This window comes from Barbus barbus (assembly GCF_936440315.1).
Source record: "Barbus barbus genome assembly, chromosome: 21".
Taxonomy (NCBI): Eukaryota; Metazoa; Chordata; class Actinopteri; order Cypriniformes; family Cyprinidae; genus Barbus; species Barbus barbus.
In genome coordinates this window covers 28,254,292-28,383,262 of record NC_136749.1, presented here as the reverse complement: position 1 = coordinate 28,383,262, position 128,971 = coordinate 28,254,292, and the positions used below count along the sequence as shown (strand labels likewise).

The 128,971-nt window shown below is 34.7% G+C and overlaps 7 protein-coding genes across 10 annotated transcripts in view; 3 read left to right on the top strand and 4 right to left on the bottom strand.

The window, feature by feature from the left end:
* Nucleotides 1-56,388: 56,388 nt before the first annotated feature.
* On the bottom strand, nucleotides 56,389-57,570 carry hamp (hepcidin antimicrobial peptide). Its single transcript, XM_079444625.1, has 3 exons — nucleotides 57,421-57,570; nucleotides 57,041-57,136; nucleotides 56,389-56,620 (listed from the first exon to the last, which is right to left on the bottom strand). Exons 1-3 carry the CDS (start codon nucleotides 57,505-57,507, stop codon nucleotides 56,522-56,524), a joined length of 282 nt encoding a protein of 93 aa, XP_079300751.1. The 5' UTR covers nucleotides 57,508-57,570; the 3' UTR covers nucleotides 56,389-56,521.
* Nucleotides 57,571-68,931: 11,361 nt separating this feature from the next.
* On the bottom strand, nucleotides 68,932-81,011 carry LOC306887110 (upstream stimulatory factor 2-like). 3 transcript variants are annotated; one of them, XM_079444623.1, is made up of 12 exons: nucleotides 80,811-80,895; nucleotides 80,346-80,564; nucleotides 80,077-80,138; nucleotides 79,637-79,723; nucleotides 77,545-77,652; nucleotides 77,186-77,271; nucleotides 75,811-75,898; nucleotides 72,505-72,563; nucleotides 72,186-72,280; nucleotides 71,930-72,058; nucleotides 71,356-71,418; nucleotides 68,932-70,162 (listed from the first exon to the last, which is right to left on the bottom strand). In XM_079444623.1, the coding sequence occupies exons 5-11, from the start codon at nucleotides 77,580-77,582 to the stop codon at nucleotides 71,389-71,391; spliced, it is 525 nt and encodes a 174-aa protein (XP_079300749.1). In that variant the 5' UTR covers nucleotides 77,583-77,652; nucleotides 79,637-79,723; nucleotides 80,077-80,138; nucleotides 80,346-80,564; nucleotides 80,811-80,895; the 3' UTR covers nucleotides 68,932-70,162; nucleotides 71,356-71,388. The 3 variants fall into 3 exon arrangements, with proteins under 3 accessions (XP_079300749.1, XP_079300748.1, XP_079300750.1); XM_079444622.1 differs by lacking the exon at nucleotides 71,356-71,418 and having other exon boundaries at nucleotides 80,811-81,011; XM_079444624.1 differs by lacking the exons at nucleotides 71,356-71,418; nucleotides 80,811-80,895 and having other exon boundaries at nucleotides 68,950-70,162; nucleotides 77,186-77,294; nucleotides 80,346-80,471.
* On the top strand, nucleotides 80,833-88,108 carry etfb (electron transfer flavoprotein subunit beta). Its single transcript, XM_079444621.1, has 7 exons — nucleotides 80,833-81,275; nucleotides 82,651-82,809; nucleotides 83,182-83,340; nucleotides 83,432-83,494; nucleotides 83,699-83,857; nucleotides 85,034-85,246; nucleotides 87,605-88,108. Exons 1-6 carry the CDS (start codon nucleotides 81,222-81,224, stop codon nucleotides 85,202-85,204), a joined length of 765 nt encoding a protein of 254 aa, XP_079300747.1. The 5' UTR covers nucleotides 80,833-81,221; the 3' UTR covers nucleotides 85,205-85,246; nucleotides 87,605-88,108.
* A 1,246-nt stretch (nucleotides 88,109-89,354) lies between these two features.
* vsig10l (V-set and immunoglobulin domain containing 10 like) lies at nucleotides 89,355-99,846 on the top strand. 2 transcript variants are annotated; one of them, XM_079444619.1, is made up of 13 exons: nucleotides 89,355-89,390; nucleotides 89,500-89,659; nucleotides 91,883-92,203; nucleotides 93,206-93,478; nucleotides 94,398-94,664; nucleotides 94,854-95,099; nucleotides 95,944-96,219; nucleotides 96,794-96,886; nucleotides 96,996-97,211; nucleotides 97,914-98,018; nucleotides 99,184-99,224; nucleotides 99,298-99,381; nucleotides 99,459-99,844. In XM_079444619.1, exons 2-13 carry the CDS (start codon nucleotides 89,611-89,613, stop codon nucleotides 99,519-99,521), a joined length of 2,034 nt encoding a protein of 677 aa, XP_079300745.1. In that variant the 5' UTR covers nucleotides 89,355-89,390; nucleotides 89,500-89,610; the 3' UTR covers nucleotides 99,522-99,844. The 2 variants fall into 2 exon arrangements, 1 of the variants encoding a protein (XP_079300745.1); XR_013785663.1 differs by lacking the exon at nucleotides 89,355-89,390 and having other exon boundaries at nucleotides 89,395-89,659; nucleotides 99,278-99,381; nucleotides 99,459-99,846.
* Nucleotides 99,847-104,059: 4,213 nt separating this feature from the next.
* Nucleotides 104,060-105,812, top strand: LOC306887845 (lens fiber membrane intrinsic protein-like; the record flags this gene model as incomplete). The annotated part of the gene is made up of 3 exons (XM_079445845.1): nucleotides 104,060-104,234; nucleotides 105,302-105,451; nucleotides 105,535-105,812. The coding sequence occupies 3 exons, from the start codon at nucleotides 104,060-104,062 to the stop codon at nucleotides 105,810-105,812; spliced, it is 603 nt and encodes a 200-aa protein (XP_079301971.1).
* A 1,202-nt stretch (nucleotides 105,813-107,014) lies between these two features.
* On the bottom strand, nucleotides 107,015-107,932 carry LOC306887844 (free fatty acid receptor 3-like; the record flags this gene model as incomplete). The annotated part of the gene is made up of 1 exon (XM_079445844.1): nucleotides 107,015-107,932. One exon carries the CDS (start codon nucleotides 107,930-107,932, stop codon nucleotides 107,015-107,017), a length of 918 nt encoding a protein of 305 aa, XP_079301970.1.
* A 14,058-nt stretch (nucleotides 107,933-121,990) lies between these two features.
* The window catches only part of nr1d2a (nuclear receptor subfamily 1, group D, member 2a), an 8,557-nt gene continuing 1,576 nt past the window's right edge, over nucleotides 121,991-128,971 (bottom strand). The window contains exons 2-8 of the mRNA XM_079445577.1: nucleotides 127,571-127,783; nucleotides 127,386-127,474; nucleotides 126,236-126,380; nucleotides 125,553-126,100; nucleotides 124,579-124,764; nucleotides 124,283-124,493; nucleotides 121,991-123,101 (exon numbers count right to left, since the gene is read on the bottom strand). Of these exons, the coding sequence (XP_079301703.1) occupies nucleotides 122,905-123,101; nucleotides 124,283-124,493; nucleotides 124,579-124,764; nucleotides 125,553-126,100; nucleotides 126,236-126,380; nucleotides 127,386-127,474; nucleotides 127,571-127,783 (1,589 nt within the window). The 3' untranslated portion in view covers nucleotides 121,991-122,904. The remainder of the gene's footprint in view (nucleotides 123,102-124,282; nucleotides 124,494-124,578; nucleotides 124,765-125,552; nucleotides 126,101-126,235; nucleotides 126,381-127,385; nucleotides 127,475-127,570; nucleotides 127,784-128,971) is intronic.

Genomic DNA, 128,971 nt, shown 5'->3' with positions numbered 1-128,971 from the left:
TCCTGTTAGTATTTTGCATACTTCCATTAATTAACAAAAGCCAGTTGCTTCATGACATCATCCTCCAGGAAGTGACATCATTTTGGAGGGAAAACACCACCAGCAACACCACTAATTGTGACCCTGGAGCACAAAACCAGTCTTAAGTCGCTGGGGTATATTTGTAGCAATAGCCAAAAATACATGGTATAGGTCAAAATTACAGATTTTTATTTTATGCCAAAAATCATTAGGATATTAAGTAAAGATCATGTTCCAGGAAAATATTTTTTTAATTTCCTACCGTAAATATATCAAAACTTAATTTTTGGTTAGTAATATGCATTGCTAAGAATTTCATTTGGATAACTTTAAAGGCGATTTTCTCAATATTTAGATTTTTTTGCACCCTCAGATTCCAGATTTTCAAATAGTTGTATCTCAGACAAATATTGTCCTATTATAACAAACCATACATCAATGGAAAGATTATTTATTCAGATTTCAGATGATTCGGTTGCATCTGTTCATTTGTTGCTCCAGTCAGTCCATCAAAGAACAATGACAAAATATTTATTTATTAGTGTTGTCAAACGATTAATCGCGATTAATCGCATCCAAAATAAAAGTTTTTGTTTACATAATATATGTGTGTGTACTGTGTATTTATTATGTATATATAAATACAAACACATGCATATATTTAAGAAAAATATGCCATGTTTATATATTAAATATATTTATATAATATAAATTATATTACATGTAAATATTTGTAAAATATATAGCTACAGTATGTGTGTGCTTTTATATACATATGATAAATATACACAGTACACAAATATATTTCATGTAAACAAAAACTTTTATTTTGGGTGCGATTAATCGCGATTAATCGTTTGACAACACTGGTATTTATACATATTCAAAAAGCATAACAGACCCACATTTAACTGACAAAAACGGTTACTTCATGACATCAACCTCCAGGAAGTGACATCATTTTGGAGGGAAAACACCACCAGCAACACTAAAGATTTAAATAATTCTTTCATGTTTTATTGTGTTAGTTTGTTTGTTAGTCCAGTCAGTCTGTCACTATGCAATCACTATTATTTATGCATATTCATTTTGAAAAATTATAGAGTATATAATCACCCACCTGGTTGCAGGTGCTGAACTCGATATTGTTATGTTTTATAATATTATATGGAAACAATGGTGACTTTGGTTGTGGTTTTGACACCGACTCACGCCGGTGATAGTAATTTGGCGGGAATACTCACACCGTTCTCTCACAAGGTCAACGCCTCTGGAGAATTGTGCTCTAACAGGGTGTTGACTGTCATCTGTAGATTGATGGCTGCCCTGACTGAAGTGAAGGGACGTTGCAACAGCATTTGAATATCAATATATGAACTCTGTATGATACTGAGCCTTTAAAAAGGATAGTCACTCAAAAAATGTTTTCAGAAAGTCATTATTTGCTGTCATTTCAAGACGATCAACCGCTAATAGATGTATTGCGGGCGACTTGGCCAGCTCATTCAAGAGGTATGTCTGTGTGTGGGCTCTAATTTGACCTCTAATGCAAATGTTTATGAGTGTAAAGTGCTTTGAGGTTTACTACGCATAAAAATGTTTTGTAAGTACACTCATTTGGCATCTGTCTGTGAAATCAATTGTGAAACCGTTTAGAGATCTTATGAACCTTGCCTTGACTTTAAATCATTTTTGTCCTGAAATGTTGCATTTATCACATTAATGGCTCAGAGTTAAATTTGATATGCATGTTAGTGTTAAATGACAGCCAAGCTAACAGAGAACATTCTGGGAAGGTTCTCTCAACGTTATGAACAAACGTTCTTCCAGTAACATCATTAGAATGTTCTTTCAAAGTTATCCAGTCTTTAATAAACATTAGTTTCATATTTTTTAGAACATTCAGAGAACATTCAAAAGTAACGTTCCCCTAATGCAAAATCATAAAAAGTAATTCCTTAACATTAACACATGCATCATCATCAAAAAAAAAAAGATTTTTTAAACATTTAAAAAAAACTTGGCATTTAGATCTTTCAGAGAACATTTTGAAATAACATTTCCATAATTTTACAGAAATGTTAGCAAAACATTCTCTGAATTTTTGCTAGTTTTGAGATTGAAAGTTGTAGGCTTACTGAGTTTCACATTGTGTTCATGCAGCGAATCAAGTTTTCATTCATTTTTAATTGATTTGAAACATCTTGTCTTCTGTTATACTGTGTATTTGAATGAGTTTGCGTTTTCTGTTTGTTTTTGACGCTCAGATTTCACCACAGCAGATGTGGTATAATTTCCATTTCAAGATTGCTATCTGAACGCCGTTGTCCCTCATCCATTCAGAGTTCTTTGAGACCTTTTCAAATGCAATCACGTTTTTCGATAAGTCTCAAGATTTTTCGGCGGCCCTACTCTTATATTCTCTGCTACCTGCTTTGGTTTATCATTGTCATTTCTCTGTTCAAATTCGCTCACGCCCACACGGCTCCTCCAAGAGCAGCATCATCACAACAGCAGCACACACTTGTAATATTGCTCCGGCTCAGACTGCTCATATATCTGGAGAAAGCTGCCCATTATCAATGGCAGCTGCTCGGCTGGTACATTCAGATCTGGAATAATGCAACCTGGATGCTGCTCGGTTTCTGATTTTTTATTTTTATTTTTTTGCTGTAACATTAAAGACTTAATAAAGCCCCCCAAAAACAGGATCATTTTTTTTGTTTTTGCCATTTAGATGTTGCTTGCGAAAAAAGTCACTCCCTTCACTGAATAATGAAGTTTGTGCCTGCAATGCTTTGCATCTACTGAAGTAGTTTTTGGCCTATTTCGAAAACAATGCAATTTCCCAGTAATTTCATACAGTGGCAAAAAATGTAGTATATAAGCAATATTCACAAAACAATTCCAGTTACAAATGGTAAGTTATACCTGAAATTCCAACAATGTGCAACTTTGAAAAAAAAAAAAAAAAAATCTTTTGAAAAAAACTTTTTCGCCTCGGTGTAACAGATTTTAATAAATACATTGAAGCCCACACAGGCCAAGCATGATTTTTTATTTATTTATTTTTACTGAATATATATATATATATGTATGTATTTTTCAAAATAACCTCACAGAACAATCTTGAGGGTTTTTTCTCTCTTTGAAGTTTTTAAGATATAACTCTAATGCATGGGATATACATCATACTAACAAATAACTAATATCTTGGCACATTTTTGTAAGTATTTGCAAGTAAAACAATATAAGGCATTTGCAATACACAGAAAAAAATGGCATAAGATTTTCAATTTACACTCAGGAATGGCTAAATTTCACAAATAATGACAAAGAAGTAACATGAAACATGAAAGACTGAAATAGTATTTTCTTCTAAAACATACTCCAATAATCTTTGTTTTATTTAGAACTTCATTGTTTACAGTGTATAGCGTATGTCTTTTACTGCCCGTCTTTCTGGATTTCTTGATTCATCACAGGCCAAGTGATTGTTGTGCTTCTTTCATGTCTCTCATATCACTCCATGTCTCTTTCTTCAAACATAATGAAATCATTTCAAACTCAAATCAATATGTAACGTCCATATGTTTATGCATTTGGTAAGCAGCTGTGTAATATGTAGGATAATTTACAGGCGGCCAGTCATTATCATAAAATAAACCTTCAGGGTCCTGATCTGTCAGGCTCTATTTTGCAATAATGACATCAAATAAAACAAATCTTTCAACATGTTTTAAATTTAAACCATCGCTTCAGGACAAAATATGTGTCCATAATCCATAATAACTCTTCCTCCAGTGAAAAAGTCCATCTCCTGTTGTCTTTCACATCAAAATCCACACACATATTTGTTTAGAGTTGTTTTCTCTTGTAAACGGTGCTTGATCTGTGCAGATTGTTCTCTTGATTCAGACCAGATGACTTTTTCACAGGAGAAAACAGTATTATGGATAGATGACTTGTATTTTAGTAACGGTTTGAAGTTAGAAATTGATTTTTTCTTGCAAACATGCAGCTTTTCACTACTCAGGATGTTAATTGATGGACTGGAGTGGTGTGGATTACTTGTGGATTATTGTGATGTTTTTATCAGCTGCTTGGACTCTCATTCTGACGGCACCCATTCACTGCAGAGCATCCATTGCTGAGCAAGTGATGCAATGCTACATTTCTCCAAATCTGATGAAGAAACAAACTCACCTACATCTTGGATGGCCTGAGGATGAGGAGATTTTCCATCACATTTTCATTTGTGGGTGAACTGTTCCTGCTCATGCCTAAGAGTAGCACTGGAGGGAACATTGCTCGCTGTGTCTGGTTAGATGGCATAGCTGTAGTGGTCGTATAGTTGCCCTGAGTGACTGGATGCTTGAGTGAGAGCCCTGGCTTTGAGACAGAGGTCAGCTTCATCAGCACTGGACCACATTCGGCTCCAGCCACATTAAATTCAGTATTTTAACACTTTAATGATAGTTGACCTGCAGTGCCTTTCTCAAATCTTGTTAAAGCACTATTAAACATTTTAAATGATTACTTGTTCACCCTGGAAGTGTTATAATGCAGGTATGCTGGGGATTTTCCTTGACAATGGCCAGTTCATGTTGAAAACAGTGTTTTCTCTTAAAGCCAAGAGTGAATTAGCTGTTAGATACAAGGTTCAGTGACAAATAATAATGTATTGGATTTATTTATTTCAAGGTTTCTTGAGTCTATTACATTTGAAAACCTGAGCATACCTTGTCATGTCACAGAAATATTAAATGCTGTAGATGGCATTAAAGAAACTTATTGACATACCTTACTTGAGGGTCTAAATGTGTCCTCTCTGTGATGTCACTTCCTGTTTTAGGGTGAATATAAAATGGTTTAAATGGCTTCATTACTTTTAAGGATTAAAAATTCTTATTATTTTTGACAATGTTTATTATATTAACAACAACAATAATAATAATAAATGGAGATTTTCAGCTATTAATAATAAACAATATTGTATTTCATTTTATTGTTTTATCTATTATATGAAAATAATCAAATAATAAGTATTAAGCTATTTTTTTCAAAGAATTACAGCTTTTAATAATAAACAATAATGTAACAATTTATATGATTTTATTGTTTTATATATTATATTATTGTAATATAATATAATATCAAAATAATTGAATAATAAATTACTATTAAAGCAATTTTTTTCTAATTTCAACTCATAATAATTAAAATAAATATATAATATAATATATAACAATATTGTGTTTTATTATATTGTTTTAAATATTATGTTATACAAATAATTTGCCAATAATAAATGGTTATTAAAGAATTTCAACTCATTAATAAACAATATAGCTATCAATGTTGTATTTTAATATATTTTATATTGTATATTTTATTATTATAAATCCTTCATATTAAAGCTACATTATTTTTTTAAAAGAATTTCAGCATTTTATTGAGACCTTTTTTTTTCTTTAGCAATCTCTGGAAAGTCCCACCACCTAGACATTTTTTACTTTAAGCCCTGCAAAAAAAAAATAAAATGTTTAAATGAATTTTAATGAAGATACAGAAGAAGTGTATTCAAGTCATGGTCAGTATGAATTGCATTTGTGTTTTTGAACAACTTACTAGGTGCAGACACAAAAATGTGTGTCACGTCACTGGCCCACCTACCTCTGCTAAATAATCAATTATTTTTCGCCAATGTGAATGTGATAGGACCATTAAGTCTGACAGCACTGCAGGATCACCGTGCAACAAACCACGACACATCCTGCACTCCGGAGACATTCCTCAGCACAAGCATCCTCGCGAATGCTGGAAAGGTTGCGCTCCGGGCCAAGTTTGCTCAGAAGTGTGTGAGTCTGCCAATAAGAGTTTGTGGCAGTGCCACTGAGAGAGGAGGACTTTCCAGGCTATTTAGTATGGAAATGTATGGAGATGGCACAACTGCTCTCTCCTCTCGCTGCGTTCACACAGGCCTTAAGCTTTCCTCATTAATTGGCATGACACAAGCAGCACACATTCACTTGTAATCACCGTCCCTTAGAGAGGCCCAGAGAGAGAGAGAGAGAGACCAGGACATGGAAAGAAAGAAAGACAGTCCATTCATGGAATGATTTAATAAATACATTTTAAAAATTCAATGTCAGAGAAAAGGAAGCTCGAGCCACTGCAAGCCACTGCTTTTTATGTGCATTTTGAAAATTGAATCACAACTTAATGCAGCAGTTTTTATGCAATATCTCAAGTTCAGCTAAAACTATCCACTATGTGGATGGAAGTCCGGACCTGAAAAAAAAATGGTGTAATGGTGTTACTTATAATTAAAGCAATTTTTGTAGAATTTAAGCTTTTTAATGAGCCTGATATAAAATGGTGCAGGATTTACTTTGAATTAATGAAAATAATTTATTATTAAAGCTACTTTTTCTAAGAATTTCAGGCTTTTGAGACAAAATCTGTGTGGGATTTATCCTGAAACAATAATAATAAATATTTTTTTCTAAAAATTCCAGCTTTTTAATCAGACTAAAAAATGGTGTAGAATTTACTTGAAACAATACAAAACAGTTTATTGTTAAAGCTACATCATTCTAAAAAATTCAGCTTTTAAAGACCAGAGTTGTATTTTACTATAAAACTTCTTCCAGTCATTGGTTTTATTTAAAAAAAAAAAAAAAAAAAAAAAAAAAATAGTTTTTACAGCTTCATACTAAATCATGCCACTCCGCTTGAAATGCTCTTCTAAATAAACTTCAGCCAATATTTGTCACTGGCATATAAATGTTGCTCATGCACTAATGCATTTGACGTCACAAAATACAGAATGAAATGTCTTTGTGTTTCAACAAATGAAGATTTATACTTCCTTTTGTAGATCAAGTAGCTTCAAAGATCAAGGACAATTTGATATGAATGACATCTTTAATGTGAATCACAAGCATTTTGTAATTTTCGTTGAACCTCAGTGGCCAACAGTGCAAAATCCTTCATTGAAGGTCTGAAAATGTTGTGGCAGGGGTCCTTTATATAAAAGCCTGCATGAATAGGTTATCTGCAACAACTCTCCATTCTGTGTCAAGAGAGAAAGCCAGAGAGAGAGAGTCTGGCATTGCCCAATGAGGGATGGCAGATACCCCTGAGAATGAAGGGCCCGGCAGGGGGCTGCAGATGGAAGAGGCAGGAAAAAAAGTGGACGTTAAAGGAAACCTTGAGTCCCTCTTTGCATCACCCATTACAGCCTTATAATAGTCAATAGAAAAACACGAAACTGAGCATCCAAACAGAGCTGACTAGTTGGTAGCTTATGGGAAATTATAGAAATTCTGACCACAGAGCTGTTTTGAAATGTGGAGCTTTCAATTTTCTTTAAATGAAGTGTATGACAAAACAACCCACGGCCGCAGAGGAACAGAGGGGGTGTTTACTACACAGAGGAGTAATTTATTCACCATTAATCTGCTTTCTTTTCAAGGTTTGCACCATTTGTAGTGTTAGCGCTGCCGCAATTAAATATGCCATACTTTGTGATCACAATTGCCTTTGTTGACTTTTCTAACGCAACGTTTCATGCCTGTAAATCACCTTAAAATTGAAACACTGAAAGCGAATCCACAAAAAAAAAACAGGCTGCTGGTTTGAAGTCAACATGAAATCAAAACTGAAACTATTTACTTTCTGAATACACATTCCTGGTGGTGTTGAGCATGAGTCATTGGTTAAAAAAAAGAAATAAAAATGTAATATTTTTTTTAAATACAAATGATCATATTTTGTATATAATAAATTACATTTTTATAATAATATCCATTTTTTATTTTAAAACAATATTTTTTTTAATAATAAAATTTAATTTTAAGGTATTCAAATATAACAAAATGGTTTTGAACAATATGTACTGTAATCACGGTTATTATAGTTAAGTAAAACAAACTAAAGCAACTTTTGTCATGTAATTATAACTTGATACTAAGTATATAAAATGAATAAAAACTATATAGTTTGCAAATGACAAAAATAAAAAAATTTACAAAACTAAAATACAATGAAAAAATAAAATATTAAAATAAAACTGATTCAAAATATTAATAATGTATGTATAATTATAACGCGTGTCTGTATATCCTTTTTATTCTCAGAAAATGATTTGCAGTTATTGTCCTGTTAAATCTAATATTGTGTAATAATATCTAATAATTCTAATAATTTTTCTGGTATGTTTTATGGGTGTAATTCTGAGCTCTCTATTGACATCAGTGGTTGAAACCGTTTCTAGCAACATCAAGATCACTGATAAGAAGAAAGTCCTACATCTGAAAAATATGTCTTCTGAGCAAGTAAGTATTTCTCACCAAATTAAACTCAACAGCTCTGAGTATAAATGATTATTTTAGGCTTGGCAAGAATATGGTTTTGAGCAGATTTTAGACAAAATATTAAACCAAAAAATTCCATAGTTTACCTTTGACTAAACTAACTATTAACCAATTAATAGGGTTTTACTGTAGCATTTTTAACATTAATTTTGGCAGGGAATTGTGGGAAAATAGAGTGAGGGAACATTTAAGGGTCTCTAGCTTCAAATAGCAAAAATAAACAGCATTTATTATTTTCTTTATCCCGCTGCTGTTTATCAATGCGTCTTTTAAATTTCTTAACCTGCAAAGGAGAGTGCACTTCATTTTGTTTCTCCCCCAAGGGTAGCGTAAATTATTGTTATTAAATATGTGATGAAACAGCCGTTGGAGATTCACCTTTTAAGACGGAAAGTTCAAAACGTACAGCCCACAGTAAGAAGCCTTGAAGACGGATCAAAGCCTGAGCTGTAATAGGTGTTGAAATTTAATCATGTCTTCAACTGTCTCTCTCTATGACTCTCGTTTTGTTGTTTTTACCTCTCTTTTTTTATCTACTGTCTCTTCAAACGCTTAAGTGGACACCAGAGATGTGGCTCTCTGTCTTGCGTGCATCGTCAGGTAAGTTGCATTGTCAGAAGGTGCTCTGTTTCAACATATGGCACGCTTATACTTGCATAATTTGAGAAAATACTGGAAGCCGTTCAAAATGAGATGAGCCTGATGAAATGTGCTGACATGCCTCCCTGTTATCTACTACAGCGCAACATCAGGCCCCTCCCAGCACTGCGCTTAAACCCCTGCGCTGGCTAATCAATGAAGCCATATTGATTCTCACTCGGCCATTAGATAGCCACGTAGCAGCCATTCAAATGAGTCTGGACACCGGAATTTCCACTTGTATCGAGGCTAACGTGGAACGTTCTCAAAACATTCTGACAACATTCGCTCAAAATACTGAACATTCTTCCAGTACTGTCAATAGAATGCTCATTTAAAGATGTCTGGTATTTAATAATGTTCTCAAAATGTTAGCACAAAAACATTATTTATGCATTGCTCATTAAATGTTTTTGTTTTCTGAAACATTTTATTTGCTTTTGCGCTATATTTCAAGTATTCTGAATCTCTACAATAGTTTTGTGTGATAAACAGACAGGTTAAAGTTGGTATGTTAATCATCTTCACTGCTGTGAGGTTTTATTTATGATCTTGTTTGGACTGTAGTTGGTGGTTTGACATCACTGAAACTGAACTGCATTGGTGCATCTAAGCATAGTTTGATTTCTTCTGAAGCTCATTATTCTTCCTTTTTCTTCATTTAATCTTCTTTCTGTCTAGAAAAACAACTGACGAGATATAATTTGTGATTTTCTGTCCTACAGGTTGCCCTCACTTGCGTTGTTTGTTTGATTGTCTTTGTCTCTTCTCCTTATTCCTTTGTCCTCTCTTGTTTCTCTGGTGTCAGTCTCTCTATATATATCAATGAAGTGGGCTGATTGGACTGTGGTGAGTGATGTTGAAAGTGAGACTGGCCGGGGGTGAGCCAGACTCAGCCAGGAAGTTAATGAGTCGAGCGACCTTCATTTGTGCCTGAAGAGAGACAGAACTGGAAGAAATGTGGAATTTGCCGGCAAGAGAAAGTTCTCCCGCTGAGATTCAAACTACTGCCTACATGAACAGTCATTCTCTACTTATTATTGCTGTTTGCCAAGACATGCATCACTGTAACTACTGCTCATATTAAGGTTAGTGATTTAATCAACCCCGACATCCACTCACAACACCCTAGCAACTGCATAACAACAACCACATAGCAACGCCCTGGCAGACACCCACAACACCCTAGCAACAACATACCAATAAATGTCATAACCTGCCTATTTAATTTTTTTCTGCATTATTTCTGCATTTGTAAATGTCATGCAGATCTCAGTGAGATGAAAAACAGCTTTTGAGGCTGTAAATTGCTGCTTTATTGCTGAACAATATTTTGTTTTTTGTTTTTTAAAAATGCTGTTGGTTTAATGGCTTGCAGCCATTTATGTTTGCCTTGTTAAAAACATTGCAACATAGCAACTCCCAGACAAACGCATAGTAATGCCCTGGATACCACTCATAACACCCTAGCAACTGCTTAACAACATTCTGGCAACCATTCACAACTAAATGGATGTTCAGCAATGCCCTGGCAAACACCCAAAACAACATAGCAACTGCACAGAAATACACTAGCAACCACCCATAAATGCATGAATGCAAAGCAACGCTCTGACAAAAATCTACATCATTCTTGCAACTTCATAGCAACACACTAGAAACTACCCACAACTACACCCCTGGTGAACACCCATAAGAGCCTAACAACTGTATATCAATGCTCTGGCAACCACTCACAACACCCTAACAACCGCATAGCAACAAATTTGCAACTACACTGATGTATAGCAACATCCTGGCAACCACCTACAACACCCTACAAACTGCATATTGACACTGTTGCAACCACCCACAACACCCTAGCAACACCCTGCTAACTGTCCTGGCAATCACCCACAAAACACTAGATACTGCATACCAAGACCTAAGCAAGGCATTGCAACACACTACCAACCACCCACAACTACAACCCTGGCCTAGCAACTGTATAGCAACACTCTGGCAACCACCCACAACACCCTAACAAATGCTTAGCACCAAACTAGCAACCACCACAACTACATGGATGTATTGCAACTGCCCTGGCAATCACCAACAAAACACTAGATACTGCATAGCAACAATCCAGCAACTGCCAAAAACACCCCAGCAGCCACCCACAACTACACCCCTGGAGAGCACCCATAAAAGCCTAGCAACTGCAACACTCTGGCAACAATCCACAACACCCTAACAATTGCTTACCAACAAACTAGCAACCACCACAACTATAGGAATGTATAGCAACGCACTGACAACCACCCACAATACACTACAAACTGTATAGCAATACCCTGGCATCTGCCCTTACAATCACACATGGAACACTAGATATTGCACAACAACAATCCAGCAACCACCCACAACACCTTGCCAACTGCATAGCACTACACTAGCAACTATCCACAACTACACCCCTGGCGAGCACCCATAAAAGCCAAGCAACTGCATAACAACAAACTAGCAACCACCACAACTACACCGATGTATATCAACTCCCTGAGAACCACCCACAACACCCTACAAACTGCATAGCGACATCCTGCAGCCACCCACAACATCCTAGAAACACACTAGCAACCACCCACAACTGCATAAACGCATAGCAACACCCTGGCAACCACCCGCAACACCCTAGCAGCCATCCACAACACTCTACAAACTGCATAGCAACACCCTGGCAACTACCGACAGCACCCCAGTTCCACAGTAATTTTTTTTTTTGCACATGCAGCAGCATTCACACATTCTTCAGAAAATGTGAGAATCTTATTTGCTCTGCATTATTTCTGCATTTGTAAATGTCATGCAGATCTCAGTGAGGAGAAAAAACAGCTTTTGAACAGGACAGACTCTGAAGCTGTTGCTTTATTGCTGAACAGCAAATTGTTTAAAAAAGTGCTGTTTGTTTAATGGCTTTGCAGCCACTCGTGTTTATCTCTTGCTCTCTCTCTTTCTCTCTCGCTGTCTTACTCTCAGCCACACCGTGTTATTGATTTCGTCTGTCTTTACCGTACAACTCAAAGTCTTCACAATTTTCTTGCTTCCTACACAACATGCTCGTTCTCTCTCATGCAGCCCTCCAGATATTGCTTTCCTTTGTTACAGTCCCGAATCAATCGTGCTTATTTTGGCCTGAATTGATTGTGCCATTTCGTATTGTAAACGCCGCTGTCTTCACCACGCCTACATTCATCTCTATCCCTTTCATCTGTCACTTCCTTTTCCCTCTTTTAACTCATTTAGAGCATGCTGACACACAAGCGCAAAAACAAAGAGCCCCAAATTTTCGTATGCCATTTTAGTGTTTCAGTGCCCCTGAAACTGGAATTGACACAAACTTTTGAGGTTACTGCTGCATATGATCGTGTACTGAGACACCGTTTTACAGTGAGCTTGTTGTTTATCAGTAACTAAAAGAAATGTCAGAGAAAAACATATTTATGTGTTCCCAGGCAAAAAAAAAAAATGTTGTGGGAACTTTGTTTTGAAATGTTCCTAAAACACTGAATTGTCCAGTTTTCTTGTCGTGATTATAATGTTTCTTACAACATTCTACCAACTTTATGTTCACCCAAAATATAACATTATTTTAACATTTAGCCTACTTTTAAAATTCTAAGAACGTTATAATGTCAAGTTTTCCCATCACGATTAGAACACCATTTAAAGGTTACATAAATGTTCTTACAACATTCTATTGACTTTGTTTACCCAAATATATCGTTATTTGAACTTTTATTTCTAATATTCTAAAACATAAAAATGTTTTGTTTGCATGATCATAACATTATTTTAAGGTTACAAAAACACTTCTTGCAACATACTACCAACTTTATTTTTACCCAAAATGTAATGTTATTTGAACATTTATTTTTAATGTTTATATTAAATGTCCTTTATATTAATGTCCTTATATATTCAGTTCTTTTGTCGTGATTAGAACATAAATGTTACAAAAACGGTCCTTACAACATTCTATTAACTTTATTTTCACCCAAAATATAACAATATTTGAACATTCATTATTAATGTTCTAAAACATAAAAATACCCAGTTTTCTTGTTGTGATTACAACATTATTTAAAGGTTACAAAAACATTTTAGAACCTTCATCAAGTACAAATAATATCATAAGAATGTTTTGAGAATGTTGTTCTAAGAACATTTTCTCTCAGCGTTATGATAATGTATATCAAATAAAGAATGTTCCATAAACATTACATTAAGAACATTTTGTCCTAACATTTATATAACTTTTAAAAAACGTTCCCTGTTAGCTGGGTTTGCACTCATTTACTGACTATTTGGACTTGCCTGTGCAACCCCTAGTTCAAATGAAGATAGAAAAAGTCACAGCGAGGCACATTTTATCAAATAGAACGGAACTGCACAGAGTGATATGCATTTAAAAAGCCATCACAGGACACCACTGATACCATCTCAATGTGTTCCTGTCCAACCACACACCACATTTCTGCCTGAAGAAGCACTTGCGGCGGCTGGCTTGGATTCATCTGTAAATGCGCTCCATTATTCTCAAACTTTACGACTCTATGACTGTCCTAGAGCTGTTTAGTAAGTGGCCTCTGGATTCTCACAGGTTGAGGTAGGGAAGTATCTCTCAGCTTAAGGAGGTTCTGGCGGGTTTGTCATGTGATTGATGGCTTCCTGAGACAGATCTGATAAACCGACCTGGGCACTATATGAGCAAAGATGGAATTTCAACCAGTCACAGCTCAGAATGCTGCAGTGTAATAGAGCGCAACAGTGACGGCCCACTTTTTTTCAGTGGCCTTGGTTCTGCATGTATTTTTCCCATTGATTTTCTCTGTAGGGATTTCACAAAAAAAACTTCAATAGAGTTCTTAGCCTTTAACCAACCTAACAAACAAGCTCTGAGATGAATCACAACATTACAAACTTTGATTTCACACAACCACAAAGCACTGCGAACGACACAGTCAAATCAGACACAGCCAAAATAAAATTAAGTCATTAAATCATCGCTTTAGATCATTATTGTAAAAATAAAACTTTTTTGCAGAATATATATTTAAATATATATAAATATACATATAAAATGTTAAATATTTTATATTTACAATGATGTACTGTAAATGTTTTTATTTTTGCTGATTTGATTGTCAAATCGCAGTGCTTAGTAGGATTAATTGATATACTTAAACAAATAATTTTATAATAATATATAAAATTAATATATAAAGAAAAATGTTTTATATTTACAATATTGATTTAGAGTAAATAATTTTATTTTGTGTTTATTGTTTTTATACATGTGTCTATAGAGAGAGAGTGAGAGAGAAACAATACATATATATATATATATAAATAAATACTGGATATACTTATAAATGTTTTGCAAAATGTTGATAATCCTTTAATAATGATATTTAAAAACAATAAGAGGGATCATCAAATTTACAGTGTTATTCTTGGCTGTACAAAAGCTAACATTAATTAATTAATTAAATTTAATTAAATTAAAAAAAAAAGTGTAGGCGATGTATATAAAAAGGGGATTTCTTTTAAAAATCTTTTTTTATTAATTTTTTATTACTGCTATTCAGAAGCTACAAAACATAGTTACACGTTTCCAATAAGACAAAATATGAATGTGATGTTATGTTTATAGTACAATATCCTTGGCTTCAGTGTCAAGTCTATTAAGAAATGGTTTCGGAAGTCTGGCATGAAGGACTGAACTCCTCTGATTGGCTTCGGTATGACTGGGTGAATGAATTCAGCTCCTCGTGTCATTTGATGTCAATTTTACATCCACGCCTCGCACTCCATCTCCGTGTCCATCTCTGCTCATGAACACAAGTGTGTGTGTGAAGTAAACTGACACTGACAGGTTCCTGAGCACTGCACTGAGACTCATGTTAACAGCACCTGTCATTGTTGCATCTGCAGAAAGGACTTTCACACGACTGAAGCACGTACTCGCGGTCTGCCGTACTGCAAGAGACTGTCAGCTCCTGTCCAGATATGCACTGAACACGAACTTATGAGATCTCTGAACAAAGAGCGTTCACTTAGAGCTTTTGCAGCAGTCTGTCATAGGAAACCCAACATCATAAACACCACAATGGCAGTAAGTCATATTTTCTAGCCATTAATGCTTGGATAACCACCAGAGCTGTGGTCAACTCTAGTCAATGCTTGTGTTTATACCTCTGCACTGCTTCTCTAAAGATACATGCCTCTCTTCAATTACAAAATCAAAATGTTTCAAACGTATTCCTGTCAGTTTGCCAATCGCTTTACAAATGCAACGTAGCTCTAACACCCTAACAACTGCATAGCAATGCACCAGCAAGCATGCACAACACCCTAGCAATTACATAGTAACATCCTAACAACCACCCACAACACTCTAGAAACTGCATAGCAATGCCTTGGCAACCACCCACAACACTCTAGAAGCTACACAGTAACACCCTGGCAACCACATACAGCAGCTTCCACCAATAACACTCTAGCAACTGCATACAATAGCAACACACCAGCCACAATGCCCTAGCAACATCCTGGTAGCCACCCACAACACTTTAGACACTGCATAGCAAAGTGGCAACCAACCAAAACACCATAGCAATTATATAGCAACACCCTGACAACCACCCACAGCACCCTAGCAACTGCACAGCAGCACACCATTAACCAGTGCCCTTGTAACCACCCACAACACCCTAGAAACTGAATAGCAATGTCTTGGCAACCACCGACAACACCCTAGAAACTATAAAGCAACACCCTGCAACCACATAGCAACACAGCAACCAACCAATACACCTAGAAACTGCATAGCAACACCCTGGCAACCATATAGTAACATAGTAGCAACCGACCATAATGTCCTAGCAACTACATAGCAACACACCATCAACCAATGCCCTAACAACCACCCACAACACCCTGGCAACCGCATAGTAACACAGTAGCAATAACCACTCACAACATTGCAATCAGTTTGTCAATCGATTTGCCAAAGGCTTAAGGCTGGGAAAGTGAGCGCATTCGTTTCCTTTTTGTCGAAAGATTTTTTTGAATTTATTAGATTTTCAGTTGTGTGTGTAAAATTGAGGTCTGTACTAATAAGTGACAGAACAATGACAGCAAAGATAATGTGAAACAAACACAAGAATGAGCCCTGAAATCGAACACTTAATCAGGCAAATTAATTTTTGAGAATGGGACAAAAATCAATGGTCAGATGATGAAGTAAACATGAAATCTCTGTCTGTCAGACATTCACTAGGAAGGTTTGCTTTCCTCCATTATTAATGCTGCATTCAGAGACTTAGAAAATATTTTTCTCTGTTTTTTCCCCTCTTGCCAAGGCCACCCAAACAGCACAGCGTATCTCTGGAAAAACACTATGTGCTGAAAGTGATGGACGAGTGCATTCAGCAGGGATAGTCAAAGAATCTCTGCTTTTCTGGGGCTCAACAGTCTTTCTTGCCAAAACCCGTTCATTATTCAGGAGAAAAGCTGATGTGTCGTTTCAGAGTGAGCTTTTCTGTTTAATCTACATATTATTTCTGGCTTAATAGAAACTTTCTGGCTTCTCCCCTATGAGTTTTAATCTAAACAAAACGGTCCCTGTCAAAGAGGTTTATCGTAACTGTGCTTCATTCCAAAGACTGGGCAATAAAAAAATGCATTTAATCTTGATATTTTTTAGCCTTTCATTGATATTCAATACAAATCTCCATGTTTATGTACAGTATTTGCACTGCGACATCTTAAAAAGCTGTTTGTTCGGCCAAATGAACCATCATTTTGAGTGAACAGTCACTGCAGCCAATGTTTAAAAGCTAAAGCCCAATAATCAAGTTTAAAAAGAATCCAGGTCTGATTTTCTCTAAATAAACACAGAGAAGAATATTTAATCATTATGATCATTATAACAGATACATGTCACTACAGAAACCAAACTGATTCATTGAAATGGACAGTTTGAACTGATTCACAGAAACAAATCAAACCAACCAAAATGCTGTTTAAAGGAATAGTTCACCCAGGAAAAATGAAAATTTACTCCGCCTCGGGCCATCAAATATGTAGATGAGTTTATTTCTTTATCAGAACAGATTTGGAGAAATGCAGCATTGCATCACTTGCTCACCAATGGATGCTCTGCAGTGAATGGGTGCCGTCAGAATGAGAGCTGATAAACATCATAACATCATAACATCATCTCATTCTGACGGCACCCATTCACTGCAGAGGATCCACTGGTGAGCAAGTGATGGAATGCTGCATTTCAAACCTGTTCTGATGAGGGGAAATACTGGAGAAAGGAAGTCTCTTGTTCACACTTTTCCACAAAAATTAAGACAAGTGAGCATTTGCAGAGAAGTTGTTCGTGTTTTTCGAAGGTAAATGGTGCCTTCAAGTACGAAAACCCATCAAGTATGAAAGCCCAATGCATGCCTACTCTTGCAGTTACGTTTACACACTGCAGATGCAAGAGGTTCAACGGGTTCAATTTATCTATTAATTTGTCCTCTTTCCCTTTCACCCCTCCATTTGCTCGTCTCATCCCTGTTAATCTCCTAACAGACATGTTCGGCTGGCCATTAATTAAACACGTCCCAGCTGCTTCACAGTCCCATCAAGGGCTGCTGGTCAATGCTCTCCTAATCGAACTCTTTAGTGCTGATGCAGGTCTGGCCTACAGCATCTGGAGTGCCAATCAATGCTGTGCCATCTTCTCTCACTGTCTTTTGAAGTTTCAATCAGTCACCCTCGGTCAGTTTATCTCTCTTTACTTCTCTCTCCTCTTGGTAATAGTTCATTTGTTAATCTGCAGCAGACGGCAGATACACTGAAAAAAAGTCAGATTTACTTAATTTTTATTTTGCAAGTTTTTGCACACATAAATTTTAAGTAAAATGCAAGTATTTAATTAAGTAAAATCTGCTTAACTAAGTTAGGTAAAATTAGCAAAGGAAATAAGTAAATTTGTGAAGAAGCTATATCTTGAATGAAGTTTATTTTTCTTAGCCTATTAGCCCCATTTGTTTTCTTGTTTTATTTATAAATCTAACAATATATTGCTTTAAAAAATTGCAGTAGATCAAGAAAAGTTTCAGGCATGTTTTCAATGCAGAAACAAAATAAAATTGAGAAGTAAAATTGTGCAAAAACACATTGAATTATTTGTATTATTATTTGTATTTTTCCTACTTTATCGGCAACTTTGCTTTAAATATTAATCTAACAAAGATGAGTGAGGTCATTAAAAGTTTAAGGTGTGTTTTTAATGCAAAAAAAAAAAAAAACCTTTGCTCTGTTGGCTTTTTTTTTTTGCTTGCTTTCAGATATATTTGAAATGCAAAAACTGAAATTGAGATGCAAAAATGTACAGAAATTTATCTTGAATATATTTTTTTTATCAGCAAAATGTTTTTTCTTGCTTTAAGTATACTGAGTGAGGTTTATGCTTAAAACAGAAAAAAACTATTTTACAACTGAGCAAGAAAGGTTTCAGGCATGCAGAAAATGACAATAGCATTGTCTAAATTGGCTTTTTAAGCACATTTAGTGCCTGGTTGAATAAGTGACCTTACCATTTAATATCTCATGCAGTTTTGCTTCTGAACTGAACTTGTTTTAAGGATGTTTAAACCATTTTACTGGAAAACACAGCAAAAACACAAAGCTGGACAATGACTATGTAATTTTGAGATGTTCAGAAATCACTGGCTGTGCTTTGAAAGGTCAGCAGCAAATGTGGTAATAAGTTGAAATTGCTTGAACTTGAACAACACTTGGTTCAGCACATCGGTCAACGCCGACGCAAATCATGTGAGAGCGAGTTCATTAGGGACTGCTACAATTGAGCATGTTAATTCGTAGTTTAGAGGGCTGTTTTCACAGCATGACACTCATTATCACATATCTGTAAACATGCATTCCCTGAGCGCATCTGACCTTACTGATTATCGCTCAATGCATATGTCACCTGTGTCTGGAGCAGATATGAGGCATGAGAAGCAGCGACCCGAGCGTGGACTCAAATCACATGCAGCGTGCACACAATGCTGGATGAATTCAGCCTGTCGATCGCTTCAGCAGCATGCAAACATGTTCACACGACAGGTGTTGTTGTTCAGCCAACCGTACCATCTCCACCACAAGTGAAGGTGAAACCTAATTGGGTTGGTAACTATCCAGATTTCCATTGAAACGTGCAGCATATGACTATTAATTGAGCAAAACAAACAGCTTGGCGCCAAACAACATCTAAAACACATGTCGGTGGGATTTTCTTTCACAAAATGTTTATGTATTATTTGTTTCCAATCATTTTCAAATGGTCACAGCAGAGTCACAGGCAGATTGTTTTGGTTAGTTATTCTTTAATGAAAAAAATAGAACTATCAGTTATTAACTGATTGATAAAGTCATATGCATTTTATCATATTCAAATTTTGCACAATGCAATTGGTTACAACACATGATGCAGTCAGTGCAAAAATAAAAATAAAGATTCTTAATGGTATCATTCATATCAAAAATTCATAATTGTATCTTATTTTCCAGATAAACATATATTTTAAAATATCAGTAAATACACTTATAAATACAGTAAGAGTTGTTTTCCCAAGAATATTTTCACTATAGAATTTGTGTGTGCATCTAGAATTAATATATTTTAAATAAATATATTTATACATATTCATTTGGTTTTAAGGATGTTTAAATATTTTAACAAGCAAACAAGTAACAAAATACTAATTAAAAATGTACTAAGAAGCCATTTTTTGCTGCATGCCAATGAGTTTGGCATCATGCATGTCAATCCTGGCACAATGCGTCATTTTTTAATCTGCATGTGAATGACATTTGAAAGCCGCATTGAGTGGAAGATGAAATTTGGATCTGTTTCTCACACAAACCTATCATGCGGCTTTTAAGACTTGAAATATAGCATGATACAAAATACTTTCCCCATCTGTTTTTGTCATTGTTTAGAGCTCTGCTCCCACTCAGTTTCATTGTATGTGAAAAATCACTTAATAGATCCTAATAATTTCTCCTTTTGTGTGCCAGATAGTCAGAAGGTGAGTAAATAAAATAAAACTATTCCTCTCAGCAATGAGTTTATCCTGGACAACTGATGTTTTTTTTTTCTGCAGTTAGATTGGATCTTTAGGTGATTTATAGTAGGTTTGCAATGGAAAACCTCTGCAGATAAACACCATAAACAACTCTGGGGCGAGCTGATCAATGTAAATTGGTCTCCAAACGGTGCCGGTGACCTCTGTGTGTCCTTGAGGAGAGAGAGGAGGGCTTAGGCCTGCTGTTGGTGGGGTTTTCACACAAATCCCCACCATCACAGAACTTGGCTTCTCTTCTGCTCGCGGTGCATGGAAACAGTGAAAGTGTCGTGCCCTGGGCCCGTCATTGGCTGCGATTGCACACAGACCTGGGTTTTCTTGAATGATTGCGGCGCAGTTTGAGGCAGGCAGAGATTGCATGAGCCTGTTTCAGTGGCCAGAGCTGAAACAACCGCTGGGTGAATGACAAGGTCAAGACCCTGCCGTTACGCTTGGAGAAGTGCTGTGAGAACACTTGTGTGCATTGAAAAAAGGGACAGCGAATAGTCCAGGCAAATAAAATTCGATTATTTACTTACTGTCATGTTGGCTTCTTTATGGAACACAAAAGGAGTTTTCCATTTTGTATGCATTATGCAGACCTTTATTCAAAGTGACTTCCCTGAAATTAAAATTTGCTGAAAAAGTGCCCAAGCCATCCAAGATGTAGAGGAGTTTGTTTCTTCACCAGATTTAGAGAAGTGTAGCATTACATCACTTGCTCACCAGTGGATCCTCTGCAGTGAATGGGTGCCGTCAGAAAGAGAGTCCAAACAGCTGATAAGTGTGAAAACAGCATGAGTGCCGGGATCCGAACACGATGCTCCAATATAAAACAAGGCACACAGACATGAGAGCAAGGACACAAGGACAAGACAATAAAGGAGTGTCGGGCTCTGTCACAAAACCAAGAATAAACAAGACATTCTCATTCTGACGGCACCCATTCACTGCAGAGGATACACTGGTGAGCAAGTGATGGAATGCTACATTTCTCCCAATCTGTTACGAAAAAAAATCTACATTTTGGAAGGTCAGTAAATGTCTTTGAGTGTACTTTGCCTTTTTCCTTTAAGAATTACACAAAGAATTTTGCCCAGAAAAGCTAATTTGTGTAAAAAAAACAAGATTCAAGATTAAAGGAAGATTTTCTGTAAATAATGTCTTCAGAATATAATGCATGTAATATGCAGTATTATTTTACTATCATGGAGATTTCAACTTATATTGAAAATTTTTCATTTTAGTTAAAGTTAATAACTTTATTGCATTTTGCATTTTTTTTTAATGTCTATATATTTTTATTGATGTTATTACAGTTTTAGTTTATCATTTTAGTTCAAGTTCAAATAAAAAAATGAGATATATTGCCAGTTTATTTCAATTATTTATTTCATTTCAATAACGACAACGTTTTTAAATGGTTTTAGTAAACTATCAATAAATCTGGTCTAGACCTTGACTGATGAACTGTCATTAGAAAGAAAAAGGGCTGTGTGAAGATTCTTCAGCGCAAAAAAAAAAAAAAAAAATTGGGAAAAAACTATTTGCATAGGAACAAAATCTGCTTATAAAAAATATTTTCTTTGTGGGTGAACTGCAGCTTTAAAGGGAAATTGAAAAGCTATCATGTAATGCTTCCTATGCCCCGTCGGACCCATGAAAACAGCATGTGAAGTGATCTTTCACACAACTCAAGGAGGCCATCATCAAATGCATCAGCGTTACCTGACGAGCAAAACGAATTAGAAAGCTGTCTGCAGGATTCACAAGCCAAAGGAAGCATCAACAATAAGACTGTATCAACCAGGCCAGTCTATTTGTTTGGCTTTTGAAGAATGAAGGCTACAAACATCACCCGATGAAACCGAATGAATGCAGAGTTTCCGGATGTGCTAATGAAAACTGTAAATGTGCGTCCACTGAAATGCCTTTGCAGCTCCACATCCTGCCAGAGCGACAAATGATGCAGATGATCCCATGCATAAATCATGATTCATCAATAATGTGCACTTAAATGTGTTCTTTTGATCATTTAATGTGATATGTGGAAATGTTTAGTCTAAATGATTGTTTATATTATTAACGACTGAATAAATCTTATGTCAAAGTGACAAAAATTTATTCAAATTTTTGGGAAAGAAATTAATACTTTTATTCTGCAAGGACACACTAAATTGTGCAAAAGTGTTCATTAAAGACATGTATTTCTATTTCAAATAAATGCTGTTCTTTTGAACTTTCTATTTATCAAAGGATCCCGAAAAACAAGCTGTATCACATTTATGTCTTATATGTACAAAAGTGATTTTATACACACAGAAAGCATATTAAATGCACAATAAAAGTGACAATAAAATGTTAAAATATGGGTGAAATAATGTTCAATCATCATTCAGCATAACAGATATATTTATGTAAAAATGAAACAACATAATTATTCTATAAAATCATTTAAAATAATATAACAATGATATATAATCTGCAATTATTAAAATATATCAACAAATAAGGGATCGAAATAAATTTTATTGGATTTAAAAATATTTTTGAAAGATTTCTGTAAGAAATGCATGATTGTCATTATTTTGTGCTCAGAAAAAAGTACCATTTAACCAGACACATACTAATGTACAAAAAAATTAAAGCTGTATTTAACTTTTTTTTAAATGTTTGAAAACCCCCTTTCGTCTTTGACTGTATTATAAATACTCATATTATCATAAATTATTTTAAATATAAAACATACGTAGATAGCTAAATTACAAATAAAAAGGGCAATTTAACGAAGAAGCAAAGTAATGTTTATGTTCTCAAATATCCAATGCTATGATTTATCATTTTTATAATCAATTATAATTTCTTTATAATTATTTTATTATACATTGTTATAATGTATTATATTATATTATATAATTGCATTACAAATCATTGTTATATTATTGTAAATGTAATTATTTTAGCAATAAATATCCAGTGCTATAATTTAACATTTTTATTATTAATTACCATTTTTATTGTAATTATTTTATTATTCATTGTTATTATAAATCATTGTTATATTATTATAAATTATTTCATTTTTTTTACAATATCCATTGCTATACTTTAGCATTTTTATAATTTTTTTGTATTATTATTATAAATTGTGTTATTATATATCATTGTTATATTATTTTAAATGATTTTATTATTTTAGCAATAAATATCCAATTCTATAATTTATCTTTTTTTTTTATAAATTATTGATTTTATTATTATTATTTCATTATAAACTGTTATTATAAATCATTGTCGTATTATTATAAATTATTTTATTATTTTAGCAATAAATATCCAATGCTATAATTTAGCTTTTTATTAGATTTTTTTTTTATTGTAATTATTTAATTATAAATTGTGTTATTATAAATCAAATGATTTTATTATTTTAGCAATAAATAACCAATGGTATAATGTAACATTTTTATTAGAAATTATTATTTTTTATTCTGACATTGCTGTCATACCAACTGTAACCTGAAGTAGGGAAAAGACAAATGGAAATATCTTCCAGCAAACAGACTCAGTCTGCAACAACAGATTCAGTGTGAAAGCTGCCTGAGCCCATTTCTCTCTCTCTCTCTCTCTTTGCTCATTTCATATTTTCAGAAAGTGAGCCATAACAACATCCCTCCAGGCTACTTAACTGAAGACTGCTACCTTGAAAACTTGAACCGCCAAAACCTGACATGGAGAAAATGACCTGAGCATCTAAGCAGCGGCCTGCAGGCATGGTCTGCACCTGTAGCCGGCATACAGGACAAACCTCACGATGCCCAATCTGTCCTGTTACACCCAATTAAGGGCCTGCATTGTGTAAAGCACATTGTAAGCCTCTTCTGAGGAGAACGGTGGCCGCCAGCTGGAGACGGGCTCAGGCTAACATGCCAGCCTGCGTCTCAGTAGCTTAACTTAGCTTCAACTCAGACCTGTTTAGCCCAAAGACGTCATGTTACTCTCTGGCTGTCATTGCTTCTGGTACATTCTTTTGCGTCGACAGCTACAGAATGATATGAGGATACTAGTGATGAGGAAACTACTAAGCTACAAGCTACTCATAATTTAAAGTGGTTAAATTACAGTTGAGATACTTCTGCAAAAAAACAACAAAAAAAAGTAGTTCACAAAATTACAAGCAAAAAGCATATGTGAGCTATTTAAAACTTTCTTAAATATTCAATTCGATGATTTCTTTCCCTATTCATTTGTTATGTCTCCCAAAACCTGTAATAAGCATGCTTTTAGTCCCGGTGTCCTCATATGAGGACATGTATGAAATCAACATCCTGTTTCGTAACAGAAGGTCATTTTTTGATTTGAAACCCCATAACATTTTCCTGAGATGTTGATTTATGACACACAATTTAAAAATTAGACAGATTTAAATGATAATTACAAAATATTATCATATTTCCATAAGAGTGTCACTAAATTAATGTCATGGTGAAACATCCAATCATTTGGTATCTCTGAAAAGCCCTGAATGTGCTCTGTACAGGACATCCAGACTTAAAACTGTGGCGTGTATAGTCTCAGAGAAATATAATGTCCTCATATGAGACCGCAGGGTCTTCAGGGGATATGATAGCTTTGTGTGAGGAACAGACAAAACATTGAATTCTGTCTTCAATTAATGCTCTAAAATAGACCAGTGTTATAATGTACTTACTATTATAGTAATTATTATTATTATTTTCAGTTTTCATCTTAATTTTATTTAATTATGTGTTTTTTTGTTATTTTTTATATTTTGTTAAGGTTCATTGAGCTTTTTTCGCTTTTAGTTTGAGCAATTTTAGTCAGATTTATTTTATTTTAGTGATTTTAATAATTTAGCTTAATTTATTTTCCAGTTTTAGTAATTTTAGTACTAAATACATGTATTTGTTATTTAATATTTATGTTTCGGTTTGTTTTAGTTTAGTAACTTTAATCGTTCTAATTCACTTTATTTTTCTTTTTAGAAGAAAAAGTTTTAGTATTAAATTCAGTATAAAATTTTATATTTTAGTATTAAATTCAGCTTAGTATAGTATTGAGTATACTTGAATATAATTGTTTTATATATATTTCTATTTTGCTTTATTATAATTAATTTTAGTAAATTGAATCGTTCCTTATAGATTTCACTAATTGTATTTTTTAAAAATTGTTTCTTTGTAATATTTCTATTTAGCTTAATTTTATTAATACAAATTCGTAGTATATATTTCATATATATTTTAATATGATATATCTTATTTATATATTAAGTTTAAGGTTATCATCCAATATTTATGTATTTGATTGCATTTCAATCAACGAAAACAATTTCAATAGTTTTAGTGAACAGTAATGACACTTATGAGTTTACAAAAATGTAATTTAAGACTTTTTAAAAAATGTATAGTTTGGCTTCAGTGGACTTTCTGGCTCTTTTACACCCTTTTTTATATCTTGAGAGATGGTGAGGATGAGTAAAAGACGTCAGATTCATTTTCAGTTCATTTTTGCTTGAACTATTCCTTTAAAGGCTGAGAATGTCTTGTAATCGCTACCACAGCAACTATTTGTTGTGGCTTTGATATAATCTTCACCTTTAGGTATTTAGAGACTCATGTCTTCCCTTCATCTGGGCAAAGGTTGCGTTCCTGCGACAGCGGCGTGCTCGCTGAGCTTCAATAGGCCTGTAGAGATCTCAGCATAATGAGCTCTAATCTGATTCAGTGCTTTTTTGTGTTTCTCTTCATGCATTTAATGCATTAAAATTGCTTCAGGGCTGGCCATTATTCAAATTGCTGGATTTATAGTCATCATATTAGGTGCTATTAGAGAAACATAAACCATGTTTAATGTGCTTTCCCATAGGAAAGACATGTCAGAAATCTCTTTACAGACGGCTTATTTACATTTATTCATTTAGCTGACGCTTTTATCCAAAGCGACTTACAATTGCTATATATGTCAGAGGTCGCACGCCTCTGGAGCAACTAGGGGGTTAAGTGTCTTGCTCAGGGACACATTGGTGTCTCACAGTGGATTCGAACCCGGGTCTCTCACACCAAAGGCATGTGTCTTATCCACTGCGCCATCACCACCCGATGATGGTATATGATATAGTCTCCTGCTTCTCAAATGTTTCTCCAATAGAACGACTCCAGTGATCTTTTGCGTGTCTCCTCTGGAGTTTCAGAGACCTCAACAATGCTTCAATATTAGTATTGCTTCAGTACGTTATATAGTTATACAGTGGCATGCAAAAGTTTGGGAACCCCTTGCAGAATCTGTGAAAATGTGGATAATTTTACCAAAATAAGAGAGATCATACAAAATGCATGTTATTTTTTATTTAGTACTGTCCTGAGTAAGATATTTTCCATAAAAGATGTTTACATATAGTCCACAAGACAAAAAAATAGCTGAAATTATTAAAATAACCACATTCAAAAGTTTGGGAACCCTTGGTTCTTAATACTGTGTGTGGTTACCTGGATGATCTACGACTGTTTTTTTGTTTTGTGATGGTTGTTCATGAGTCCCTTGTTTGTTCTGAACAGTTCAACTGAGAGCTGTTCTTCAGAAAAATCCTCCAGGTCCTGCAGAATCTTCAGTTTTCCAGCATCTTTTGCATATTTGAACCCTTTCCAGCAGTGACTGTATGATTTTGATATCCACCTTTTCAGACTGAGGATGATTGAGGGACTCAAACACAACAATTAAAAAAGGTTCAAACATTCACTGATGCTCCTGAAGGAAACACGATGCATTAAGAGCCGGGGGGTGAAAACTTTTGAACAGGATGAAGATGTCCAAATTTTTCTTATTTTGTTGAAATATCATATTTTTCCATTTAGTACTGCCCTTCTGACGCGACAGAAGATACTTGCATGTTTCCTGGAAGACAAATGAAGTACAATTTACCTTGATCTTCAAATTCAAAAAGTTTTCAACCCCCCGGCTCTTAATGCATCGTGTTTCCTTCAGGAACATCAGTTTCTATTTAACTTTATTTTTGTTAACTTTAATATTTCATTTACAGTATACCCAGTAACAATGAATGAGTGGAAAACTGAATCGGTCAGCAGACGTGGGAAGAGCCGTATGGTGATGCTGCTGTGACCAACAGTCTGTCCAATCCCAGGATTTGCCTGTAAGACGTTCGGCTCTCATGCAATCCTCTTAAAGATGTTGTTGGAAGGATGTTGGTAATTCGTTTATCTAATCTTTGGTTGATCTTAATGGACTCGAGCTTATTAAGGTTGTGGATGAGTCCATGATGAGACTATTAACTTGACAGTCTCTGATTGCACTTAGAGGTTTGAGAGACACTCAGAATAATGTGTGACACGACACAAAACACAAGCCTCAGAGCAGAGCCGATCCTCCCTATACACAGAATACGCAAGCTACGTAGGGCCCTTGAATCACCAGGAGGCCCCCTTGCTCTCAAAGATGTTTTAAGTTTAGTTTCATTTTTGATTTTGGCCAGCGGTTATGAAAACATGAATGATCATTTCTTTTAATGTGGTGCGCTGTCAGGCTCTCTACGTAAAAATCAGCCAAATCATGTCACGTGAATGTCGTACAGTCCCTTGCTCTTACTTAAAAAAAAAAAACGAGTTGAAAGCTTAAGGAGTAGAGCAAGCCCATCGGGCTTTTTATTTTATAAAAGCATGTTTTGTTGATATTTTAAGTGCACACAAATAAAAGTAGACCCTATACAGTTCCAAACAATGTAGCCTATTACTCTTACCTTTATAAGCAAAAATGAGGCGTATTTTGAAATGTTTCCAATGCTAGTGATCGCTCTGGCACCATGTCCTGTAAAGCATGCTTCAGCTTCCACTCTCCGCACAAACGACTGGATATGCGTCAGTGCACATTTATCTATGTTAAGCGTTTAAACTAACATTGTGGAGCTGTTTTATAACTAAAAAATTTATTTTAGACAAGTTGTGATGATTTGAGAAGGCTAAATTTATCAAACATAGGCTATGATCAGCTCACTGTCTGCCGATTTCTGTACAAAACTGAAGTATTTTAATAGTTGAAACAATAGTGGGCTATAAGCTGTTTTGGGAGAAGGGGGGAAAAAAGAATGTTTATTGGCATTCTACTGTATTCAAAATATGCAGGCTTAATTTCTGAAAGGACAGTTTTGGATTCAGTACAAGTTTAGCTTGTCAACAGCATATTGATTACCACAAAAAATACATTCTGATCTACCCTTCAGCTGCTTTAAAAGCAAAAATCACAGCTACTTCATAAGTCAAGGCGATGAACATTAAAACAACATGCACTTTTCATAATAAAATCATTTCCCGATGGATGCAATCAAGAGAGTCCTGCATCTTTTCTCACTGAAAATCCTGTTTATTTGGATATTCGTACTATTGCAAAATTAAAATGGGTTGCAAATGGTGTTTTGTTGACCTTAGGTTGTTTTGAACATTCCTTTTGGATGAATTTTGGATTTCTGGTTCATTTTCCTTTCTGACAGTCATTTGAAGGGAAATTAGATGGCATCAGGTATTCTCCCATATGCATGTAAAGCCTGCCAAGTGTGCTGACGGGCCCCTATGATCCATCAAACCAACTTACTGCCTGGCGGGGAGCGTGATGTGCTTGTTCTGCATTTGACACTGATCTTAGCTGGTAAATGTTAAAAAGTACTGTGTTTCGTTCACATCTCGCCGCACCTCCTTCATTCTTTACCCATCATCCTTCTGCCGACAGATGACACGTAAAGCAGGGGGTCCTGCATTTCTGCCTCACCCCCTTCAGCTCGGCATATGTCCATTTCCACACCTCTCTCCACTCGCTTTATAAATCCCCCAAATCCTCAGACTAAAACCCTCTCGCTTTCAGGCTCCGTTCCAAAACCTACTGAGTGGCCTTGTCTGCCGCCTATATAGACAACTGCCTTCTAAAACAGAATCCTAGCTGAAATAGGACCTCATTTGGAAATACTCATTCAATGATTTTATGCATTTATGTATGCTACTTGTTTACTCTTAAATTATTAAAATTTTGAAATAGCTTTTTTTTCCAGTTCATTTTAATTCAAAATTTTTAATTTAGGTTTTGTTATGTGTTTTTGTCATTTACAATAGATTCATTTTTAAAATATTTTTATTTAGCTTTATTTTTATTTTAGTTTTTATTTTTATTTTAATATATATTTTATATATTAACTTTCAGTTTGGTTATTTCAGTTGGTTGCTAAGGCAACCTTTCTAAATTTAATATTAATCAGATTTAATTTCTATATTTTCAGTTAAATTTTAAATCTAGTAATTTTATTCTGTGATTTTGTCGTTTTTATTAGTTTCATTTTTTATATTTGTATTTTAGTATTATTAATTCTAATATTTCATAAATATATGTAACTTTAAGTTTTAAGTTGTTTTGTAGAGGATTACAGGTGAATCTAATATTTGTCTATTTTATTTTATTTAAGCTTGATTTTTATCTTATATTATACAGTATTAGTTCAGGTTTTAGTAACTCTGTTTTGTGATTTTTTGCATTTTCTTTAGTTTCATTTGAACATTTTTATTTATCTTTATTTTCATTTGAACAATTTTACTATTTCGTATATATTTTATATATATTAAATTAAACTTTATCTCAGATTTTTAGGCAAAATTTATAATTTTAAGTTTAATATTTATATTCATATTTTTATTTCAGCTTCATTTAAATTATGGAAAAGTGTACGAGAAGTTTGAATCTAAATTTATTTCAGTAGTTTAGTGTGAGCATTTTATGTCTTTTATACTCACCAAGGCTGCATTTCTTTCATCAAAAATATAGTAAAAACAGTAATATTATGAAATATGAAATACAATTCAAAATAACTGTTTATATATTTTAAAACATAATTTATTACTCAATCAAAGCTCAAATTCAACGCTGATCAAAAGCTGAATTTTCAGCATCATTACTCCAGTCTTCAGTGTCACATGATCTTCAGAAATCATTCTAATATACTGATTTGCTGATCAAATTTCTTATAATTATCAATGTTGAAAACGGTTGTGTTGCTTCATATTTTTGTGGGAAAAGGGATACTTTTTTAGAATTCTTTGATGAATAGGAAGCTCAAAAGAACCAAATAGACTATTTTCAAATAGAATGTTTTGTAACATTCTGAATGTCTTTACTGTCACTTTTGATCAATGCAATGCATCCTTATTGAATAAAAGTCTTTTTTTTTATATTTTTGCTCTGGGTTTTGGAACAGAGCATCAATCTTTTCCTCAATTCAGCCTCCATCGCCTCCTCTCTCCTCCTTCATTTAGAAGACATGGGCCAGTGACTTATAGTGATTCCATAGAGTCGAGCAGCAAGGACAGGCGTCCACGGATCACTGACCGCCCCTATAGCATCAAACACTGCCAATGAACACATACAGGCCACTGCATCCGTCTGACCAACACTCACAATCTGTGCTGTTTCAGGCTTTCAACACTATGTACGCTTAAAAGTGCCATTGTTTGCTACAAGAAAATGAGTTTGTCATACCATCATGTCATTCCAACCTCACCTTATTCAGTTGTTTTCATGAAATGCAGCAGATGTTAGGCAGAACATCCAAGTGGGCAATTTTCTGTCCCATGAAAATGGATGGCTATTTGCACCATAAGAGACAAAAAATACCATAAAAGTAGTCCATAGGAGCCATACAATTGCTTTAGATGAGGAACAGACTGAATCTCTTGTACTATTAAATGATTTTTCTCAGAACATTGTCTCAGATGTTTCTTTTAAAACCCCTTTGAAGAAATAAAAACAAACGCAATTGGGAGTGCAGCTGAGATATAGCTAGAAAAATCTGAGATATAAAAGCATTACTTGATCAAATGTTAAAATGCATGCAATTGCAAAACACTGCATATTGCTTTGAATAAATGCATCTGCCAAATGCATAAATATCAACAGTTGAGTTTGTATTGAGATCAATGCAGACTTTGGTAATTTGACAAAGCACAGTTTCAGACATTGTTGAGATTGCTTCTGAAGCTAAGGAGACAACATGGTGTAGAATTTGCAGTTTTACAATTCTGCATGAAACTAATTTAAGCTATTAGCATCATTCCAGCAAGTAGAATTAAACATGAAAATTTGAAGTGAAGTAGAAAGACTAATATTTCATTTTTAATGTAAACCTACTCCAGAAATCTCTTTTTACCACTTTTTGTAAATAAAGATTTTGAAAAATATTTTTACATTGTACACTGTAAAAATGCACACAATTTATAACAAACTTATAAATGCATCTCTACAAATAATTTTTACAGTGTGCAATGTAAAAATGTACAAACAAATTTATAATTACAACTAGGAAAATCTTTTTTACAGTGTAAAAATTGACAATTTGTAACAAATTTACATTTACATAATTTACAAATCATATTTTACAGCGTGCACGGTAAACTTATGAAATTTGTCATTTGCAATTTGGACAAAATGTGTTACATTTACAACTTTGAAAAACTTTTTTACAGAGCACACCATAAAAATTGACTACATTTGTAACATGTTTACATTTACAGCTTTGAAAAATCTTTTTTACAGTGTACACTGTAAAACAAATATTATTTTAGTAATATTTTACTAGTATTTATTATTCATTTTAAAATATTTTACTATTATTTATTTTATTATTTATTTATTTATCTTTTGAAGTTGTGAATAAACATCATTGAAGCCTTTTTTTTTTGTGTGTAACCGTTTGTGAAATTTACCTGCAATTTCTGAGTGATTTTTTTCTGTGTTCCTGAAGCTCAGGAGTAAAATCTATTTAATCACATTGCTGTCTCGAAGAAACAATTAGGATTAATGAGATCTCATTTGAAATTCTTTCTTATAGGAAACTGCCTTGTCAACCAGGAGGACCATGCTAGTTAACAAGCCTTTGGTGTGAGACCCGGGTTCGAATCCACTGTGAGACACCAATGTGTCCCTGAGCAAGACACTTAACCCCTAGTTGCTCCAGAGGCGTGCGACCTCTGACATACATAGCAATTGTAAGTCGCTTTGGATAAAAGCGTCAGCTAAATGAATAAATGTAAATGTAAATGTAAATGTAAATGTTTTACAGCATGGTGATACTAGCAAAGACCATACTGTTGCAGCATGGGTATTCATGAACTTTCCAGCAGAGAGAAATAAGCCCTGGATCTGTGTTTTAAATGCGGTTGCCCTTTATAAATCCACTGCAGTTCATACTGCAGGATGATCAGTATCTGCCGCCTCTCACAGTTGAGATGTACGCGGTCACGCTCTGATGCTCCAGTGCTCAGGTATGTTCTCGGGGGTTAATGGTCCTTGTCTCAATTCCTCCCAGCATCCCTCCCTCCTGCGGCACTGCTCCGATCACATGACCTCTGACACACTGGCCCGAATCCTGCCTCTCACAAATGCGATCATCCTACTTGACGGATCTGTCTCTCGCCTCCAGACTGTGATGAAAAGGTTTCTTTAAAATACAATTCATCCACAAATGGGTAAAACTTATAAAATTAAACAATTGATCACATGCAAAACAGCACATGTGATATACATAATTTTGTGTTCTTGCCCTTTACTGTATGTTGGAAAAACAAAACGTGCATTGCGCACTAGAATTGTTGAACATATGAGCGCTATCAGGAGACAGGATCATACTTCTCCAGTTTGTAGTCATTTTGAGTCTGCAAAACATTCTTTTTCTGATTTCAAATTCCTGGGCATTGAGAGGGTTAGTTCTAGGAGAGGTGGTAACCGTGACAGAAAATTCTTACAAAGAGAGGCTTTTGGGATTTTTGAGTTGAAATTATTAACCCCAACAGGATTAAATGAAGAGATGGATCTTGCATGTTTTTTGTGAAGGGAAATTGTTGGCATGACGATTATCCTTCACTGATTAAGATCAGCTGTCAACAATTTGCAATTGTGTCTATATAAGTGTGGTGTTGCTTTTTTGCCTCATGAGCACTGAAGAAAGCATGGGCTGAAACGTCTGCTCTCTGGTCTGTTTTTAATACACTTTGCACTTTTGTCACTTTTGCATATGAAAAATAAATAATTTGATTTTGGGTAGACTCTCTTTTGGTCTGTTTTTTGCAGTGTGCGGATAAATTAAGCTACCTGTTGGACTAAAAACTGTCTTGTTTTTGTTCTACGCACCTGAGAACCTTTGTTTTGTTTGTTCTGATCGCACACAATTTCTGCTTTATATAATAAATTCACCATATATATACACGTGTGTGTGTGTGTGTGTGTGTGCTGTATGTATGTATGTATATATATATATATATATATATATAGGTGTAGAATAAGGTCATGTAAAATAAGGCATTAATATGTGCTAAATTATCACTAATACATGGCTAATATTCTAGTAATATGCATGCTAATAAGCAACTAATAGGTGTAACCGTAATATATAAAGTGTTACCATAAGTATATATATATATATATATATAGCCTATATATATTATAATGTACTGTATGCATGTTTATATAATGAATAAATATAACATTATGATTTCTGCTTTCTTAATACAGTACATGATATATAAAATTGCATACATAACAACATCTGTTTTTACAATGAATTTTATATATCATGTATAAATCAACACAAAGCAGGAAACTTGTTATATTAGATGGATGTTGTATTAGATATTAGAAATATACATACATATTGTATGAACAGACTGTAACATCATATATCAGTTTCTGTGAGGACATGTGCATTCCTACCAGGACTCATCTATTCTACAACAATGACAAACCATGGTTCACTGCCAAACTCAGACAGCTCCGTCAGGCCAAAGAAGATGCTCACAGAAAGGGGGATAAAGTCTTGTACAAACAGGCCAAATACACACTGGAAAAGGAGATCAGAGTGGCAAAGAGGAATTATTCTGACAAGCTCAGGAACAAATTCTCTTCCAGCGATCCTGCTTCAGTGTGGCTTGGATTAAAGGACATCACCAGCTACAAAACACCACCCCCCAGCACTCTGGAGAATCAACACCTGGCAGACGACTTAAACGAGTTCTTTTGTCGTTTTGAACGATCACCCCACACCCGCCCAGAACACCCCTCCACACAACCATTCACACCTCCAGCAACCCCTCTCTCCCCCACACCTACAATTCAAATCAGCGAAGACGATGTGTGCCAGGTCTTCAGGAAAAACAAAAGAAGGAAAGCACCTGGTCCAGATGGTGTGTCACCAGCCTGCCTAAAAATCTGTGCCGAGCAGCTGGCCCCCATCTTCACACAGATCTTCAATAGATCACTGGAGCTGTGTGAAGTCCCCTCATGCTTCAAACGCTCCACCATCATCCCCGTCCCAAAGAAACACAAAATTACTGGACTTAATGACTACAGACCTGTGGCACTAACGTCTGTAGCCATGAAATCATTCGAAAGACTGGTTCTGGCTCATCTGAAGGACATCACTGGACCCTTACTGGACCCCCTGCAGTTTGCCTACAGAGCAAACAGGTCTGTGGATGATGCAGTCAACATGGGACTGCACTTCATCCTGCAGCATCTGGACAGACCAGGGACTTATGTGAGGATCCTGTTTGTGGACTTCAGCTCTGCTTTTAACACCATTATCCCGGAAACCCTTCAAAATAAACTAACTCAGCTCTCCGTCCCCACCTCCGTCTGCCAGTGGATCAACAGCTTCCTGACAGACAGACAGCAGTTAGTAAAGCTTGGCAAATTCTCATCCAGCACTCGAACCATCAGCACTGGAGCTCCTCAGGGCTGCGTACTCTCCCCACTGCTCTTCTCCCTCTACACCAACGACTGCACATCTAAAGACCCCTCTGTCAAGCTCCTGAAGTTTGCAGACGACACCACACTGATCGGCCTCATCCAGGACGGTGACGAGTCTGCTTACAGACAGGAGGTTAAGGAGCTGGCTGTCTGGTGCAGTCTCAACAACCTGGAGCTTAACACGCTCAAAACTGTGGAGATGATCGTGGACTTCAGGAGAAACCCCCCTGCTCTCCCCCCACTTACCATCATGAACAGCACCGTGACTGCAGTGGAGTCATTCAGATTCTTGGGCACCACCATCTCTCAGGACCTAAAGTGGGATATTCACATTGACTCCATTGTCAGGAAGGCCCAGCAGAGGCTGTACTTTCTTCGCCAGCTGAGGAAGTTCAACCTGCCACAGGACTTACTGAAACAGTTCTACTCTGCCATCATTGAATCCATCCTCTGCACCTCAATAACTGTCTGGTTCAGCTCAGCTACCAAATCTGACCTCAGAAGACTACGGAGGGTAGTCCGGACTGCTGAGCGAATCATTGGTACAACCCTCCCCACTCTCCAAGAACTGTACTTATCCAGAGTGAGCAAAAGGGCTGGTAAAATCACTCTGGACCCCTCACATCCAGCACACAACCTCTTTGAACTGTTACCATCTGGTCGACGCTACAGAGCTCTGAGCACCAGAACGACCAGACACAGGAACAGTTTCTTCCCTCAGTCAATACATCTCATGAACACTCAATAAATAAACGTAGAACACACAACTAATACATTATCCATTCACCACACTCACTTATTTTATTTTCTCATTTCTAATTTGCACATACTTCACCTGTACATACATAGTCGCCTATATTATATATTATATATTGTGTATTTTTTATTTTTTTTGCTGCTTTGTACATTGGCTATTGGCTATTTCCTGTTATTTTGTTTCATTACCTGTGTCCTGTCCTGTTACTGTCTTTCTGTTGCACTGTGGAGCTTCTGTCACTACAACAAATTCCTTGTATGTGTAAACATACTTGGCCAATAAAGCTCATTCTGATTCTGATTCTGATTCTGATTTTATTTGGGGGGGGGCTTCACTAGGTTTTGAAATAGAGCCTCTGTTTTCTGCTTATTCCTTTTTTTTGTTCATTTTCATCTATATATATATAAAAAAAATCAAATCAGTAATATTCTGATCTCATTAACGTCCCACTATGTATATATGTTTTTAAAATCACAAATATTTGCACTTTTTATCCTCTCTCGTCCGTATTCCACATCCTCCATTATTTATCCCATTACCATCAACCCTTCTTTATTTCTTTCCTTCTCTCAGCATTTCTCCCTCACTCTCGTTCAAATCCCAAATGTGCTTTATTGGTGCAGCGTTCGTTGTATTGCCAACACATTTCTCACGGTTCAGACGTGGCACTGCATTCAATTTTATATAGAATCTGTCATGCAGAAACATTACAGGACATAAATATTTATTCTTCTGCCCCACATCATGGCTGCCTCAAACTCCATCTGTTCCACACACTTTCTTATTCCTCCCAGATCCTCGCCCTCGCTTTATTTTTACGTTTGCTTTTATTTTTCTGAACTCATATTTTACATCTTCTCTGGCTATCTATCTCTCCCACCCATCTGGGCTGAGTTGCCACAGGAGAAAAGAACAGAAAAAGCACTTCTGAGCGATTGATCCATGAAAATCAAAGAGCAAAATCACCTCCAATGAAAAAATAATTCACTTTACAGCATGCTGGACAACAACAGGGAAAGAGCAGAGCTTTTTAGCTGCTATAGACGGCATACTTAGAATAAAAAAACGCATGCAGCAAACAAACAAAAAAACCTGCCTGGGTTTATTTGTTTTCACAGGATGTCACACTTTCTTTGATGGCTTCTTTTATGCCGGATGATAATTCTCTACTTGTAGGATGGTGTTTCATTATTTGTTCTCTGGGAAACATTTATTGCATTTTCATCTGCAGTCATCGCAATACCAGCAGACATGACATGCAGCATGAAGTGCAAACGAAACTTTGGAAACTCTTTCAGTAGTGATGGTTTAGCTCATGAATATTAAATTGGCTAGATAACCTTGATGGACCGTCCATTCATGTAAACTAATTAATATTCATAAGTCAAGCTTTTTTTAAATGGTATAAGATTTTAGCTTTATACTTGCTCAGCAGCCAACATTATTTATATTATTTTAACCTATAAATATATGATTAGACTTTCTTGGAATTCTACTTGTGATAATTGAGGGTTACCTGAGATAATCGAATCCAGCTGATTGTCTTTACATTTACATTTATCTGACGCTTTTATCCAAAGCGACTTACAATTGCTATATATGTCAGAGGTCGCACGCCTCTGGAGCAACTAGGGGTTACTTGTCTTGCTCAGGGACACATTGGTGTCTCACAGTGGATTCGAACCCGTGTCTCTCACACCAAAGGCATGTGTCTTATCCACTGCGCCATCACCACCCACCACCCAGGTCTTTGATTGCTGACCTTCTTAAAAAGGGTGAATGTTGTTTGTTAAGTGTGCACTGAAGATAGTAATGTGCTGAAACGTCTGCTTGCTTGCTCGTGTCCACCTCTTTTTAATTCACATGCACTTTGCACTTTTTGCACGATCCAATTTATAAAATAAAAAAATATGTTTTTGTAGACTTTTTCAGTCTTGAGTGGATCAGTGTGCGGTTAGCAGGTTTTTATTATATATATTGACATTAGCAAATTAAAAAGTTGTTTTGTCTTTTTGATTTACCTTTTAATATATTTACATTTGCAAGGAACAGCTGGTGTTTTACAGCTGGAGTCGTTCTTATAAATGTATTATTGTGTTGAATGAGCTTACAAGCCAATTTGGCAGTGACATTCAGCATCAAACAAGCTTTATGTTTAAATAAATGTTTTTTGGCAAAACCCTTTTGTTTGTACTTGACTTTATCCGTATTTACATTTCCAAGAAATATTGATCTGTAGAGCAAGTCTGTGTTCATTTCCGAGAAGTCAAATGTCAACAATTTATGTAAACAACTGTTCTTTTCACTCAAGCATGTGTCATATTTTACGAACTTTATATTTACACTTCCTTGTAAGGATGGGCAATATGGCAAAAAAGGCTTATGATCCACGATCTTATTATAATTCTTCATTTTTAATCATTTTCATTTATATGTTGTCTGCACTATGTTTGTACTTTCTGTACTGGAAGCTCATAACACCAAGACAAATTCCTTGTGTGTGCAAACACACTTGGCAATAAAGCTCTTTCTGATTCTGATTCTGATTCTGATTTTGTGTTGGTATTCTTAAGAGTATTTTGCAAGTTACCGAGCAGTAAAAACTAGTAGGCCCTACAACTAATATGAGTATAAATGTCTCATGCTTACTGAGGACACGTAAACTGTCAGAACAAAGAAACAAATGAGAAGCAATGGAACAAATAAATACAAGAGAACAAAGATACAAATGCAAACAGTGCTTTTTAGGTAAATAAAATATAGGATTTAGTAACTTGATATATAACGCAATACTTTTTAGAGCGCATAATTAGTATAGTAATCTAATTACACTGTTGAAGATGTAATTATAGCTAGTAATTAATTGCTTTTTTTAGAGTAACTTACTGGTAGTATAGATGTATGCATATTTACCATTGCACGTTTTCTGTTCTGTTCTACTAAACACTGCCAATTTTCCTCTCACTTCAATTCATTTTTCCAGGGCAAAAATTTTGTAGGTCACTGAAAACATGCACAGATCATATGTTTTATTCCTTCTCTGTGCAGGTGCAAAAAGTTCACCCATTTGAAATATGATCAGGCCTCCAAACTATAGCAAATTACAGTCTGCGGTGCTGTTTGATAGGAACATTTCCCTCATCGCATCGCTTCCCAAAGGAGTTCAGAACAGCCTCCAGACTCTGTGCAAAATCCAAATCAGCGTACGCCAACCCTCCCTCTGCCTGATGTTTTCCACTCACAACGTGACATAATGCTGATTATGTAAATAGTGGCACGGACCACCAGGCACTTGCGTAATTTCTGGAAGTAAATAATCTTTTCCCCCCTTTAAGACAGAACTTTAAATGTTTCGATGTGACAGGCCTGCAATTTATGAGGGTGAAAAGCTGGACGGAAAATGTATGTTTGTGTACGTATATGTATGCGCACGGAAAAGCTCATTTACATTGGCGTAGCAGCAAAGTGCAGCAGTATGTAGGTTGCTCATTTGTGAACGCTGCTGTTTAGCTAATGTTTGTAGTGTGCATATGATTACATCTTCATGCAAATGTTACTGTCTCCTCAGTGGCATTGGCTTGTGAGTGTATCTGTCATGTAAAGGCACCGACACCTTCATTCGCATCTCACCTGCTCTGGTTACGTGATTAGCGCCTGCAGCCAGTGGCGTCTGCAAGCCTTTGGTAATTAAAGCGTTTGATCTGCCTCCCTCCTGCAGAGACGCGCATCACAACGCATCACAACGCTGCAGGCGTGATCAATGACTGAGAGGAGAGAACGGATCGCAAACTGACATGAGCGAGATTGAAGATAGTGAAAGAGAGCAGGAAGAGGGATGAGGTCAAAGGTCAAGGATTGGCTGGTTAGCATGACCCTATTATACCCTGCTAGCAGATGCTGTAATTACAAAGTCTGGCATTCACTCACTCATTCAAAAGTAGATGTACGTATATTAAATTAATTTCATAATAAATCTATCTATAAGATAAAATACTGGGTCTATAATGGCAGTGTTTGTTGCAGCGCTGAATCTAGAAAATCTAAGCAAGACCACAAATAATGGTTTTCTTTGAGTTGTGGGCTTTCTGTCTGAATTGACTGATGAGAGAGAAAAAGAACGGGCACCTCAAAATAATCTAATAAACAGACACTTAATTCTATTGTATTATCTTGGTTGAATGCAACAACAAATTATTATATTATTTAAGAATCACTCAGAGAAAAAAATAGTCTCATAAAGGCCTATCAATCTATCTATATGAAAGATAAAATAAGCAATGTTTAATGGAAAATATAAATATTATATATATATATATTTCTGATGTCAAAATTCAAACTTTTAAATTTAATTTAATTGGATTAATTTAGATTATATTTTTTATTATTAAATATATATATATAATGTCAACTTATTTCAACATTTCAAATTTTTGTTTACTTTAACTTTAAGTACTAACATAATTAAAACCAAAACAAATAAAACATAGACATATAAAAAAAAATAAAAAAATAATAATAATAATAATAATTATAACTTCAAAAACACACAACAAAATTACTTACATTTAGCTAAAATTATAGTGAAAATATAAAAATAAAATCTAATTCAAAACATTAACAAAAACTATAATAGTATATTAATGATTTCAATATCAATATTTTATAATGTCCTTATCTTCCGCTAATGTCCTTCCTTTGGTAGCTCAGCAGATATTTGAAAGACAATATGATTCATTTGTAATTAAACTAACTGGAATATTGTGCATTTAATCAAATTAATATTTATTTTCATTTGACAGTCCTTTTAAGACTTTTTTTCTGAATAAATAAAAAAAACATTCATTAAATCACCCACTTCCACTCATTCTCAGTCAATCAGATCAGACTGGTTGTGCTGTTTGCAGCTGCATTTAAGCAGCAAGGATTATACAACTGCAATAAGTGTTATCTGTTTATTATCTGTATATTATTTTGAGGTTCCTGTTCTTTCTCCCTCATCATCTTCAATTCAGACAGCAAGCTCACAGCTCCGATAAAACCATTTATTTTGCTCTGCTGCTGTAGATTTGCTAGATCCAGCGCTATAGCAAACACTGTCATTACAATCCCAGTGTTTTAGTACAGAGTTCTGTTCATGATGATAAAAGACTGCACATCACTGACTTCCTGTACTTTTCTTAAAAATATTTCATTGGTTCTGCTGGTGACTTTCTGCAGGCTGTTTATGCAGCATCAAGGACAATCAGGTCAAAGCCTGGCAAAATTAGCCATCCAAGATTAAATGAAGTGTCTTGCTCAGGATTCTGGTTCTTTCTCATTCCTCCTGCGCTCAGGCCTCTCGGCTGGCTGACCTTGGGTGGCAGCGGATCAGAGACAGACAGCTAGGTGTAGAGGATCCATCCGTCTTTCAAGCAGCTGCCAGCTTCTCTAAACAGGCCGGGGAAACGATCCCTCACCAGGGAGCCTTCCCAGAGCGCCCGGCCCACGTGGCGTAATCGCTCAAATTAGCTGAGATCCCTGGACCATAGCTGGACCTTATACTGAGGGTAAATACACCTCCTGCATCGAGGGATGGGGATCTGAATGGCTCTGATTCTGAATTCACTGAATGGTTTTGCTTTAGTCGATTTGAGGAAGTATGTTTGGATGATAGACTGCTTTCACAACCCTCAGAAGTCAAATTATAAGATTTATGTTAGAACTTTTCTTTTAAATCTGAAACTGGTTATGTACCGTTAGAAATAAGTACTTTTAGTCAGTTATCATTTAGAGGAACCCATGATGGGAATAGACTCAAAAACAGAAATAAAAGCTATTAAAGTCATTGTGTTTCCTCTAAAGCATCTGGTTGCCAAATTAAATTGGAGAACATTTATAGAGATGTTAGTGTTAAAAATTAAGTACTTATGTGTTGATTTTTTTTCTTTTTAATCACATTTTGTTCAATACTGTCCCTGATAAAGAAAAGTAAATAAATAAATTGGGTACAACTCTTTCATTGTGGTCCTTACAATTATCATTTCTGAAACATAATGAAATATACATTTTCATTAAATCAAAAGTTTGAAGTCTCCTCAATTGTTTAATAAATGAATACTTTTGTTCAGCAAGGTTGCATTAAATTGATCAAAAGTGACAGTGAAGGCATTTGTAATGTTACAAAAAATTCTATTTCAAATAAAAACCTTTTATTCATCAAAACATGGTTTCCACAAAAAATATGCAGCAGCACAACTGTTTTTAACATTGATAATAATCAGAAATGCAAATCAGAGTATTAATATGGGTTCTGAAGGATCATGTGACACTGAAGACTGGAGTAATGATGCTGAAAAATCAGCTTTGATCACAAGAATAAATCACATTTTGAAATACACCCAAATAGAAAACAGTTATTTTAAATTGAAATAATATTTTACAATAGTACTGTTTTTACTGTATTTCTTTTATCAACTAAATGCAGCCTTGGTGAGCGTACATTTGTAGAGAATGTCTATGCAAGTTCAATATGGAAGTTTATGAGGAAGTTTGAATTTAAATTGTAAGAAAACATTTTTAAATGACAGAAATCATAAAGATGCTTGTTAACAGAAAACAAGCCGTGTTCTAATCGTCATGACAACAGTTCTGAAGCCGGTTTTGAATTCCATTTCAGTGTTCCGTCCACGTTAGTGAAAAAATGCAGATATTCCAAAACCGTTACCAGAACTGTCCATCATGCGAATCACTCCAGCATTTCTTTAAATGAATCCAGTCCTCGATTCCCATCCTCGAGCTGCTCGTTCGCCTCCAGCATTTACACATCATCCGAAGCGCTCACATTACGAGACCTCAGTGGTTTTATTTACTTCATTCCCTCAATCCTTTTTATTCATTCGCCTGATATTCCAGTTAAGCACTCGGCACGCTGTTATCAATTTCTGGATAAGATCTATTTCTTTCTCCAGCCTCCTTCCTGTTTGAAGCCCTCATCTGTGGCCTATTGAATGTCTCGTTCTGTGTGTTCCCCTAATTTCCTCATCGTTTTTATTCGCCGGTACTTGTCTCTTCCTCCATCTTCGTTATACACCTCTCTCAGGGAAAACAAATAAACGATAAGACGTTGCACTCTGAGGCTGTTTGGTCCAATGTGGTAATCAGTTTGCAAATCATTGCAGTGTGAGAGGAAAGTGCTAGCGAGCTGTTTGGATCACTCTGCTTTAATCTAAGAGATGTCTGGGCCGCGGAGCGTGCCGTTAAGAGTCGATTTGGGGTGCTCTAAAAGCCATAGAGAGAGAGAGAGAGAGACATATTTCTTTGAAAATGAAGCACCTCATAAAACCTTCCTGAGCCTGAATGATGACAGAATACAAAACACTCCGGGCGAAGCTTGCCTTTATGGCGACTGCAGTGTTGTGGCCTGCATTGTGTGGAAGAAGAGCCCCGTGTACGTGTGTGACTCACATTACAGAGGATCACGGAGCGAAGAGCGGCACATACACGCCGAACAGGCTCTTCAACACAAGAGGAGGCAGGGAAACGGCTTTCTGGACAATTGATGGCTTTAGGTAATACACTGTATTCTGTCTGAGAACCAGCAGATGTTTTAAGAAGCATAAAATGTGCTAATAATTATAGATTTTTTATTTGATTAGAATCCATATGGCTCTCTTTGTCAAATGAATATCAGCAGAGAAATAAAAAGCTAGAAGACAAAATGAGTATAACATGGTAGCTGTACAGCCTATATATTGCATATAATGTTTGGACTATTTTTATTATACGTTTTGTTCTTCACAGGAGAACCAAACACATTTAAGTAATGTCCTTGCTAATCACTCTCATGGCAAAAAATATTGAATATTCTAAATATTTTATTGATAAGAATCTGTATGGTTACATATGTAAGTTAATGTCAATAAAGAAATAAATAACTGACAAAATTATATGTATGAACTGTCAACATCCAGTTAAATTGAGAAAAAAAAAACTCCAAATAAATTTTTGGAATGAAAAATTAAAATTATGTATGTTCAAACTGATTGCCACATTTTTTTAATCTGATGTGAACAAATAATATTTTAGAGATTTTACTGAGAATTAGTACTTACATTCTGGTAAAAAAAATCCATTGTTTAACTTTACAATTCTTAATATAATATTATATAATATGTAAAATATTGGGAATGTTTTTTATATATATATATTTGGACTATTTTATGATACTTTATGTCCATTTTTTATCTTATGAGAAAAAAATATATTTTAGAGAGTTTACTGAATATGACTGAAATTTTGGTCATAAAAATCTATTGTATTACTTTAATAGTTATAATATAATATAATATAATATATAATATTTGTAAAAAAAAAAAAGACTATTTTATGATACTGTATGTCCTCTTTTGTCCATCATATGACTTCACAAGTCTTAATATAATATAATATAACAATAAAATGTATTTATATGTAATATAATAAATAATATAATAATAAAAAGTAAATGCATGTAAAATATTGGGACTATTTTTAACAGGACTTTATGAATTTTGTTATGAAACTTTTTGTCCTGATGTGAGCATATTTTTGTGTTTGTAGTGAATATGACTTTGTTGATTTAAAAAAAAATCAACTGAAAGAAGTCATAATCTTAAAAGATAATTTGAAATAAAAAATTAAATTCTTCATGATTAAACCGATTGCCACAAAGTTTTAATCTGATGTGAACAAAAAATATACTTACATCGACTTATATTTTAGTCATACAAATCTACTGTATTACTTTAGAAGACTAATATATATATAATATAATATTTTTAGTGAATGACAGATTACAAATCTATTGTAAGGCTAATATAATGTAAATTGTCAACAGCAAATGGTTTTGGAATGGCATGCGGGTGAGTAAATATGACAGATTTGTAATTTTTGCTGAAGTATTCGTTTAAGCAATGTCACACATTTTGCAAATCACTCTCAAGGCCAAAAATGTTGACTACTCTAGCGGTCTTGAAGATTGCATGGTCTGGCTGCATGTGTGTCTGATCCAGACTGCAGTCCATCTCCATTTGGCGCTATACGCTGGACTGAGCACAGACGGCTGGGAAACTCTTTGGAGGGAGCGGAGAGACCCCGCATCTGTGACAGCATCCACGTGTGTGAATGCAGATGGTGGAAGACGTGGAGATGGCAGCTGCAGTCGATGAGCAGCGCTGGGATGATGAAGTGGGCAGGGCAGGTGGAGGGGGCTGCTTGCTCACCTATAAAAACCGCAATGCTCTCGGGAGCTGAGTCAGCACGCAGTATGGCGCTCAGCAGAGCCGCATGCGTAATTCCACCAAAGACCCATTTGTTTAGGTGTCTCTGCACCCCTGCATGGAAATAACTCAAAGAAGCTCCGGTGGGGCGTGGATGCACAAAAAAAGACATTGGAACGGAAGGCTAGCGCTCATCCGAGGCCCACTCAGCAAACTAACATCGCGAGGCATCCAAGCCTCAATTGAGAATGCCTAAACATTCAGTTCAGTTCCTGAATTTGATTTGAGGTAGCCAACAGCATGCAGAATTGGATTTCAAATGTATGCATCTAATAGTGAAATGGACTGCAATTTATTCCAACTGCCTGAAGTGCTTTTTAAACATTTATTTAGATATATAAAAATGCATTTCTTTTATGAAACAGACTTACTTTTAGATTATCATGAAAAAAATTTTTATTATTATTTTGTATAAACATTGCATTATATATGTGCAGCCTCTCACTTTAAATAAATAAAAAAAATAATAATTTAAATAAATAAATAAAATGTCATTAAATGGACTTACTCTCAAATTATGACATAAACTTATAATTTTATTATCATTGTTTTATATTAATATTTTACAATAATTTTATATTATATAAATATTTTTTAAAAATTATTATATTTGCAATCTAATGTGTGCCAGCCTCTTACTTTTAAATGAAATATTTGTTTGTTTGTTTGGTTATTTAAGTAATTAATTATTTAACAATTCATTCAAACTGCCTGAAGTGCTGTTTTTAAACACACACAAATATATATATATATATGTATATATACAGTACTGTGTAAAAGTCTTAGGCCACTAGTATCGCCAGGTTTTAAGTCAGTTATTTCTAAGTTTTGCTGTAGTGTGTAATTATAAATTGTGTATTTTAATAAATAATCTTTTAATCGAATATGTACAAAGCCTCTAAAAATATCTACTAGTTATTCTAGTTATACTACTAGTTATTCCAGTGTGTGTTTATATATATTTAAACCACAAAAAATATATTATTTAGCATTTAATTAACTTCTTATATTTTATATCTAATTTCATTATTGTTAATAATTTATCTCAAAATCGCTTTTATGGACCATTGTGAAAGAACAATGCTCCAATTTACTGCACAATCTTAAAAATTTAAAAAGTAAAGCAAATATTATTTATGCTTTGTGTTGGACAAATGAAATTGGAATTTCATTGCAATGCAATTTAATAACATCCTCTTCCTGCCATTTCCATTCAAATTCCAATTCGACATCCTGTAGGACGTGACCGATTCGATTCATTTCCAGACTCACGAATCAAAAGGTAATCAATTCTTAAATTGTGAATTTCGCCCAACCCTGCAGCAAACACACATCTTGCATTAATGCAAATCCTGGAATGGCCATCGGCGCGCTGACTCATCATGTTTGTCACAGTGAAGGAGCGATCAGAAGGCCCGGATCACCTTGCACGAGCTCCTCGGAGGCGCAGGAGATGATTGCTTAATGTGCTGTGCTGCTGCCATTAAGCTGCTGCTTTGAAGATGTGTGCAGATGCTCTCTAAACCTCCGAGTAATCAGATGAGGATTGCGTAAGTCGGTACGGGGAGCAGTTTACAAATGATCACGCAGGATGGAGTGAATACAAAAGCACAGACAGAGACTGTAATTAGGACGGATCCCCTGGCGGTATAGAGGTGCATGTGTGTTACTCCTTTGTTTGATTTCACACTGTATGAGTCAAAATCACATGCACTGTGTTTGCATGCACAGATTTTGGTTGATCTTCTGAATGTACAAAGAGTACAAACAAAGAGGTCAAGGTTAGTTGGCCCCTGCTGGTAGATGCTGAAACTGCACTATTCTGCTGTCAAAGTCTGCCTGTTTGTCAATGTATGGACACTGGGTATGTGGGTATTTTGCTATTTTGATCTGGCAAGCAACATAAAATAATTGCAAATATTTTATTATATTATAGTAGATGTTTTAACCAGTGGCCTTTTTGATGAAATGGACTTACTCTCAGATTATTATAGAAAAAAAATATTTTATTTCAATTGTATAAAAATATATAAAAGTGTAAATAAATAAATGTGACCCTGGACCACAAAACCAGTCATAATGGTCAATTTTTTTAAATTGAGAATACATAATCTGAAATCTGAATAAGCTTTGCATTGATGTATGGTTTGTTAGGATCGGACAATATTTGGCTGATACACAACTATTTGAAAATCTGGAATGTGACAGTGCAAAAAATCTAAATATTAAAAAAATTGCCTTTAATTGTCCTTAGCAATGCATATTACTAATCAAAAATTTGGTTTTGATATATTTACAAAATATCAAAACCTATATCAAAATATCATAACCTATATGTAAAATATCATATATTTTACAAAATATCTTCATGGAACATGATCTTAAAAATTGATAATTTTCAACAATGTATTGTTGGCTATTGCTACAAACATACCTGTGCTATTTCTGACTGGTTTTGTGGTCCAGGGTCACTAATAGATAATTAAATAAAATTAATAATAATAATAATCATCATCATTATTATTATTATTATTTGTCAAAATTATTGATTTTTATTTTATGCCAAAAATCATTAGGACATTAAATAAAGATCATGTTCCATGAAGAAATTTTAAAAATGTCCTACTGTAAATATATAAAAACTTAATTTTTGATTAGTAATATGCATTGCTAAGAACATCATTTGGATTTTCTCAATATTTAGATTTTTTTGCACCCTCAGATTCCAGATTTACAAATTGGATTGGATTGGATTGGATTGGATTCAATTTATTGTCATTGCACATGTAGGTACAAGGCAACGAAATGCAATGAAGAAGAAGAAATACAGCATAACATGAGGAAAGAGAGGAGAAAAAAATTGTCCTCACACTACGTTCCTGAACGAGAGTGCAGTGTGAGAACAGACAAAAACCTCAGCATGGAGCACAGTCAACACAGGAACATAACTTGCATAGTAATCCTAGTTCAGACGAAACAGCCATCCGGCCAGCAGCCATTCAGCGCAAACACACGGACCCGTTATCACCTGACAGGATGAAGCGACGGCGTGGGATGGGGGTAGGGAGGTGTATGAGTGTGTGTATGTGTAAGTTCGTGTGAGTTCGTATGCCTTGAAATCCGTTTCGCCAGCACTCCAAACCAGTCGACTCAGTTCGCAGGTTGTGATGCGACATAGCAATTGCCATGGAAACGACCTTGGACAGAGCACAAGCGCCAGACAATAACAAGGTGTTTTGAGAGGGGGAGGGAATGGAAGAAAGAGCGTCTCCCTGCAGTATTCACAGGAGAGTTGATACCAGAGCGGCCTTGCCAAGCCGTTCTGTTGTGGGAAGCCGGAAAGAGATAAGGTTGTTTTGTCTTTGGGCGAACAGCTGTCTTCCAGTTTCACAGCTATTCTCATTGTCCATTCTGATCTCCTTGTCCATCAATTTTCCTTTCCAAAGCCGAGAGCCTAGCCGTGATCGAACCCATATTGCGGTTAATCGCCTCTGTTTCAGAGGCGACCGCTCTGCCTACAGCCTCCATCATGACGGGCAGCCTTGAGAGGTTTTGGATAGCCAGTCCCGTCTCCTTAATTTTCTGATAATTTAGGGCAACGCCTAATCCAAATAGTAGAAACCCAGTTATCGTTGTTCCGAATAAGAAGATGTCTTCAATGTCCTCCACGGAGAGAGCCGCCAGACACACGACCCGCCATCTCTCCCATGCGTCCATCGTGTAGCCAGCAGCAAACGTCCCAGCGGGACATTCCGGTTCTCCAGATCCCGCTTTCCTAGTCGAGAAGATGGTGTCAATTGCGTTGAGAGACCAGTTGATCAGATCCATAATTTCGGTTTTGTAAATAGTGCAGCGAGAGTCTCTTAAGAAGGACAGGACAATACTAGAGAGCAAGCAGGGAAGTTCAGGAGGGAGGGAGGGAAGAAAAATGCGACCGCCTTCGAACAGAGCCAAACGAGAAAAGTGTTTCAAATAGTTGTATCTCAAATATTGTCCAAATATCATTATACCAAATATTGTCCTATCCTAACAAACCATACATCAACGGAAAGCTTATTTATGTATAAATCTAAGCTTTGCAAAATTGACCATGATGACTGGTTTTGTGGTCCAGGGTCACATTTGTCTTTCTAATATATCTAATATGTGCCAGGCTCTCACTCGAAATAACTAAATAATTTTAAGAAAAGGATTCACTCTCAAATTATGATATAAAAAATTATAATTTTCTATAAAAATGTCAATAATTTCATTATCTTTCTAATTACAAAATAATTGTTTTTCAATTATTTTCTATTGCCGGCGCCGATTGCATTGTGGTTAGTGCGTCGACATATATATAGTGCATATTTATTACATATTTTTTGTATTATATATATTACAAAATTTCATTATATTTGTAATCTAATATGTGCCAACCTCTCAGTCATTTAAATAAATAAATCAATTAAAAAAAATTAAGAAATGGACATACTTTTAGATTAGGATATAAAAATTATTATTTTATATAACAAATGTAAATAATTTAATTATTTTTGTAATTTAATATGTGCAGCAGGCCTCTTACTGCAAGTAAATAAAAAAATATTTAAATGAAATTGTTGAAATAGACTAACTCTCAGATTATAATATAAAAATTATTATTTTACAATTATTATATTATGTACAAAAATAATATATATATATATATATTTTTTTTTTATTTTATTTTTTTTTTTTTTTTTATATGGAAGCCCGTTTCCGCCACTCAATAAAAAATTAAAAAAGGTTATTGTGACTTTTTCTCACAACTCTGACTTTTTTTCCTCATAATTGCGTGACAAACTCGCAATTGTGAGTTTAAAAGTCATAATTCTGTGAAAAAAGTCAGAATTGCAAGATAAAAATAGCAATAACCTTTTTTAATTTTTTTATTCAGTGGCGGAAACAGGCTTCCATAAATATGTGCCAGCCTCACACTTTAAATAAATAAATAAATAAATACATACATTTCTTTTATGTTTAAAATGCTTGCTGTGATGCTAATGCCAGAAGTATTGGGGATAGCAAGTTACAAAAATAAAAATACAAATTGTTCACATAAACAAAAAAAATCTCACAAAGAACTGCAAAGTTGAACGTCCAAGATTTGAGCACTTTTTAATGAACTCACTATTAAGGGGAAAGTCTAGTCAGGGCACAAACCCAAAAGTTAACCTTTCAACACTCTTAGAAATGAGAAAAAGTAATTAAAAGTTTAAAGCTATTACATAATTTAAAATTATAGACTGTTTCCATAGTTTTCCCAGGGACAGGAAAGTTGCAGTAATTGAAGAAACAGTTTATATATTCAAGAGAACTCGCCCTATACTTGCAAATTCAATTCATCCTGTCCCACCAGAGCATGTCTACAAACATCTCGTCTTGTTTTTCTTATCTTCTGCACATTCTGAACAACTACTATAATGCATCTTGGTCGAGACAAATGAATAGACAATTTGTTTTTTGCTCTCTTGTACTGGAATGAAAGAGGCCGTGCACCGATAGACAGCTGGACGAGAGAGAGAGAGAGGGAGGAGGAATATATGAGCCGTGTTGTGTTTTGAATTTTGCTTTCCTTTGAGTTATTTGTGCAGGAGCAGTGCTGCACGCATTTACCTACTGAAGTGATGAAGTCAGCAAGAACAAAGCAGTGCTGTGACTCACTAATATTAGACCACGCTGCCCCTCTGTGTTACTTCACAATCACCTGCACTGCATCCCAGTGCGAGCATATGGAACGTCTTAAAGGAATAATTCACCCGAATAAGAAAATCATCTACTCATCCTCATGTCGTTCTGAATCTGGAGGATTTTCTTTCTTCAGTGCAACACAAAAAGCAGCAGAATGTCCCAGTTGCTCTTTTCCATATAAGGAAACCTGTCAGAGATCAGTTAAAAAGCACATGAAATGTCTTGAACAAAATATACTATGTAATATATATACATATATATGTAACTGTGTGCTTCTAATTTTATAGCAACAGTTTGGACAGGACCCTTTTCTATTCTAACATGACAGTACCTCTGTGTATAAGACACCAATTGGTGAACCAATGTGAACTGAATGAATGAATAGCCATAATATGGACTTTGGTAAATGCTATGATACTGTGATGCTCATTGCTGATTTCACCATTAACTCTTCTCTTGAACAGTTTATGTTGTTGTATCATTGTAATCCTTGGCCATCAAAACATAGGGGTGTCACCTTTTCTGTGTTATCATGTTTGGTTCAGGAGATATGACACAAAATACATCATTTGGTTATGGCGGAAAGTAAAATGGTCGCCATGGCAACAACGAGGTGTTTTTGCGATGGCTCCATTTCTGAAAATGTTTAGGGCCGCAAACTATACAAGTGTACCAAATTTCATGCTTTTATGAAAAAGTGAACATTTTTTTCACATATCACCTGGACTATAATAGTTTGTGACCAATAGTGAAGTGAAGTGACATACTGCCAAGTATGGTGACCCATACTCGGAATTCGTGCTCTGCATTTAACCCATCCTAAGTGCACACACACACAGCAGTGAACACACACACTCTGTGAACACACACCTGGAGCAGTGGGCAGCCATGCTGCGGCGCCCGGGGAGCAGTTGGGGGTTCGGTGCCTTGCTCAAGGGCACCTCAGTCGTGGTATTGAGGGTGGAGAGAGCGCTGGACATTCACTCCCCCCACCTACAATCCCTGCCAGCCCGAGACTCAAACCCACAACCTTTGGATTACGAGTCCGACTCTCTAACCATTAGGCCACGACTTCCCAGTATACCTGAAAATGACAGAACTAACATTTACATTTGTGCATTGACCTTCAGTGTAAATTCCAGCTGAATAACGCACGATAAAGTAGACACGTGAATATTAAATGACCAAATAACTGCTGATAATAGTCTTTTTGATTCCTTTAAAAATGTAAATGATTAAGTGAATGCAGAAATATCGGAATAAATGAACACATTGCATAAAATGTCCTAGATTCTTTCTATTGACGCGTAATTAAATCGCTATGACGTTCACTGTAGATCATGCCTTCTCGCATTCCACGATTGGTCGATTCTGTACGACGCCTGCATGCTATTGGTCAAACTACTTTTTAGTCATTACCTTCAGAAATTATGAAAACTAAACCAAAACCCAGGTGTTTTCTGCAACTATGCAGGTCTCCTTGGTTCTGATATGTTTACATTACATCAAACTCGTTCAAGTATTTCGACTTTCTGAGATAAAACAGCAGGAAATACCGCATGTGGTTCACCTCGAGGAGGGCCTTGGTGTAATATCATAGTCATATAAAAACGCTTTTTAGTACTGCTCTCAATTTATGGCTGGAAACACATGCACTTGCTAAATTATGCATGAGAGACCAGCCTTTATATATTAATCTCTGCACTGTTATGTGATTCTGTGTTTGGCCAATGTTACAATTTCTGAGCATATGCAGATGCAGTGCAGTATTAGGAGCAGATGGTGAAATGGAGAGACTTGATACAGTATATCATGTACGAAGAGCAATACAGAGAGAGTAGACAGAACCCAAATCACACAGCCGATATCACGCGTTTGTTCTGGAAGGAGCCAGAATCCATGAGCTGCTGCTGTGAAGTTCCAGTTGTTGGAGCCAAGATAAGACTTTACATACCAATGAAACTACTGGAGTGTCACAGGTCTTAAAGGGATAGCTCACCTAAAAATGACAATTCTGTCATCATTTACTCCCATGTCATTCAGAATCCGTTTCCTGTCAATTTTTCTGCGGAACGCAATGACTGTTCAGCTCTCTTGCATACAATAATGAGAGGTCATGCTGACCATGCAAGTCCAAAAAGGATGATATGAATTAAGATTAAGTCATTTGAAAAATATTTTATAATATATAGGTAAACTTTTTTTAGTATTATAAAAAAAAAAATTATATATATATAAAATGTATTTTTTAATGCTAAAAAAGTTTACCTGTATATTATAAAATATTTTTATTTTATAATATATAGGTAAGTAAAAAATAAATAAAATTATATATATATATATATATATTTTTTTTTTATAAAAAAATATTTTATAATATACTGGTAAACGTTTTTTAGTATTAAAAAAAATAAAATAAATATATATATATATATATATATATATATATAAATTACCTTTTTTGTGTATTATATTTTGAGTCTTCCGAAAAAATATTACCATTCAAAAGTTGTGGTTAAAATTCCCTCTGCTCACCAAGGCTTCATTTATTTGATAAAACACAGGGAAAATGGGGAAAAAATTAATAAATTGTGAAATATTATTGCAATTTAAAATAACAGTAAACATGTAAACATATTGTAAAATGTAGGCCTAATTTACCTGAATTTTCACATAAAACACTGTAACATTATAAATGTCTTTTGATGCATCAATTTAATGCACCCTCACTGAATGAAAGTCATTTCTTTAAAAAAAGTATATGATAGTGCATGATTCGTATTACCAAATTTCAGACCAAAACTTAATGATGTGTTATATTCCTTTACATATATATATATATATATATATATATATAACTTATTACAAAATAAATAAATCTCTCCAAACTGTAGTAGTCACCAAAAGAAATGTTCATCAGTCGGACACAGAGAAGGAATGAGAGCGACTGCCAACATTCCTTTGTATTAATTAAAACTAACGACTCCAGGTGCTGCCTGCAATCAACATAACGAAGAGCCAGGCGGCATGTTTGCATTGGTGGTTTGCCTTGATTAAAGTCTTCATCCATTCTGCTTAGGAATCTCAAGTATATTGAATAACGCCGCTGACACAAGTTCAGTATTAATTATATACAATATATGATGAAAAAGCTGTTGAGGTTTCAGAGGCCACTTTAGAAACACAAGTTTTAAGTGTCTGTATTCACAGTGTCTGTTCAGTCAGACACCTACAGTGCCTTGTGAATGTATTCATACCCCTTCATTTTTTTTCACATTTTGTTATGTTGCTGTCTTATGTTAAACTGCTTTAAATTACTTTTCCCCCCACATCAATCTACACTCCATACACCATATTGACAAAGCAAAAATAGAATTGTCACAACCTCGTAAATTTATTAAAAAATAAACTCAAATTAACTCAACTAAAGTAACTCAACCAAATAAAATAGTCAAATTAACTCAACTCAAATAAAAAACTCAAAGTATATTGCATAAGTACTCAACTAAATATTAAGCTGAAGTACATTTACAGCCTCAAGTCTTTTTTGTTTGATGCGACAAGCTTTGCTCATCAACATTTGGCAATTATCTGCCATTTGTCTCCTCACCTCTTCACCTCTCAAGCTCTTTCAGGTTGATTGGGGGCAGACGCACATTTTCCAGTTTCTCCAGAAATATTTGATTGGGTTCAAGCTCAGGCTGTGGCTGAGCCCTTCTCCATCGATTGCTCAGTTTGGCCAGGAGGCCAGCTCTAAGAAGAATCCAGGTTGTTTCAAACTTCTTCCATTGGGTAACAGAGACTACATGACCCTTCAATGAAGCAGAATGTTTTTTCTGAACTCTTCCCCAGATGTGTGGCTTGACGCAAACCTGTTTCTGAGCTTTTGACCCCAGGGCTTGGTTTTTGCTCTGATATGCATTATCAGTTGTTGGACCTTTTATTAAGATGTGTGTGCCTTTCCAAATCATATTGAATTTGCCACAGGTTACCTTCACTCAAAGTCTAGTAACACCTACAAGCAATATGAATGCTCCTGAGCTAAATTTCAACTTACAATTTCAGTACTTATGCAGTGGAATCATTTAAGGTTTTTATTTTTAATACATTTGCAAATATATATATTTTTTGCTTTACCATTATATTGTATGGAGTGTAGATTGATGTGGAAAAAAATAATTTAAAGCAGTTTAACATAAGGCAGCAACATAAAACGTGAAAAAAACGAAGGTGTATGAATACATTCGCAAGGCACTGTATGTAGAGAGTATTTTAAGATCCTTGTGATGCGAAGGCTGGCTAAAAATTTGGGCAGCATCACATGTATTTCACAAAAAACTGCAACTAGCTCAAACAAAGAGAGAGAAAGAATAAATGTCATTGAATGTCAAAGATATTGATGAAAAATTGTTTAGTATAATTAAAAGTTGACAGTATCAATAGTTGCGTGTGTGTTTCAAAATAAAATATTTAAATATTAATATTAACATTTAAAAAGTTAAAAAAATATTTACATTAGATCTATTAATTATCGATATTAATATTTTTATTTTTATTTGCAACTGCCTACATGCAGTATGTAAAATATAAATGTAAAAAATGGTTTGTGTGTGCATCAATATAAAATACTGTTTAATTAAAAGGTCATATTAATAAAATTATTTCTTATAATTTGTGCGCGGGTGTGTGTGTGCAAGAATATGTCAAATAAAATAAGTTATTTAAAAGGTAATATTTCATATACCCACATAAACACACACTCTCGGTTATAAAATCTGAAATGTAAAAAAATACTTAATTGCTAAATCTTGAATCTTGAAATATAAAAAACTTAAATTATATTGTGTATAATTACGGTGTAACAATATGCTGATAATATTCATGTAATAATGTGTTTAAGGTTTAAGGGAAGTGGTGTGTGGCCAAGTATGGTGACCTATACTCAGAATTTGTGCTCTGCATTTAACCCATCCAAGTGTACACACAGTAGTGAACACACACCCGGAGCAGTGGGCAGCCAATGCTGCGGTGCCCGGGGAGCAGATTGGGGTTCGGTGCCTTGCTCAAGGGTCTCACCTCAGTCGTGGTATTGAGGGTGGACAGTGTTGGTCATTCACTCCCCCACCTACAATCCCTGCCGGACCTGAGACTCAAACCCACGACCTTCGGGTTACAACTCTCCAACCATTAGGCCTCGACTGCCCATATAATATTTTAATAACTTATATAATTTGAGTGTCACTAATTGGGTTCCATTTCATTTAAGATGCTGGTCGTATGTTTTAAACAGAGCTGGAGTCTCTGCTGTAGACTCCGAATGTCTGAGGTGCACAAATACAGCATTTCTGCCTCATATGTGTGTGTGTGTGTGTGTGTGTGTGTGTGTGTGTGTGTGTGTTTAGTGCCCTCTAGAGATTCACCACAGACTGACCTCAGACAACAACAGTTCAAATGTAAAATCATTTTATTACAAATATCCAAAAGCTTTACATTTACTGAACAATCATTGTACACAGGCATGAAAATATACACATGTATAAAACAAAATCATAAAAGCATGAACAAAAGTTAGTTAAAAAGTATAGTTAAATTTCAGTAGCTGCAACTTTTACAAAGTAGAATGCATGACAAAGCCTGCATTTATACCCGTTTCAAACAACATGATGCCACAGGGAAAATCACTTCAGAAGGGTTTGAAGACAAATGTCCAAATAAGTTAATGTTTCAAAGTATTCAGAATTTGCAACAGTATCCGCAGCCTTTGTTGTGGCAGCAGTTGCAGCAGTATCTGCACAGGGACAGATGGCTCTGACGTTTCACCCTGAAGAACGCCTAAATGAGGAGAAAAGAAATTGCATGTTATTTAGGACCTCCTACACATATGCAATTCTAATTTAAACAAGATTAACATTAATTATATTACACAATATTTACAATTAATATTAGATTTTATAGCTTGGAACTACCCAAATGTAGAACATATAAAATGTTTGATTAAAAAAAAAAAAAAAATGTAGAAAATTATTAAATTTAAAAACTATGATAAATATTAAATAAATAATTTAAGAATACACATTATATAAAATAAGTGTTTAAATATAAATTTAAAAAATAATTCAAAGTTATTATTAATGAAGTCTATTAATTGTTTACTTTGTGTGATTAAATTAGATTTTGAAAGTAATTATAAAAATAAAAGAAAAGGGTTTCATTAAATCGAATAAAAAAAAAAAAAAAGAGCTGGTTACATACCAGGGGATTTGGATTTGTTTGTTCCTGTGAAGTTTCTGTCAGATGCTTGTTCTCCTGTGGTGTTTCACTCTCCACATGATGCTCATCTTCAGTCTCCTGATGAAATATAGAAGGCAAGACTTTAATATGGGTAGTAGGTTTTTCATTACGATACCAAATCATTAGTGATAATGCTAAACAGATCACGTGTCAAATATTGAATTTGCATGACATTGTTTAAAATGTTCACCAGTAAGTCATGCTAAGCATGTCTTAATGTAAAGATGTTGAATTTGACAGTTTCATGGTAAGACTTGGTGTAAAGCATGTATAAGTAATGCATTGAAAGTAAATATTATTCTGCATGCACCCATCCATGTTGTTTCAGCGCAGATGCTCACCTGTGTGAAGGGAACAGCTGCGGTCTGGAGGAAGCAGACGCATGCGATGACGACTGCAGCAGCGAGAGCTACACGTGTCAACTTCATTTTCACTTCTGTAATGCTGAAGGCTGATATCTGCTGAAGTGATTCCTCTGTTCTTCTGTAAGCTTTACTCTTTCTTCTGCTCATGACAGGCACTGCTCTGATATTTATACTGGGCTCAGGGAGCCCTTTGACCTGCGTGACTCTTCCCGTCAGCTCTTACACAACACTGGAAACTCTCAGCAGCAGCACAGTGCTGGAAATTACAGCATACCTCCAGTATAGAGATGAAGGAAAGAACGAATGCACTAATCAATTAATCAACAAGTAGCTTTGAGAACCAATAAGCATTAATAAATTGATTTCCATGTTGGTTTACATGAACTCCACAGTAAAAGAAAGAGCCTCCAGATAAAATGTCCTTTTTAAATGATATTGAGTCAAAAGTTCTGTTTTAAATGACAATTTTCCTTCATACTCCTAAATCAATATAATCCTTTGGTTGTCCATTAAAGTATAATATACACCAGGGCCTGTATTCATGAAACATCTTAGAGTTGCTCCTAGTAACAAAATTCTAAGAAAATTCTTAGAAATGTGGGTGTTTCCTCTTAAAATTAAAAGAAAAGATCCTAGTAAAGAAAAAAGTAATTCAGAAAGCATCTTAACCCTTAAAAGAGGTCTTAAGGTCCAAAATTGTTAGGAGTACGAACGAGGACTTTTAAGAGGTTTAAGAGTTTCTTTAGCTGCGGAGAAAATGGACGAAACACGAAGAGGGAGAAGAAGTGTGTTGCACACAATGCATGACAGTGAGTTAATAATAAATGCCATAGCACCAGAAATCACTACATTAACATTTAAAAACTGGGAAAATGCAACAGCGATGATTTGGGTCTGTTACAGCACTTATTAGGCTATGTCTCTGTTCATTTCCTATAAGACACGGCAAGTATGACAGCATGGTAAATAAAAAAAAGAATACAGAGAGAGAGAGAGAGAGAGAGATTATAAAACACCGTCTACAGATATATTTGAACTGAAATTAAATAGTTTGATATTCTAATAATGGGCAGAAGGGAAAAATAATAAGTGCTAAATGAATACCAAGTTAATTTTCCAGACAGGATATAAAATAGGTATTATACAAGTCCATTATCATGTTAGAAAATCTAAAACTTGACCATGTATTTTTCATGGGATCATGGGAAATCCCATGGTAAAGTGTGATACACATGTAACGCGTGTAGTGTGATGCATGAGAAACACTAATAACCTCACTGTAATTGTACAGCATCATATATGTTGATGAATAGATAAACTAATAACAGAGTGCCTCGTCCTCACACGATTCATGAGGCGTGTAAGCGTCAGATAACCTTCTGCCAGCGTCTGTCAATAATATCAATAAATATAAACCACAACGGCCTCATGGACATCAATAATGATTTCAATTATCCTGAAGAATTTAGAGTGCAGATGAAATTGCCATAAAACACAGACCAAACCATCTGCGTCCCTCGATTTATTATTGTCCTAATGACAAAACTTCCATTAAAAGGAGGACAAGTCTAGGTCATATTTTGGGGAATAATGATTTAAAATTCTGCTTGAATTATGTAGTAATGCACTTTATGGGTGACACATTTCTCTCTTGATATTTCTGTTACTGGTATAAATCACAGTAAATGCTCTTTATATAATCTATGATCATAGGCATCATGAAATGCACTGCAATGAAAATTCCCTATTTTTATTTATTTTTAATCAGAACTGCAGTGCCGCAGTAATAATGGCGTTTGCATACTGTGCACAGTGTGCTAATATCCTGTATGCAGGGAATACATGGATGATATTTGTCAAAGTGTGCATAAAAAGGCCACAAAGGAGATGCCAGGATGTCTGTGGGAAACCTAAGAGAGAGGGGGGAAAAAATAAATAAATAAATAAATTCCTTCCATGCAATGTTCATGTTAGAAAATATATCCCACATTTTGAATTTGTGCTGTTTCCAGACAAATTTTTGTAAAGATGATATTTATGAAAAATGTTTAACTGGCAGAGGAAAGAAAAACAAAATGCTAAACACAAAGTAAATATTTTCTAGACGGCCATATATTTTTAATTTGTTTTTGCTTTAGTACAATGACATAGAAGCCAGTTATTTAATTTTAAATCACAAAATCCATTTTTAATCTATATATGACACACACACATACATATATACACATGTATGTATGTATGTATGCATGCATGCATGCATGCATTATATATATATATATATATATATATTTTTTTTTTTTTTTTTTTTTTGAGTTTTTATTTTTAGATTTTCTACTTTTTAGTTTTAGTAACTTAGTTGTGCGTTTCAGTCATTTTTTTTATTATTTCTATACTTTTTTGGCACAAATATTGATATGCATTATGAAAATACTCAAAAAAACGAATTGTATTGAAATGATATTTCAATTATAATATAAAGTGTGTGTTTATTAGTATTATGAATTAGTTTTCATTTTCATGTGTTCTGATTTTTTTCAGATGTACTGTTTTTGTAATTTAGTTGTGTGCTTCAGTTATTTTTGACTACACAAATGTTTATTTATGTCAGGTTTAGTTTTTATTTTTCAGGACAATAAATTTAATTTTTGTAAATTCTGTTTTTGGTAATTTAGTTGTTTGAATATAAATGTAATTAAAATAAAAATGACTGAAACAGGTTTAGTTTTATTTTAAGTTAAGAAAAAGTTAGTTTTAATTATCTGAAATAAAATACTATGTTTTGAGTTAATAAGTTTGATTAATTTATATGAAACAAAGTGTCTTCCAAACCCTGATTCATTATTACTTTGCATCATCTCTCAAAAGCAGTGTAGCACAAGCTGTGGTGTTGGTGTTTGCAGTATTTCCCGGGTAAGCCGTCTTTCTCAAGAGCGACGCCAGCGCTATCAGCTGGGATCTTCTGCTCAAACAGACGCAGACGCTGCTGTCGACCTGACAGGCGCCACAGCCAGTCTCTCTCTCTATGTCCCGGGCCAATGACCCCTCTCCTCCTCTCTTACCTGCACGGACCCAGTCTCTGTCAAGAACTCATCCACTCGCACTTTCCCGAACACCAAACACAGAGATCACCACCAAAACATGACGATCGATATCCAGCCTTCACAAAAAGCCAAAAACCCTGTTCTAATGAAAGCAGGCGAAAACAACCCATCAATAGTGAGCTACTACAGAAACAAAAGCTGCTAGAAAGGTGGTTTGATGGTCTTAGATGGCTTTAGCTGGTCTACCAGTTGGCGTTGTTTTTTTTTTCTTAAACCGCTGCACTGTGATCAAATCCCATCAAAACACACCTAATTTATGCAGTTTTCTTTAGAAATACATGCAGCTGCCTTCATAGGCAACATCACAACTGAAAAGTGAACCTTTTTGGATTCATGTCATTTTGATATGCATTACAGTCTTGTTAAAAAGCAATAAACGTTTAGTTTACACCATAAACATGTTTTTTTCTTTCATTTTCTAAAGGTTTTGCAACTGTGTTGTTTTTTGTGCATAAAGATGCATTTGTTACTTTGCATATACAATAAAACTGAAGCATGCATTTTAAGTGAATGACGTGTTAGTTACAAGAAAAGTCAGCTATTTGAAATACAAAAGATTTGTATATACCACCCTTTGGATTTTTTTTAATAAGACTTATGCAATGCATTCTGGGATTGTCTTCGTCACTGAGAGATGTTTATATGCCGTTTACCTTTTAATATAGTCTTTGTGTCAGAAGTGCATCTTGTCTGACCTACTTAGGGGGGGGAATCATCCAAAGTTGGAAAAATATGAATTCTGAGTTTGATGGATCTAGCTTTAAAGCTGAAAAAATAAAATCATTTAGGGACAGCTTGATAAATATAAATTTTAAGTAACCAGGGGGCTGTTTCATAAAAAAAGGCAAGAAAAGCAGGGCTTAAATTCCAAAACCTGACTTGAAATCAATCGGGACTAAAGCGGTTTCATAAACGACAATTTCACGCAATCTAATTGGATCCAGGTTCAGGGAGTCAGGATAATGTGATGTGCACGCTTATTCTGAAGCAGGCCTTAATGTCGATCATGGATCAAATCGATCCGCCATAGCAAATTTTCTGATAGTATTTTCTGAATAGGCTTTTATTTTTGGACTGATAGTCAACTGATTGTATGTGAGAGAGACAGTGGTAATATTAATGAGTTCCTATTGGTCAGTGTTAGAGGAGCTCAGCTTAGCCTGACAGTTAGCCTGCTCCGGACCTGGTTAGTTTGCCAGCATAAGTTGCCACAGTGACTGAGCTTGAGCTATGGTAAATTTGCTTTTGGAAACCAAATCAAGTTAAAATAAGTCAGAATTACTGAAATAAGCCTGGCTTATTTGGTAAACTAGTTTTATGAAACAGCCAGTTCTTCAGTAGAAAAAGCTTGAAATGGGGCCTAAACAGGCAAAGTGCTCGTTGTTGTGCTTTGTCTTCTTCATTTTACAGCCAGTTTCACTACACAACAGTTGTTGCCGTTGGCCTTTTATTCGTTTGCTTGCTTTTTCAATTTATTTCTCAATATAGGACCAAAAAAAAAAAAAAAAAGACGGCGGGCACATGTCATGCAGAACGGCTCCTCGCCATATGTTTCTAGTGGACAAACGTTTTTCGATTTTAATGGTACATGAGGTCTCTACTGTAGCGAGGTGAATGAAGCTACTTGACCTTCAACACCTGATTGGCTCAGTCAAGGTGTTTCTGGCCCTGTGGAGAATAACAGATGGTGGAAGTAATGCAGAACAGTGTGTACCATTAAAAAAAAAAAAAAAAAAAAAAAAAAAAAAAAAAAAAAAAAAAAAAAAAAAAGAGAGTCCAGTATCTTTGAATAGCCGCTGAACCTTATGGTCAGGCTTCAGAATAAAGCACCAAGCAAAAGGACGCCATAATATTTAATGGATCATCCATTGACACGTCACCAAGCCTAGATCTAAAAGCATGATTGACCAGTCACGCCTGCAAAAACAAATACACACATTAAACAAAAATCACAGCTAATAATACTGAAAGAATCCATTAATAGACCTCTGTCCTACTTACGTGAATGATTTGCTTCAGAGATTTCCCGCTAAACAGGAAGCTAATGGGAAATGAAATGTGTCAGATAATCAGATTATAGGTGAAAATGTAGTTACTTCACATCTGTTGTGAAATGAAGGGATCTTGACTGAACAGTAGCAAGAAAGGAAAAAGAATTTCTAAAGTTATTGTGGAACAAATCGTGGGGAAACAAAAACAGTAATAAGACATAAAAAATATACAATGTATAAATAAATAAAAAAAAAATAAAAAATTGTTTTTGTTTTTTTAAATCAAATATACAAAAATAAGTGATAAAAAAAAAAAAAAGCCATTTCACCCTTTCCTCATCCCTCCTGTTTATTCATATTTCTTCCTATTTTATATTTGACCCCATGTCCTGTTCTATTAGCCTTCATCCCGCCGCCTGACCTGATATTTGAGAGTTTCCACTTCTTCCATCAAGCGCCATCAGATTTCATTTTCATCCAGCCTACTAAATAAAAGTTATTGATTTCATAGACGAATGCACTCGTCCAAATTTGTTGGCTTTCGACCTTTTCGCATTTATTCTTGCAAAAGACAATGAGACTACTGTTGCAATGATGAACATTCACAGAAAAGTGAAGAGGAAGTCAACACGGCGCCTTCTGTTCCAACTCACTCGGCTGCTCAGTAAAGCGAGACCCCACCAGCTCTTCTGGAGAAAATAGAAGAGCGCTTCTACACCAAGACTAGATGAGAGGCAGCGGGGAATAGAGGCATGAACCTGCATCAATAAGTAAGAGCGACAAGCTCCTCTCCTGTAATCACCGCACACAGAAACCCGCAGCCGAACAATGGCTTCTGCTGAAGCGGCGATCCAGCGCTGTAAAACACAAAAGAGCTGGGCAGCAGTGAGCAGACAGGTTCACTGCGCTCTGACATCAGTTCAGCTGCGACGATCAAGTCCTTCAGCAAGAACACAGCCAATACAGTGAGGACTCCGGCGGCCCCAAACATCTGTTACATGCCAAACTGATCACTTTTGTGTGCTTTGAGTCACCCATGATCTCGAGTACTGTGGCTCAAATCCTACATTTCACGGTGCCTGACAGGAAAAAAAGAAAAACCCCTTACACACTGCAGAAAGAGATGCATTGTTTTTTTCCCCAAAAGTAATTTCCAAAACATTGCAACCATTGATTTGGATTATTTTTTAAATGCAAAAAGAGAGTTATATTTAAGATTATAATATAAAAAATATAATGCATTTAATTTATTACATAACTGATAATGCTTGGTGTGGAAAGTACACTTGTATTGAAGATCCAAGGCATGGCATGAATAGTTCTTATGATAACAGCTGTATAGTTTGAGCAAAGAAAGCAGCTTTATGCTTTTCATAAAAAAAAAAAATAATGATTATGTGTATGTATGTATATAAATAATTGGGGTCAGTATAATTAAAAAAGATAATAAACTCAGCATTAAATTGATTAACAGTGACAGTAAAGCATTTTTAATGTTAAAAAAAGAACAATTATATTAATACATTTATAAATGAATTTATTGATTAATACATTTAATAAATCTAAAAAATAAAATAAAAAAAATCCACATTAAAGTTTGGCGTCAGTATGATTTTCAATAATAATAATACTCAGCATTAAATTGATCGATAGTGGCAGTACGGACATTTCTAATATTACAAGAGATTTAAAAATACTTAATTAGCACTGATTTCACGGGAATAAAAAAAAAAAAAAAAAAAAAAAAAAAAAAAAAAACACACATTTTAAAATATATTAAAATAGAAAAGTATGTTTTTTTTTTCCAGAGCAAATGTCACAGTGACATCCAATAAAACATTATTTTTCATTCTAATAATATTTCACAATATTACTGTTTTTACTGTCTTTTTGATCAAATAAATGCAGCCTTGGTGAGAAGAGACTTCTTTCAAAAGCATTCAAAATCTTATCAGCCCCAAACTTTTAAGCTTTAAAGCAGTCAGTTATGAAAAGGAAGCATACTAATTTAGAACAGGATTTCAAAACTCATGTACCAAGTAAAGTACAACAACAGTATTTAGGCTTTATCAAGCCAACACAATTAAAGCAGCATCCAGGAAGCCTGATTCTATTGTTTATGTATTTGAAGGACGGCAGAGACTGTGATGTCCTAACGGGACACGGGTCCATAGATCAGTAACGTCAAACAGAGCAGCGGACACACAGACGCCTGCCTATGTGTGTCTGACCGGCGGCTCACAGACGTGCCAAAAGACAAGACAGACACCAAACGGCTGGGAAGTCAAGGTGAAGGAGAGATGACCTCAAAAAGCCAGATTTGAGGATGCCACTTTTATTTTACAGTATTTTTCCTATTGTTAAGATTCTAAGCCTCCAAGATGAATCATAACATTGCATAGAAAAAAAAAAAAAAAAAAGAATTTTAAAAGATGTAATATATTTCTTTAAAATATTTTTGCCTTAAGATTTTAATTTTTTTATTTTTTTTATTTTTTTTTTTATTCTAAAGTCGTAAACTTCCAAGATAAAAATCACAACATTGCAAGAGTGGATTTGAATGAAAAAATATATATTTTTAAACAATTTGATATAATTTTTTTTTTTTTTTTTTTTTTTTTTTTTTGTTTCTCTCCTCTCTACTTTTTAATGCGTGACCCTGGACCATAAAACCAGTCATAATCTTTCCATTGATATATGGTGTGTTAGAAATTAAGTTGTCCAAATTAAGTTCTTAGCAATGCATTACAAAAAAAAAAAAAAAAAAAAGTTATAATATATTTACGGTAGGAAATTTACAAAATATCTCCATGGAACATGATGTTCATTTAATATCCTAATGATTTTTGGCATAAAAGGAGAAGCGATCATTTTGACCCATATTGTTGGTTATTAAATATACCTGCGGTACTTGTGACTGGTTTTGTGGTCCAGGGTCACATATTTACAAAAAAATCTAAACCTCCAAGATGAATCGCAACATTGCAACACTGGATTTAAATGAAAAAATTAAATAGCTCTCATAATTTTCTACATTTGGTCTTATAACTTCATAATTTAAAAACAATATTCTGAAAAAATAAAGTTAAAGATAAAATAACCCTACTGCCGAAAAGTGATTGACGATTCAATTCAATTGAGCTTTATTGGCTGATTCAATTAATTTAATATTTGTTGCAAAATTTGTGTGTAAAGAGACTTGCATAATTTGCAATACATACGGCATGGAGAAAACAAACCGTTTTACTCTGAGCATCCATGGCATGCATAACGAATTAATATGCTAATAATAGTTCTGGAGCATCTGGCATTTGATCAATGAAAGCAGCGTTCGGTTTCTCACACTGATAAAATTGAGATTACCTGCTGTCTCTGGCGTCACGTGCCGTTCTCCGATAGTTGAGGGTCACTTCCTAAGCAAGGTGTGAACAATTATGAATGACGAGGAGAATTATAATGAATGAAGAATCCCTGGAGACGCCGAGATGGTTGAGAATAAATGATGTCTGAAACAAGAAAAGATATTAGCCAAGCGTTCGCTCTTTTCACGAACAATCTGATCAAATCGTCCCAGCTGTGACTCAAACCTCATTTAAAGACACAATAGAGACAGTTATGAATTGAGAGAGATTGAGTGAGCTGCGCTTTCCTCTTCTAAACTATTATCTCTCAGGTCATTTGTATTAGACAGGCCTACGTTTAAAATATTGGAGACAATACATCAATCACAGGAAGGGATACAGGAATGACTTGCCAATCCAGTAGAGTCACCTGAAAAAACCTGAAAGAGTATGAGGATGGGCGATATATTAAATCTTTTCACAATCATTTGCCGGTTATATAAAATTAAGCAACATTGTGAAGAATTGCATTTTAGTTTTCCAGTGTGTGTGTGTGTGATACACCATTGTAGAAAACAATTTAGGCTAATTTAATTTCTAAGTTTAATAAATCAGTTCAAAACTCAAATTCAATGATTTGCTTTTGTTGCAAACAAATCAATTAATTGAACTGATTAATTCAAATTAGTATAGAAATAAATAACTTATAATGTTTGGTTTAAACAAACAAATAAATATTATTAAATCATATCAGACAAAACGCATATTCAAATTTTTTTATTTTTTCCCCTGTATAGCCCAGCCATAAAAAAGTATTATAGAAATTAAATTATGATTTTGTTAATTTGAATAGCCCACAATGGCTATTTTTTCATGCCCGAATAACGAAATGTAATTAAATTAATAACTAATCAAAATAACACAAGTTAACAAAATATCACTTTAAAATGACAAGATTAAATAAATTAGATAAATAATTTACAATGTTTGTTGTTAGACAAAACACAAATAGCAAGACGTATGCTAAATATCTTACTTAGTCCAGCCCAAACAGTAAAAACCTCGTAAAAATAAACTTAAAATAGAGACTAACAGAAATTATGATTGTTCATTTCAATAGTCCACAATGCTACTCTTCAAGCCTTTGTGTATGTTTGTTAGATTACACATGTAAATGTACTTTTATTATTATTTTTTTATTATAACCAAATTCGGTAGTTAAGTCCAAAATCATTCAAAAATGTCCTCAAAGCTTGGTCGGTTATACAGACACTAAGCTTTGGAGACAATTTATTCATGTTTCTACTGCAAACTGTTAGGATGCTGAAACTTCATATTCTTCATAACTTCATATTATAATCCATATGAAAAGCCAAGGAGGTTTAAAATAGCTGCTTCATATCTATTTCAGTGAAACCATTACTTTGAAGCAAAGTTTATGAAGAGACTGTAAAAGCCATGCAGAGGAAAGTTTCTCTGCCTCTTTACTGTCATATTAAAACTCCAGCAATTATTTCTCACCGTTTATTTTCCGGTCAACTGTAAAGCCACTAGGGTAATCACTGCCGTTAAGGGCAGCATTTATTAATTCTCATAAAGCAGCAATCTGCTAACGGTCCTGTAGAGAAGGTGTGATATTTATCTTGCAGAAATGAAGAGATTCACATAAAACAACAGACACTGTAATCTATTATAAGCTGCATAGTCATCAGTACAGTGGACAAAACCTTTATAAAACACAGAAATAAAACCTTTACTCACCTTAATGTTGCTCCAAACCCGTATGTTGTTTTTTTCTTCAATGGATCACAAAAGGAGAAATGAAGAAGCTTCATGCAGCTCTTTTCCATTCAGCCATAGTCTGTAAAGCTCCAAAAATGACAAAAACACTCAAAAAAAATCCCGAATGAACCGTGAAACCACACTCAAGAGTGTGGAATTGTTCAAATAAGAGTGTTACATTAACACTCAAGCAGAGTTAAAGTTAATGAGATTCATTGAGTGATGATTGACCATTATTGAAGACACCTGATGTTAACGAGCAGAATCAGCAAACAAGAAAATCACTATTTTTATGTCACCGTTATAGTGGTCTGCGTTTGCATTAGTTGGGCTCTTGACCCTTAAAATTTTAAAGTTAGATTTTGCTTGGCTGTTATAACAGGCAGATAAGCAAAGGGAAAAAGAAAAAGAAAAAAAGTATTGTTTTTCCTGAATCTCTTGAGCTAGATTTACATTGTTGATTATAGCAGCCATATGATTCTTCAGCATAAGAGTTCCAGCATTCTCAATACAATCCGAGGGATTTCTTAAAAGTAAATAGTCTTTTATTTAAACACGCAAACATCAAGAACCAACCTTTGAATCTCAACAACTGTGACAATCAAAAAAGCATGTTGCAGTGCATTCTGGGTGCCACCAATCAAAATTCATCCATGGCTCCCATGATGCATTGCGGCATGAATGGCTGAATTGCCTTAGTAATTTCCTTCATTCTTACTTTTTTTAAATGTGACTTTTAGTAGCTTGTTTTCTAGTGATTAGAGTTGATCTGTTTTTCTGAATATGCTGTTTGTCACTGTTGTTGTGATTCATATGCTTGATGTGTGCCTTTTAGTTTAAACTATCACAACAACTTTCAAGAAATCCTTTTAATTAGTGGAAACTGAAGAATCCCAGGACTGTTATAAACAAGATAAATCTAGCTCTTTTAGGTTTAGGCTCTAAATGAGTTTGGTGATTCAGGTCAAGTGAGCATTATGTAAAACCGTAACGAACATCACATGATCACTTTTTTCTTTTTGCGTGTCTGTCTGTTATAACTCAGTTATAACAGCCAAACAAAATCTGATGATGCTGCTCGTTAACATCAGGTGTCTTCAATCACTCCAATTAGTCACTTAACTTTAACTCTGCTTCAGTGTTAATTTAACACTCTTATTTGAACATTTTCACTCTCTTAAGTGTGGTCTCACATGTAGAGAGTTCATGTCACACTGGATTTTTTTTGCTGTGCATTATAAAAATAGTCTTCTAAAATCATTTAACAGATTTGAATGAGAAATACAATTTAGCCTTTATTCACTGAAAATATTTGCTGTCGCTTTTTAATTCAAATATGGAAAGTTTAAATGCATCAAATCAAATAATCATCAAACTTCATTGGTTTTCACGTCTTTTTGCACCATATTTGATTTGAAAGCAGTGGTTAATCATTGAATAATGACTTAAATTATGGCGAAAAATAACAGCCTGGAACAAAACTATTCTGTTAATGCTATTTATATAAATATGGCACAACACGTTCAAGCACTTTCAGCCAACTAAACTAAGAATAAAACTTTTGAGGATTGCAAATAGGCCTACTTAGCAACCAAGACAGGCCACTATATGTTGAGGTCGTGGTGATTAGGTAACAGAATAATCCTCTAACACACAATAACAAACATTTCTTCAGTCCTGAGATGTCCAGCGTTTAGTTACAAGGCTTGGTGAATATTTTCTCATTTGCTTCTTAGATTAGGCGATGCTTTCCGAACTGTCTTCCGAAGGCGATCCGAGATAAGAAGCTAATAATCCCAGACGGAGCTCATTTTCTTGCATCAGAGCTATCTTTCAGCAGGAGCCGTACGCAGGTGCTTTTGTTCCGATTTTAACACTAAATTCCACAGGAACCGCTAATGACATTTCATCACGGCTTCATTCATCCCGTAACGACCTTCCGAAACACCACAAAGCGGCAGATTTTCTCCGGGAGAATTTTAAATTAAACGAGGCATTGAACAAACAACTAATACTTCAAGTAAAGCATGAAGACAAAATTGAAAGCAACAAAGCTGGAAAATTAGGAAAAGCAAAAGGAAAATGTCTGGGGTGTATTATAGAGCGGGGGAAACTAAAAACACATAATGAAAGCTGTCTGACTATATTCCACTGTTTAGCTCGGAGTTAGTTAGGGAGAATAAATAATCATGGGCTCCTGGTGTTTGGTGCTAATGGACACTTCTTGACCTTTGACCTCATCGGTAGCAAGCCGGACTATATCAGACATCAGCGCTGAAGTGGATCCAGTCTCTGAGACAGACTCTCGAGCACAAGCTAGCGTATGTCATTCGGCCCACTTCAGTCCTGTGTCATTCTGAGGGCCTTTTGTCGTCTGGATTGGCCAGATTCTCTTTCCCAGAATGTCTGAGGCTCATTGTGCCGAGGCGTCTGCGATCGTGTCAATGCCGTGATGCTCCAGCTGCGCTCGCAGAAGGCCGTTCTCGCTCTTGAGCTCCTCCAGCTGAAAGCAACAACACAGAAAATTATTATTAAATATGTTTTAGATATGTACATTTATGCATTTGCCAGACACTTTTATGCAAAGAAACATTGCATTCAAGATATACATATTTATAATACAATAAAATAAATAATATAATACAATTGTATATATTAAATTAAATTAAAATATTATCAATAAAACAAAATAAATTAATTAAAATAGTGGCATTGCTATAGTGCATATTTTACTGCTTGAGCTACAGGAAGGCTGTATCAAAAAAATAAAAGTAAAATCACTAAAACAAATTACATAAAAATAATAAAATACTATTAAATAATAACATAAATCAAAATCGAATGTACCAAATTAATATAAAATAAAACAGTATAAATTAAAATGCAATAAAAATAAAACAAAACAAATTAAATTAAATAGTATAAAATATAAATAGTATTAATATTTAATAAAAATTAAATAGTATAAAATAAAATACAAATATTACAAATAAAATATAATGAGTTACTGGAGATATAAAATCAAAATAATAAAATAGTATAAAATAATAATATAAAAATAAAACATGAGTATAAAATAAAATAGTGCAAATTAAAATTAAACAAAACTGTATAAAATAAAAATAGTATAAATAGAATAAAATAAAAATAAAATAGTATAAAATAAAATCATACAAATATTTTTATAAAATAAAATAGAGTTGGATCACTGGAGATATTACTTTTTTTCTTTTTTTTTTACCACTCTTTGTCACCCTCTTCTGGTGCTGTGCATCAGGCTAATAGTTTGTGGCTTTCTAGTGAAGCAGAGATTGAGTCTGAGAATTAAATTGTGTGTGAAATAATACTGAATGAATGTGTGTGATTATTGAATAAGTGGGTATATTTGGGGTATATATTTGGATTTTGTGGGTAAAAAAACAAAAATACAAAAAAGGAAGAAAAACTCTCTTTGGTATTTTTTAAAAGGGGTCTGATAATGTCCCTATGATCTCAAACTAAAATGTGCATTGAATAAAAATAGAATAAGTTAACTTCAACCTAGGACCAAGTTAAAAAGCTAAAGTCAGCTAAACATTTTTTCTGTCCAATTAGATTAAAATGCATTAAATAAAATGCAATGCAAATCAATAATGCTTATTTTAATGGCTCTTTGATGTCAAAACATGTATATATGCATGTTAATGAAGGCCAGACATATATGTCACCAGGATTTCCTGCGTCGTCTCTCTATCCATCATGGGTTCTTGGTCTGAAAAACTTCATAAAATGTTGAAATATTATCTATAAAATCTCTATATAGAGAGTAAAATGTTCATTATTAGATTTCAGGGAGGACAGACAGGATTTCCCTGTTTGTTTAAAAAAATGTAATATGTAGGCGTAATCAAACACTCACAACAATAGTAATGATGTCTAACGTGCTCATTAACACATGCTCATCCACATTTGCATATTAACAGATATTCAGCCCACTTTGATGAACAGCACTATGAACTTCACATGTGAAGAAATCAGCCAATCACAGAAGGTTATTTGCATATAGTCTTAAAGGCACAATAGCAAAAACAGCCTGTTGATTTCTAAAAAGTAAATATGGCAGTTTTTGATGCAACAAAAACTTAAGTTGGCTTAAAAACGAGTAATATGGTTCCTAGGAAAGAGATCTTGAAGAAAAATGTTGATTCAATGTAAAAAAATGAATATGTCAATGCAAAGAATAGGGAGTCAGTGACGAAGTGCCACTAAGCTGCTGTTAAAAGCATCATACCTGCTGTCTGAGCAGCTCATTGTCCATCTGCAATCTCTCCACTGCTCTCAAACTCTCCTGCAGCCGCTGGTTATGTTGCTTCAGCTCACCAATGTAATCACACGCCTTTGACAGGATCCCACCTTTACTCTGGAGGAACGAGAAACGCTATGCATTTAAGAGAGAGAGATCCAGTTTCAAAGCATCTGTTGTAAATAACAGGTCAATCATGAGGTCAAATCGTGATTTAGGGGAAAAAAAACATCATGCAGCTCACCGCTCCAGTCTTTGTGCCGTCTATGCTGCAGTCTGGGATGATTTTCGAGAGTGCCACGATCCAGTTGTTGATTTTGTCTCGCCGTCGTCTTTCAACTGCACATCAACAACAAGAACAATCAGAGGCAAAATCTAGGACATATTGTCCAAAATTGCAATACATGTTCATTCCATCAACCCTCTACTGGCCTCTACAGGTGGATTTACATCAGCACCTGCTGAGATTCATCTTCAGTAACAATATCTGAAATATCTGAGTTATCCAGGCCATGTTACTTTGCTTTCATTTACAGAGTAAAGACTAGATTATGATAACTGACCTTCATTATGTTGTGCTCTTCTCCTCTCGTCTCTAGGAGTGCGCAGACTGTCCATTTTCCTAAAGAATGGGAAAAAATTTAATAACATGCATATTTCTCTGTGAAGGTGTTCTGAAAGCCTTAACATCTGCAACCTTATCGTTTCAATATTTAAAACTTAAAAAAAAAAAATAATAATCACAAAAAGAACAAACACTAAACAAAAATGGAATAAAAAAAATGCATATGCATTATTTGATATATTTCTTAGCTTCAATATCTCAATGTAAGTATTTTACAAGGCTTGCAATCTTATCTTTATAAAACATAATATATTCAAATAAATAAATAAATAAACCCCTAAAGAAAGAAAGAAAGAACGAATGATTGAAAACTAAAAGATAAAATAAAATTATAAATAAATAACAAAAATGTAACATATATAAATACATAAAAAACACAAAGAATAAACATTGCATAAAATAAAATAGAGACTGCGATTTAGTAAAGTTAACTTTATTAAAATTTACAAATCTATCTCTACAGTATCTCAAAAGTTATGATTTAAAATGTACTGCTTTGGGAAACAAAATTCATTTTTTGTTTGGGATTGATTAAAAAGTATAACCCCTCTTTTAACGTTTAAATGCTATAGAGACGGCCTTGTCAGCCTTACTTAAACTATTTGCACAAAACTTAAATTACAGGTCAATACTGTGTAAAATATACTGTAAAAAGTTTTGTGCTGCCTTCAAATTTTAAGTTTACTCAACTCAAATATCCAAGTTTTAAAGGCAGCATGAACACTTACTTTTGAGTTGAAACAACTTTTTTTTTTTCTACAGTGCAAGTGTTCATTAAAAATTTCAACAATGTTGTGTGGATCTCATTTGCTTTTATCATGTATTTAGGCCTATTTACATTAAATCTGCCATCAGTCACCCTACACTCCTGATATCGGTATTGTCCATTAAAAAAAGCCAATATTGGTCAACCACTAGCAGGGATGACAAACGTAGTCCCAGCTTTGTAAAGTTGAAGCTAGTATTAGTGCGGACTGGCAGAGATCTGCGTAAGGTCTCTCTGCCCTTGGCTTCTGATCTCAGGGGAGTCGTGACATCGGCTGTGTTCATTAGGTTATAAATTGCAGCGCTGCAAACAGCTGCCGTCTGCGACGAGCCCCGACTTTACCCTAATGACACAACTGTTCTCCGCGTGAATCTTCCCTCAGGTACGCTTTAATTAAGTCACGACTCCGCAGCGTCGCGTCTGTCACACCGCAGAAGGGAGAACACACAACACGGGGTAAAGCATCTCACAAAACGCCAGGAAGGAAGTGAGATGTTTACCTGTGCTAATGCAAAACAACAAAAAGTGTTTTTGAACTGAAGATGTTTTTTATTTACACTACAGGAAGTCTATTCCTCAGTCTCTTTATATTAATAGCACTATATACAGAGGAAGTGACTTCAGTATGTAAATGCACAGAAGACTGTTAAACTAAAGAACCATTAGGAGAAGTGTGTCAATTCTGCGGCACCACTGGTAGCAAATGGAATTGCAACTTGTTTTGTTTGAAAGGCCTGAATGGACTGAGGACATGATAATATTGTCTCAATGGCATGTACTTAGGATTGGATTATCTGCTAAATAATGGAAAACGTGTTTTTTTTCTTTCTGTACACTTGCCAGTTTTGTGTTTATTTTGGGAAAGGGAAGTGGTGTGTGGCCAAGTATGGTGACCCATACTCAGAATTTGTGCTCTGCATTTAACCCAAGTGTACACACAGTAGTGAACACACACCCGGAGCAGCCAATGCTGCGGCGCCTGGGGAGCAGTTGGGGGTTCAGTGCCTTGCTCCAGGGTCTCACCTCAGTCATGGTATTGAGGGTGGAGAGAGTGCTGGTTATTCACTCCCCCACCTACAATCCCTGCTGGGCCTGAGACTCGAACTCGAGAATATGCAATTGTCTGTATGCATGTAAGACCTAAATAACGTGCTAAAATTTTGAGTGAACAACAGAGCAAAACATAATTTTTGACACAATATTTGACAACACTTCAAAATATTATTTCTGAGATAATTATTAGATGCCTGCTGAATTAAAATTTGCAGTGCAGTTCATGTGACAACAGCATAGCATACTACTGTTTTAAAGGTTATCATTGTATATTGCAGTGTCGGTAATGTTAAGAAACTAAAACTATTATAAATTAGTAACTAAAAATTTAAATTAAAATAAAAAACAATGAAATAGAAAAATATTTTAAAAATTACTAAAATAAAAATCTGTAACTGAAATCAATAAAATATAAATATTAGATGAAATACTTTAAACTTAAACAAATATTAGAAATGTTTTAAGCTTTTTTAAGTAGACGTTTTCATCTAATATTTATATTTAATTTTTTTCAGTGGTAACTAACTGAAATAAAGCTGAATTACTAAATGTATAAAATTAAAATTGAAATAAAAAAACAATTAAAGCTATGTAGAAGTATAAAAAACTCAGTAACTGTATAGTATAACATTATAAAAACTAAAAGTAAACTAAAAATAAAATAAAAACTGAAAATATATATAAAAAGAGAATTTAAAAAAAATTATAAATACTATAATACCATATAAATACTAATAAAAAAAACACTTGTGCTATGCATCTGAGTGATTAATATTCCATTCTGAACACAACCCACACGCTCTAACTATAGTAGCTTTTATCCCAGGATCTAATGACCTGAAGGATTTGCAATTCTAATGGAAGAAAGTACAATTAGGACAATTGTGCAATTCATTACTCTACATTCATGTCACATGAGCTGCAAAAGCTGTCTGTGTCCTAAAAGAAGGAAATAATCAAGAACGACTGAAACAAACACAACATTCTTCAACTAGATATTTGAACTGAGCTTATTTCAGAGGATAAGGATGTTGCAACCGCACAAACGTGTGAGCATCACCCATTTTCACCACACTTCTGCTTCTGCGATGTAAAAACTGCACCCTCAAAAGGAAGCACAACAAACCACGCTCCCATGAATTATGACTGAATTTGAGCACATGATCCTGTCAGAAAACAGAATCATGACAAACAGCCCTGTTTTCACGTAGATTCACCGTAGGATCCCAAGGTTAAATGGAGAGCAAGGCACACAAAAAACATGCAGCGGTGCAACAAAGAGCCTGCAGACAATCACTCCCTGAGTAAATCCCATCCAAAATTAAACCTATAAAAGGTGTAAATGTTCTGAATTTTAAATGAATGTAGTTGCTTTAAGGGACAACACCTGCGGCATGCTATAAATGCAGTTTTTTTTGTACTCACACAGTGTACATATGTGCGTGTGGAGCTAAATTCTGCTGAGAGGCAGAATGCAGCACATCTGAAGGAGTCATCATCATGTAGAATTGACCTAAATGAGAGAGACGACAGATGTTGTATTGCTCCACATACTAAATTCAAATCACATTTACTGCCACCGGGAGAACTCATATTTATCCTGATAAGAGAGTTACTGAGAGTTCAAACATGGCTGGTATGACTAAAATATTATTTATATAAATACATCAATTTTACATTGTGTGTGTGTGTGTACATATATATAAAAATGATGCATTAAGAGCCTTATTTTGTCTTCTGGAAACATGTAAGTATCTTCTGTAGCTTCTGAAGGGCAGTACTAAATGAAAAAATATGATATTTAGGCAAAATAAGAAAAATGTACACATCTTCATTCTGTTCAAAAGTTTTCACCTCCTACTTTTAATGCATAATTTTTCCTTCTGAAGCATCAGTGAGCGTTTGAACCTTCTGTAATAGTTGCATATGAGTCCCTCAGTCGTCCTCAGTGTGTAAAGATGGATCTCAGATTCATTCAGTCATTGTTGGAAAGGGTTCAAATACACAAAAATGCTGGAAAACCAAAGAATTTATGGGAGCTGAAGGATTTTTCTGAAGAAGTTTAACTGTTCAGAACAAACAAGGGACTCATGAACAACTATCACTAAACAAAAAACACAGCTGTGGATCGATCAGGTAACAACTCAGTATTAAGAATCAAGGGGATGTAAACTTTTGAACGGGATCATTTTTATAAATTCAACTATTATTTTCTCTTGTGGACTATATGTAAACATCTTTTATGAGAAATATCTTATTGAGTAGTAAATAAGGAGTATGTAAACTTTTGACTTCAACTGTATAATAGGCCTATATATATATATATATATATATATATATATATATATATATATATATATATATATATATATATATATATATATATATATATATATATATATATATATATATATATATATATATATATATATGTGTGTGTTTACATTATTACATATATAAAATATAACTACTTTGGGATAATCAGTAAAAAAAAAAAAAAATTTATTTCCAAAAAAAAGATACAATAATGAGATTAAGCAGATTAATTTGCAATTAAATTATAAAATCAGATTATTCACAATAAGCAAACATCATCAAATGGATACTGAAAAGCATGAGCTGCATTTGAAGTCATTGTGAAATGCAGATAAACACATTACTTGATAGAAGAACCATTACTCTGTTTTTGTGTTTTTTAAGAACTTAATTTAACCAAGGGCAAAGCATTGTAAAGGACAACCTCTCAATCTACTGAAGCATGTTGCATGTGATTCTATAAACCTCTCTAAAACGATCGTACCTGCTGTTTGTGTGAGTGTAGGGTCAGCTGCTGTCTGCATGGACATGGCCGTGACTGTCTTCTCTCCAGCAGGACTGTCTTCATTACTGAAAGAGTTTTGAATTACTGTCTGGGAGAAAACAGGCGTGAAATATTTTACAACCCACAAACATTTGCTTAACATCTGGCTATTTAGTTCTAGTTGAGTTTGTGTAATTTTCATCTTCTGCTCTGATATCATGTTCTGATGCGCGTTAAAATAGATTTGTGGAACATCACGACATAATGAATAAGTATAAGTGAATGGGATGTGAAGTAAAAGTGGTGCTGATGCAGGGACCGAGCTGGTTGCCATAGTGACGTATCTGTTGATTCCATACCTGCTGGGATTTAGTGAGGCTGGATGCAGAGACCACATTAACCGGCCTTCTGACTTCACCTCTACTCTCCAGTCGCTGATCTGAGACCAGAATCACCCGATACGTCACCTGAGGACAAAGACACAGACTTTCATTACTAGGATTGGTTAAAATATTGGTTTTTCAGATTAATTGTGCTTTTCATGTGAATAATCCAATATTGATTCGTAATATGCCTTTTTCAAATGATTGTTGAACAATATGTATAACCCCATTTCCAGAAACTTTTCAGGTCTTGAAAAAACACTAGCGGTCAGAAGTTAGGAATAATTAAGAATTTCAATATTTTTGAAAGAAGACTCTTCTGCTCACCAAGGCTGAATTTTTTATATTTGATTAAAAAAAAAATAGTAATATTGTGAAATATTATTACAATTTAAAATATTGTCTTCTATGTGAATGTATTTCTGTGAATTTTCAGCATCATTACTCCAGTCTTCAGTGTCACATGATCCTTCAGAAATCATTCTAAGATGCTGATTTTGAGCTCAGTTATTATCCATTTTTATTGGTGCTCAGTTATTAATAGTGGTTGTATTATTAACAATGTTGAAAACAGTTTTTGTGCAAACATGATACATATTTTTTAGGGATTCTTTGATGAATAGAAAGTTTAATGAACATAATTTATATGAAATCTATTGTAACGTAATAAATGTCTTTACTGTCACTTTTGATCAATTTAATGAATCCTTACTGAATAAAAATATTACTTTCTTTCTTTAAAAAAATCGTACTTACTCCAAAGTTTTGAATGCAAGTGTAGCACGTTTTATATATAAAAAAATATGAAATAAAAACATGATTTTCACCATTTAATCAGAAATGTCTCTTGAGCAGCAAATCAGCAAATTAGAATGATTTCTGAAGGATCATGTGACACTTATGATGCTGAAAATTCAGCTTTGATCACAGAAATAAATTACATTTTAAAATATATTTAAATAGAAAATAGTTATTTTAAATTGTAATAATATTTCACAATATAAAAAAAACATTTTTAAAAAATCATAATTATTCCAAACCTTGGACCTGTAATCTAGCACTTTCCAGATCTTTACATGTTTTTCTAAGACTTTAAACACTATTAAACTGTAAAGGAGTACCACAACATCAAAATACCCATCACATTCAGCCTTGAATACAAGCATCCAAACAGCCATGGTCATGATACTTCAGCTGAAATTTATGAATAATGTGATGCGATTAAAGTATGGTGACACCCTACAGGAAAATAATCACAGAAACAAGAGCTTCTGCTGTTATTTGTCAGCCACAGAATCTGATGTTTAGAGAAAACTGCTGTAATTCCCTATAAAGTGATCATGGGAAATTTCCCGTGTCTCCTGACTGAATTCTCCATTCATCCATCATTCCTGCAATGAAGAGAGCTGTGCATGATCTAATTTAGAGGTCTAGAATGACACAGTTGTTCACTAATAGAATACGTATTTGTAAATACCCCTTAACACCCCCCCCCCCCCCCCAATCCTCTGTCATGTGACGCGCCGCCTGACTGACATGTGACACAGGCCCAGTGCCAATCCCAGCCAGAGATTAGAATCACATGACTGCAAACTCAAGAAAACCTTTCCCAGTCATATCTCACCACACAAAATAAAAAAAGATATGCATTTATTATTTCATTGTGACATTATTTTCATGACAATGAAGTACATTTTCCCTATTGTCCCTTTTTTCTTACATTTTCTTGTTATCATAATGCATCTGGATGTTTTACTTTTGAGGGTTTGTTTTTATTTCCAATTATTATCAATGGTGATTCTCACCAGATTAGTCAAAATATTGTTTCTATTATTATTTTAAATCAGCATAACACTTTTTTACACTAATGAAAAAAATGAATTGTGCTAAAAATAGGCTTAGTTTTTTTTATGTGAAATATATATTGGGGGGGGGTTGTAGTAAGATCACACAGCTTCTTGACAGATTTCATGAGAGGCTAAATGAAAAAACATTATCCAGAGAAATAAAGTCGGTTTAATCTTCCTATCAAAAAGTTTGACTCTAATAAAGGATTTATCGATGAAACTCATGTCCACCGGTATGTTTTGTGTGAAACTGATAGTGAATGTTGCTATCACATAAGATAAAGGATGAGGAACACTGGCTGATACACCTGCATCAGGAAAATCACACAGCGGATGGGTAATGACAAAAAACTACTTTGTTTACAAGTAATACTACTGATAAGTAATCTAAAAGTATTTTAATTAACACAACAATGTATAGTATATAACATATAATAAAAAAAGTGGGTTTAAAATAAGTTTTACATAAATTATAGCACATAGACTTTCCAGAAACAGTGTTAAATTTCATGTCAACCACACACATATAATGCAGATGTCTTGGGAATACAGTAAAATGTCACGAAAAGAGAAAACCACAACAAATAAAGCATGCATCATGAAAAAATGTATCAGTTACAAAAAGCATCATGTGATGAACAGGACTTAATGACAGACATACCTTCAGCTATTTGTACAACTTTCTTTTCTTGATATTTCTGACTGCAGACAAACTTTTTGTTCCTGTGACACATAAAAGTGCAATAATTACATTTACAATCACTTTGTTTAACTTTTCAATATATGTTGGTCTCTAAAATATACAAAACAATTTTGAGGTATGCATCCCCAACTGTAGAAGATGCACAATGCTTCCACAATCAAATTGCATTATTAATATGTATATATATATATATATATATATTTCAATCCGTGCATTCACAAACTTACAGTGCATGAAATATCCTGCATGCATGACAGATTTCTCATGACTTTCTGCAGTAGTTTGCATTGCCTGAGCCCTGAGTCTGACTGTAGTGAGTGTGAGTTGAGCTCCAGCTGATCCATCAGTGCTCTGACTCTCTCACAGCTGATCATGGGAACAAACACTCCAGTCACGTGACAATCTTCTTCTTCATCTGAGGTTTGATGGTAAACTACTGCCACCAACTGAACAGGAGTGTGGAAATATACAGCATAATACATATTAAATATTATATAAATATTATTTTCTTAAAAATTAATCTATGAAGTCACATTTTAAGGCTAAAATAGGGTTTAAAACTAATAAACTGATAAAATTATATATTTAAATGAATTTACGGTAGCTTAAATAAAACAGGCAGATGGATTATAACGTTATATTTTTTGCCACAAAACTAAATCTACTCTGTGTAATATTTATTTTTATTTTACATAAAAAATCTGTGAAGTGGGTCCTTTTGAGTGGAGTTTTTCATTGTGACCAGCAGGTGTCCTGTTTCGAGCGCCTCACTGAATCATTTTGCGATTATATTCGGTTATTATCTTAATTTCTCTCCTCGCGTGTTGTAATAATTTCATTAATATAGATTTGCTGTCAGCCCTGCGTTCAGTCACAACAGCCACACGACCTTTAACCTACTTACATAGGAACACGACTTTTAAGAGCGCAAGAACATTCGGAGTAACTGATTGGCCAGTTCTCAGCTTTTGATTGACAGCTCTCTGATCGGAGCAATTCTATTGGCTCACAGATTGGACATTCTTTAGAGCCCGCCCCAAACGGTGTCACACCGCCTTCGCTCCGGCTGGATCCTCCTGCTAATCATCAGAGGAAGAGTCACGATGAGCGTCCGAGTTCTGGTCGGAGTTAAACGGGTCATTGATTATGCTGTCAAGGTATACAACAAATAATCTTTCAATAAACACATACAGATGCTTTTAATTATGAATTAACACCGAGTTGCCCTGTTTTAGAGCTGATGTTAGGCCAGCCGTTCTGTTGAATGAGGTTAGACAAGGTCAGTGTTGTTATTATTATAGTTTTAATTAATATCATCCAAACTCCGTACAATTATGTCCGTGCAATCTTAATAACAGTGAGGTGTATTCTGCTTCAGCTCTCCAGCTGTAGTTTTATACACATGCATATGAATGTGGGTTGTTCTGTTACATAATACATTTGATAATGTTACAAAATGAAATATAAAGTCATCTTTTAATATGGCACAGCAGGAAATACTAAAATAATGTGTTTTTGATTGTTTTCATAAATGTTTACATTACTAATATACCTTATTTATATTGTCTCAGAATATATGTAATTGCACATAAGCAGTTTTATATATGTTCAGATTTATATTTATTATGCATGACATGCTGTCATTTATTAGATGTATTAAATGATGACAAGCAGTAAGAGCTAGAAATGTCGTGGTTGAAGCAAGTTGGGTTTTATATTGTTTATATATGCAGATCTTTCTCATTATTTGATCAAACTGCCTTTTATGCAAGTTAGTAAGTCATCTGAAGTTGTAAATGTTAATTATAAGATCGTATAAGTTGCATTTTAGAGCATTTGATTTTCTATACGATTTAATTGCACTGTATTTTGTCATGAATCAACATGTGAATACTTATTTGGTCTTTAATCTTTGGTCTTGTGCTCTTCTGTTTCGGCCATTATCAAGTAATCTGATAACAAATGAGTTACTATGATGTCATTTATTGATTGTCAGGTCATATTGATTGTCAAAACAGGGTCAGATATGCCATTATCATCTTTCCAAAGCATTTTATAACAAATTCCAATGAGCTGGATATATGAGATATGATTTTTAGATTATGACATGGCTCCAGTAAGTAACCCTTATGTAGGGATATTGATTTAGGAGTAGGCTATGTGGCCTTAGTACTGCAAATATCAGCTGTTGGGTTACGGACGGATCAGTCTGTGTTGTCTGCATGCCGTGGGTTATGAAATGGCCTTTATGGTATCATAATCGGTCTGTGTCCTCCATGCCACCCTTGGCATAGTATGCCCACAGGTCATCTGAGGCTAAACATGTTGCCTCTTACTTAAATACGAGAGGCTGTGAATGTTTCCTCCAGTTCAGCCTTGTGAAAGTCACCGTCCAGTCCTAACTGACCGTACAATACATGTAAAGCTGAAGATGTTTATTAAAGTAAAAGTTCACCTAAGAATGAAAAGTCATGTGATGCATTTGTTGTTCATGAAGTTTCAGCACCGTTTCTGTGTCTTTGTCCGCTTCAGATCCGAGTCAAGCCTGACCACACAGGAGTGGTTACAGACGGCGTCAAGCATTCGATGAACCCTTTCTGTGAGATTGCGGTGGAGGAGGCCGTCAAACTCAAGGAGAAGAAGCTTGTTAAGGAGGTCGTGGCCGTCAGCTGTGGTCCTCAGCAGGTTCAGGTAAGAAATACTCAAGTTTGCTGATGATTCTTCTTAGTGAAGGATGCTAACTTTTATCTTTTTTGGTGAAGTTCACTAGCTAAAGTTGTTTGGTTGTGATTGAAAGGATGCCAAACCTGAGGGAAATTATTAATTGTAAAACATAAATGATGAAGGCGTGGTAAAAGGAAAACTTTCTAGGAGATCTTTAATTAATAATCAACATCTAGATAGTAAATCACTTAAATATGTAAAGGCTGTTCCAACTTGACTATTTTGATGTCATATAAAAACAACTAAAGTGGCAGCCTCTTCAACAGTAAACAGTAAAAAATATTATTAAATGGCAGTTAATCATTAATCAGTATCCTTACAGTAATATCTGTGTTGTAGGAGACGATCCGGACGGCTCTGGCCATGGGTGCGGACCGTGGTATACATGTGGAAGTGTCCGGAAAAGACTACGAGACGCTTGGTCCCCTGCAGGTCTCCAAGATTTTGGCTGCTCTCGCTAAGAAAGAGCAAGCCGATCTGATCATTCTGGGTAAACAGGTAGCTGATTGTTAATTATGCCACAATGATGATAAATTACTGAATATTCATCAATAGGTTTCATGATATCGTGGTAATATTTCTCATCTAGGCCATAGATGATGACTGCAATCAAACTGGACAGATGACAGCAGCGTTGGTGGACTGGCCGCAGGTCAGACATCATCTTCCCATCAGCTTGAGAAGAAAAGCATCACTATTACTATGGATTTGAACACACTAGCATTTTTTTGCATGGGCAGAGTTGTTCAGAAGATGTCAGAATGGAGTCTAAATTGATGTTTTTGCTGCTTGTTATGTCACTTTTTTGTTGTTGTCTGAGTTGGGGATAGTGACTTTTTGTCTTTATCTTTTTTAGGGAACCTTTGCATCTGAGGTGACCATAGAAGCAGACAAGCTGAAGGTGGTGAGAGAAATTGATGGTGGTTTGGAGACCATTAAAATCAAATTGCCAGCCGTGGTGACCGCTGACCTCCGCCTCAACACTCCCAGATACGCCACACTGCCCAACATCATGGTACAGTAATGCCACACTACACATCGCCAATGATTACAATACATTTTTTGCACTAGCAACTCTGACGTCATGAGTTTGATTCCCATGGAATGCATGAACTGATCAAATATATAGCTTGAATGCAATATAAGTCGCTTTGGATAAAAACGTCTGCCAGAGTCATATATATAAATATATACACTACGGGTTAAAAGTTTGTAAAAATTAAGTCTTTTTTTGTCTTTTCTTCTCACCAAGGTTGCATTTATTTGATTATAAATACAGTAATATTGTAGAATATTATTACAATTTAAAATAACTATTTGAATATATTGTAAAACATCATTTATTTCAGTGATGCACCAGTGATACTCCAGTCTTAAGTCACATGATCCTTCAGAAATCGTTCTAAAATGCTCAAGAAACATTTCTGGTGATTATCATTATCAGTTTTTGCTTAATTTTTGTGGAAACTGGGAAACTATACCATTCAAATGTTTGTGGTAAGATCTGTTTTTTTAACTAAATGTTTTTATTCAGCAAGGATATAGTAAATGAATCAAAAGTACAGGTGAAGTCTTTTATAATGTTACTAAAACAAATTATATTTTAAATGAATGCTGCTGAACTTTCTATTCATCAAAGAATCCTGTAAAAATTGTGACGGTTTCCACAAAAGCAACTGTTTTCAACATTGGTAATAATAAGAACCAACATTAATAATTGAGCACCAATAAAAATTGAGCACAATCAGCATATTAGAATTATATCTCAACGATCATGTGACACTGAAGACTGGAGTAATGATGCTGAAAATTCAGCTCTGCATCACAAGAATACATTTCATTGGGAATTATGATGATATTTCACAATATTACTGATTTTACTGTATTTTTGTCTAAATAAATGCAGCCTTGGTGAGCAGGAGAGACTTCTTTCAAAAACATAAAAAAATTTAATTATTCAAACTTTTTGTCAATGACAAGTCTGTGATGTGAACTGTAAGATGTTTTAGTTGGATTTTATTCATTTTACTGGCACTTTTGCCGTGGGATCACTGTTTAATGTAAGCAATATTTAAATTTCGAATGAAAAATGGTCTTATAGTAAACTATACTTGTTTTTCATGAAGAAACATTGACCAACATAAGTGGACAGGAGGGGGAAAAAACTTTAAGCATTTTTGTGCCTCTGTAGAAAGCGAAGAAAAAGAAGATTGCGAATGTGAAGCCTGCAGATCTGGGAGTGGATGTGAGCTCACGGCTGGAGGTGCTGAAGGTGGATGAACCTCCTCAGAGACAAGCTGGAGTCAAAGTGGAGACGGTCGATGATCTGGTGGGAAAACTGAAAGAGGCTGGAAGAGTATAGAGGAAGCAGATGCAGGAGAGGCGGTGCAGACTAACACTGAAGGTAAGAATATAATGTGATTGTTAAATGCACTCAATGACATTTCTCAAAAATTTGCACAAATAAGTGAAATGAAACAAAATGTGAGGCCTAGAACATGCAAAAAGTTTAGATTAAATAAAATATCCATTAATAAAAATATCACTTAGTTCTAATTCTTAATAATATATATTGTATTATCACTTAATCAGGTGAAAAAATGCCACAAAGACATGATTTTTCACATGCATGAGTAAAATAAATATTATAGTATGTAATAGTATAATATATTACTCTTGTTTTAAGAATATTTTACTTACCCCACTGGCAGATCATTTTACTTGTTTTAAGCAAAATGCACTTAATTTAGTTTTTACCCCCCTGGAAACAGGACTAGATTTTAATTTTGACTAGAAACAAGACAAAAATACTAAGTAAGATAAGCCATTATTTTGCAGTACATTTACTACTTTGTCATTAAAATGTAACAATTTATTAAATGTGACTGCTTTTAAGTGCATTAAAGCTGATAAATGTACAGTGCCCTCCAAAAGCATTGGAACAGTAAAGACAATGTCTCTGTTGGCTGTGGAGTCAAGCCATTTACAAATATGATTAAAAGATGAATATGAGACAAAACTACAGAATGTCACATTTTATTATTGGGTGATTCAACACATAGATGTTTTAGCAGCTAAGAAGTTCAGCACTTTTAGAGTTTGATCCCTCTATCTGATGTGAGCATAAGTATAGGAACAGTTGCCTCACAGGTCTTTCTAAGTGATCAGCTGTGTCCTGTTGCATTAATTCTTCAGATATTAAAAGCAGGGAATGTGTCGTATCAGTTATATCCATTACTTCTGCATTTGATGATGACGCACACAAACCAGGATGAAGATGAGGGAGCTGACTTTGAGAGAAAAGCAAGCAATTTGGATGCTAAAAGAAAAGAGGAAGTCAGTTAGAGCTCTAGCAAAAACAAAGGGCATGGAGAAATCAAGAGTTTGGAAACCACCAGCAACCAACAACGACCTGATCAGCTGAGAAAACAACAGTAGTTGATGACAGACAAATCATAAAAGCTGTGAAAATGAACCCTAAAAGACGTGTCTGTAAAATCACCAACAACTTCCAGAAAGCTGGGCTGATGCTCTGACAATCTACTGTCCTCAGGAGACTTTGACACAGAATTACAGATGCTACACAGCAAGATGCAAACCTCTGACCAGCACCACAAATAGAAAGGCAAGATTAGAGTTTGCAAAAAAGCACAAAGGTGAGCCAGAAGAGTTTTGGAACTGTGTTTATGGACCGATGAGACAAAGATGAACCTTTATCTAAATGATGGGAAAGCAAAAATGTGGAGAAAAAAAGGGAACTGCAATGATCCCAAGCATACAGCCTCATCTGTAAAGCATGGTGGAGGTGGTGTCATGGCATGGGCATGCATGACTGTCTCTGAAACAGGCCCTTTCAACTTTACTGATGACTTAATGTATGATGACAGTAGCAGAATGAATTTGGAAGGGTACAAAACCATCTTGCCTACCAATATTCAAGAAAATGCCACCAGATTCATTGGGAAGTGCTTCATATTGCATCAGGACAATGACCCAAAACACCCTGCCAGTTCAGTCAAGGAATTTATAAGAGCAAAGAAATGGAAAGTCTTAGTTTGCCCAAGTCAATCTCCAGATTTAAATCTGATTGAACATGAATTTCACCAGCTGAAGAGGAGAGTAAAGGCAGAAACTCCCCAAAACAAGCAACAATTGGAATTGGCTGCATTAAAGGCTGGGAAAAGTATTTCAAAGGATGAGAGCAAGAGTCTGGTGATGTCTATGGGTCACAGACTCACTGCTGTGATTGTGTGCAAGAGATCTGCAACTAAATAATAGCTTTTAATCTTTTATATCTGCCTTATGTTCAACTGTCCCAATACTTATGCTCACATCAATGAGTGGGATGAACTCTAAAAGTGCTGTTCTTTTTATTTGGTAAAACATGTATGTGTTGAAACGGCTAATAATAAAATGTGACATTCTGTAGTTTTGTCTCATATTCATCTTTTAATGCAAATGTCTTGACTCCACAGCCAACAGAGCAATTTTGTCTTGTTCCAATACTTATGGAGTGGACTGTATATAATTTGGAAAATATTCATTCTTATTCTGTGAAAAAACTGTAAGTGATGGAAAGTTTTATGAATATTTTACTGATATTTTAGTGGTTTTATTGATATTTTTAAACTCAGCAATATATATATTTCATAAATTCTAAATTATGTAATATTATGCCTTTTTTCGCATATAAGCAGCATTTTCTTTTCAAGGTTCAGAGCTGTATAATTCATATATTCTTCTGTGTTGTTTTCTTCTCTAGGTCTTTCATCATTGGTGATGGAGCAAACTTTGAGGCCAGTAAAGTCTGGTTCGGCCCCATCACAAATCCAGACCAGACCCATGTAGATCATGTAGTACCTGCTCCTCTGTGTGTGACTCTATGTTCCTGTAGATGCTGAGAGACACTGCTCCATCAACAGCCATCCGTCCCCGCGAGGCCTCACCAGTTTTTCAGTGCATTTCAAGACAAAGTACATCAATATTGTTGGGAATATTTTGAATGCACTAATAAGCCATTAAGTTTGTTTCATTGATACATTCACTCAAAATCAGAACTGAACAGACCTTTTCTGTGATTCCTGTCATTTATCGTGTAATTAAAAAGTTGTTATCAGTGTAGTTTAGTTATGTTGTTTAAAGTTTTAACAGGACAGTGTCTCTCAGCATAACAAGAGAGTAAATCACGTTACCACAAGCGCCTCTGATTGTACAGTATCATTTGATGACAATAAAAAGTTGTCTTTTTCATATGCATATGCATGTTTGCTGCAGCCTCATTATTATTTGGGGGGGGGGGGGGGGGGTCTGTGCAATGGGATTTTTTTTATCTTGATGTTGTTTTTCCACTCCTAAAGCTGCAGCATTGTGTTTGCGATGTTAAAATACTTTTCTGCCCTGGTTTGAAGTGCATAGACAACTGTATTGTTTTTTCCAACCGAGAAGACCAATTCTGTAGTAATGGGCAACATGTATTTGTCCATTTCAAGATGTCAAGATCTGAGCTTGTCTAACCTGTTGTGTGGGGATGTGATTTTGGAAACTCACAGAGACGTTCAGACTGTTGTCATGTGCCACCCGTCTGGTTTACTGATAAACAAAGACGGTGCTGGGAACCATGTGGGCTCTGCTGAATGAAGACGTCAGGTAATCTCACAGTGGGTCACTTCTCTTCTTTATCTCTCATCTCGATTCTCTTTCAGTGTCTGGTTACTCTTCAAAGGCATTCTAACGACAGTTTTTATAATCTTTCAGCACTGAATGAGGAGAATATATGTATATATATATATATATATACACCCACACATGCATACATAAACATTCGTTTTTTTATTTTTTGGCCACCAAATCTAAAATTTAAGTCAGACGTTCTCAAAAAAAAAAGTCTCAATTTTCCACAACAATATTCAAAGGCCTAGTGACTTTTTTCAATTGTTCCTGCTTTACTGTACAAGGATTTTTTAAAAATATTTTGTACTCAAAATTTCTATAAATATAATTATATATTTTTTTTAAATCTTTTTACAGGTCTAGAAATCACACTTTTAACCTTAGGCTTCCTCATATATTCAGATGTTTCAAGACATTGGTTGAAGGGGTGAAATAAAATAAATAACTTTAAAACTTTAAAAAATTTTATTGTCTTTATTGTAAGTCTTATTAAGAACAACTCTTTTAAGTCTAATAATTGCTCGGATTATTACCTGACATAAAAGAAAATCTGCTGCCATCACTATAATATGTATAAGAATTTTTTTATTATTATTTGTACAGTTTAATGTGTTGTTCGTCAAAAATACTGTCATTATTTTCTCACTACCACGTTGTTCTAAACCTGCATGTTTAATCCTTTCTACAGTGAAACACAATGGCGTTTTAGTCATTTTACTAAATTATGGAATAATCGTGAACTGGTGTAATACCGGTTTGGAACAAGTAAATAATGGCAAAATCTGCAGTTCACCAACTCGGCTACACCTTTAAAAGCAGGACTCTAAGCCCCGCCCACTCCTGTGTTCTTGCAGTGCAATGCAGAGCAAACTACTCTTGTAAGTGAAATCAAAAGCAGCATTTGTATTTCTGAGTATACAGGAACAGAATAGAGGTTTATATATGTTATCGATTGATCTGAAGTGACTGATGGGATGTTTTGTCCAGGTAAAGCTCACCTGCACGGAGTGATTTCTCACCTGTTCATCAGAGGAATATGACTTCTTCATCAAAATTAAAACTCTGACAGACCTACAGGTTTAGTTCGAGTTTGGCGAAATGCAGACGCTATTTAGTTTGACTTTAGTTTTTTTGTTCTTCATTGCTGGTAAGTAAAATCAAACCTATAAATATTCTATACCGTTTAACATAAAATTATTATTGATTTTATGGTAAATTACAGACTTTAACATAATTAAAATAGAATGTCATTGCTGTTACAAAAACTGAAAAGAATGGTTAAGACTCAATTATTTGCCATTTCATGTAAAATTACATGTAAAACCTTAAGATTATTTGAAGGATCATTATTTAATATGTGGTGTGGTATGATCATTCTGTCAGTTTTTCAATAAAAAGCTACTTTTTATGCCTTAACAGACTAAACTTGTCAGTCAACGATCAATTAAAGTTATGGCTACAACTTTACAATAAGATCTCGTTTGTTATCATGAATGCATTAACTAACATAACACTGCACAATATGTGTTTTGCAGCATTTATTAAAATTTGTTATTGTTACTTGGGAAAAACAAATGTTCGTGTTACAACATATAGGCTACACCTTTTGATTTTAATAATGTATTAGTAATGTTGAACTTAATATTAACTAAGATTAATAAATGCTGTATAAATTCATGTTAACCTAGCCTACACACGTGGTCAGAATTATTGGCACCCTTGGTAAATATGAACAAAGAAGACTGTGGAAATTAATCTGCATTGTTAATCCTTTTGATCTTTTATTTAAAAAATCTAACCTTTCATTGGATAATAAGAATTTAAAATGGGGGGAAATATAATTATGAAATAAATGTTTTTCTCTAATACACATTGGCCACAATTAACGGCACCCTTTTATTCAATACTTTTTTTCAACCTTTCAGATTCACAGCTCCATGTTGGTGCTTCTTCTCTTCAGTTCACCTCACTCATTTTCTACAGGGTTCAGGTCAGAGGACTGGAATGGCCAGCAGAAGCTTGGTTTTGTGCTCAGTGACCCATTTTTGTGTTGTTTTTGAGGTTTGTGTTTGGATTATTGTCTGGTTGGAAGATCCAAACATGGCCCATTATAAGATTTCTAACAGAGTCAGTCACTTATTGATTTTTTATCTGTTGGTATTTGATAGAATCCATGATGCCATGTGTCTAAACAAGATGTCCAGGACCTCCAGCAGAAATATAGGCCCACAACATCAAAAATACAGCAGTATATTTCATTGTACACATGGGGTACTTTTTATCCCTGTGTTCACCAAACCAAAAGCTCATATTTTAGTTTCATCTGACCATATAAGCCAGTCCTATTTGAAGTTCCAGTTGTGTCTGATAACTGAATATGCTGGAGATTGTTTTGGGATGAGCTAGGATAATTTTTCTTGAAACCCTCCTGAACAACATGTGGTGATGTAGGTGCTGTTTGACCATTTTAAGGTTTTCAGACCTCGAGACTCAACTATTTTCTGAAATTCTCCAGCTGTGGTCCTTGGAGAGTCTTTAGCCACTCAAACTCTCCTTCTCACCGTGTATTAGGACGATATAGACACATGTCCTCTTCCAGGCAGTTTTGTAACATTTTATGTTGATTGGAAATTCATAATTATTGCCCTGATGGTGGAAATGGGAATTTTCACTGCTCTAGCTCTTTTCTTAAAGCCACTTCACTAATTTGTGAAGCTCAATTTTGCTGCACATCAGAAATATATTATTTGATTTTTCTCATTGTGACGGATGATTAATTTGGAATCTGGGCTTTGTTTTCCCTCCTATTTATATTTCTGTGAAACAGGAAGCCATGGCTGGATAATTTCATGTTCATAATCACCCTGGAGTGCTCAAAATTGTGAATATGAATGAGAATATACTTCAGAGATATTTTACTCATAAGAATTTCTAGGGGTGCCAATAATTATGTCCATGTATGTGAGAAAAAAAAATATTTATTTCATAATGATATTTCCCCCCATTTTAAATTCTTATTTACACAAAGTTTATGAATGCCACTCTAATATCTTTATCTTAATATCTATAATAATATCTAAAGTTATTTAGCTAATATCTAGTTCATTTGTGTTTTGTTTGAGAGTACCAATTCAACACCTACCCACTTTTGGTATAACATAAAAATCACATTTGCATGTAGTGATTAAAGTAATTAGATGTAAATGTTGTTTATTTAAATCCTGCCAGGATTCATCTTAACACTGAAGCGATCCAAGCCATATAGAGGCCAGAAAATCATAGATGCTCTTTGTGCATGCTTGCAACCACCCTAAAATCATGTCAGAGAGGTTTGCATGATCAGTTATTGCTTTTTCCTCCCCTTTCATAGGTCATGTATGTTATCTGAGCATCTCACCCAAGGGACCCGTATCCGTTGAAGCTCTTGTGGGCACCAATGCGACCCTTAGTGTGTCTCACACTGGTGTCCCTCAGCCTGAGGTGATGTGGTTTAAGGGAAGCCTGCTGGTTGCTAAATGGACCGTTGGTGACAGCTCGCTTTCAGGTGTTGCTTCAGGCGTTTTTAAACCAGAACTAAATGGATCCCTCACCTTCATGAACGTGTCACTTCGTTATAATGGTACATACACTGTGGAAATGAATAATATCGGGGATGAAAAGGTCAGCGCTACATTTTACCTCTTTGTTTATGGTGAGTATATTGATAACACATTATAAACTAGTATATGGTACAGTAACAGTTATATTGATAGATTAATAAGATGGTATTTAGCTATTTTAATATCTGTATTGATTTATAACTTTTCCTGGTTGGCCAATTTACAATATCTAGTAGGTTATATTTATATATATATATATTTTTTTTTTTGTGAATTGGGTAAATGTTTTGTGAAATAAGTGTTCATTTAAAACATCTTATTTTCTATTTTTCTCATCCATGTTGTTCTTATGGTATTGGCATTTTTAAAAACAGGTAATTAATTAATGAATCATTCACAAACACTATATACTGATTGAAAAATCAGTGATTCATTTGTATGAGAAATAAATGACTAAAATGTGCCACATGTACTTATTATATATAATATTATAGGTTACCAAAATTAAAACCATAAAAAACTTGAAATAAAATAAAGTTGAAATGTTTTTTTTTTTTCAACCAGTTGCCAAGGTAACAGTTCTTATTTTTATTTTAGTTTAACTTGATGTACTTAAATAACTAAAACTAAAACTGAAAAAAATATTATTAAAACAATGTAGACATATAGAAAAAAAATGACTAAAACTTTAACTAAAATTAAAATGAAAACAAATATTCAAATTATAATAAAAAAAATACAATAGTATTTTAAAGATACTACAGTAACACTGGCATGTACATGAACTAATGATGTTAAGCATTTATTATGTTTCTTATTGTTTAATGTAATTATGAAAGTCTTACTATGTAGAGCAGGGCAGTATAATTGAATATTCATTATATATTCATGAATAAAATTAAGTCACTTCTCAATTATTTTAATGCACTTTTGATTTTGTTGTCATTTATCCTAAGGACTGTTTTTATATATTATTTAGCTATTGTTCCCTGTCTCATGACACATGTGTATAAGAGCATTTGATGTAGCAAGTAGCAAAATGTGATTCATTCAGTTCCATGTATCTCTGATTGCTTGCCTCTCTTTCTCAATAGATATCATCATGAATGTATCCCTGCACACTGATCCAGGAAACGCCATTGAGGGTGAAGTGAGGTTTACCTTGTATTACAGCACAATGCAAGGGGAGGCCAAAGAGGTGCGGTGGTTCTTTAATGGACTCCAGTTAAGAAATGGATCTCATTATTCCATCAGCGGGAAGAACCTCATAATAAACCAGCCCAGCAGGAGCGATACGGGCCGCTACACTGTATTACTAACCAACCCGTTCAGCTCTGAGACGCAACACAGGAACATCACAGTGCTGTGTGAGTATATGATGATTACATTCATTTAAAGGAATAGTTCAGGCAAAAGTGAAAATTTGCTGAAAATGTACTCAGCCTCTGGCCATCCGAGATGTAGATGAGTTTGTTTCTTCATCAGATTTGGAGAAATGCATTCCGTCACTTTCTCACCAGTGGATCCTCTGCAATGAATGGGTGCCGTCAGAATGAGAGTCCAAGCAGCTGATAAAAACATCACAGTAATCCACACCACTCCAATCCATCAGATAACATCTTGTAAAGTGAAAAGCAGTGCGTTTGTAAGAAACAAATCCATCGAGACGTTTTTAACTTCAGTCCATTGCTTCTAGCTGAAATATCCATAGAGTCCATAATATTGTTTCCTATATTGAAAAAGTGGTCTGCTCTGAATCAGGAGAGATATCGGCACAGATCAAGCACCAATTACAAGCCAAAACAGTCTAAAACAGCTCTAAACAAATATGCGTGTGGATTTTGATGTTAGAGGACAACGGGAGATGGACTTTTTCACTGGAAGAAATGTTATTATGGATTATGAACTTGCCAGAAGCAATGGTTTGAAGATGAAAACGTCTTAAAGATGGATTTGTTTCTTACAAACACACAGCTTTTGGCTTCACAAGACGTTAATCGATGAACTGGTGTGGTGTGGATTATTGTGATGTTTTTAGCAGCTGTTTGGACTCTCATTCTGACGGCACCCATTCACTGCAGAGCATCCATTGCTGAGCAAGCGATGGAATGCTACATTTCTCCAAATCTGATAAAGAAACAAACTCATCTACATCTTGAATGACCTGAGGGTGAGCACATTTTCAGCAGATTTTCATTTTTGCCTGAACTGTTTCTTTAAGAGTCTTTCCCAACAGTAGCTCGTTTCATTTCCGACATCTTATTTTCCCTCTTCGGCTGCCTTTAGATGGACCTGATATGCCAGTTCTCAAAGTCAGTCCCACAAAAGCAGTCTTTGTTTCGGGAGAGTCTCTGTTCCTCTCCTGTCAGGCCGAGGGTGAACCGCCCCCCTCTGCCACATGGTTTTTCAATGGCGAGTCCATTGCAACGTCTTCAACAGGAACAGTCCATCTCACCAATGTTAAGACGAGTCAAAGCGGCATATATACCTGTGTGATGATGAACACCAGAACTGAGGCGACACTTCAGAGAAACGTCACTATAATTGTCTATGGTAGGAGTTTGCAAATATCCTTTTGTAAGCAAAATAAGGGAATACCAGCATGTTAGGATGTTGTGCATCCTGTAAATGTTCTCTTGATATTTTTCTGCTGACAGGGTTTGACAAGGCTATGTGCATTTTTTACCACAGTTAACAGGGTTTTAGAAGCTTTTATTTCTCCTCTTCTTTCCATCATGTTAGAGTTTCCCAGGGGTGAGCCGCTGTGTTCGGTGCAGGCTGTGAATGGAGGCGCAGCGCTACAGTTCCTCTGTCTGTGGCCAGGCGGCGCTCCAGAAGCACAGGTGTCCTTTCCCGGCCTGAGCATGAATGCCAGTGGATACGGCAATTACAGTATGACTATAAATGACATTCAGAGCTTAAATGGCCGAGAAATCATCTGTAAAGCTGAACATCCTCTAATTCAGACACAGTGCAGTGTCATTCCTCGTAAGTCATGTTCTGTTTCTTACTGGAATTTGAAATATTGGTACTTACGTTACAAATTAATTCCATTTGCAAACTGAGGAATTGTGGGTAATTTAATGGTGAAAGTTATTTAGTATAATAGTAAATATATTCAGAAAAAATAATAATTTGCAAGGAAATTATATAGACACCAAGTACAATATTTATATTTCAAATTTTGTATATTTTAGATTTGTAGAAATCCCTCTCGTACATGGAAAGCATCTTTGCTGAAAGGCGTCGTTCAAAAAGCGCACAGAAAAATAGATTTGATTTCAATAATAGCAAGCATGTTTGGTTTAAGTGTGTTGCTAAGATACATGATACTCCAATAAGCCTAAAAATACATTGCACACACATAGTGGGTTAAAATTGTATAACATTTATAATTAACATTTCTTTTGCTTCATCCACTTTGTAGGCCCAAACCTGCAGAAATTCAATATAAAAGAAATAAAAGTCTTAATAAATCAAATGCAATTGTTTTTAATTTAAATAATTAATGCCTGAATAATATTTTTTATTCTTTGTGATTTGTATATTTATTTTCTGTATTTATTTGTATTTTTTCTTTTGTTTTATTTATGCATTGATTTATTATTTATATATTAATCCACCACCTTGAGTTTTTTTTTTTTTCACCTAGCGTGTTGCAATGCATTATGGGATTGTGTTCCACACAGTTTGCTTTGTTTTGAAAAGTGCTATTTGTGTTGCTGCCTATATAGAATGTTCCAAATTGTTCACATCATTCATTTCAGTTAGGATGCTTTGAGGACAGTAAGGCATTGGAACAGCACCTTTGTCTCATTGCATTATGTTGCAGGTGGTCCTGTGGATTTTCTCCCTGAAGTTTTAACAAGCATGAGTCAAGACGAAAAGACGATGGTTGTGATTCATTGCTCTGCTGAAGCAACACCTCAAGCTCTTGTGCACTGGATCAAGGACGGAAACCACTTGCAAACTGGGCCCAAATACCAGATTAGTACAAACACAACTCAGCTGTTTATTTCTGATTTTAATGTCACTACAGACCTCGACACCTACACCTGCACTGCCATCAACCCTCTCGGCAGCAAAACTGTGGACACTACACTGCTGGGTATGGATCCATTCTAGATTATCATTAGCAATAATAGGTTTTGACCTTTTGAAACTCTATACTACTGGAATAACTTGATAAAATGCAAACAAATCAAATTGTATATTGACTAAGGCACGTTTTGTCTGCCTGCACTACTATTTAGAAGTTTGGGGTCAGTAAGATTTTTTATTCTTAAACAAATGAATGCTTTTTTTCAGCAGGAATGCGTTGAATTAATTAAGAGTCATCGTTTCCATAAAAGTATTAAGCAGTGCATCTGTTTTCAACATTGATAATAATCTGAAATGCTTCTTGAGCAGAAAATCAACATATTAGAATGATTTCTGAAGGATCGTGTGACACTGACGACTGGGGGTCATGATGCTGAAAATCCAGCTTTGCATCATGGGAATAAATTACATATATTACCATTTTTACTGTATTCTTAATCAAATAAATGCAGCCTTGGTGAGCAGAAGAGACTTAAAAATTAAAATGGTTTGAAAGTTAGTGCATGTTTTTTTTTTAGCTCTGTTCATCTTGATGTATGCAATTCTCAGAATATGCAATTTCAATCTTTTTTTAATTTAAGGCCCTCAAATCTCAAATTCAAGTGTTTTCCTGAGTAATGATCAAACAGAAGTGACTCTAACATGGGACGTTCCTCTCACCTCTGTTATTACAGGTACATGCAAATAATCGTGTGTTGCTTCCATTCAAGCTTTGCTTGTGAATAATAAATTACAAATAGTTTGCATATCAGTGCATAATAAAAGTGTCATTGTATTTTTAAGGCTTTGATATCCAGATGAAGGGCCCAGAGCTCTCAAGCCCATCTCAACCCAAACTCAGCATCGCATCAGACTTCCGCACCATCCAATCAAAGCCGGCCTCTGCCAGAGCCTCCACCGTCTCAGGACTCAACCCAGAATCCACATACTACTTTAGAATCCTCCCTAAAGCCGGCAGAACCGCAGGAGAACAGTCTGAGCAACATCGGATCGGACCAGGTGACGAGAAAATCTGAAAAAGCTTTAAAGGGCTCATATCATCAGGAATCAAGCTTTTCTTGATCTTCTGAGATAAAAACAAAACAAAAAAACTTGTCTTCAACAACTCTTTAGTCCAAAAATACCATTGATTGAAATTAAACCGTAAAAAAGGTCTAACAGCTTATTTCTGCCCTGATTCTTTAATGAACCTGTCACAGTGGGATGCAGCTTTTTAAGCAGAATAGAGCAATTAAAAAATACATCAGCCCAAAAGCAAACCTGAGTCTGTGTGTTTGTGCAACTAAGCCTTGTTGCTCATTTTCCATGTGAACAGGCCAGTTACATAAAAGTCTTAGGGGAAAATCAGCCAAAAAAATGCCTTTTTAATTTTAAGGATCAGGAAAAACTAAATTATGACTGTTTTAATACAGATACACATTTATAAATGGCCTTCAGGAAAAAATGCATACTACAAATATACACTACTGTTCAAACGTTTGGGATCAGTACGATTTTTAGTCTCTTATGCTTACCCATGCTTAAAAATGCTATTACAAAACAGAAATATTATAAGAGTTTAAAATGTCTTGCTAAATAGAAGTATTATTTCTTTAAAATTAAAAAATCTTACCGATACCAAATTTTTCAACAGCGTAGTGAACAGCGTAGTGTCTCCTTTAAGTGTGGTAAAGCTGGTTGTGTTGTTGATGTGTTGTCCAGCTGCTGGACTCAGTGGAGCTGCTATCGCTGGTATCGCCGCTGGAATCCCCTGCGCTCTCCTCGTCCTCCTCATTGTGCTGGCCTTCATCTACTGCGGAAGACGTGGTGAGTGATGCTTCCTCCAACTGTCTAAAGCTCAATTAGTATAGCATGATGCCTGCAACGCCAATGTCATAGGTTCAATTCCCAGGTAACACAGTAGTGGCTAAACAATGAAAATCATCTGTCATCATTTACTCACCCTCAAGTTGTTCCAAACACACAAAAAAAGATGTTTTGAAGAATGATGACCATTGACTTTAATAGTATTTTTTTTCCATATGGCTACCAGCAACTGCTTGATTATTAACATTCTTCAAAAATATCTTCCTTTATGTTCAACAAAAGAAAGAAACTCATACAGGTTTGGAACAATATGCCTTTAAGTCACGATAGATTAAATCTCTCCCAAATGCATAAATGTAGATGTTGATCAATTGATACCTAAGTATATAAATCTCCAAAATCTACAGCCAGTCAATACATAATGATAAATTTATGTTTTCAGATATCGAGTAAAATAAACATTGAATTTCAGAATTATTGAACTGCAAAAATAAATGCCAACATGGTATTTAAGACCTTTATGCAAAGTGCTTATAAGCCATTGCTTTTATAAATAGTATAATGAAAAAAATACAGCAGTGTTCAATAAATAGCTTCATTTATTAATATTAATAATTAGAATAACAAAATTATAAAGTATAGTATATTATGTAGTAGAATGTAGTTATAAAAATGTAGTAAAATTAATTAATTAAATTATAGTTCATTAGTATAGCTGTATTTGTTTCTGGTTACAAAATAATAGCAATTTGCTGCCTTAATAAAATAATAAATAAAATAATGTGTTGTTATTTTAGTATAAATGATACACTATTATATTTTTTTGTTAATATTTAAAATTAAATTAATTTTTATATTATCTGCTTTCATTTTTGTTAAAAGTTTTATTATTTTTGTTGTGTGTGTGTGTATTTTAATATCTTTAAATAGTTTTTATTACGTTTTGGTTAAATTAGTTTTAGCTATCCTAAGTTTTTTTAATATTATATTTTCTTATTTTACATATAACAAAAATAGGTTTATTTTAATTCAAGCAATGGTTTTATTTATTTATTTTCAGTATTAACCAATAATAACCCTGGCAGTCACAGATGTGTGTTGCATTTGCAGATTATTCAATCTGAACTAATAAATGAATCTGTTCAATGACTCTTTTCCTCATCAGATCGAATCCCCAGGTATCCTGTATCGAGAGCGGCGGAGAAGGTAAAAGAGGCTGTTTTGTGTTACTGTGAGCCTGTTCTTCATGTTCTCTGAAGTGTCTTTCTCATCTCTTCAGGCCGTCATCTCTCAGTCTACTCTGAACCCTCATCGTCTGCTGAGAGCCAGACTGAGACCACCGCCTGCGTACAGACATCAGCAGGTACTCCGCTTCAGCTCAGAGTCATTGAGAGGGGACGACTCTTTTGTGTTTACAGACTGGTTTTCTGTGTTTTGCAGCCTGAGAGATTGGCTCATTTGCCATCTGTGAACTCGCGCGTGAGAATGGCCACCACCGTCTGACTCTGAGAGGACTCGAGCTCACTGACATGTAACCTTTAACCTTATCCAGGACATTTGTTGACATGTTGCAGCCCAGACACAAACCAGTGTGACCCACGTGAGCACCACAGCTACTGCTGCACCACTTATTCTGTTATTCTGTCTTAAATTCACATTTGAGCACTGTATCAAAATGACAAAGTTTCTGTCGTTTATTTTAAAATTAAAAAGAAATTAATACTTTTATTCAGAAAGGATGCATTCAATTGGTCAAAAGTGACGGTAAAGACATTTATAATGTTACAAAGATTTCTATTTCAAATAAATGCTGTTCTTTTGAACTTTCTATTCATCCTGAATTTTTTTTTTTATCAGTTTCCACAAAACTATGAAGCAGCACAACTGTTTTTCAACGTTGATAATAATCAGAAATGTTTTTTGAGCAGCAAGTCAGCATATTAGAATCATTTCTGAAGGAGACTGGAGTAATGATGCTGAAAATTCAGCTTTGCAGCAAAGAAATAAATTACGTTTTACGATATTATCAAATAGAAAACAGTTATTTGAAATTGTAATAATATTTCACGATTTTACCGCTTTTACATAATTTCTGATAAAATAAATGACTTTTCAAAATGAAAAATATCAGTAATCTCCTCCTCCGAGACATTTTGAAATACTGTAATTATATTAAATAATCCTCCTGGAATATAAAAGAGCAACAACCTCTATTTCCTCTTTTTCTGAACTTAATTTTAAACTTTTCTTCCATACCAACATGTTTCAAAAATAATGATGCACTGAAAAACATTTTTTTTTTCATTCAGAAATTGCTGGTAAATTTCACAAATAATAACAAAGGAGCATCAGGTAACCTTGAATAATACATCAAATTCCATCTTTGTTTCATTTACAACTTAGAAAAATCATTTTCACAGTGATCTTTGATCTTTTTTTAATAACGGCACAGTAGCCACATTAGTACTTTCTCATGCATGAAAACATTTACGAATAAGCCATATTAAAACTCTCATATATCACATCAAAGTCATTGCGGCACTGTCAAAAAAGAGTCATGGACATGTGATGTGAGTGAAAATGTGCATAAGCGATATCATCATGTGTCCACTCATAGTGTGTCACCACATGCACGGCTGAATGAAAGTGTGCGCTTCAGCATGTTGCATTGACCGCAGCAGTACTGCAAGCCTCTGCACATCACAGTTCCAGAACGGCCAATACAACAACAAAAAGAGCCTTCCCCCTCCAAACCCCGAGCGCGGACCCGGCCGGCGTCAGCGGTCACGTGCCTCCCACAGCATCAAGCTCAAGTGCATTTGCTCTGTGTGGCCTGTTTTAAAGGATTTTGCCTCCATCGACAGAAAAGCAGAGAGGATAACTTTTTGGAACTTGGCCTGGCGGGTCCTTTTTGACGTTACGCTCGCTGAGGGTCCCACTTTCTCTCTCTTTCCCTCTGGGAAGGTCAATACTTAAGCAGGTTCATTTATCCTGAAGACCTCAGGTAAGAATCCCTCGGACATCTCAGTCACTGACTAATTCACCTTTGTTATGGTTTTCAGGATAAATGTGATTGTTTGTTGCATGTTCTAGTGAGAAGGCCCTTCAAACTGACAAACCATATCTAAACTCTTGAAACTTGATGGATGGAAGGATGCAATCATTTTAATTTATTTTTTAAGAAGTCATATAGTGGTGAACAAAAGTCTCACTTTTAGTAAAAACTCTTCTTATATAATTAAAAGCAAAATCCTTCGTTACAAATGACTGTATATTATCAGACATTTAAATTGAAAAATTTGAATTGAACTATCAAAACTCAAAATATGTCATCTTTAAAAACTTTAATAAAAAACCTTTTAAAGTCTTCACGCATACCGGAAGTTTCACATTTAGTGAAAATTATTTTATAATTCAAGGCAAAATATGTCATTGCAAACTATATCATCTAAATTAATAAATAAATAGAACTCTTAAAACTTGATGGATGAAAGTATGTAATCATCTTTAAAAAAAAATATTTTTTACTTTATTGAAAACATTACAGATTATGTTATGAGGAATTTAAATGAAGAAGAAAAAATATTTTTTATTTTTTTTATTTTTTAAATTTATTTATTTATCCATCGTTATTCTGCTTTAATGAAAGGTGAAGTTAATTTCATTGCACACACACACACATACATACACTCACTGGTTTTTGAAATATGATATTTAATAAAACTGCATTTATTCGTACATGAAACACAATATCCCAGGCAACGAATCAGGTACAAGCTTCATGTAGAGTATTATGTTGAAATGCACACATTGAACAAGGTCTGCAGAAGTTTAGAATGGGTGTTTACTCAGATTTAAACTGCAGGATATTTTAAGAATTAGTCACATCACAGCATGCATATGTATTCATATGGGTTTTCACATATTTAGCCTAGCTGACTGTTTATGCTAGAGCGCCCTCTGTGGCAATACTGACAATGCAATGTGTCACATTATGAATCGCCCTTTTCAAAAGCAAGTTAAGCCACCATATATAAAAAGAAGCTTGTGTAGTTTGAAGCATCTGCATTCAGGCTCACTGTTTGTTGTCCCTGTGCTGTTTTGCATGAGTTTGTTGTCCAGCTCTATTGCTACATGTGGCATTGCAGTTTGGCGTTGTGTTTCTAACTACGTGCTAAAATGGTGTTTGGTCATTTCTGTGAAGTAATGATGTCACATGTTCCGATGTACGAGTAACTGATGCTGTTTTGCTTGTGCAAACTGTGGTGTGGACTGTAAAAACACAGGAAATTGCAAATGCACGTCCAACCGTGATGTCAATCTGGCTTTGTGAGCAATGAAACGTCGAGTGATCAATGCACACTACATTTGCATTTCACAAAGGAAATGCAAAATAGTAAAAGAATGTTAAATATTTGAGTGTAAATGGATCAGAGCTGTTGATATGACAGCTGTGCACAACATATACAGTAATACTTTAAATCAGATGTTTGCATTTGACAAATGCTCTGAAGTTATTGGATTCTGCATACTCATTTTTATTAGTTCATGCATTCCCTGTGAATTGAACCCATGACCTTTATTATATGTTGCTAACTCCATGCTGCTGTTTGTGCTACAGGAACCTTAAACATAGGCCTATGTATGGAATACAAGACCAATTACTGAATCGGCATCGATTAAAGACTACAATTTGTACACCATTTACTATAGAAATATTTTGATGATGTCATCACTGTTACATTTTAAATACTGAACATTCTATTAATGTAATTTAAAAAAAATTTATAATACATTATTTCACATTAAGAAAACGCAGGCTATTTTATAAATTATTTATATTTTGGCATTGTGACAATTAAGCATATGTAGTTTTTAGTTTATATATAAATTGCAGCCCAAAAACTAAATATTGGAGAAAATAGTTTCTCCCACTGCCGCCTCCTCAGACTCAACACTCATGCAGGTTATCAGATTGAGGACACACAACAGGAACGAGCGCAATTAACAACGGCAGACCACGAGCCTTTAACTTGCTTTTTAGGTCGGGTTGAATCTGTGATCTCTGACCCAGCTGGCTTCCATGGCTGCAATACGGTGTGTTTTCCGTCAGACCTGGCAACCCGTCACCTGGCAGTGGGCAGAGTTACACAGAACAAAACAAAAATAGACATTGTGACACAGAACATACCTTACATGGAAGTGTGTTTTCGCCACTGAATAAAAAAAAAAAGTAATTGTGACTTTTTTATCTCGCAGTTCTGACTTCTTTTCTGACTTGCAATACTGTGTTATAAAGTCAGAATTGCAAGATATAAAGTCGCAATTCTGAGAAATAAAGTCAGAAATGCAGGTATAAACTCACAATTCTAATCTTTTTCTTGCAACTCTGAGTTTTTGTCTTGCAGCTGTGACTTTCTTCTCAGAATTACTGAGAATACTGAGAACATTTCAGTCTTTTTCCCCCCTCAGAATTGTACTTTATAACTGCGCAATTGCACAGTTTTCTCACAATTCTGAGAAAAGTCAGAATTGCGAGATATAAACTCACATTTGTGAGAAACAAATCTGAATTGCAAGTTTATATTACACAATTGCGAGAAAAAGTCATAATTGTGAGAAAACACCTTTTGATATTTTTTTCTCAGTGGTGAAAACGGGCTTTCATAAATTTCACAGTAGAAAAAAAGGCTGTAGCATTGTTTTTCGGAGAAACAAGTATGTAAACTTGTAAACATGTTTCTTAAATGTCTGCAAACATTATATTAAACATATTATATTTATGCTTTAGTACAGTCCAAAAAAAAAAAAAGTACATACAGCACCTTTAACATCCACTGAATATTTCCATTGCACAAAAGTGGAAAAAGGTTCTTTAGATTATTTAAAAAAAAAATCACACTAAAAAAAAGTTCTTTTAAGAACAATTCATTGTAATGGTTCTCCGTTTTTAAGAGTGAAAGATATGTTCTTGACCTGTACTGTATATATTGTGCATGTTGAGCATCTCTTGTGTCTATCAGTGCGTTTAGCTCCTCAGGATGTACAGCTTTATGGGAGAGGGCTTGTTCTGTGCCATCGTGGGCAACATCCTGCTGGTGGTCTCCACGGCGACGGACTACTGGATGCAGTACAGACTGTCCGGCAGCTTCGCTCACCAGGGCCTGTGGAGATACTGCATGTCTGGCAAATGCTACACGCAGACCGACAGCATCGGTGAGTGCCAAACGTTACTTCACTTACTGTTTTCAAACATGTTTCCCAAACACACACACACCCTCTCTCATTGGTCAGAAAAACACTTAGTCCTGCCCCAAATTCATGCACATAAACTGTGAATAATGATTTTTCGAAGTTTTAAATAAAACAAAGAATATTGGAGTACATTTTTACAATTTACAATTTTACAAAAGAGTAAAAAAAAAAAATTGTTTATATATATGTGACCCTGGACCACAAAACCAGTCATATGTCACAGTGCACACAGCAAGGATGATACAGGAACACGGAGACGAGGATGTAAACTCAAATAACAATCTTTAATGACTCCAAACAAGGCAGGGCAAGACAAGGCAAGGCAAGGTAGACACAGACAGGAACACTGGGGAGTAACGAGTAGACCAGACCACACGAAACTGAACAGGCAGGACTATAAATACACAGGATAATCAGACAAAAACAGCTGGACAAGAATGAACTAATAATCACATTAAAGAAGGACAGGAAACAAACCAAATAAGGAAACACGACACACACGACAGAGGACTGACATCATGTATTAACCTTTTTCCCACATTACTTTTCTATGACTATTAAGAGTTATTTCAGTGATTTTTCCAGGCCTGGAAATAATTATAATTATAAACCAGCCAGGAAGAAGTTTAATATTCACAACATTTTGATAAAACTCTCAACATTTTGGTTGTTAATTTGACGTTTTTATTACATTTTTATTAAAATTGATTAATTTCAATTACATTTCCAAACCTGAAATTTACAATTTTACAATTCCCTTATAATATCTAGGTTTTCCATGATGGTAACTTGGTTAATTTAATGTATTTACTATAATTTTCCTTAATGGAAAAAGAACCTTTACAAAATTGGACTAAACAAAGTAAAATATATATATATTTTTTCCTCCTTCCAAAGATAACGACTGGCGTTTCCCCAAATTTGCAATGTTCAATGTAAATCATTGTTAGAAGTCCATGCATGTTCCTCCATCGGTCTGAGCTAAATTGCACGTCTCTCTTTGTTTCTCTCTCTGTCTTTCATTTCAGCCTACTGGAACGCGACCCGGGCCTTCATGATCCTCTCAGCGATGTCGTGTTTTGCAGGAATCATCGCAGGCATCCTCTCGTTCGTTCACTTCTCCGTCTTTGCGAGATTCAACCGTTCCTTCGCTGCAGGGATCATGTTTTTTGTCTCCAGTAAGTCTTTCCTTTCCAGATGCTTATACAGGCAGATAATGAACACAAGAAGTCATCTAAGCTTCCCTTTACGTCTCCTCCAGCGCTCTTTGTTCTGCTCGCTATGGCCATCTACACCGGGGTGACGGTCAACTTCCTCGGGAAGCGTTTCGGCGACTGGCGTTTCTCGTGGTCCTACATTCTGGGCTGGGTCGCTCTGCTCATGACCTTTTTTGCAGGTCAGTACAGGTGGATTTTTTTAGTTTGCTCTCCAGCATGTCTTGTTGATCTCATGGAACACGTGTGTTTTGTTTTTGCAGGTATATTTTACATGTGTGCCTACAGGATGCATGAATGCCGCAGACTGGCTGGCTCTCGCTAACACGCTGTCCCAACAGATGCACATTAAAGATTAAATATGAATCACACAATCCTGAATAAATCGGAGTCATTGTTCATGCACAGAGCGACAAAATCTCAAATAAACTCTCAGATTATTCTCATCATTTGATGTCATTCTGTTTATTTACTGACTGACATAGTGAAGGAAGGTCAACATTTTGGCTGGTAATTTGACATTTCTATGACTACATTGTGGTTTTAACGGTGATTAAATTTCAAAATTCCCTGATAATTTTAGGTTTTCATGATGGTGGAAACTCCAAATTCCAAAATATTTTGAATATTGAGAATTTTAATTGTTAATTTAGAAATAAAACTACAAAAATTGTTTTTTTATTATATTATTATTATATATTTTTAAAATTAATCTTTTTGTTTTATTAATTTTAATATAGTTTTTAATTTTTGTAGTTTAATTTTTAAATTCCTTGATATATTATTCAGATTTTATTGACAGCATCCATAAATTAGCCAGGAAAATTTTAATATTTATAATATTTTGGTGAAACTCTCCACATTTTGGCTTTTAATTTGATATTTCTACAATTTTATTAAGATGTATCAATTTCAATGACGTTTTAAAATTCCCTGATATTCATATTTTCTTAATAATATCCATAAACTGACCATCCATCAAAAGTTTAATATGGAGAATCATTTTGTAAAACTCTCTCATTTTAGCTATTAATTTGGCATTTCTATTACATTTGCAGGCCTAATAATTCAATTTTAAAATTTTCCAAGTTTTCCATGATGGTGGAAATAAAATCAAAATAAATTCCGAACCCACCACAGGAAATGGTTGAATATTCAAAACATTTTAATGAAACCTTCTTAATCAGCAAATCAGAATGTTTTCTGTGACACTGACGACTGAAGTAATGATGCTCCAAAAAATCAGCTTTGCATCGCAGAAATAAACTACATTTCAAAACATATTGAAATAGAATACAGTTATTTTAAATTGCAATAATATTTCAGATTTTTACAGTATGTTTGATTAAACAAATACAGCCTTGGCGAGCATAAGAGACTTCTTTTAAAAACAATAAAATTCTTAACAACCCCAAACTTTAGAAAATAGCTATGCTAAATGTATCAAAGCTTAAATAATGAATGAATATTTAAAGTTATTAAATGAATACATAGATCTTGCAATTTGCATGAAGTCCTAACTGATGTTCATTTTGTCACAATCACAAGTTCAGTTTCACTCTTTTTAGTCTTCTTAAGTCTAAAACACCACGTCTTGAGTAAAGAAATGGTTTTGCTTTCACGGAAAGTGGAGGAGGAGAAGTAAAACACGAACGGGTCCAGACAGGTGTTGAGGGTGCTGGGCAGGAGCGTGTAGTACCTCCACGACGGGCTGTTGTTGCTGCTGAACCCCACCAGATGGGACAAGTTGTAGGGTAAATAACACAGTAAAAAGATGGTCAGCGTGCACAACGCCATGCCAATGGCCCTTTGCTTTTTCTCTTTACTTATATGAGGCCTGCTGTACAGGATGTAGATGCAGTTGCTATAGCAGAAGATACAAACTAAGAGCGGCAGCATGTATAGAACCACAAACATTTCGAGTCGAACTGGTAACAAGGTCTTCTTTTGCTTCTCGGTGAAGTCTTCGTAGCAGACCGTTTTGGGAACGGTGGCGTTCGGATCTGGCATGTGGACAGTGATGAATACGATGCTGCAATGGGCAGCGCTGACCAGCCAGATAATGATGCTTCCTGCTGTGGCGTAGAGTTGCTTACGCAACACTCTGTACCTGAATGGAAACCTCAGCCCTATGTAGCGGTCAATGGCTATAGCCATGAGCAACAGGGAGCTGGTATAAATGGTGGTGAAATAGACATAAGAGGCAACGGAGCACAGGGTCTGGGATAAATACCATTTCATGCCAATGGCGGCTTCGTACATCTTGAAGGGCAGAAAGAGCAGGAAGACCAAGTCAGAAGCCGTCAGGCTGAAGAGCAGGATGTCATTTGGATTGGGTTTGTCACCCAGTTTCTTAAAGAACATGCAAATGGCCAGCAGATTGGCAGGAAGGCCAATGAGAAACGTCAGGATGTAGATGGCTAAAATCACCCATTGGTTTGTCATTTTGCACGGGAATGGACTCTGAAAAACATCAAAATGAGATTTATCCAACAACGTATCCACCTTATGCGGAAGTAAGCCTATGAGTGAGACTTCCGGTTAATTAGCAGCTATAGAGAAATAACAAGAAGAATTACAACGTGCAGTAAATGGTAAAACTGGTTGCACTACAAACCAGTGTTCATAATTAAGATAATACATTAAAATAACACCAATTTGCAATATATCAAGCAGCAAAACAAGCGCTTTTGTACAGCTAGAAATAGCTGGAAGCGAATGAGACCGGAAGCAAGACCCATAAAATTGACAAATCCGTGCCCATAACTGATTTAGCCAACACTAATAAACAGATATAGTGGTTTACAAATGTATTTTAACACATAAGTCAAACTTGTCAAAAATGTCTGAAAGGAAGTTGCACTGAAAAAGTAAAACATCAAATAAAATAATAATAAAACTATGTTATACTTAATTTTGTTATCTAACAAAATTGAACTTTTTCAATGCAATTTCCTTTTGTAAATAGTAACACTAATGAAAGCTCTAATGCCCTATTATAGATAACAAAACCAATTATTTAAATTTAATCTTATTTTATTATTTACTTTTTCAATGCAACATCCAATGAACATTGCAGTGGACATAATCAGTAAACGCACACTTACAAATGTCTTAAACGGCATAATAGCAAAACCAAGCGGCATGGTTTGATTTTCTTTTATTATTTTTTTTATTGTATTATTTTACTTTTCCAATGCAACATCTTGTGCATGATCAGTAGCCATTTGGTTGTTATTTTTCTAAAACAGTAACACTAATTAATTAACAGCCAGAATGCCCTGAAAATATATTTGAACATGAAAGCCACACTCGTATTAAAAGGCATTGAATTAGATAACGAAATCAAGTGGCTTGGTTTATTTTATTTGATGGTTTATTGTATTTTATTATTATTTTATTTTATTATTTGCTTTTTTTAATGCAACATCCTGTGTGTAATCAGTACACGTTTTTCTAAGTATTTTTACAAGTCAGTTTTTTTTTTTAAGTGTGGCTTAAGTGTCCAAATTCTTACAGTATATTTATTTAAAATAGATAGGCTAGTTATTTCGACACAAGTACATGACTAAAGTCACTAATATGAAAAATATTTGCCTTACCACAAACCTCTGTGTGTTTCCCGGTGTCTTCTAAGATTTAGTCTAATTTGGTTGATTTCCCTGTGTTATTCCTACAGATATTCCCTGAGAATAGCCATATTGAGCACAGTTCACTGAATAGGGTGTAAATAAGGATACGTGACTGTTAGTTTAACTAGCATGCAAAATCTTATTGCATCTGAACTCAGTAAGCACATAGGTATAATATCTGAATTTGTTGGAGTGTAAACAACATGCAAACATCCGTGTAAACAAGCAAGCATCATAACACACTCACCTTTCGACAAACACATGCATAAAAGTTAGGCAACAATAAATGATAGCCTATTTAGTTTTTGTATTGGGAGTAGGCTATTTTGACATGAGACATTATTTTGGTCTTACATTTACATTTAGTCATCTAATATGAGGACAAAGGCTGTTCTTCAGCATGAAGGATCACAGACAAGTTGTTCAGTATGTCAAAGTTTATTTATGTTTCACATCTCTCAGTTTCATCATTGACGTACATAGCCACATCCGTTTATGAAATGAAAAAATGAACTTTTGGGTTCTTGAATCTAAATGATAGCCTTCAGTAGGATGGATTTTTCCATGCAACCTTTTTTTTTCAGCTGAATAATTTTTGATGTCTGCAAGGGTCAGAGATTTTTATAATATTCCATGTTTAATATTCAAAAAGTGTACTTTATCGAACATTTGGCATTTTAATCACATTACTTAACCATGCCTTTAAAGAGAATTTGGTCAAATTAGTTATTAGACATCTAGAAATGCATATTGCGGCCTTAATTTTGATTCAATTTTTTAGATGTCAATAAAGGAGACATATAATAAAAATATACATAATTAAAATAACGTCTACTTGTTGTAACTGATTCAAGATCAGCGGAAAAAGAGAAGCTCGAGCTCATTTGGTTGAGTAGACGCCTCAACATTGGTTGCTGTGTGTCTTCACATTCCTGATTCGAGTTTGTGTGTTGTTTTCTCAACTTCCAGGAATATTCCCAGGTGAGAAAATACATCCTGCAAGATAGAAAGCCGTTAATATGTCGTTCATACAGTCAGGGGCCTCAAGTCACGAATGTTACTGCGTTTGATAAAATACAAGCGCCTCTGGCATTTGTGATCGCACAGAGACACTTTTCAAACAGAATTTATAAGTGTGTTGGTATTTATGTTATAAAATCTATAAAAAAGGCTGTTTAAAAAGTCCATTGCTAATGTGATGAACTCCACCTGTGGTGAACTTGAGGACAACTGACCTCTAAAAATCCCCAAAACACCAGCTGATTCAAAGACACTGAGCAAATATGATTTTATGAGAAAAGTTATTTTATTTGTTTGTATTATTAAAGAGTGTGTCCATTTTAAACAGCAGTTCACCCAAAAATTATTTGCTCACACACTTGTACAGTTTGTGTAAAAAAAACTTAAAATGATATATAATAGATCTGATGGATTACATTAATAATGTGGAAAATTATGCATTATCTAATTAAACATGCACTAATGTGCATATATTTCCTGAACAGAAATCTTTTACAGAGTGGATTTTAGATTTCTCTTTTTATCAATCCATAAATCAGAAAACACTGTCAACAGTCAGAAAAAAAAAATACATCAAAATACATAAAATCAGGGGAATGATATATGAACAAACCCCTCTTTAATAACCTTCAGAATATAGATGGGAATAAAACTATAAAGTGTGTTTTAGGTGCTGCTGAAATGGAGAAAACTTTAGAAAATGGCCTTTAAAGATATGTATTGTAATTGGGATCTGCTGTATATCTACTGTATTATCTTAAAAATCAGTCGAAATGATCCATATTAATTAATCAGTTAAGTTGATTAGCTGATCAATAAATTAAATTAATCATAAATTAAATTTTGTATAAATATAAGTTCATATTTTTGCAATGCAACAACATGAACCAATGATTAATATAATAAAAGTGTATTTTGGATGTGTCCTTTCCACTAGTTTTGTTTGAAATTGACCAATGCATGAAAAAAAGTTTCCTGCTTTAAGTGTTTGTCATCTGATTGATCTGCAGACATGAGAGTGATGAAGATAGTGTCAACATGCCTCTCCAAGACAGAAAGTCTAGAGGACCAAACAGACCAGATCCCAAACCTAAAGATAAGTAAGTCATCGCCCAAACTATTACTGATGAGAGTTGGGTTTCTCTGCTGATATTTATAATGCCTTTTTAAAATATATTGTTTTAGGGAGCTTCTTGATCTCAAGAGGCTTTTATCACTGATCACAGCTCCAGTGTCCAAACAGGTAGGATTTTAAGAATGTTTTGTTTTCGGATGACTTAAATCTTAAATTTGAATTACATTTCTTTTTGCTGCTTCAGTTCCAAATCAGGAAATGAACTGCAATTTTATTCTCAGTTAAATTCTGAATTGTGCAGGAACCTACTGTAGGTTTAGTTTCCATCTCCTCTCACCATCTCAGGTTTCATCCTTGAATCAATCCAAGGGACGGAAGCCTCAGAACTCCTCAAATGTTCCCGATCATCGGAAAATCGGCACAAACAGCGAAGCGTCAGAGCTGGATAACTTTCGGTGCACAGTGTCCCATGTTGCCTCTTAATTTTGCTCTGCAAAAAAAATCCCATGTTGTCTCTTAATTTTGTTCTGTTGCATTTTGTAACCAGCGTTCATGTCATTAACCGTGTGACCTACAGAAATCAGAGGTGTTTTAGTGACATCACACATCACAGACTGTTCCTGGACATCTTCACTGCCTTGATCAACAACAGACTCGGTTGCAGGTGTGCATTTATGAGTATGACTCTGATAATGTACGCCAGTTATGGATCATAGACTAGTCTTGTTTGTTTTCAGGAACTGGCTGGAAAATTCCTCCTCAGACAACATCCTAAGAGTTGTAAACTGCTTGAGATTGTTGATCAGGGATCCTCTTCACCAGGTGAGATCCAAAATCTCGGTTTAATATCATCTTAAAAATCACTCTTAGAAAAATCTGTAAAAATGTGGACCAAATGCACCATGTTAATATGAAGAAATTATCTGTATTCATTATTCAGTTAAGTTAATTAACTGATTAGTTGATTTTTTGTTGAAATTAAATTAGTCCTAATTTAAATTCATTATAAATATGTTATTATTTAAAAACTGCTACATTAAAAAAAATACTTTTAAAGCATTATTCATCTTGGTTAATAATAATTTTAACATTTACTAATGCGTTATTAAAGCCTGCAGTGCTGTTAAAGGGGTCATATTATGCTTTTTTAAAGATCATTATTTGGTGTATTTGGTGTAACAGAATGTGTTGACATGATTTAATGTTCAAAAACACATTATTTTTCAAATACTGTACATTATTGTAAGTCCGCATCTCTCAAACGCTTCATTTTCTACAAAGTCCCTCCTTCTGACAAGCGCAGTCTGCTCTGATTGGCCAGCTGACACAGTGCAATGTGATTGGCCGAACACCACAAGCACGAGTCGGAAATGTAACGCCCCTTTCCATTTTTTTAGCTGTCAAAATAAATGTAAAGACAGTTAATAATGTGCTTAGTTTTACCATCAGTTGAAGCCCGAGAGGGGAACAGAGTCACGTGACAGACACAGTGATGATGCTCGTATGTGTTTGCAGTACACAAGCCGCGGTTGTGTGACCGTATCTCCCTCTCTCACACACACACACACACAAAAACAAAACTCCGCATTTGAACAGTCAATAGCAAATACTTAAATGAATAACAAAACATACTTACAGTCGCTGATTCAGAAGCGCCAGATTGTCATAGCAAAGTCAGAATTACGTCCTCTCCTAGGTTCACGAAACGGTCGTCCATAAAATGCATTGTGATAACATCTGGGTTGTGCTGTTTTGTTTTAAGTAATCTTAACGCTTCCTAAATGCATCTACTTTCAGACGGCCAAACAAAGTGCTTTTGCTTTCACCTAGAAACACACAGCTGCATCAACACTACTGCGGTTACTAAAACCAAGCCTTCTCTCTTTGCGTGAACATTTGGGTGGTGTTACGCAAATATTTCCACATTGTGACGTAGACATGTGGGGGTGTGTTTGAATGAGCCGTTTTAGGGGGGCGTGGCAGAGTATAAAGAATATCTCTTTGGTTTTGAGACTCTAGTCTAACTTCAGGGATCTTATCTATGGACAATCGCGTGTGACACCCCAAAGAGAAAGGAAAACTTGAAATCACATCATATGACCCCTTTAAAAATTATTTAATGAATTTGAGCTAACATGTACTTGTAGTTTTATTAACTTGTGTTAACAAAGGCTAATAAATACTGTAACAAATTGTATTGCTAATTGTTAGTTAATATTAGTTAATTCATTGACTAATATTGTCTAATGGGACCTTATTGTGAAGTGTTCATTGGGTGTTTTTCAGCACATGGAGTCGGTTGCAACCGTGTATCTAGAAAGCAGAGCACAGACGCTGGAAATCGAGCAGCTGGTTGCAATGACATGCGAGACAAACATATTGCAGTATGTTGCACAGTATGTACAGATTGGAAACGAGCCGTGAGAAGAATAAAGTGTTTGCTATACTTGTTTCTCCATCATTTGCTCTGCAGATATGTTTCAGAAGTTGTCTTCTGTTGAGGAGCAAAGGCAGTGGATTATTAAATGTGGTGCACATAAGGTATTTATAGTGTTTTAGAGGAAGTCAAACTTTACAAAGCATACAAGATTTTTAAACGTGAACAAAAATGTAATGTACTTTTACAATCAAAATCCAAAATACTATAATAACAACCATAAAAAATATTTGTTAACTGAAATAATACTTAAACTTACTTTATTTCAGCTAGTTGTCCTGGAACCATTTCTTATTTTCGTTATAGAACTAAAATAAAATAAAAACTTAAATATATAAAACATATTTAAAAAAATAAATAATAATAATAAAAATGACAAAAACAACAAAAGTGCTAAAACTTTAATTAAAACAGAAATGGAAAATATGGTAAAACTTTAGGATAGGGACCAATTCTCACTGTTAATTAGTTGCTTATTAGCATGTCTATTATTAACATATTGGCTGTTTATTAGTACTTCTAAAGCACATATTCTGCATAGCCATATTCTACGTCCATAATCCTACCCAATATCTAAATTTAACAACTACCTTACTTACTATAAATAAGCAGGAAATTAGTGTCAGGAATCTGGTCCATGCTCTCCCGGTTAACCACCACTAGAGGTCACCCGTTCACCACAGTGACTATTTTCACTCACAACACATTGGACTCCATTTCCCACAATCCATTGCACTGACGACATGCACAGCTGTTCACTATCTCGCCCACACCTGATCATCATTTCACAATCACCACCACTCACTATTTAAGCTTGGGACTTGCTCTTGCTCACCGCCGAGTATTGTCTAGCCTAGCTACTCTACGAAGTGGGTTCTGGTCATAGTTTTCCTAGTTTGTCTCCCTGTGTTTTGATTCCTGCCCGTGTTCCTGGATTATTCTCTCTGCCTTGCCCTGTCTGGATATTGTACGCCGATCGTCGACCCACGCTTGCCCTAGGATTATTCTTGTCTCTTGCCTTTGCCATACCTGTTTGCTGTTATTTGACCCTGCCTGTCTTGACCATGTCTTATAATAAAGCTTTGCAAATGGATCCGCACGTCTCACGTCTCGTCACCCCCGTAACAATTAGGAGTTTATTGAGGCAAAAGTCACAGTTAATGGTTTGTTAATGGCGAGAATTGGACCTTAAAATAAAGTGTGACCGAAAATATATAAAAAAATTCTAAATATTATTTAAATCTATAATAGTACATCAAACATACTAAAACAACACTGATTTACAGTAAACAATTTTTCTTTTGCACAGACCCTCGTGAAGCTGCTCTCTACGCGGGACAGATAGTGTGGTATTAGGATCTCTGCTGGCTCTCACCAAACTGGCTGAAAGGTAATATAATATCATGAGTAATTCATATCTACAGCAATTAAATTAGCATGATGCATTAGATACATTAGCATTTAATCAATAATCTCATTTCTCATTTAGTCAAGAATGCAAAGAGAAGATTGGAGAGCTCTCTCTTGTGGAGCATCTTCTAGTTTTTTTACAAGAGTATGACATGTTTTCAAAAAGGTAAGAGACAAGGCTTGTTTGACGACGTATTGATATCTTTTGCAGTCATTTTTCTGTGTGCTATCTAGCTATCTATCTATCTATCTATCTATCTATCTATCTATCTATCTATCTATCTATCTATCTATCTATCTATCTATCTATCTATCTATCTATCTATCTATCTATCATCTGACTATTTCTATCTATCTATCTATCTATCTATCTATCTATCTATCTATCTATCTATCTATCTATCTATCTATCTATCTATCTATCTATCTATCTATCTATCTATCTATCTATCTTTTTGATATATGGTATCCAAAGAACTAAGAAAATGAGAAAAACTAGAGAAATAATTTTTTTTATTTAATACAAATATTTCCTTTGTAAATTAACAATTAATGAAAATTTTTGTATATCAATTATGTCATCTATCAAGACCAGACTTCAAACATGGGATGACCCAAAACAATTTATTTCATTATTTCTTTTGCAATATTTTTCTTATTTTCTTTTTTTTTAAACATTTTTTGAAGGGAAATATGTGAAATGTATTTGTATTGATTTATTATTAATTCATTCATAATTTATGCATTTATTTATTTGTTTTATTTTTTTGTAAGTATTATTTTTACTCCTTTGTGACATTTATTAATTTGTGAGTGTATTTGTTTTTTTTATTATTATTTGTGATTTATCTGTGTGATACACATTTATTATTTACATGCATTATTATTTATGATATACACATAATTAATATATAGTGTAAGTTGCATGTACAATGAGGTAGAGTGGAGATTTATGCACTCGAATGCATAAATATGGCTGTGTTTGAGATGACTTTTCCACAGCAGGATACATTCTGCATTGTCTTGCACTATTAATGAAACTACTGTCCCTGTTCCCAGCATGCTGTGCTGCAATCACTGAGCTTGTTTTGGACGACACAACAGCACATAATGGTTCAGGTAGTCACTTCTCTTCGTCACATGCTTCTCTTGAATCAAAAACATCAATTTGCATTCATCTCATGTTTATATAGTCTGCATGCTTTGATTCTGTTTAAGGAGAATGGTGTCTACATAACTGGCAAACTGATTTTCAAGATCCTCAGGCAAATTGCTCATTGTTTGTTGGTTCCAGACTGTTTTTTCCATTTTTATTTATTATTTCAGTATTTTATTCATATTATCTAGGTTGATACCAGCACTTATTCTTATACTTTTTGACCCCTCCATATAAAAATATATAATTTGTCTTTGTCTCAGCTGATAAGCTCTATATCGTGATGGAGCTCATAGAAGGAGCTCATCTCTCTCAAAGAGAAACAGCAGACATTCACCGAGGAAAGAGTCTGGAACATTTTCATACAGGTGAGGAGCTCGACACTTGAACAGAACAAGGAAAATATGAATAAAAGCGAAATAAGTTCATACTGAAACCTCCACAGATCTGTCTGGCTTTGAGATACTTACACAATGAGAAACGGATCATCCACCGAGATCTCACACCCAATAATATCATGCTCAGAGAGAGAGATAAAGTCACTATTAGTATATGTAGGGGGTTTTAGGCACACTGCTTCACATTGTGTACATAATAACCAATCTAATCTTTTTCCAGCTGACTTTGGTCTTGCGAAACAGAAACAGGAGAACAGTAAGCTGACGTCAGTGGTTGGGACAATACTGTACTGCTTGTGTGTACTTTACAATTCTCAAATACATCCAGGTGAACGTGTGTTGGAGTTTGAGGTGTTGAGGAGTTTTGTTTTTTGCGTCTCAGTCCAGAGATCGTGAAGAACGAGCCGTACAGAGAGAAGGCAGACGTTTGGGCCGCGGGCTGCATCCTCTATCAGATGGTCACCCTCACACCTCCGTTCTACAGCAAACATGCTCTCGCTCGCTACCAAGGTGGCAAAATTGAGATTTATACATCATCTGAATAAATAAGCTTTCCATTGATATATGTTTGTTATGATAGGACAATATTTAGCCGAGATACAACTATTTGAAAATCTGGAATCTGAGGGTGCAAAAACAAATTTGAGAAAATCACCTTTAAAGTTGTCCAAATGATGTTTTTAGCAATGCATATTACTAATCAAAAATGAAGTTTTGATATATTTACAGTAGGAAGTTTTCAAAATATCTTCATGGAACATGATCTTTACTTAATATCCTGATGATTTTTGGCATGAAAGAAAAATTTCTAATTTTGACCCATGCAATGTATTTTTGGCTATTGCTACAAATATACCCCAGCGACTTCAGACTGCTTTTGTGCTCCAGGGTCACATTTGAATAATTACAGGTATTGTTGTATGTGCACTGAGTTAGAGCACATTCAAAATGCAATGCAAATGTGTAAACACAAATACTTCTAGCTATGCAAGCTTAAAATTAAATGTCGCTACATATTTAGATTTAAGCATATTGTAGTAGCTAATGATAATAACACATCCGGTTTAATGCCACGTATATTAGAAATAAAGCTGTAGCGCCCTCTTGTGTCTTGAGGTTTGTTACCACCACAGCACAAGATTGGACATGTGTAAAGTATGTTTCTAGGCAAAGGTTAAAAATAATAATGTTTTATTCATTTTAGGACTGAACAGTTTTCAGCATGATCTCTTGAAAAGTCCTTTCAGTCATTAATGTACTTGTTGTTGGAGGAAAATACTTAATTTGCTAAATTAAGATTTGTTTTTCCATTCTTAATGTGTAGAAATGTCTGGGAATGTCAGTGTGAAATCTGAGCTGAACACACTTAGGTGAGTTGATTTATTTTATTTCATTTTAAATGTGTTCCCATATACGTAGTTTTGCAAATTGTCAAAAAGCAAAAGCACGACCAGGTAAAAAGTCTCTGTTTTGCTAATGTGCACAAATATGATATATTCCGAATTTTATTTGGACTCATTTATGTAGTTTTTGTAAAAGTAACAGTATCCTCACACTTAAGGTTAAATAACTCAAAATACCAGGGAATTCTTTTGTTTCAAAAAGTTTGACAAATTGATGATCCCAACCAAAGGCTTCTTGAACTTCTGCATAAGATTATATTTATAACTCCGGTAATTTAGAGTCTGTTTTCAGGCATTTTCCTGAATGCTTCAGTCTCTTTTAATCAGATTTTCTGTTTTTAGCTCCCTCCAGCTCCACAAAACAGCTTGAAGCAGCGGGCAGTCGAACGCTTCAAGAAACCTCTGTTCACATACGGAAGTGATCCATACAATCTGAAGGTGGAGCTCAATAAGGTACTCCCTCTGTTTAATGCAGCAGCAATCATTTTTTGTTTGTCGTTATGTACTAAAACTGACACCAAGTGGAATGGAAGCAGCATCATGTAAAAGCCGTAGCTTCAGTTACAGTACCAAATCTTTATTTTTGGTCATATATATATCTGCATCATATTTTTGCTCATTTGGGCCTTTGAATCAAATTGAGCTGTTTTTCCTTCTTGCGTATGAGCTCCATATTCTCACTTTATCATAATTGAGCCATAAAAACCTGATGTGTCAAATATTATTAGTATTATTTTATTTTAAAATATTATCTGAAGTTCCATTAAAAAAAAAACATCTAATCTTATTATTATTTCATATGTCAGGCTTTACAGGGTTAATGGTGGAAAAGGTGCAACAACTCTATCTTGTGGTCATTATAGTGAACTTCAGTAGAAAATGTATTCATTTCATTGTGCTTTGAGTTGAAAAAGGCTTTTCAGACCTTTTGATTTCAAACCTTTCAGGTTCTTCAAGGAAGTCAGGAGCTGGTGGAGATGTCTTCAGCCAGCAGAGAGTGGTGGTCCATGATCCAGTCTCTGAGTTCAGACCCATCCACTGTGGAAAACCGTGGAGGTGGAACTCCTCACTGTGCATTTTTATCCTTGGTTTAATTTGAAAGCTTTACAAAAGCCACTGAACTTGTCTAAATTATTTTGTCGGGGAATCAGGTTACACCAGTCTTCAAGATGGACTCACCTGAGGACATACAGGTGGGATATTTATTTAACGCTTTTGTTATGCAGTGCATTTTGAACTTTCATGAATGAATGCATGAATCATTTTAATACTGATTTCTGACATTTGAACAGCCGGCATGAGTAATTAATCAGATAGAGTAATGATACTTACTGAGCCTGTTTTCCCTCCAAAATGATGTCACTTACTGGAGGATGATGTCATTCAGATATGGCTTTTATTATTTAAAAACAAATTAAAAAGACCAGAATGAAAGTGGTATTAAGGACACGTGAAAGTTGATTATCAGTTAAATTATAATGGCCAAGAAAACATGCCTAGTTTGACATTTGACATAATTAATCTGCTACTTCTGTTAGCTAAAGTATAAATGTAAATATAGGGAATATGACATTTTGTTTTTAATTTTAAAGACTGAATTTCAAAAATGTCAAAAATCGATGTCTTTCTGTATCGTGTTTGAAAAATAAGAAACCTGTGCTATACTTTATTTTATTATTTAACATATCTATATTATTATTATTTATCTTTATGTACCCTCTTGCTGTATTTGTAATTCTTTAAAATAAATAAAAAAATATTGAGGACATGAAAAGTTGATTATCAGTTAAATTAATATGAACAGAAAATCATGTAAAAAAAAAAACTTTATTGAAATGAAAAACGATAAAACCTCTGGAATATTTCTTAATGAATTGTTAATTTTTCATTGTAAAATTGAAAGCAGCTCACAAATAAAACATTTGAACATCAGCTCAAACCAAATAGGGAAATTAGTTAAATTCTCCCCTACTGCATGTTCACTTAATGGTAACTAATATGATTTCATCTCTAAAAGTTGTGAATGTAATATTTTCTCAAGTATGTCATATAATATATAATAAAAAAAACAACACTAACTGTTCTAATCTTTTTGTATTCTATTTGTTTTCTTTTATTTATTATACAATTAGCAAAAGCAAAACAGGCCTCTAACATTAGCTTTCTCTATTCCTTTTTTATGCTATCTGTTTTCTTTTTATTTATTATATAATAAAAAAACAACAACAACAACCTTGCTACGTGTACTGCATTAAGCTATCTGAGACTTGTTATAGCACTTGCATATCATTGCTCTTTTGTTGATTGCTTCCATTGTCCTCATTTGTAAGTCGCTTTGGATTAAAGCGTCTGCTAAACGACTAAATGTAAATGTAATAATATAATGTAATGTTTCAGAGTATGGTGGAGGAGAACGGCCATTACAGTGTGGCTCTGGGCAGGTAATGTGGATTGAAGCTGTTTTCTGCAGGATTTCCTCTGCGGTCATTGACTGTCTGTCTGTCTGTCTGTATGTGTAAACAACAGAAGTGACGTGGTTCAGGAGCGGGAACCAGACGAACTCAATCCCCGTGACCCCCAGCAGCACTCATGTCTGCCCGGCGACAGCCTCTCAGGTCAACCTGACTTTATGAATCATAAGCTGATTATGTGCATCTGAACAACATGTGCTGATATTTGAAATATATTGGCACAATATTAGATTGCAATAATAGTCAGTGCATGCACACAGATGATTTACCTCATTTGAATCTGTGCACTTTAATGTGTGTCATTTTCCTTACTGTTTTTACAGATTCACACAAAACAGATATTTGACTTAAAAGTAGTTTCAATATAAAATAGTACTTTAGTTTTTACTAACTAAATGAGTTTATTGCTTCTGCCCATGTTAAAATTGGTGGGAGTAGATTTAACAAAACTCAGAGCATTTAAATGTGATGTGTGTGTGTGTGTGTGTGTGTGGTATAATGACATTGGTTGTCTTTCTATATTTTATACACGTTCAGGGGTGTCCAAAAGCCTGAGAACACATAGAAAATCATTGATTGTTTTCTTTAATTCTGCCAATAAAATAAAGAAAGTTTATAAAATTGAGAGAAATATTTAATATTTTGCCGAATTTCTAGGACACAAATAAAATGCAAGACAATTTCTCATGAAAATGTTTTTTTTAGGTAACATCTCATTTGTTAACATTACCTAACAATGAGCATGATATGATTTAACAGCAATATATACACTTTTAAAATGGCATTTATAAATCTTTGTCAATGATAGTTAATAAAATATATTTCTTTTTTTCTTGTTAGTTCACAGTACATTTATTAATGGTAAAAGATACAACATTTGATCTACAAATTATTATTAAATGTGGAAATTAAGATGAAGTAATGCTGGAATGTTTTAAGTATTGTTCATGGTTAGTTAATGCTAACTAATGTAGCAAGTCATGTTAATAAATTAAATCTAATTGTGAAGTTTATTGACAAAATATTTTTAAAAATCTACAAAAAACTAATTGATGTTTCTGAAGATTGTATCCTATCCCGTGTTTTCCTAATTAACCGATTTTAGAAATAATTTTGGAAAATATTTGGAATATATATACAGTATGCAAATTTTCTGATTGACCTATTAAATTAGAAATGTACACTACACAGCTCAGTATGGTGTGCACTGTATCCCACAATGCAATGCAGTTGAGTATAATAAACCTGAAGTCATATCAAGCAACTAATTTTTTAATTAGGAAATTAATTGGCCTAAAACATCAAAATAACACATTCTAGGATAACCCCTTGCTGAAAGAAACGTAATGAGGTCATGATATAATAATGCCACATACTACTCTTTATAATTGAGGCATTTATCATTGCATAATTTCCATAAGCTATTCTTAAAGTAGCAGAACTATGTCAATCCATACACCGCTTATCAGTATGAAGTGCAATAAAGAGGCATGACAGTTAATGACAAGTAAATATTTATTGATTTTATATTTCACATAGATATACACAACTATACATACTGCACTGTTTTTATAAGGAAACAAAAAAACATGGACACCAGAGCTGAACAAGAGAGTAGTACGTCTTTTCCTGTCAGTTACAGGCTGAGAAATGTCCATATTGTCAAGCTGTTTCCATATGCATAGAGTAAACCGGGAGCAGCGCATCCCAAAATAACTGGGATTTTAACATCGCTTCCCTGCTCCGCGATTATTACAGAGAAGAAAAACAACAAATGTTCCCCGTGTCCGTAAATGTGGCGAAAAATGATAAGGCAATCTGTACAAACGTCCATAAATAAACTCCATATCTTTCATAGTTTTGTTCATACGTTTCCTGCTGAATAATGGAAGACTATTAACACCTCTCTGTACGTGGTCTATAGAAAAACGCCATTTAAAGTGACTCATAAATTACAACTCGGCACTGTTATTATGGTGTCGGGGGAGCCGAATGCACCCGATCTGTTCATCGACACCTCGTGCAAAAGCATTGCCCCTGTTATACAGGTTCAAATGATGCCAACATGCTGCCAGCAACAGGCATACATTCAGGAAAAAAATGACATTATATATACACGATCAATCTTTTGGACAAGATACGACATAAAGCTGCTCTGATACGAAGAGCCATGCGTTAGCAGCTATTGCACATAATGAAAGGATGATATGCTGCTGAGGAAGAGTCTGGTGTTTTACAAACCAATGTGAAATGTAGGCAACCTTTGCTTGTGCGTCATGAGCAAATCACGATGATCTCTAATATATCTTTAAAACCTGAACGAGTCCGAATGCGTCTTTACTCACAAAACAGTAAAAAAGCCTGTTAAATACATTCAAGAGGGAAATTTACAGCCCAGGTTGGTCAGACAGAGAGTTAAGGTTGGATTTTGAAGGCGAGCAGCTCCTCGGAGTGCATGTTATTGAGCGAGCGCAGCTCAGGCAGCTTCAGCAGCAGCTTGGTGAAGACGGCGGCTTCGTTCGAGTGGTTTTTCATGATCAGGTTCCTCAGAGCTCTGATCAGGGTCTCCTGCAGGGCCTCCACGCTGCTTACGTCCTCGATGGCCGATCGGTCTGCCAAAACATGCCAAATTTCATAAGTGTCACGAAAGAAGCGATCAAGACGCTAATACCAGTAAACGTATATAAGGAAATTATTTTATTAGAATTACTGAAATTGTGCAATAATTGTAAAACGTAAAACCAGTATGTATAAAATTGTTTAAAATTCACCCAAGATGATAAATATATATATATATATATATATATATATATATATATATATATATATATATATATATATATATATATATATATATATAAACCAATTTATATATATATATATATATATATATATATATATATATATATATAATAAATCAAGAAATAATACATTAATAATACAAATGATTAAAGATAAATAATTAATATTAACATATTGATTTAAATGCTTAAAAATGATTAAAAGCAAAACCAGTAGCATAAATAAATAGTTCAAAATTCACTCAAGATGGTGAAATTGCGAAATATATATATATATATATATATATATATATATATATAAATGTCTAAATAATCAAATAATATTATTATAAATAAACATTATTGCTAATATATTAATATAAATTATTAAAAACAATGTGTCAATTAATAGTTCAGAATTCACCCGAGATGGTGAATTTAGTCAGAGAAATTGTTTAATTTTTAAATAAAATATAATATAATATTTAAATATAATATTTAATTAAATTATAAATAATCAGTTAATAATATTATTAAAATAAATTATTTATTAATACTATAAATGAGTAACAATAATTAATCAATAAAAAAGTAATGAATAATATAAATTATAAAAACATAATTCATTATACATGTTTCAATAAATATTTCAAAATTCACCCCAAGATGGTGAATGCAGCCAGAGAAATTGTTAAAATATATATTATTTTTTTTTATAAATACATAAAAATAAATAAATAAATTCCAAATAACTCATTAATAATATAACTAAAAATGTGTAATTTCTAATACTTGCTGCCCATTATATTCCAAACGGTTTCTTATTGCTTAATTGGTTTCAAGAAGACAGCTTCCTATATAGGCAGTAGACAAAAGGACGACTCACTAGGTAACAGTATCTCTTATACTCCAGCAGTGTTATTTTTAGCATTAATTGTATACTATTATAGTGTTTATTAATATTTAGAATTGGCTTGTGTCATTTTTATTGTTGGCGTTTTTGAAGGGCGTACCTGCAGACACCAGCACCACGGCGGAGAAGAGTCTCATCTCTTCCTCGTTGAGCTGCAGGGCGGTGAGCTTCTCGCTGAACTCAAACATGCAGTTGAGCAGCTCTCCGGCACCCATGGAGCGCAGCAGGTCCACGCTGTACTTCCTGCCGCTCAGGAACCTCACGGTCCGCTCTTTCACATCGAACAACGACACGAAGCGCACCATCAGCACCTGCGCGGAGGAAACGGAGGAGAGCGTTAGGGGTCTGATGGATGCTTGCGCTGTCCGAAACACGCCGGGACTCGTGTTGCTTTACCTCGAAGGTTCCCGCCTTGAGGAGGTTGACCTGGTCATGTTGGGAGAGGTCCTGGAAGCCCGGGATCCACTTGGCAAATTCCACCACTTCTCGTACGGCTGGGATGAAGCTCTTGGAAAACTCCTCCCAGATTTCATGACCGGGCTTGCAGGGGTCAACGAAGGGAGAAACGCTCATGGGACACACCTGAGAGAGGACCGACAGAGTCCAATTACACCAGGTACACTTTCAGAGTCACTTAAAATCATCATTTGTGATGGAGACATTAAAGATGTTACCAAATTCTTATTCAAATTTTTAGATAGTATGGAATTTATCCCTGCAGAGAGCACAATCTCATAATCCACTGCTTTGAGTTTGAAAAAATATGAAAAAAGAAAGAAATTGTCTATAAAATATATATATATATATATATATTATAAGATTTATTGAAATGATTTAATAATTATTCAAAGCACAACCAATATGTAAAACGAGATGGTGAATGCAGCCAGAAAAATTGTCTGAGAATTAATTTATAGTTTAGAAAAGTAAACCATTAAACAATAAATTATTCATATGGATTAAATAAATTAAACTAACAATATAAATGATTCAATGCATACAATAAATGCAATTATTTAAGAATTATTATTATTTATTTATTTTTTATTTAAAGGAAAACTAATATGTAATATTGATAATATTTTTTCCTCAATAAATTAGTTTTTATATTTTAATTAAAAAATGTAGTTTTAGTAATTTTATGTGCTTTTGTCATAATTTATATATTTATTTTTTAGTATAAGCTTAAACATATTTCAGTTAGTTGCCAAAGCAAAATTTTTAATTTTCATTTAAAAGTTTTTAATCTAATAATTCAGCTTTATTTCAATAATAAAAACGTAGTTTTAGCCTAAGTTTTAGTTAACAACAACACTGATCCTGAGTGTGTATTGCTAATAATTATGTGTAAACAACAGAAGGTCACTAACCAGGTGTCCTCGGTTTCCTCCAGTCTGGACTTTGTTCATGTTTGTGTGGTAAGGCAGGTTTTCTGGGCTTCGACGGCACTGCTGGGTCACGTGATACCCGGTCACATGTTCCCTGTAAGGTCCAGTGGTGGTTTGGAGGAGGTTGTCGGTGGCGGCGCTCTCGTTCCAGCGGCTCCAGCATTCCCGCGGAGGCTCCTCGTCCTCCTTACTGCAGCTGCTGAGCGTTTCGGAGCCGGCTGGAGATACAGAACCGTACGTGAGAGGAACGCGTCCGGTGCTCAGCGTGTCTTCCTCCCCGCTGTCGGAAGAACAGGATGACGCTGTGTCCATAGGGACGGCTGACTCTGAGTCCCGGGAGAGATCGGAGGAGGAGCGTGGTGAATCCGGTGGCGACGGCAAGGAGGAGCTGGAGTCGCTCTGGCTGCTGTCGATGGCGCCGTGAAGCATCTGCTGCAGCTGACTGTTGTTCATCATGTTATTCATGGCCGTCTGCATCTCCAGGAGCATCCGCTGCTTCTCACGCTTCGGGATGCGTCCGAAACGCACAGCTGGAAGAGAGATTCACTGCATTAGTTCCTCTGCTCTGGACTACTGTTCTACAAAAAATGTAGTTGTGCAAGTCCTAAAGTCAACATCACAAAAGCTTGAGCTCATAAGGAAGACGGATATGGCTTGTAACTCACCGTCTCGAGACATCCCGACAGATAAACACTTCTTGAAGCGGCACTGCTGGCAGCGATTGCGGTTTATCCGCACAATAATGCAGCTTTCTGTCTTCAGGCATTTCTTATACTGAATATTCTGCTGGATGCTTCTTCTGAAGAAGCCCTGTAAAAAAAATATTACAATTTATTAATGTAATATTATATATATATATATATATATAGATCTATAACCTATATAATATTTTGAATGATATTTTATTAGATCTTTTTTTTTTTTTTTTTTTTTTCAGTTTTAGTTTTAATTAATAGTAATTTTAGTTCATTTTAAATTTTTTGTTTTACTTAAAATTACAAAATGACGTATATATATATATATATATATATATATATATATATATATATATATATATATATATATATATATATATATATATATATATATATATATATATAATTGTTTATTTTAGTTAACATTAGCATGGTTATAACATTAAAACCATAAAAACATTTGTTACCTGAAATAAAATAAAGATTAACTGAAATAAAATTAGTTAAATAGAAATATAAAATATATTTCAGCTAGTTGACAAGGCAGCATGACCATTTTAATTTAGTTTAACCTGAACATACTAAAATAACTAAAACTGGAATAAAATTAAAAGAAATTATATAGACATTGAAACAATTCCTAAAATGATAAAACACAACAAAATTCCTAAAATTTTAAATGAAAACACAAAAGACAGACATAAAACCTAATTCAAAATATTAAATAAAATCAATATTATTCAAATATTAATTAAAACTGTAATAGTATCTTAATTATACTAAAATAACACTGACAACAACACTTTTCTCTTAAAAATATCATATCTGGAAACATTACAGGTCTGTTCCAAATCCCTTTGACTGAAGAGAAACATTTGAAATGCAAACTCAAAAAAATAGTGCAAAATGCACATATTTCTAAGCTATGCATAAAATAAGTTGAAAAATAGTTTTTTGGGGTTGCATCCTCTGCAACGCAAATAGTTTGACTTAAAGTATATACATGCAAAGCTGTAGAATTTGGCTAAAAGTTTCTACATAGTGCTGCCTTGAAATGCTCCCTTACCTGTACAACACTAGGGTTTGGAACAGAGCCCAAATGTAAGATGTATTTCCTTACCTTGCAGCCTTCACAGGCATGAACCCCGTAGTGGAAGCCCGAGGCGACATCTCCACACACTTTACAAAACAGCACCATCCCGTTAAGCTCTGGAAAGTCATGTAAGAGTTAGTCATACCCAGTGGACAAATCCTGCCAATTTTAAACAGCTGAATCACATATAAGCTTATTCAGTGTTCACTCACTGGTGATGCTGCTCTTGGCAGCGAGGGTCTTGTCAGAAGCGTGTCCGCGTGGGTGTTTGGACAGCAGTCCAGCGGTGGGCAGGTCTGTCAGGCGGCTCGGTTTAATGGGCAGAGGCGGGGAGGATGATGGGGAGCGGCTGTTAGAGCTGTCACTCATGCAGGACTCCGGGCTGGGGGCGGAGCTTGAGGAGCAGACGTAGGCTATCACGCCTCCTTGGAAATGAAGAAAAGAGGTAATGTTTTAAAAATCCACAATTAAAAGACATTTACAAGCGTGTGACCACTAAACTTGAAATTGAATATGCATTGTCTAGAATGAAATTTTTAGTTGCAGTAAAATAAAAGTAACAATAACCAGGTTAATATAACTAAATCCACAAAATAATAGTTTTATTTAACCTAGCTGCCAACATTTCTCAAGTGGATATACTAAAATAAGTAAAAAGAGGGAACTTTTTAAACAATGCACACTCAAAAAATTACATTTATAAGAGGATGACCACCTATGCACAGTACTAAACATGATTTCAAATATGCATTTTTTTTTTTAAATACCAAAATAAATTTTACATAGTGAACAATAACCAGAGTTAATATAGTTAATATAAAACCATAAAAAATCATTACTTGAAATAAAATCAACATTAACTTAATAAAAAAAACTAAAATTAAACTTTTTTTTTTTTTTTTGGCCTAGTTGCTAACATTTCTCGTTTTAGTTTAAGTGGATGCACTAAAATAAGTAAAAAAAAGTGCACACTTAGAAAATACAATTTTATGATTTTGACCAGTTAACTAAAATGAAACTAACTTTATGAATTTGCACATTTGTTATCAAATAAATAAAATAATAATACTTAAAACTTTTTAATTTCACCTAGTTGCCAAGAAGACATTTTTATTTTAGCTGAAGTTGATGTACTAAAATAAGCAAAAGGAGGAAACTTTTTTTTTTAAATGCACACTCTAAAAATTAAATAAAAAAACTATTAACAGTTATGCACAAAGTGATTTCAAATATGCATTACAGAATGAAAATTTTGAAAAATCTTACTAAAAAGGACAAAAAACAAAAATAAATGAATCACATTACAGTTGAAGATGTTCCAAAATATGTTTTACTCGTGATACAATTTGACCTTGGCTGTATTAATTCACATATTGGATAATTGCATTATATAAACTAATTTCAATAGGTGACCTGGTCATCTTGGTGTGAAGAAGTCACAAATATGCTTGCATAAACAGTTATCCTTCATTGTTGACACAATTATAGAATTATATAGTCTTCTGCAGTGCACATGTTGGATGAACTTCCTGATTTTGAACAGCTCATAACCTATTTTTAGATGAATGAAACTGCACAGGATTATGTTTAATTACACTAACCAGTAACACTAA

Bases quoted from the DNA above. Each gene is read 5' to 3' on its own strand.
- vsig10l (XM_079444619.1), top strand. From the start codon at position 89,611: ATGCAGACGCTATTTAGTTTGACTTTAGTTTTTTTGTTCTTCATTGCT. The intron at 93,479-94,397 runs GTGAGTATATGA...GGCTGCCTTTAG, and splicing joins CAGGAACATCACAGTGCTGT to ATGGACCTGATATGCCAGTT. The intron at 99,382-99,458 runs GTACTCCGCTTC...TGTGTTTTGCAG, and splicing joins CTGCGTACAGACATCAGCAG to CCTGAGAGATTGGCTCATTT.
- etfb (XM_079444621.1), top strand. From the start codon at position 81,222: ATGAGCGTCCGAGTTCTGGTCGGAGTTAAACGGGTCATTGATTATGCT. The intron at 82,810-83,181 runs GTAAGAAATACT...TCTGTGTTGTAG, and splicing joins GTGGTCCTCAGCAGGTTCAG to GAGACGATCCGGACGGCTCT. The intron at 83,341-83,431 runs GTAGCTGATTGT...TTTCTCATCTAG, and splicing joins TGATCATTCTGGGTAAACAG to GCCATAGATGATGACTGCAA.
- LOC306887110 (XM_079444622.1), bottom strand. From the start codon at position 77,582: ATGTGGTCTCTGCATCCAGCCTCACTAAATCCCAGCAG. The intron at 77,272-77,544 runs GTATGGAATCAA...AAACTCTTTCAG, and splicing joins GCCTCACTAAATCCCAGCAG to TAATGAAGACAGTCCTGCTG. The intron at 75,899-77,185 runs GTACGATCGTTT...TCTCTCATTTAG, and splicing joins TACACTCACACAAACAGCAG to GTCAATTCTACATGATGATG.
- hamp (XM_079444625.1), bottom strand. From the start codon at position 57,507: ATGAAGTTGACACGTGTAGCTCTCGCTGCTGCAGTCGTCATCGCATGC. The intron at 57,137-57,420 runs GTGAGCATCTGC...ATATTTCATCAG, and splicing joins CAGCTGTTCCCTTCACACAG to GAGACTGAAGATGAGCATCA. The intron at 56,621-57,040 runs GTATGTAACCAG...CTCCTCATTTAG, and splicing joins AAACAAATCCAAATCCCCTG to GCGTTCTTCAGGGTGAAACG.